Source organism: Mangifera indica, chromosome 11 (genome assembly GCF_011075055.1).
Source record: "Mangifera indica cultivar Alphonso chromosome 11, CATAS_Mindica_2.1, whole genome shotgun sequence".
In the NCBI taxonomy this organism is placed as follows: Eukaryota; Viridiplantae; Streptophyta; class Magnoliopsida; order Sapindales; family Anacardiaceae; genus Mangifera; species Mangifera indica.
In genome coordinates this window covers 7,868,085-8,007,875 of record NC_058147.1, presented here as the reverse complement: position 1 = coordinate 8,007,875, position 139,791 = coordinate 7,868,085, and the positions used below count along the sequence as shown (strand labels likewise).

The 139,791-nt window shown below is 33.6% G+C and overlaps 18 protein-coding genes, 1 long non-coding RNA gene and 2 pseudogenes across 35 annotated transcripts; 13 read left to right on the top strand and 8 right to left on the bottom strand.

Moving 5' to 3' along the window:
- The first annotated feature begins 6,813 nt into the window (after window positions 1-6,813).
- LOC123228824 lies at window positions 6,814-9,656 on the top strand. The gene is made up of 2 exons (XM_044654284.1): window positions 6,814-7,231; window positions 9,172-9,656. The coding sequence occupies exons 1-2, from the start codon at window positions 6,866-6,868 to the stop codon at window positions 9,379-9,381; spliced, it is 576 nt and encodes a 191-aa protein (XP_044510219.1). The 5' UTR covers window positions 6,814-6,865; the 3' UTR covers window positions 9,382-9,656.
- A 2,051-nt stretch (window positions 9,657-11,707) lies between these two features.
- Window positions 11,708-16,089, bottom strand: LOC123229117. Of its 5 annotated transcripts, none has more exons than XM_044654707.1 (9): window positions 15,844-16,089; window positions 15,726-15,777; window positions 15,372-15,445; window positions 14,641-14,742; window positions 14,208-14,351; window positions 13,367-13,418; window positions 12,608-12,681; window positions 12,342-12,431; window positions 11,708-12,042 (listed from the first exon to the last, which is right to left on the bottom strand). In XM_044654707.1, the coding sequence occupies exons 1-9, from the start codon at window positions 15,960-15,962 to the stop codon at window positions 12,009-12,011; spliced, it is 741 nt and encodes a 246-aa protein (XP_044510642.1). In that variant the 5' UTR covers window positions 15,963-16,089; the 3' UTR covers window positions 11,708-12,008. The 5 variants fall into 5 exon arrangements, with proteins under 5 accessions (XP_044510642.1, XP_044510644.1, XP_044510645.1 ...); XM_044654709.1 differs by having other exon boundaries at window positions 11,708-12,037; XM_044654710.1 differs by having other exon boundaries at window positions 12,342-12,403.
- A 1,114-nt stretch (window positions 16,090-17,203) lies between these two features.
- LOC123229360 (polyadenylate-binding protein 5-like) lies at window positions 17,204-21,679 on the top strand. The gene is made up of 7 exons (XM_044655128.1): window positions 17,204-17,695; window positions 18,651-19,426; window positions 19,547-19,624; window positions 19,752-19,841; window positions 19,970-20,266; window positions 20,879-21,061; window positions 21,166-21,679. The coding sequence occupies exons 1-7, from the start codon at window positions 17,470-17,472 to the stop codon at window positions 21,388-21,390; spliced, it is 1,875 nt and encodes a 624-aa protein (XP_044511063.1). The 5' UTR covers window positions 17,204-17,469; the 3' UTR covers window positions 21,391-21,679.
- LOC123229364 (MRN complex-interacting protein-like) lies at window positions 21,662-23,398 on the bottom strand. 2 transcript variants are annotated; one of them, XM_044655133.1, is made up of 4 exons: window positions 23,308-23,398; window positions 23,043-23,199; window positions 22,742-22,906; window positions 21,662-22,344 (listed from the first exon to the last, which is right to left on the bottom strand). In XM_044655133.1, exons 1-4 carry the CDS (start codon window positions 23,359-23,361, stop codon window positions 21,779-21,781), a joined length of 942 nt encoding a protein of 313 aa, XP_044511068.1. In that variant the 5' UTR covers window positions 23,362-23,398; the 3' UTR covers window positions 21,662-21,778. The 2 variants fall into 2 exon arrangements, with proteins under 2 accessions (XP_044511068.1, XP_044511066.1); XM_044655131.1 differs by having other exon boundaries at window positions 23,043-23,397.
- A 2,319-nt stretch (window positions 23,399-25,717) lies between these two features.
- LOC123229363 (DEAD-box ATP-dependent RNA helicase 39-like) lies at window positions 25,718-28,029 on the top strand. Its single transcript, XM_044655130.1, has 5 exons — window positions 25,718-26,267; window positions 26,714-26,803; window positions 26,908-27,093; window positions 27,234-27,374; window positions 27,532-28,029. The coding sequence occupies exons 1-5, from the start codon at window positions 25,791-25,793 to the stop codon at window positions 27,700-27,702; spliced, it is 1,065 nt and encodes a 354-aa protein (XP_044511065.1). The 5' UTR covers window positions 25,718-25,790; the 3' UTR covers window positions 27,703-28,029.
- Window positions 28,030-30,263: 2,234 nt separating this feature from the next.
- LOC123229359 (DEAD-box ATP-dependent RNA helicase 39-like) lies at window positions 30,264-35,563 on the top strand. The gene is made up of 9 exons (XM_044655127.1): window positions 30,264-30,869; window positions 31,285-31,380; window positions 31,471-31,659; window positions 31,770-31,910; window positions 32,299-32,439; window positions 32,679-32,821; window positions 34,057-34,186; window positions 34,313-34,361; window positions 34,909-35,563. The coding sequence occupies exons 1-9, from the start codon at window positions 30,339-30,341 to the stop codon at window positions 35,403-35,405; spliced, it is 1,917 nt and encodes a 638-aa protein (XP_044511062.1). The 5' UTR covers window positions 30,264-30,338; the 3' UTR covers window positions 35,406-35,563.
- A 1,907-nt stretch (window positions 35,564-37,470) lies between these two features.
- Window positions 37,471-40,938, top strand: LOC123229365 (embryogenesis-like protein). Of its 3 annotated transcripts, none has more exons than XR_006504863.1 (3): window positions 37,472-38,133; window positions 38,886-38,956; window positions 40,577-40,938. XR_006504863.1 is itself a non-coding variant. In XM_044655134.1 (2 exons), exon 1 carries the CDS (start codon window positions 37,591-37,593, stop codon window positions 38,119-38,121), a length of 531 nt encoding a protein of 176 aa, XP_044511069.1. In that variant the 5' UTR covers window positions 37,471-37,590; the 3' UTR covers window positions 38,122-38,133; window positions 40,577-40,938. The 3 variants fall into 3 exon arrangements, 1 of the variants encoding a protein (XP_044511069.1); XR_006504862.1 differs by having other exon boundaries at window positions 38,886-38,979; XM_044655134.1 differs by lacking the exon at window positions 38,886-38,956 and having other exon boundaries at window positions 37,471-38,133.
- A 1,971-nt stretch (window positions 40,939-42,909) lies between these two features.
- Window positions 42,910-51,565, bottom strand: LOC123229710 (annotated as a pseudogene).
- A 7,545-nt stretch (window positions 51,566-59,110) lies between these two features.
- LOC123229708 lies at window positions 59,111-61,551 on the top strand (annotated as a pseudogene).
- Window positions 61,552-63,990: 2,439 nt separating this feature from the next.
- On the bottom strand, window positions 63,991-67,973 carry LOC123229362 (putative laccase-9). Its single transcript, XM_044655129.1, has 7 exons — window positions 67,847-67,973; window positions 67,530-67,681; window positions 66,517-66,761; window positions 66,293-66,418; window positions 65,619-66,210; window positions 65,068-65,420; window positions 63,991-64,341 (listed from the first exon to the last, which is right to left on the bottom strand). The coding sequence occupies exons 1-7, from the start codon at window positions 67,934-67,936 to the stop codon at window positions 64,151-64,153; spliced, it is 1,749 nt and encodes a 582-aa protein (XP_044511064.1). The 5' UTR covers window positions 67,937-67,973; the 3' UTR covers window positions 63,991-64,150.
- A 7,237-nt stretch (window positions 67,974-75,210) lies between these two features.
- LOC123229706 (polyadenylate-binding protein 5-like) lies at window positions 75,211-76,764 on the top strand. Its single transcript, XM_044655621.1, has 4 exons — window positions 75,211-75,927; window positions 76,047-76,124; window positions 76,268-76,357; window positions 76,486-76,764. Exons 1-4 carry the CDS (start codon window positions 75,211-75,213, stop codon window positions 76,762-76,764), a joined length of 1,164 nt encoding a protein of 387 aa, XP_044511556.1.
- On the top strand, window positions 76,659-78,205 carry LOC123229366 (polyadenylate-binding protein 3). The gene is made up of 3 exons (XM_044655135.1): window positions 76,659-76,782; window positions 77,400-77,582; window positions 77,687-78,205. The coding sequence occupies exons 1-3, from the start codon at window positions 76,768-76,770 to the stop codon at window positions 77,909-77,911; spliced, it is 423 nt and encodes a 140-aa protein (XP_044511070.1). The 5' UTR covers window positions 76,659-76,767; the 3' UTR covers window positions 77,912-78,205.
- Window positions 78,182-79,902, bottom strand: LOC123229367. Its single transcript, XM_044655136.1, has 4 exons — window positions 79,816-79,902; window positions 79,550-79,706; window positions 79,250-79,414; window positions 78,182-78,863 (listed from the first exon to the last, which is right to left on the bottom strand). The coding sequence occupies exons 1-4, from the start codon at window positions 79,867-79,869 to the stop codon at window positions 78,514-78,516; spliced, it is 726 nt and encodes a 241-aa protein (XP_044511071.1). The 5' UTR covers window positions 79,870-79,902; the 3' UTR covers window positions 78,182-78,513.
- Window positions 79,903-80,079: 177 nt separating this feature from the next.
- Window positions 80,080-85,253, top strand: LOC123229705 (DEAD-box ATP-dependent RNA helicase 39-like). Its single transcript, XM_044655619.1, is given in 11 exon segments — window positions 80,080-80,088; window positions 80,337-80,559; window positions 80,562-80,599; window positions 81,015-81,110; window positions 81,201-81,389; window positions 81,500-81,640; window positions 82,031-82,171; window positions 82,411-82,553; window positions 83,791-83,920; window positions 84,047-84,095; window positions 84,645-85,253. Coding segments are annotated over 11 exon segments (1,656 nt in total). The 3' UTR covers window positions 85,142-85,253.
- Window positions 85,254-87,728: 2,475 nt separating this feature from the next.
- LOC123228971 (embryogenesis-like protein) lies at window positions 87,729-91,209 on the top strand. Of its 2 annotated transcripts, XR_006504770.1 has the most exons (3): window positions 87,729-88,392; window positions 89,145-89,238; window positions 90,833-91,209. XR_006504770.1 is itself a non-coding variant. In XM_044654506.1 (2 exons), the coding sequence occupies exon 1, from the start codon at window positions 87,850-87,852 to the stop codon at window positions 88,378-88,380; it is 531 nt and encodes a 176-aa protein (XP_044510441.1). In that variant the 5' UTR covers window positions 87,729-87,849; the 3' UTR covers window positions 88,381-88,392; window positions 90,833-91,209. The 2 variants fall into 2 exon arrangements, 1 of the variants encoding a protein (XP_044510441.1); XM_044654506.1 differs by lacking the exon at window positions 89,145-89,238.
- A 1,528-nt stretch (window positions 91,210-92,737) lies between these two features.
- LOC123229421 (LRR receptor-like serine/threonine-protein kinase RGI5) lies at window positions 92,738-102,778 on the bottom strand (the record flags this gene model as incomplete). Its single annotated transcript, XM_044655220.1, has 3 exons — window positions 92,738-93,544; window positions 93,687-96,052; window positions 102,366-102,778. Coding segments are annotated over 3 exons (3,162 nt in total), but the record flags the coding sequence as incomplete, so codon positions are not given.
- Window positions 96,052-102,210, top strand: LOC123229420. Its single transcript, XM_044655219.1, has one exon. It carries the CDS (start codon window positions 96,742-96,744, stop codon window positions 101,938-101,940), a length of 5,199 nt encoding a protein of 1,732 aa, XP_044511154.1. The 5' UTR covers window positions 96,052-96,741; the 3' UTR covers window positions 101,941-102,210.
- Window positions 102,779-109,164: 6,386 nt separating the features above from the next.
- On the bottom strand, window positions 109,165-113,426 carry LOC123228558 (protein PIGMENT DEFECTIVE 338, chloroplastic-like). Of its 2 annotated transcripts, none has more exons than XM_044653961.1 (8): window positions 112,503-113,426; window positions 112,087-112,161; window positions 111,933-112,004; window positions 111,505-111,585; window positions 111,297-111,394; window positions 110,281-110,406; window positions 109,776-109,824; window positions 109,165-109,664 (listed from the first exon to the last, which is right to left on the bottom strand). In XM_044653961.1, the coding sequence occupies exons 1-8, from the start codon at window positions 113,376-113,378 to the stop codon at window positions 109,479-109,481; spliced, it is 1,563 nt and encodes a 520-aa protein (XP_044509896.1). In that variant the 5' UTR covers window positions 113,379-113,426; the 3' UTR covers window positions 109,165-109,478. The 2 variants fall into 2 exon arrangements, 1 of the variants encoding a protein (XP_044509896.1); XR_006504728.1 differs by having other exon boundaries at window positions 109,428-109,664; window positions 109,776-109,887.
- An 8,208-nt stretch (window positions 113,427-121,634) lies between these two features.
- LOC123230150 (type IV inositol polyphosphate 5-phosphatase 3-like) lies at window positions 121,635-128,725 on the top strand. 3 transcript variants are annotated; one of them, XM_044656283.1, is made up of 11 exons: window positions 121,635-121,757; window positions 121,873-122,041; window positions 122,212-122,271; window positions 123,090-123,162; window positions 123,308-123,412; window positions 123,624-124,461; window positions 125,012-125,196; window positions 126,249-126,357; window positions 127,311-127,453; window positions 127,902-128,138; window positions 128,319-128,725. In XM_044656283.1, the coding sequence occupies exons 1-10, from the start codon at window positions 121,722-121,724 to the stop codon at window positions 128,116-128,118; spliced, it is 1,935 nt and encodes a 644-aa protein (XP_044512218.1). In that variant the 5' UTR covers window positions 121,635-121,721; the 3' UTR covers window positions 128,119-128,138; window positions 128,319-128,725. The 3 variants fall into 3 exon arrangements, with proteins under 3 accessions (XP_044512218.1, XP_044512217.1, XP_044512219.1); XM_044656282.1 differs by having other exon boundaries at window positions 123,081-123,162; XM_044656284.1 differs by having other exon boundaries at window positions 121,639-121,757; window positions 121,924-122,041; window positions 123,081-123,162.
- Window positions 128,726-130,020: 1,295 nt separating this feature from the next.
- Window positions 130,021-132,801, top strand: LOC123229516. 6 transcript variants are annotated; one of them, XR_006504900.1, is made up of 8 exons: window positions 130,029-130,160; window positions 130,273-130,334; window positions 130,914-131,032; window positions 131,150-131,249; window positions 131,360-131,440; window positions 131,688-131,747; window positions 131,852-131,911; window positions 132,311-132,801. It is a non-coding gene; the product is annotated as an uncharacterized LOC123229516 (long non-coding RNA). The 6 variants fall into 6 exon arrangements; XR_006504901.1 differs by having other exon boundaries at window positions 131,688-131,911; window positions 132,311-132,411; window positions 132,518-132,801; XR_006504899.1 differs by having other exon boundaries at window positions 131,688-131,911; window positions 132,311-132,411; window positions 132,510-132,801.
- Window positions 132,730-136,685, bottom strand: LOC123229515 (probable choline kinase 1). Its single transcript, XM_044655377.1, has 8 exons — window positions 136,526-136,685; window positions 135,970-136,388; window positions 134,940-135,061; window positions 134,664-134,859; window positions 134,392-134,509; window positions 134,215-134,262; window positions 133,171-133,271; window positions 132,730-133,094 (listed from the first exon to the last, which is right to left on the bottom strand). Exons 2-8 carry the CDS (start codon window positions 136,318-136,320, stop codon window positions 132,957-132,959), a joined length of 1,074 nt encoding a protein of 357 aa, XP_044511312.1. The 5' UTR covers window positions 136,321-136,388; window positions 136,526-136,685; the 3' UTR covers window positions 132,730-132,956.
- Between the last annotated feature and the right edge of the window lie 3,106 nt (window positions 136,686-139,791).

Sequence of the window (139,791 nt, the reverse complement as noted above, 5' to 3'; positions counted from 1 at the left end):
GCTCGAAACGAACCTGTTATAAGCGAACACGAATACGAACACGAGCCGAAGCAAAAATCAAGAAACGAATGCGAGCCCAAACCCGAACAGAGGAATGCTCGGCTCGGCTGGCTCGGTGAGCTGATTTGAGCTCGTTATTAATATGTTGGTTGTAGCTTGGCAGTATTATATATGGCTTCTTATGCGTTGACTTTGTATTTTGCAGCAGCTATATAAAAAAGTTTGTTTTGCTTTGCTGGCTTCTCTTAAAATAAAAAACGTTGTCGTTTGGAAATTGGAAGCAATTAAAGAAACTAAAGCAACAAACCTAATATTTTTTTTGCTGTTCTTCATTCTTCTCTGTCGAAAATATTAGTCGAAACTAAAATACGCCGACAAGGTTTTCCACTTTTCTTCTTTGCTGCTCTGTTTAATTATCTATCAAACACTTAAATTTTTACTTAAATTAAGTGTTTAAGTGTTCTATTAGAGACAAGCCCGAGTTAGGTGCGAGTTGAGCACGAACACTTAAATTGTAAAGCGAGCCGAACACGAACATAAGTTTTGATGAGCTCGGCAAGCCTGAAGCGAGCCGAAAATCGAGCTGATTAAAAACAAGCCGAAAACGAGCTAAACAGTATTCGGGCTCGGCTCGTATCCACCCCTAACTACATGTATAGATAAATTGTACAAACTTTTGTGTAACTTAATGTGGTAACATCTAATTGATGATTTTGAAGTAAGAGAAAAAGTAAACAATCACATCACCTAATCACAAGTTGTCATCTCAGGTTATACAAAAAAATTTAGATAATTTATTTGTATGCATAGTTTTATTTTTATATAAATTAATTGATTTGTATTTTTTTTTTAATCGTGTAACTACTTTATTTCTCCATAAGTGAAAAATTATGAATAAAATTTTAGAGTTATTCTCCTCAGCTTTATTAATTTAAAAGTGAATATAAATTAGTTTTATTTAATTATTTAATAAAAAAATTATTTTTATTAATAAATTAACAGGTTGACTTGATACACGACTCCCTAAAGTGTGGGTTGTGGTACTGGCCTACGAGCCAGCTCAACCAACAAGACCTACACTATAATAGGTATTTGCCCAATATGATAAGTCAAACCGAGACTCGCACGACATAGCACAACCCAAGCTAGCTCGTTAACATGTCATTTTGAATGAAAAGGATTAAAATCATATTAATCACACAAGTTACAGCTTCAAAACAAATAGTTATTTCAGTTGACTGGGAGATTGGCTTGATAATTATTTAGGTAGTGTCATTTACAATTTTTCCTTTTTTTACGAAATTTTTTAAAATGTATTTATAATCATTTTCTGATACAAATTTTTAAAATGAAAATAGAAAAATTTTGTTCACTAATTATAATACAAAATTTAGATCAAAATCAAATAATAATAATAATAATATGCAATAAAAAGAACAAAAATATTAAAAAGTTTAATTAAATTAACCTATCAATGTCTTGAATGGTTTTTAAAATCAACACAAATTTGACTTATAAAGATAATTTAAGACATTAAATAAAAACTAAAATTGCTGCTTTTTTTTTTATATATACAAGATTGGGGTAAAGACCCAAAAACACTTACACATAAATTGAGATATTAATTTAAATTTGAAGCTTCAATGTTTTTTGCTAAAAAGAGCCCGTACAACCTCATTGATAGATCTCAATAAAATATTAATTCATTAGACAAATTTAAAATAAATTTAGACAATTAATCAAGAGTTTTATTTACTTCTCGAAATATATATACAAACTTTATTTATCAATTCTCATTACACATATTATTAACATCGTTAAGGAGTTTTAAAAAAAATCCTCTAATCCGATATACAAAATGTATCAGATGAATTGCCACTTTAGAATAACACCCAACTTTTGTTTCCCTTATCAATTGGACCTATTAAATCACGTCTAGCGAATTCAAGTCCAAACCCAATGAAATATTTTAGACTCAGGCTGTGGGCTGCCTATTCAGGCCTCAATTTTTTGTTCAGACGAATCCACTAAAATATTTCGGGCTTTCGATTTGTTTTTGGCATTTCCATGTAACTTTAAAACCTACAAAATATACCCCTATAACTTTTAAGTTTAAATACTTGATAAATACACCTCTGTCTACAATTAATCATCAAACTCTATCTGACCTCAAATTTAAACAACCCGACTCTGATAATTTCAAGTTTCACCAGAAACCCTAATTTTATTCCTTCCAAAATTGAATTTTTTAGCCAAACAATTAGGCCTTAAACTTGTTCGACTCAATTAGCATTCCTAATTTTTTTAATCCAAACCTCATAGGTCTTGAATACTCCTTATTTTATACAAATCCTCCTATATTTTTTTTCACTTTTCATGAATTTCTTGTTGTCACGTTTGATGTTCAAAACGGTGAAAACAATAAAATGTTGTTTTATCTATTTTTGGGTGCTAAGCAATTTGTTGAATAATCTATTCACGAGAAGATTTGGTGGGATGTCCAACAACTACATGAATTACATAGTAAAGACCGAAAAAAAAAAAAAAAGTAAATTACCATTTTCCCACAAAGATTTGCAAAAATACTTTCCCATCTCTCTAATTACATAAATCATACTTTTTATTTAAAATCAAACTTTATTTATTAAAAAAAATAACTTCGTAGGGGGAAAATAGTAATTTTTACTTAAAATCCTATGAAAATCAATAATGTGCGTTATGTCCGTGTCAAGAGTGGTCCTGTTGTTAATGTAACCCTTGTACACATTATAATGAATGCCTCATCGAGGTTGTTTATGGCAGCTTTGATTTTAGCGAGTGAAAAGTGGGTGTAAAAATCGAAGGCCAAATGACTATTTCCCACCCAAGGTATGTTGTAATGTCAAGTTTTCACCCTTTAACTATAAAAACACCAAATACCCACTTATGGCCGGTTAAATTTAACAAAACCTTAACTCCTGAAAATTTAATTTCATTTTCCCCCCTAGAAGTTTAAAAACTAACATTTTTTACCTAAGCTAAGTTTGAAAAGATTGTATTTTCCCCCCTAGGATTTAGTTTCCAAACCCTTTCATTTTCTCCGGTGCCATCGCCGGCCGTCTCCCCCTCCCGAAGGTTTCTCTTCCACTGACGGCCCCTTTCAACTCCACCCCAACCCATCCAACGTAGAGAGACGTTGTCTGGGAAGAGAAGACGATCATCTTCCTAGATAAAGATGACTCGTCTTCCCAGAGGACGACGAGTCATCTCGTCTTAGTCTGGGAAGACAAAGTCTTCGACTTTCTCGACGAAGTTCTTTATCTTCGTCTTCCCAGACGAAGACGAAGTCTTCGTTTTTCCCGACGAAGTTCTTCATCTTCCACGACTTCTCTAACGTCTATTGGGCGTCTAAATAGGAGGAAAGAGATCGTCGGAAGGAGAAGATGCTTCAGGAAGGAGAGGCCGTCAACAATGGAGTTGGAGATGTCGTCGGAGATTTCAAAACGAAACCCTAGGGTGAAGCTACGATTTTTTAAAACTTAGGCTGAGGAAAAATTTTAGTTTTTAAAGTTTAGGGGGGCAAAAGTAGATTCTATTTTAGTTTATTTTTAATATTATAGAGAAAATAACGATTTTACCCTTACTACCGTTAATTTTAACTACTCATGAGTGGGTCTTTGGTGTTTTCATTGTTAAAAGATAGAAACTTGAGATTGCAGCCATGGTTTTAAAAACCGGATTGGACCGGCCGGTCTAACCGGTTGGTCCGTGAACCGGCACTATAGCCGAGCACTGTTGAAGGATAAATCGTTTTGGTGTAAAAATTAGATTGGATCGCGATTGAACCGTCGGGTCTCTCCTGAACCGTGGTCCAACCCGGTTCTGCAGAATCCGATTCATAGCTTCATATATAAACACTGTTTTTCTTCCTCTTCCTTGTAGTGCACGTAGCGCAATCTCAATTGCTGCAGCCGACGAATTTCACGGTCGAATTTCCTGTTCCTTGCCGACAACGGGAGTTGACAACGACCGACGACGACGCTGCCGCCGAGATGTGCTGGTTTGTAGGCTCACAAGGCAGCAGTTTCACTGCTATATTTGCAACGTTTGACGGCGGCTTCTCCGGCTCAGATAGTGGCTGACGACGACGATTTTTCGTTGCTGTTGTGAACGGTCACTTCTCAGGCAACTACGGGAAGCTGATGTTTTGTAAGGCTTTGAAAACTTTTGGATCAATTGCTTAATTAAGGCTAGGAAAACTTATTGAAAAATTTTCAAATTTAACTGCATGCATGAATTTATGTTTGTAGTACAGTGAGTGTGTTTGAAAACTTTGTACAGTGAATGCGTGTATTGTTTTCAAATTTAAAACAAACCAGTGATCCTTGGTTTATTAAAATCATAGGTCAATTTATATAAACAAATATAAATTTATATAAACAATTTATATTTTACACACAATATAAACTTTACTGTGTAAAACATATGTAATTACTAATTAAACGTAATTTTTTTAGGTTTTTACATAAAACCGGTCCAAACGGTTCAACCGGTCCGATCGAAACCAGTACTTAAAACGGTTTTTATCCCGATCCGATTTTGAAAACCTTGATTACAGCATACCTTGGGTGGGAAATAGTCGTTTGGCCAAAATCAAACGATGGAGATAAGCCACAAGATTGGTTGACTTGGTCGTTGAAGCGGAAAATAGGACCCAAAATGAAGTCCCAGCAATGCTGGAGCCCTAGTCCTTGACATGCCTTAGTCGTCAGAATTTTAACAGAAGTACAAGAGAAGGTACAACAAAGCTTAATCCCACACTGGCAATGATGACTAGTATTGATGCACTTTCATTCTTTTGCTTTATTGGTTGCAAGTTTGTCATCAGAGCCGATGATAGAGGGTTCCAGTTAGGATTAGGGTTGGTGAGATTTTTGTATCTGTTGACTTTGAAGATTTCAAGGCCATTCAAGATGGCATCATAGGGAGGTTCTGCTTCTTTTTATCTCCTCTGGGTACCATCAAAGCAGCGTACTAACTATATGTGGGGATTCCATTTCTGCCGCTCCATTCAAAAATGTCTACCTGAGTCTCAACAATTTGATTGGTTGCTAACCTCAGCTATTTCCATCTGAACCTCACAAAATTGAAGTCTGACAAAATAAATAAACCCGGAATCAACAGGAAAGTCCCAGGTGAGATTATAATTCTGGCGGAATTTTGGATGGTTTCCATACTGGAAAACCATCGGAGAACAAGATACTGGGAAAGCCGACTGATGGCCAAAATGGAGTGATTGTTGAAAAGTGTTGACAAAAAAAAAAAAAATCAAATCTTTCAAGGAAATACAATTTTCCGAACTTTAGATAAAAGAAAATAGTTAATTTTTTAAATTACGTAAAAAAATAAAGTAAAATTTTAATTTTTAAAATTTTTTTTATTAAATAATGGTTTCACTCTTAACACTACATAAAAATTTTGGTTAAAAAATTTATTCCTACTCAAAGTTCCCCTCGTTAACTTTAAAAATCTCATTTACCTAACCATAAACGGTTAAAATTATCAGAACTCTGATCCCTTAAATTGCTATCTCTTTTTCCCCCCTAACTTCTAAAAACTAACCATTTCCCCTTAGGCTAAATTTTAAAAAATAGCATTCCCCCCCCCCCTCGGGTTTAGTTTTCAATCCCCGACGTCAAATCCAGCACCATCACTGACAATGAAGTTCTCCCGAGGCATCACCATGCTTTGGCGGTCTCTCTTCCCTCCTCTGGATTGTCGGTCGACTGAGATCTGACCTGAAAAGTTGAAGAGTCCGCCAGAGTATGGTGATGCCTCTGGAGAGCTTCGTCGTCGACGATGGCGTCGAATTTAACGCCGAGGATTGAAAACTAAACCTTAGGGAGAGGAAATGTTATTTTTTAAAACTTGACATAGAAGAAAAATAGTTAGTTTTTAGGGGTTAGAGGGAAAAAGAGATAAAATTTTAATTTATTTTTAATATTATAGATAAAATGATGATTTTGTCTTTTAAACCGTTAATTTTAATAGCCTATATGTGGACAAATGAGATTTTCAAAATTAACAGGTGAAAACTTGAGATAACCGCATACTTTGGGTGAGAAATAGTGTTTTGGCCAAAAAATTTTAATAAAAAAGTGATAATTTGAATTTTTAAAACTTTATAAATAACAATTTAAAAATACACTAAACTTTGAATGGGAGTAATTTAAGAACCCAAAACTATTTCATATTATATGAATCCTAAAGAAAGCGTTAATCCAAATTATTTCGGTTAAATTTTACATTGTCTGTAGAGTTTTACCTGGTTAAAATTTTCTATTCTACAGTTGTATTTTTCTATTGGTTACTTTGGTAGAAAGATTGTATGTTGCATCATATGTTAAAAATTTAAATTTTATATTATACATTAGATGTTATATCATATCATATTATATAGTAATAGGATATATTTTTGAAAAATAAAATTATAAAATATTAAAGTTTTATGATTAATATATTATTATTTTAAAAAATATTATAAATACTCTTAAAATTTTAAAAATTTTTATATATAATTTTATTATATTATTATCTTCTTTTAAAAGTTATATCGTTTTTTATTGGTAATATATATTATATCATAAAATATATTTATTATATCATATCATATTTTAAAGTATATATTATATATTATAAAATTCTAATTACTATATTAGTTACGATTTTATGGTTTTCTGGTTTATTCGAAAATATTCCCATTGGCCCCAATTGCAAGCCCGATAGGGAAATTAGACCCGGCCTGCGTATAAACAAAGTCAACTTCGAAAGAGAGGCTACGTTTATATCCAAAACACTTGATTCCAACGCACCCGGTTTCTTCACTATGAAGATAGAGGAGCAAAAACGAATGATCCAAGAAATCGAAGAAGAAACAAACCCGACCGAGAACGGGTCAACTCCGAGTGCCAATCCGAAGACGAAAACTGTGAAGACGAAGGTGCCCGAGGTGGAGATCCATTTGTACCGGCAGGGGAAAGGTCCCATGGACGTGTTCAAGTCCAGGCTGGCCGGTTGGGACCAGGACCAGTTGGAGGTCCGAGAAATCCTACACAAATACGGGTTCAAGTCCATTTTCGCCTTCTCTCCCGAGTCGGGTCGCGGCGTTCCGATCCGGTTTAATCCGAGGAACGGACGGTCTATGCTCGTGTACAAGGATGGATCTGTTATTCACATTGATGGAGAACCAATGGTGATTTTTCATATATTTCTTTTGAGTAGTATGAATTTATGGTTTAAATTTAGTTTAATTGTAGAATTTTGATGTGAGTAGTAACGTTACTATAACTCATATAGGAAAAAATACTGGAATTGTGATGTGTTACTTTTCATTTTGTTTAAAACCTTTGATTTATGAACCTTTAAACTGTTTGTTTCCGGGAAAATATGGGAAAGCTGTAGCTTTTTTGTTAATTAATTTTTGTGGTTCGCTTAGGACTCGAAAGAATTAAAAACGGATAAACAAGTAATTTTTGCTTGATTAAATGATTTTGCTATGTTGGTGTGGAAGTGATTTTGCTAAGTTGAATTTGGATATGCTTGTTTTTTTTTTTCGTTTTAATATTGTCCTAATGGAAGCGTCTTGAAGCTGTTTGGTTGCTAGGAAATTGTGAGGAAACAGCAATTAGGGGTTCATATGGGAAGTGTATTGCTAAAATGATCAATTGTATTTCTATTGGTTATTTATTGGTTTCTTTTTGGAGTAATGATGTATGCCCTAAAATAAGTATTGATGATTGTAGTTGATGGTTATTCATTTTATCTGATGTAATTCATAACAATTAGAAGTGCGTTGCTCATTGTTGAACCATATATTGATAGAATTAGGGCTGGACTCGAGCCGAGCCAACTCGAGCTCGAGCTCGGCTCGGCTCGGTTCGAGCCCGAAACGAGTCGGGTTCTGCTCGGCTCGATCGAGTTCTAGCTGGTTCGGGTTGGCTTGGTAGATTTTTTTTAAAAATTTTTTATACAAAACAACGTTGTTTTGATCCATATATATATACAAAACGGTGCCGTTTTAATATGAAAAACGAGTCGTAAACGAGCCGAGCTGAAAAAGAGCCGAACTCAAGCCGAGCCAAGTTTGGCTCGAGTCGAGCTCGAGCCGGCCATAAAAAAACCGAGCCGAGCCCGAGCTGGCTGCGAGCCGAGCTCGGCTCGAATCCAGCCCTAGATAGAATCCTATCCCTTCTACATTGAAAACTCAAATATGTGCAATTATGGTTGTTTTCTTTAAACTTTTATATTTGAGTTAGAAAATGGTTCCATTAGTGACTTTAAAAGTACTTGGCTTTGCAGTAAAATTTAGTAGTCATTACAGTAGTTAGTAATGCCAAACAATACATTTGATGACAAAAATTATACAATGTTCAGTCACTGAATTAATATTCATTTGAATATGAAATGAAATTTTATGCCTGGATTATTTTTACAGCAAAATATACTCTGTCCGGTGAATATAACACTATTCAATATCAATCTAAGTAACTTATAAATGAACCAGTAAAAGCATCTGCAACTATGCTAGTAGCTAACCACATTGGGTTCTTGGTTAGAATTCTTATGTCCACTGCCAGGGTTCACAGCTCAATTCTTTATTTTTCCTTTTTTATATCCTACTAATGTTTGAGATTATTGCTGTCCCCGTATTTGAGGGTGTATCCCATAAACACTGATATATATGGCTTAAATTTGATCTGTTAGTGTTGGATTCAGTTATGTTTCTTTCAAATTAGCTGTCAGCTCATATTCCATTTTAGGAGTAAGTCGGAGCAAACACTGTTCTGGACTCATTGCTCCCTACTTTTTAAGTTTATCATGTATCTTACACACATTTCCTTCTTAATATGGGAGCTGGGATTTACCAAAAAAGATTTTTTTTTTCAAGAATTTTCTTGTGTAAATCATTAGTACTCATCAGGCATTGGTGATCCATAGACTAGAAAGAATAACATGTTAATTGTAAATTCAAAGTTCTTGCCTGGGAATAATTTTCTGGCATATATTGCATAGGTCTTTTGTCTTCTATTCTATGTCTGATGGCTGCTAATTTCCATGAAAAAAGATTGACATATTCCCATCAAGTTTTATTTTACTTACAAGTATTTACTTCTTTACATTCTCTGACTGCAGGATTCTGTGATCAAACCTATAACCAAAATCTTATTTGGAGTAGCAGTTATTGCCCTTCTGATATCATTTGTGTGGAAGGAGAATCCCCAATGGATGGAGAAATTAAACATTAAAGGGAACTTCCCACCATGGGTCCTTGCTTGTGTGGTTATAGTTTTCACCCGTATGAGGAAGAGAACTGGAGACTTTTTAAAGAAGTATGGTTGGTGAGCAGATGCCACCAATGCAATTTTTATGACGGCGAAAAAGCTCCACTATTTACTGAAGTACTGTCAGGAAAGATTATAATTCTATATCATCTGTTTATAGCATGGATGATAAGAGATAACTGGGCAAGGTTTTTCAATACATGTTTTGTTTCAGTATCATTTTTCTTGAGCAGTTCAATACTTTATTAATTAGCATCAAAAGGTGGCAGGAAAGATTTGGTTGAATCCTTATTAAAATTTCATTTTTGACAGCAGGGAAATGTACTTTTTATTCAATTTGGTTCTGGTTTTTTTTTTTTTTCTATTTTATGTTTATTATTATTATTATTATTTTTTTCATTACAGAGAAGAAAGTATCTTATGAATATAAAGAAAAATTATTTGTGTGAATGACTTCAATTATATAATATTCACATATCTTTTATTTGTAATAGAAATTAACTGTATTTAATAAATAAGTTTGGCTAAAAGCCTAAAACTAATTAAAAATTTTGTGCAAGTAAATTAATGAATTTATTTACTATTAGTAAATTTCATTATTATAAGAGGACTCACTATAAAGATGTTTGCATAGTTTGATTTTGACATTATGGTTATAAGGGTAATTAATTAAAATAATATTTCTTTAAAGGGTGTGTGCAAAAATAATAGATAAATATAGGATTATGCATTGTAGCCAAACAAATAATTGTTTGATAAAATTATCTCTTATATAATGTGAGTTTGATTTAATTTTATCCAAACTTTATCTCAAGTTATCAGTCCTGCCTTTGATTTGTGTTGTAAAATTTTGAAGATTTGAAGGGATTTTAGCGCTGAAAATGGGCAAAAAGATCAGTACAAAGATTTTATTACATACATTGTAATGATCGATATGATTTTGCATGTTATTCAGGATGAGGGGTTTGAGGTTTTTTGAAGAAAGTTTGGGTTTTAAGATTTGGCAGTGATTTGGAAATAGGCCTTTAGATTTGCCTATGAGTTAGTCAAAAAATAGTTTGAGTGATTAAAAAGTGAAACTCTAAGTATGAGAACAAGAGTTCAAATCCTATTTGACGATATTTTAAGATTAAACTTATAATTTATTCGGTGCAATAGTTATAGAGTCGAACATTAAATCTAAGATTTTACCAGTTTGATATGATCGATTCAACGCCAAAGTTGAAAAGGCCATCTGACTTAAATAAATTTTTCTTGGTATAAAAAAATTTAAAAAGAAAAAAAGAAAGAGTAATATTATACATACTCATTTGGGATATATAAATATGTATACATTTATATGTGTCATCACATTATTGAGAGTTATTTTATCCTTAATTGAAAGTCACTCAATCATGTAATGACACATATAAGTATATACACATTTACGTTCCCTTTATTTTTCAAATACGATTTGCCAACAAGACCGAAGAAGTTGCAATCTCAAATCTTGACATTTTCATTTTTTCCACTGAAGAAATAAAACTTGGATTATAAACAAGTGCAGAATCATTGTAGTCTTCTCACTTAGTTATTATATTATTGTTCCTTTCATTCTTTATTTTCCAACACATTACTGCTACTTCTGATTTTCTTTCAAAAAATTAATTACTACTATTGGCAGTGTAAACAACAAAGACTGAAAAGTTCGAATTTCGAGGGATAAGACCTAAGTTTGAGTATTTATAACGTTTATAAAATTTTAATTTATCTGATATAATAGTTATGAGTCTGATCACTATACTTTGAGATTAATCTATCTAACCAAATATGAATAGAATTCCCCGATTCAAAAAATAATAATAAATGAAGAATTCAAGATTAAATAGAATTCAACTCTGATTGCATGCCAAAACACTCCATCTTAAGAGTAAACTACATGTTTCCACTCAAAGTTTGGCTCAAAAACACTTTTCCACTCATCGATGACATGAATCATTTTTTTTTTTTTTGTCCAAAATCAAATTTCATTAACGAAAAAACATTTTGATTCAATGTTAAAAAATTAAATTATTATATTGTTTATAAATATTTCATTTTTCAAAATTATCAAATCAACCCAAATTAATAAAAACTCTCTAGATATAAAATTTGTATGAGCACCCTTCTCTTCGTGTTTCCTTTGACCTCTCCCTCTTACTTTTTGAGTGCCCAAGAAACTCTAATTGTTATTTTCAACTTTGACAACCCGATCTCGGGTGCTATTTCAACTACCACATACACTCTGGAGAGTTGGGGTTGTCATAATTATGCAATATTTAGTTTGAAATGCAACCAACAAAATTTGTCTAGAGGTTGATAAATCTTTGCCTAGTAACTTTTTCTTGACACACAGGAGCCTTCATTGCTTGGAGCAAAATTTGACTTACTTTCTGAGTATCCATTTTCTAGATTTTCATGGTTGTTTTACATGTTTGTTCATCACAAAAACTATACAACTTGATACAGCAAGTGCCTAAGGCACACAGATATCCATACATATTCATGAAATCGCTCAGCAACAAATATGTTTACATTGAATATGAAATAATAATTTGTAACTGTTATCGATGTAGCCAGCGAAAATAGAAGGCTATCTGTAAATTGCACTGTAAATTAACTGTATATCGTCCGGCAACCTTTGAGCTCATCACTTACTTTTGCAGCATCTCAACACAAGGTTCTATCATACCAGTTTTCTGCCCTACCATGGTGAATTTATAGAAACTTTGAGACAAAGGAAAGCAATAATACAAATCTGCTACAAACTAGACTAATTTAACAGGGTACTATTATATAAATCATGTGTTTGCCTCCATGCTTTCTTTGACATAATTATTAAGATCCTACTTCTTTAATACCCGCAATCAGTTCTTTCATCGTTCTACTAGTTTTCCATTCTTAACACACGAGAATGCGTAAATATTCTTTTCAGATTTATGATAAATCAAAACATGCACAGTTAGTACAAATGTCAACTGAAATACATTTTTCAAAACTTGCCTGTTTCTAGTATTTAACAAAATGAGGTAAACCGGATCTTCAGAATGCAGACACCACAGCTGCTGGACGATGTAAACACATGTGCCGATGCCGAAAGGTAGCAAAAAATAAATATCAGCACCAGTTCAAAAATACCAAATATTGCATTATTTGATGCATATAATTAATGAAGGCCACTCAAATGGATTCATAACATTAGAATTGTTTAGAGAATACATTTTCAAAGAACAAATAAATACAACTAAAATCGCATAAAACAATATTACCTGCCAAAACATATCAACAATATCACCCAAAGGAATGCGCTAAACCAACTTGATTCTTTGTAGGCAACCCAAACCTGAAATTGCACATCAAAGCATAATGCATTTATTATCTAAATTCAGGCATTTGACTACCATGAAAATCAAATGACTTCACAAGTACTGTTATTCAAACCTGAAAATTTCACTTCCCTTAGAAAGAATGTGTGGCTAGATATGGTTATTATCAGCTTATAATCTCACTAAAACATCAAGAGAATAATGAAACAGAAACTCAAGAATTTCATGAAATTTCTTAAGCAACTCTACACATATCTCACTCTTGCTCCCAATCAACCATGGCTTCAGTCAACTCAAGGAAAAAGGCCATATGCAAGCTTTTCTGCAGATCTTGATTTCTGGAATCTCCTTTGTGAGGCTAAAAATAAATCTAGGACACACTCTGAGCTGAATTATTTGTTTTTATATAGATTTACAATATTTTTTCTTTCTACAGTCCACACTACTTAAAAAATGCAAAATAATCATTTCTTTCTTCTCATGCATACTTTGTACAAACTAAATTTCAACATACAGCACTTCAAAGCATTCAGACAAATTTCTCCACTGTGAATCACTTAATTTTAGAACTATAATTCTAAAGTTTGTCACACTTATAACACATGTTATCGACCACTTCAAAGTTCTTCATGATTACTAATTAGTTGTTTCCCAAATTTAACTTCTAAGCAGGACTGCAAAAATTAAGGATTTGAAACATACCGACAGAGCCACAACATTGATATAGAAGTCAATTAGTGTTGCTGACATCCACCTGCAGACAATTTAACAAACTCACAGAATGTGAAACTAGATATTATGTGAACAGGACAAAACAAACATGTACCAGCAGATTAAAAGAATCACCAACATGATACTGGGAAATTAAAGACAGATTGTAGTCAAAATTATTTATATATTAGATGCCATGCTTTGATAATCACGAGCACAACTGTGCACTACATTGTTGGTAAGTGATCCACTGTTATTATTAGGCAGCCAAATTATGCAGACATTGAATGTTCTGATCAACAGCTCATAGCTTCAAGCACATTGAATTTTCTACCCTCATGGTTTGTAGATATCTGATAAAAAAGCCACTTCTATCCTTCCCTGAAAAACATCTTATGGCTATAAATTCTTTAGGCATATATGGAATATCAACAAAGAAAAAGTCCTAGAACCCATAAGACAACCTCCCACATGCTATGCTTCAGTTAGATCAATCTTTACTACAAAACACTAGAATACAGAGATTAACAGTCCCTAATATATGAATCACGCACATCAAAATTAGTTTTAGCATTCCCTAAAATATTATTTTTATTTTTCTAAATCTAAAAAATTACAGACTATTCATGTAATAGCATATAACAGATGAGGACTACCAAATAAAAAGAAGGAAAATGATAATAAGAACCGATCTAGAAAAATTAAAAAAATTTACAACATCAGTACAACAAACACATACTAATTAGTTAATTCAATCGCCCTTAGCTTAAGAATCAACATTACTTCTTTCCTCACCAAAGTAAAAACAAATAAATGGGAGGAAAAGACTTACGGAGTAAAGAGCTCTGTGCGAAAAGGAGAACCATAAGTCAATATAGTGTAAACCAGGGTTCCCAACATCACTAAACCCAAAGAACCAAAAAGGATTTTGGCAGCCACAACAGGAGAGTTCTTCCTTTTATGTTCCATGCTATTGCTAGACAACAAAAATTCTTACAAGTGTAACTAAGCTAGAGAAGGAAGAACAATAAAAAAGACTAACAAAGAGGCATAGGCCTTAATGTAGATACAATTCCATAACTTCATCAATCCATCTATAAATCATTATTATAAGGAACTGACTCAGCAAAACACTGCAAAGCTTCAGGATTAATTCAATAGAGCTTTTGAAGAAACACTTGTATTAATTATTTTTTATCTGTCAATTTCTTTAGTTACCGGAGCAAAACTATGCATATAGTATATCTTAAGGTCTTTGTACATACTTTATTGCATTCCACAACAGAACATGGTACATGGGCTCTTGTAAAGACTCTTCAGGTGACAACTTGAAAAATTGAATGAAAATGTAAGCACAGGTGGTAATGCTGCAAAAGAAAAGATCAAATGATCATGCGAGTTGAAATTCATAATGACACAAATAATACCAAAAGCTATTTCTATATTCATGGCTAACAATAGCTGCCAAAACAACTTCATATGTACAACATTATTAAGAAGTAAGAGATGAGTTGCATCAAAGACATCATGTTAGCAGGTCCACTCCTATTAATCACATGGTGACCGATGGAGTGTTATATAAGACTAAATTACCAACAACTAATACATGATGATTGCATCTCAGTCAAATCAATCATAACTATGACTAATATTACATGAATCTGACTAAATAACCAACGCATAAATACAATTTCTTGGTGAAAAATTGTAGTGGGAGGAAAAACAAAGACACAAACAAATAGAACTGCAGAGAATGACAGAAATCTATTTCCCGTTACTAATGAAACAACAGCATTAATATTATAATTGGTATACAACGAAACATCATTAATCTCAAAGGCTTAAGCAATTAGAATTAGCCCAACGAAATTCGTAAGATACAAACACAACTCAGAAGTGAAAATCCAGATTAACGCAAGAATTATGTATCAAACTGCAAACAGTACACAAATCAATTTAAGCTTGGAATCCGTATTTAGAAACATAGAATACTTACCTGCCAAGACACACAAGGAGAATTATCCATATAATTCCACTAATCCAGCTTGATTCCCTGTAGGACACCCAAGCCTGATACAGTACACAAGTCCATAATTATGTACAAAACACTAAAATTTTGTTCATGAAGGGAAAAAAAAAAAAACTTTCTTTCATTTAAACCAAAAAAAAAAAAAATGAAAACCAACAAAAGATTTACTTAAAGCAGTAACAATCGTTGCAATCCAAACATGATTGAGAGGATTCAACATAAAACAGAAGAGATGATAAATCTACAAGGGCATATCGTCATTCCTAAGAATAAATAAAAATTAATTACTTGGAGTATCAAAAGATAGGAAAAGATTGATACCGCCAAAGGAACAACGTTGATGTAGTAATCAACCAAAGTGGCAACCATCCACCTGAAACAACAGAACCCATTTACACATGAATCATCCAAAGGAAAGAGAGGAGAAAAAGTTACTCACGGAGTTAGGAGGTCTTTACGAAAGGGGAGGCCAGCAATGGAAATGGTGTAGCCGAGAGTGACGATCATGAGGCAGCAGAGCATAAAGAAGAGAGTCTTAAGGACATTTGCAAGAGACATAATGATGGCGGATTCAAAGAGAAGATAGAGAGACGGAGCAGCAGAAAATCTTTGAGCTTTGTGAGAGGGAATGAGAGGCTTCAAAATGTGGGCAGGATGAGACCACGATGGAAAATTACTTGCACCATTTTTGCCGTATTTATTGTATTAACAAAACATTCTAAAATATTCTCCCATAAATGCCCATCATGACTTATATAATATAAATAAAAAATAATATATATTATAAAATATATTATACTAATAAAAAATATATAATAAATATATAATATAATATAATATAATATGTATTATTGATATGAATCGACATATATAAAAAAAATTTTAATTTTTTAAAAGTGTTTGTGTCAATATTTTATAACAATAATTTGTTAATTAATTTTTTTATTATTTTATTTTTTAAAAATTATATCATACAGTACGATGTTTAATATAAAATATAAAAAATTAAAATTTTAATATATAATATGATACATAATTTATTAGCATAATGATTTAATTTATATTTGTTAATATAAATAATAATATATTTAATTATTTAAATATATAATTATTATGATATAATTGAATATTATTTTTTAAATTAAATTATTTTATTAAAAATTTTATTTTCACTTGATAATAAATCCTAAGTGATGATAATTTTAAAATAGTTTAAATATATTATATATTTTTAAAATAACATTTTAATAATTATCATCATAAAATTTAAAATCTCTCAGTAGTTGTTCCTTAATTATCTTTAGCCGACAGAACTAAAGAACACAGCGACAGCCAACGACGACAGTATCAATGTGCCATGTGTCGACTTATCATTGGACCATCGTATTGTTCGTCCGACCATTTAAGAACAAAAACATAAAACAGGGAGACAACATCGGACCCCACACCACTTCATCCATGGCCACCTCATTGTCCACCACACGTGCGCTTTTAAATCCCTTCCTCATTCGCCACGAAACGATAACTTCCAAATTTAAAACGCGCCGTTTAACGTCACTCTCACGACGAGACAATATCCGGTACGTTAACTATATCATTAATTAATAAAACTAACCACTAATATATATTACCATATTTCCATCTGTCAGTGACCAGTAGTTTAGTTTCTGTTAAGCTGATGTGGCATAAATTGACTTACGGAAGCGACATAATAGACTACGTATGCTTCCAGAGAATTTTTATCACTCTCTCGTTGCTCTATAAATTCTCTCGCTTGTCGACTTGTATTGTTTCCTTCCTCCATCTTTTGCTCTTCGGAGGGGAAAAAAGAAAAAATAAAAAGGAAAAAATTACCAAAAATAACAAAAAATTTTTTTGAATAAATACTTACAAAAATATTAAAATTCACATTCCATTTATATCAAAACATATCCAAACCCTAGTTTTTCTCTGTAATCATCTCGGTGTTTAGAGCAGTTGTTTTTGGTTTAGTTTGAGTATCAATCTTCTAGTTTCAATTTTTCTTCTTGCTGCAGTTTGTTTTAATTGAGTGACAGAGCGAGAGATGGCGACAGCGGGAGTTACGGCAGCAGGGACGACAGCGGTGACGGCACCGGCGTTCGGGAATGTGTCGCTGTACGTAGGGGATCTGGAGGAGAATGTGAACGAGGGCCAACTGTATGATCTGTTTAACCAGGTGCCTCAGTTGGTTTCTGTTAAGGTTTGTCGAGATCAAAACAAGAGAACTTCTCTCGGTTACGCTTATGTCAATTACGCCAATCCACAAGACGGTAATATCAATTTTAATTGATGTGATTCAATTCAGTTAAGAAAGAAGCGTGTTTTACGTTTGCTGATGATGTGATTTGATCTCTTTGAATCTGTTTGTCTTATGAGAACTTATTTTGTGTGATCAATGTTGGTGGTTGTTGGATAAAGTGAAAAGTTAGTTAGGTTTTTTTTTTTTTTAAATTGGAGAATCATCTATTATTATTATTATTATGTGTTATCTTATCAATGTGTGGTGATTCTATCTGTATAAATATGTATTGTTTACTGGGTGGGGTTAGCGTCATTGTATGGGATTTTTAATTTTTAATTTTTTAATGAGTAGATTGCTAATTTATAATTAGTGTTGATTATCAAATTAAAGTTATGAAATTGAAATCTAATCTAAATATATTTTATGCATTATGGAATGTTGAGATACAGTAGCTAAACAATATAAGGGTGTCAATCATAATATATTTATTGGTGCGCTGACTACTGAGTTTATTATTGGGGTTAATAGGAAGGATTTTAAGTCATGCGACAGATTACTGCTAGTGACTTCTTTATTCTTTTTTTTTTTTTATCAGTTCAATTAGGCTAAGTTTGTATGCTTACCAGTACTTTAGTAGGACTTTTTTTACCATTAAGGTTAACATTCTACTAGAAATTAAAAAGTATTTTTATGCTGGTTTACTTTAATTTTGGTGGAAATTGGTGGTTGTGATTTACATTAGGTTTTATGTAATCTTATTATGTTTAGGATTTTATGTTTCATATACAGACAGATAAGTTGAGCACACATGATGTAGCTAGTGATTGATTAATTGGAAAGTTGGGATCATGTTTGCTCTGCATATGCTGTATTTACAGCCAGATTAATTAACCATAGGAGTTTGAGTAATTCTTTTCTCTGTTATGTTTTCTTATTCTTTCTTAAGTGCTGTATTGACCCTGTCTATGAATTTTAATTTGCAGCTGCCAATGCCAAGGATACTCTGAACTTCACTCCTATCAATGGGAAACCTATAAGGATTATGTATTCTCATCGAGATCCCAGCATCCGCAAAAGTGGATATGCCAATATTTTCATTAAGAACCTGGATGTATCCATTGATAACAAGGCATTGCAAGACACTTTTGCTGCCTTTGGGAATGTACTTTCTTGCAAAGTCGCTGTCGACAGCACTGGTCAGTCAAAGGGATATGGATTTGTGCAGTATGAAAATGAGGAAGCTGCGAAAAATGCGATTCAACTGTTGAATGGCATGTTGTTAAATGATAAAAAAGTTTATGTTGGTCTTTTTGTTCGACGCCAAGAGAGGGAACAGAAAAGTGTTCCACCTAAGTTCACTAATGTTTATGTTAACAATTTGTCTGAAATGACAACTGATGAGGACCTTAAGAAAGTTTTTGGCCATTATGGTACCATCACTAGTGCACTAGTTATGAAGGACTCAAACGGAAAGTCTAGATGTTTTGGTTTTGTAAATTTCCAGACTGCAGATTCCGCTGCTGCTGCAGTGGAGAAGTTGAATGGGACTGCTGATGGTGACAAGGTTTGGTATGTGGGCAGAGCTCAAAAGAGATCTGAGAGGGAGGCAGAGTTGAAAGCTAAATTTGAACAGGAAAGAATCAGTAGATACGAAAAATTGAGAGCTGCTAATTTATATCTGAAAAATCTGGATGACAGCATAAACGATGAAAAACTTAAGGAATTATTTTCTGAATATGGAACTATAAGGTCGTGCAAGGTATTGTTTTGTATAACTTTCTAGCTTTTTAGTAACTCTTTTGACTGTTCTTATTACTTTGCTTTTTATACTGGTTCATATTTAGTATTGTTTTTTCCCCCTTAAATATAACTGTTCCAGGTCCTGCTTGATTTGAATGGGAAGAGCAAAGGCTCTGGTTTTGTTGCCTTTTCTTCACCTGAGGAAGCCACAAGAGCTGTAAGTTTCTTACTGTTCATTTTCAAATCTTATGCCGACCATGCTTTTGCCTTTGCCTTTCTTTCTTTATGTATAAAATTTCTCTCTCTCTCTCTCTCTTTTTTTTTTTTTTTTTTTTTGGTTTTAGTTGAATGAGATGCATGGGAAGATGATTGGGCGGAAACCTCTCTATGTGGCTGTGGCCCAACGCAAAGATGAAAGAAAGGCTTGGATGCAGGTGATTTTCTGGTTGCATGTTTTTGGTCATATTGGAGACTCTTTATTATGGATATAGTCATTCTTGAAGTAGATTTTTTATTAATGCCTTGCTGTGGAAGCATATATTATCATGGTTTTCCTTTTTAGGCACATTTTGCTCAAATCCAAGCACCGGGTGCAGTGTCACCTCTGCCTTCAGGAATTCCTGGTTATCATCCTGGGGCACCTAGGCTTGGTCCTCAGCCGCTATACTATGGTCAGGGTACTCCTGGTTTAATGCCCCAGCCTGCAGGATACAGTTTTCAGCAACAAATTTATGCTGGAATGCGTCCTGGTGGACCAAATTATATAATGCCATATCATCTTCCAAGGCAAGGACAGCCAGGGCAGCGAATGGGGGGCATGAGACGAAGTGGAAACCCCCAACAAATGCAGCAGTCACAGGTGCAATAAAAAACTTTCTCAAATTGTTCCTTTCCCTGTGTCATTCAAGTGGTCCAACTAGTAATCCTGTCTTGTGTATGGCTATTTTATCAAACTTACAAACATGAGGGTTTTTTTTTTTTTCAAATGCAAGACTTGTTCAAGGATCCTTGATATGCAAAACTTTCTTAATCTTTTCATGTTTAGACTTTAGTAGGCTAGGAGTGAAAATGGTTTTTCTTTAATTGGCTGGAAGCTTGCTTAGTTGACATATTATGACAGTTTAACAAATTATATGTTAGGAGATTTGCCTATTATTTTCTCCTCTTATTTTATTTTATATATATATATATAATATTTGACTTCCTACAAAAGCAGTTTCTGTTTTAGATTAAAACTTGTCAGTGCTATTTGGCTGATTTATTTTGATGATAATGGTGCGCTGCTTTGGTTAGCATAAACTGTTGCTGTGTTAGAAGTGTTATGATATTTGTTGAAAACTTCTATGATTAATATTAGGCGATTACAAGTCTAAGCTGGTGTTCAGGTAATCTATTGAGTAATGTTAATTATTTGTTCATCTCTGATATTATATCTGACTTCTCATTTTCAACTTTTGGATTACTCTTATAGGGACTTGGATACCTGAACAATGAAAGAAATGGAATCAACCCATCTGTTTTTTCAATGATGCCTATGTCCTTTGATGCTTCCGGAATGCCTATGACTCCATTAGAAACCCCGCGACCTGGGTCAGTACCAATTTCAACACTTACATCTGCTTTGGCGTCTGCGAGCCCAACCAACCGCATGAGGGTATGCAATATTTTCTTCTCTTTCTTTTAAATAAGTTGATCAAGGTTTGGGTGTCATTTGAATGTGAAAGTTCGACCGGGTTACTTATCGTGTTCCATATTCAGATGCTTGGTGAACAGCTTTATCCCCTTGTGGAGAGTGTTGAGCCTGTTCATGCATCAAAGGTGACTGGAATGTTGCTGGAGATGGACCAAACAGAAGTGCTCCATCTTATTGAGTCTCCTGAAGCTCTGAAAACAAAGGTGGCTGAGGCAATGGCTGTACTTCAGGAAGCTGCTGCAAGATCTGACATTAACGATAAGCTTGGTTCATTGGCACTGAATGAATGAAGTGCCCTCGTTCTTCTGGGTAAATACATTTACTGGTCCCTGGTTTCTAGCTCATTTTTGAAGGGTGGATGTACTATCATTGTTTATGGGGTTTTCTCCTAGACTAATTTCCTAGTTTTATTATTATTTTTTTTAGTCGGTAACTTGTTGAAATTCTTTTAGGCTTTTGATTCAGTGTGGGGTATACCAAAGGTATCTAAGTTTTAGGATTACTATTGATGTGTTTTTCTATTTATTTTTACATTATGTTTTCATTTGAATGACATAGTAATTAAAGATTTTCCAAGCATTTGCCTGACTCTTTAGTAATTGATGCATCTGAGCACATATTGCACGGTTGCATAAACAGTCTAATGTAAAAGTGGAAGGTTTATAGTATCGGAAAGCCTCAAATGAAATCAGGGTGGATGTCATCTTCTACCTTCTGATCATTTGTTGTGGTCTCAAAAACACCATTGCTCCAATCACTTATGTGATCCACAGTCTTTCTACCACTCACTCGTTCTAAGCCATCTTCCTCATGGGTTAAGTAATTGTCCCATTTCGAAGCAGCCTTCCCCACTCTTGTTGGCAAATGGGGCCTCTGGTCCTCATCACCTGTCATGTATTCACACCAATTCGAAGTTGACCGGTTAACCCTTGTCGATGCAGCCTTGGTCTTTGTTTGCTCTTCTGTCCTTGGCGGCTTCTTGTCATCTTGATTTATGTAATCCCTCCATTTTGAGGCAGACGTGCCCATTGTCGCCTGGCTTGACGTCCGCTCTGTATCATCTTGAGTCATGTAACTGCTCCATTTTGAGACAACATTGGTCTTTTTTGGCCTTGGCTCCTTGTCGTTTTGAGTCATATAATTGCTCCACTTTGATGCAGCCATGGTTGTCGCCTCCTTGTCATCTTGAGCCAAGGGACTGTTCCGCTTTGTGGTAGAACTAGCTCTAGCCTCCTCATCTCCAACTTCAAATTGACAGAAGTCACAATATTATAAAAATAAGTTCAATGAAAATAGTTAAGAATAATTCAAATTGAGTCAAAGTTCGAGTTTTGGTTTGCTCAAATTTAGCTCAATTCTAAGAAATCAAACTCCAATATATGTTCGAGTTCAATGAGTTATTACAAAATTTAACTCAAGTTCAAACTCAATATAATAAAATAAACCCAAACTTAACTAACATTTGTTATTGAAATATATCAATCAATCAAGTTGGCAATCAAACTTGATCTAATTCAGTTCAACTCTAGCCTAGCCCTTGTCCAAACAATTACAACTTTATAATTTATAGGTGTAGTAAATAATTCACTTACTTGGTCAAAACGGTCTACCAAGCACCTAAACAAGGAAATTTCCAATTACCTTGACCATGACCCAGAGAGTCAAAAAATGTTTTGGGAAGTTCATCGTCTCCTTCTGCTACTCCGTAACATTTTCCATCAGTAATAGTCTGATACTCATTCAACTTGAGTTTCTTATTTGTCATCTCTACTTCAATCTCTGCCTCGAGTCCATCCCCCACACCACCTACATCCATCAAAATTAAGCATTTGATAAGAGGCTTGTTTCCCAGTTTGAGTCTTCGGTTTATACTCGTAGGTTTCTTTCTGGACAAAAAAATAGAGGGAAAAAAATTTTTAAGAATAAAAAGGACGAATAACACCTTGTTCTGTTTCTCCCGAACGCGAGATGTTGAAGGACTGGACGAAAGCGCGAAGATCCTTGGCCATGAATCCCTGCGCAAACACCTTCCGTACTGACTGCTTCTGGTTGCAAACCACGCACGTCCACTTGTTGCTGCTCTTCTTCTTCTGCTTCACCTGGCAATTGAACTCAAAACACAAATAAATGCAAATAAACTCTATATACACAAAAAAATATGATGAAGTTACACAAAGATAGAGATAAAGAGAAACGGATATTTTTGCCTGCATCATTGAGCACTGACAACATTGGAGAGCAATGTAGATGGTGTTTGGCATTTTTTCAGTTTAGATTTTTATTTGATTTCTGTATTTAGATTTAGGGTTTTGAATTTTGTTTGGCCGAGACCTTTAAAATGGAAATTTTGAATTTTGGCGCCAAATGTTTTTAAAAATTTTTATTTTGGGTTTAATGGGTCCGTTTTATGTTTGCTTTAGATTTATCCTAATTCATAGTTTTCATTTGTTCTAAAGAAAACTTTAGAGAATAGGAAATAGTAAAGATGTTCAAACTCCGTCAATTGAACCAATTTACCAATTTTTTAAATCAATAAAACTATGTGTACTTATTTTGGGTACACAAATGTATACACATTTATATGTGTCATCATGTGATTAGATGATTTTGAATTAAGAATAAAACAATAACCAATCATATGATGACACATATGAGTGTGTATACATTTATGTACCCAAAGTGGGTACACATAGTATTGCTCTTTTTTAAATTAAACTAAATTTTTGGTTTCAAAAAAATTATAAATTGAAACTAAACCGATTTTAAATCGAATCGAAAATATTAATTAATTGAACCAAATTTTGGTTAGCTAGTTGTTTAACCGAATTTCAAATAATTATCATATTTTATCATTTTTTTCAATTGTTTTAAAAAATTTAATATTTTATTAATTTTATATTCAACTTTCTTAAAACTAGTTCAATTCGGTTAACTGATTTTGAAAATTGAATAAACTGATAATCGAACCAAACTGAAAAATTCTTAATCCCTTCTTAATTTAAAATTATTACAATTAACCTCATTATGTATTGGTAAGATTAAAAAGAATATTGTTATGTGCAAATAACAATGTATCATCACATGATTAGATTATTAAAAATTAAAAATAAATTAATACCCAATTACATGGTGACACATCATTGGTTGTATACACAGTAATACGTAAAAGTTATACATATAGTTTTATTGAATTAGAAAACCCCCTACCCAATTCCGATCGTCCAGTTGCCAATTCTCCAATTCAGTTCCTCAGTTACCAATTGCTGATTTCCCAGTTCCTCACTGTCAGCAATTCTTGATTTCTCAGTTCCTCACTGTTACCAATTCCTGATTTCCCAGCTGCTCAGTTACCTATTTTCCACTCCTCGCTTTTGTTCAATTTGAAATCTAAATAAGAAAGAGATAGAGTCAAAACTATGTATAAATAAATCTACTTTAGCCATTGTATTCTATTTGACTCTTTCCTTCATTGTTGATGAGAATGAAGCCACATGAGAAAGGGAGAGGCTTCCCTCCCTTTCATTCATGGAAAGCATCGCTCAATACTTTATAAGTAGTAAGTTCATTATCATTACGAAAAATGGGAATTAATAGTTAAGAATTGGGGCCTCTTAATCACTAGTCAGTACGCTTTTCTCGCATGTCTTTCTTCATTCATGGTTCAATGTTCTAGTGTCCTTGGCCCAGAGGAACCACCCCCTAATTATGCATGGTCTTCATTTGCCCCTTATACGCATAGTAAAATTACATTAAGCCTCCTACATATTTGTGCAATTGAAATTCAATTGATAATTCCTCTATGTTGCCTAGTTTGCCTAAAATTCAATTTAATCTCGTACAAATACATTTCTACTCCTTTAATCTCAACTATAGACACGATTAAATCACCGAAACAATAATAAAGTTTATCAAATTCAATCCATAAACTTATAACTAAGGGTGGATACAAACTGAGCTGAATTTGAAGACCTCTTGGCTTGAGTTTAGTTCAAATAAAAAATAATTTAGCTCTAATTCGGTTCAAATTCATTGAGGCAATATTAAAGGTGGTTTAAGTTTTGTTTAAATGAAAATGGTTTGGTTTGAATTTAGCTCAAATCTATGGTTCGAATATATAACTCAAATTCGTAGTTTGAATTTTATCTCATTGACAAAACGACATTATTTAATAATTATTTAACATAATTCAAATTAAGTTACGAATTAAATACGTAAAATGAAATTAGTAATCAGATTACTACCTATTTTACTTGTCACATCACCATTGATAATAAAAAATTACTGTACTGATAAATTAAATAAAGTAATATAAGTAATAAAAAATATATTACCAAGGCAATTTTTATTAACTAAAAATTAAATAGTCTCTTAAATAAAAATGATAATTTGTCTATTATCTGTAATTTTATTATTTATAATAAAAAATTATTATAATACTAATAAATAAAATAAAATAATAGAAATAATAAAATATAGACTACCATAATAATCTTTATTATCTAAAAATCAAATATTTTTAAAATAATTTTTTAATTTTAATAATAAAATATAACCGAAACTAAACCATCTTACTATTTGTTCTAGCCAATCAGAGAGGTATTTATAATCAAACATGGAGCATCGGTTTTAGAGATACAAGGCCTCTCAACCAACCGAACTCGACTGAAGAGGAAGCATCATCAAAATCAGCATGAAAACAAAAACCAAATCGCTTATTCTCAATCTTTCAAAGGTCCTTTCTTCAGCCAAGGCACCCTCTAAACCATCGCTCCTCAGCCTCAGACCACTTTCCTCCACCACCAGCCCAACTGAACAAGCCCCACTTCCTTCAAGCCCCTGCGACAAGAAAGACTCTTTCGTTCTTGAGAGTTTCAGGCTCAGACAGCTCAAGGGATCCCTAAAAAATAACCCACCACCACAACAACAGCAAAACAAACCCCCGCAGCCACAGTCTTCAAATGCGGCGCCCTCTGAAGTTGTGTCAAGTTTTGAGGAACTGGGGTTGAGAGAGGAGGTGATCAAAGCTGTGGAGGGGCTGCTTGGTGTTTTTGTTCCTAGTGAGATTCAGTGTGTTGGGATTCCTGCGGTTTTAGAGGGAAAGAGTGTTGTTTTGAGTTCTGGTTCCGGTTCTGGGAGGACTTTGGCTTACATGTTGCCTCTCGTTCAGGTACATCATCCTTATTTATTTATTCTTTGGTTATTTTCGTGTCAAATTGTTCTAGATTTCATTTTTGTGAAGTTTTTCTTGTGGGTGTTGTGAAAGTTTTGAACTTGAAGCTTGAGTTTGGTTTTAGGTTTCACTTGAGAGATTATACCAAAAACTCAATCTTGTCTTTCAAAATTACTCATATTTGCTGAATTTCTAATTGATCATGGGAGATTTTAATGCTATTTTGAATATCTATGTATCATGATGCAGTTTCAATTGGTTCTCTTGTATATTATTTTCCATTCTTGCTAGCTTTCAGAGTGATTTGCATTTTTGACCAGTCCTGATTTTGGTTAGAACATGGATATAGGGGTGGTTTTACGAAATTGAATATGTTTCTGTTCCGATGACTTTTGATCCCATTTTGGGGAAGGAGAATCCCATTATTTGTTAATGTTCTGCAGGTGCTGAGAAGGGATGAGGCATTGCTCAGTATGAAGCCAAATCATCCACGAGCCATCGTGTTATGCACCACAGAGGAGTCAGCTGACCAGGTACTGTATGCTATTCTCTCATATTGTACTTTCTGAGAATTTGCAACTTAGATGGACTATGATGAGATCACCCTTAAAGAAACATTTTTCAATGGAATCTGCAGGGTTTTCGTGTGGCAAAGTTTATCACCCATTATTCTCGATTAAAATCTTCAATGGAAAATGGAGACAGCTCAAAAGCCCCTGAGGATGTGTCAAATGCCCCCATTGGCATGCTAATTGGGACCCCTAGCGAGGTTCTACAATATGTAGAGGATGGAAGTGTTATATGCAATGATGTCAAATATTTGGTCAGTATACTAAAATGTTAATTTGTCTCTGTTCAGCCTTTTTAAATATGGATGGTTTCAGTGTAAAATTTTCTGTAAATTTTAGGGGTCCCTATATTGAACACCTCATATACTTGTTGATGACAATAATCTTGTGATAGGTTTTGGATGAGGCAGACACCTTGCTCGAACATGGGTTTGGTCCTGAAATTAGCAAAATCTTGAGCCCCCTAAAAGAGCGTGAATCAAAGTCTAGTAATCAAGGATTTCAAACTATTTTGGTCACTTCAACAATTTCAGAGGTATGTAAATGCACTGACATATCAGGAGAGTTGTAGTATGTTGATAAATGAATGATGATGCTTTAGACTGCTTAAGAGATTCCGAAGTTAACAGAATATTGTCACATTGTATGTCCTCTTACTGAACTTTATAATTATCTTGGTGCTTGGCAAACAGGGAGCTTCTGTTGTGGAGCGTCTTGAGCATGATAATGCCGGAAAAGTGACTGCAATGTTGATTGAGATGGAGCAAGAAGAGATGTTTGATCTCATTGAGTCTCCGAGTACCCTAAAGAAAAAGGTGGCTGAGGCTTTGAATTCTCTGACTTTGGATGCGTCAGAATCTTGAATCTCAAATTGCATATTTCCTTTGATCTCTTTAATGAACGAATTATCTGGGAAAAAAAAAAACTGAGTGCAGACTAGAAGTACCCTTCTTTATAGGTACCCATGAATCCAAATTTATAGGGGCTTGATAAGTTGTTGAATATAAATTATTGTAATGGTTTCTTTCTTAATCGATTCTGTAAAACCTATGCTATCTGACTAGGTATGTAGTAACCGGCTACTTCATTAGTGAAATGCACAGGTTTCTTACTTGCTTTTCAGTCTGTGACAGAGGACTAAATGTATTCAGACTATTGTAAGTAATAATCTATATTGTTCTTATTATTCACCAATATCTGCTGAAGACTTAGTTATTCTTCTGGATTTGGTTGAGCCTTAAACATCATTATTTGTTTGGTTGTGTTTGAAATTACTTGGAGAATTCTTAAAGCTGTTTAGTTGTTAGAGACCAAACATTGGAGCTGTGATTAAGGAGATGTTTAAGGGAAATTAAGTTAAATGGCTTAAATTCATATGCTTAAAGTAAAAATGTCCAACATTATTTATACAAAGCTAAAACATCCACTTATGAGATATTACTGTTTATGCGTGTTGCGAGTTCTACTGTTTACTATTTACTCGCAAAATTCACTGTTATGTTTCTTTTGGGAAATTAAATTAAGTGGCCAAAAATAATATGTCTAAAACAACAATAATTAAATCTACGTCTATTTTAATATAAAATCTCTCCACAAATTCATTCAAAACACTCCAAAATAAACTTATATAATAAATTGTATAAATCTAAAAACTCTACCGTAAAAACCAACTAAATCTTCTTCTCATTGCATAAATTTTAACACTAGAATGAATAAAATATGATAACAAACGATAACTAATTTCTTTTGCCATTTTTTCGTTAAAAACTTAAGAGTAAATTCGTGAGTGAATAGTGAACCAAGCAACTGGTGTGAACAGTGCCTCGTGAGCAGGTTTTTTGGCTTTGTATGAATAACGTAGCCATTTTTGCTTTGAGCATATGAATTTAGGACATTAAATTTAATTTCCCTAATTATGAGTTTGCAATATTCAGCTCTATATTATTATCAGTACAGTTTAACCCATCCTCAAATTTTAGGTATCACCTTTACTATTACAAATAATTATAGTTAGATAGTAGGCCCAAGGACTATTTCCCACGCAAAGATTGCTGTTTTCCTAAGTATTTTCTTTTAATTTTGAAAATTTTAAATACCCATCTAAAAACAGTTAAATTTAACGAAACTTTAACCCTTTAACAATTTATCTTATGTAAGATTTGAAATTGTATACATCATTTAATGATCAGAAATCACATTAACAATTTAACGCAAAAAAGAGAGTCTATGTCGCATTCCATCCTCAAAAGCCTTCACAGCTTACTGATGATGGGTCAAAGAAGATTGCACAAAAAATCTCCTAACAATTAGTCATTTGAAGATTTTGAAAACAACATAGAACTGCTTCGTTTTATGGAATCCAATCAATTTGCCTCTAGGGCTGACACCTTACAACCAAAACTTGACACTATTCCTAAACTCATACTGGTTTGAAAACAACTCTCCCAACGTCATCCAATGGGGCACATCATGTCTTTACATAAGTTGTGAGTCCCCCCACCCGAAAGATATACCCCTAAGATGGGAATAACTACAAAAACGTTTGTACCACCTCATAAGTCTGCTTGCTCTCAGCAGCAATGAGAGCAACAAATTAATGGCTAGAGGGTCTCCAATCCTCATCAGCCTGCCTCGTGCCCTGAATTTATCGGCTCCCCAAAAAAACCCCTAGAAAGAAAAATTCGAAAATATTTTGGAGCACCAAATACCATATCCGATTCCTTTAAGGTAACATTTAACGCAATGTCATGCCTTGATCCTCAATGCTCTTATAAATACGTAGGATTATGTAAGAGAGAAGTGGATATGATCAAACAATACAAAACAAAGTCATATTAAATTTTGCATGTGATGCTAATAAACTAATAATTATATTATAAATATAGATATTTCGATTATTATGTCAAAACATATTAAAAACTTTTTATTAGAGATCTCGTTTGTATTTGTTAGAGTGGTAAAAATATTTCAATCAATATATCAAATCACATTGAAAACTTTTTATCTTAATTTTCTTTTTCTTAGTTTTTTTATTAACCAGAACCCTATTTGTATTTATTAAACAAGTAAATTTAAAACACAGTGATACCCAATGACCTATAGTGACCGAATCTATAATAATTGTATTAGAGAAATTAAAATTTTATAATCGTGATAAAAATTTAAACTCAAATATTTAATTTAAAAATTTTAATATTTCATCAATTTTAACATCCATTGAGATTTTATTTTATCAGTTTTATTAGTTTTACAACCCCCGTGACAATTATATCGTATTCTCTGGGTAGTTACAACACCCTTAAATATCCATCACTTTCCTATTCCTGACTTTGCATTGCAAGAGAACATGAAATACTTTCTGTTCCATTCTAGTGTGGGCCTAACCCTAGTTCCAAACACTCCAAATATTTAAAATAAAACGCAAGCAGATAATTCATCTTCATTTGAGCACACTGCTAAAACCCCGAACAAAAAAAAAGCAGAACCCTTCTGCAAAAAAATGCAGAAAGCCATGGCGTTAGGAACATCAAGAACTCTCCTTTCTATGTCTCTTCTCTCCTCAACCAAATTTAACCTCACCCCATTTCTTAAATTTCCCAAAAAATCCGTTAGGGTTTTGTCAGGGTTTAGGCCTCTATGCTCTTCCACAACACCAACAATATCAATTGACCCACCTGAGCAGCTGAAGCACTCTATGCTTCTTGAAAGACTCAGGCTGAGGCATCTTAAGGACTCAAACAAACCAACCCTACAACCTAAAACGCAGGAACAAGCTGGGAGTTTTGGGGACAAAGAGGGGAAAGGTGGAGACTTTGATAATAATAAGAAGAAGAGGGTAGTGAGTGTGGGTAGTTTTGAGGAGTTGGGATTGAGTGAGGAGGTTATGGGGGCTGTTAGAGAGATTGGTATTGAAGTTCCTACTGAGATTCAGTGTATTGGGATCCCTGCTATTTTGGATGAGAAAAGTGTGGTCTTGGGTTCACATACTGGCTCTGGAAAGACCCTGGCTTATTTGTTACCTCTTGTTCAGGTATGCCACATTTTGCCATAGATGAATTGAAACTTTGAGGTGTACTTGGTGGTTTTTATTTTTCATTCCTTTTTTCATATGTGTGTTATTTGGGATAAGTTTTATTTTTTCTGCTGTTGGTCTTGTAGGCTACTTAAATTTTGTGTTGAAAGGTGACATACTCAAGTTTTTTGTATATTCAGAGTATAAGAATATGTTTTTCCTGAGTGATCTAGAGCGTCTTCTTAATTGGGTATGCTTGAGCATATCGAAGTTTAACTTATCTATATAATTGGATATTCAAGCTGATTTGTTCCTCTTTTTCTTCACTGTTTCGCTTCTATCCAAAAGCTGTAAATATGCTTTCATGTTAGCTATGTCATAGAATGTTATGGTAAAATCTAGAGGCAACCCCTTGTAATTTCTAATTCTGCAGTTGCTGAGACGGGATGAGGCAGAGTTGGGTAGGCTAATGAAGCCCAGACGTCCGCGAGCTGTTGTGCTATGTCCTACCAGAGAGCTATCTGAGCAGGTTTTTGTTTATTTCATTTACTATTGTTAGCTAAGTCATTCATTGTAAAATTTGATCAATGCAATTGAATATTTCAAGTGGGTTTTATAGGTTTTTCGTGTAGCAAAGTCCATTAGTCATCATGCACGATTCAGATCTATAATGGTCAGTGGTGGTGGTCGGTTGAGGCCCCAGGAGGATTCGTTGAATAACCCAATTGACATGGTAGTTGGGACCCCTGGTAGAATTCTTCAACATATTGAGGATGGGAACATTGTTTATGGTGATATCAAATATGTGGTGAGTACCTAATTTTATTTTAAGTGGCCTATCTTGGGAATTAAATATTTTTTATTCGCCCCTATTGCAGTAATTTTGGTTCACTTCATGGTATTAACAATATTTAGTAGGTGTTGGATGAGGCAGACACCATGTTTGATCGTGGTTTTGGTCCTGAAATTCGCAAGTTTCTTGCTCCACTAAAACATCGTGCAACAAAGCCTGATGGCCAAGGGTTTCAAACTATACTGGTCGCCGCAACAATGACAAAGGTACACTCTCCCCAAAACCTTTGCTGTGCGGAGTGTGCTTGGTGTGTTTATATATAGTGGGCACCTTTGATAAATATGTTGTTTTTCTTACCACCTTTTGCACTTGTGTGCGGGGGGTGCATGTAGTGTTCGAAATGAATCCAGTGCTTTTGATGTAATTTTCTTGTGTTGAAAAACCCTAGTTTGGTAAATGTCCTTGTGCTGATTTTGAATAGTATACTATCAGCGGAATTCAAGCATAATGTAATGTTACTATTCTTCTTTTAATTATAATTGCAGCTGCAATTTGTTGTGTTGGAAATTTCCTTTAATTAATTGTATTAAATGAACTCTCCTCACTGTTGTGGTTATAATCAAGTTAGTTACTGGCCATTGTGATTTTTTTCAGGCAGTGCAGAAGCTGATTGATGAGGAGTTTCAAGGAATAACACATTTACGAACGTCCACACTGCATAAAAAAATTGCATCTGCTCGACATGATTTCATCAAACTTTCAGGGTCTGAAAATAAGCTGGAGGCATTGCTACAGGTCTACTTCTGTGGTGCTTCATTACTCATATTTAATTCTCAATAGCCATGGCTTTTTTATTGACTGATAAATGTTAAAAGTTGTAGATCAGTTTTTTAATTTGTCAAATATTTGGGTTTATGAGGCTAAAATTCCTCTTAGTTGGGACAAGCATTCAATTTGAAAAGTTGAAGTCTATGTTAGGTCTTTTGCATTCCGACAAAATAATTTTCATGAGTTAAATGGTGATGTGAAAGCAGGTTCTTGAGCCAAGCTTGGCTAAGGGAAACAAGGTTATGGTATTCTGTAATACATTAAATTCTAGTCGTGCTGTTGATCACTTCCTTAATGAGAATCAGATTTCGACTGTCAATTACCATGGTGAGGTGCCAGCAGAACAAAGGTGAGATGATATGAGATGTTATCTTTTACTTTCATAATGTCTAAACTTTAGCCATTTATATATAGTATTTTCTAAGACATAGAATGATGTGTAGTCTAATTAAAAAACTCTCATTTGACTGGAACTGGACTTAAAATGTTGTAATGTTTTCTCTTGAAATCTAATTTGCTATCTGTTAGATACCTGGGTTTGGTTCTGCAACAGCAACTTCCTGTAAAATTTCCAGCACTGCAAAATGCCTTCCTTCACTCTCCTCTCTGCCTTAATTCCACAATCACAACAGCTAACACAGCATCAACTCAATCAAGCAAGAACTCAAATTCAATGGAACAGTAAAATAGTAACCAAATTTGTTTACTCAAATGAATACTTCATTTCTGGAAAATGGGTGCAGTATTACATGAGTTCAGTATATCTCATGATTCAAAATATAACAGCAAACAAGAACAATCCAATTTACAAACAAAATGAAAATTCCAGCAAGCTTTCCAGGCAATTTGAGGGGCTCAGATCTCTTGTTCAATTCCCCACTTGTTCTTCTGATTTCTCTGCTGCTCTCCCCATGCATGCCTCCTTTTTTTTGTCCATAACAGCTAGGTCTCCTCCTGCAGTGCCATGTCTCTCCCTTGCTTCTGGTGGTCCAAACACTTGTGAGTTTGCCATTTGTTCCAGGTCCAAGCAGCGATGTGTGTTTAATTGTTCCCATTTGTTGTCAATTTTGCTGCTGCCATGTGTCTCATTCCTTTGGGCCTTCTTCTTGTGAGAGACATATGCTTGGGATCTAACACTATCTAGCTGCTCAAAAAAGTAACAATTTGTAGAACAACAGAATTACTGTTTTATGCTCTGTGACTTGATTTGCTGTGATCAATTAAATAATTGAAGGCTAAATGATTTTGTGGCCTGAGCTTTCCTTAGGTAGCTGATTTTACCTAGTAATATTAATTGACATGCCTTTTATTTTTCTTATTATTATTTTGAAAGTTATATTAATAAACAAGAGCTTACAAAGTGATCAAGCCATCCTATAGAAAAGGACTAGCTTGTGAAAGCAAAAATTATCTTACATTCATACATATGACTAAAGAGCCTGAAAATAACAACCAACATCTGACCAGAAACATGTTTCAACTTTCGAGAGCAGAAGACAAAAAATGATGCCAAATGTTCTCCTGGCATCTATACATGAATGTTTCTTCAATGTACTAGCTCAACTGTTTTTCTTGTAAGCGCAGGGTTGAAAATCTCAACAAATTCAAGAATGATGATGGAGACTGCCCTACATTGGTCTGCACAGACTTGGCTGCGAGGGGGCTGGACTTGGATGTAGATCATGTTATCATGTTTGATTTCCCTTCGAACTCTGTAAGTGTCATCTCTGTTGTCAATTGGTTAATTTCCACAGGCTTTCTTTCTTTCTTTTCTATATTTCCCTCCTATTGTTTTCTTTTCTTTTGATTAGAGATTTACTCCTATTCTTTGGCATTTTAGGTTGACTACCTGCATCGTACTGGGAGAACTGCTCGTATGGGTGCAAAAGGTATAAATGAAATTATTGTCAATATATGATCTCCTTTTTTATTTCTCTTTTCCAGATTCAGGAACTTTACTATTAACCAATTTTCTTCTGTGTGCCTAGCACGATTTTTCAAAATGCTCACTCAGCAAAGTCCTTGCAGTTTTATCTGAGCTTTTTCAACTATTCTACCGGATGTTGACGAAAACAGTGTATTGAATGGAAATATGCTGGACAACATTTTTGTTGTACTGCATATATTCTTATTTTATTTTATTTTTTTTGTTCTCTTTCATCCTGAGTTTTAATAAACTCTTGGTTTTTCCCATGTCCAGATGAAATTATTTCTAACAAGGAAAAAATGGAACAAATCAATTTTTATGCCATAACTATTGTTGCTTCAATTAGTTAGTATCTCATTAGAACTACTTGGCTTTGCATATCTTCTTTGCTTCATATGTGAAGAGACTTTTTGATCAAACGAAATTCATGTGATGTGTGGCAATTTCTAATCTTTGAAATGATGGAGTCTAAATTCCTCATCAATTTAAAATACCTCCTACTTTGATAGGGAAAGTGACAAGCTTGGTGGCTAAAAAGGATGTACTGTTGGCTGAGCGTATTGAGGAGGCAATCAGGAAGAATGAGAGCTTGGAATCTCTCACTACTGATAATATCCGAAGGGACATTGCCAGGGCTAAAATAACACAGGAGAAGGGGAAGGTTGCTAAATTAGTCAAGACCAAGACCAAAGCTGCATCAGAGAAATCCTCTAGTGTCCGCACCAAGGTTGCATCTACCAACACTGCAACGAGAAAATCGTCAACCACAAAATCTGGAAAAACATCCGTAGCTGCAAAATCTTCAAAACCAACATTTAAGGTATCGAAGTCAAAGTCAAAGTCCTTCACCACAAGTAGCTCCAAAAAAGCCTCAACAAGTGGGAGAAAGCAAACAGAGAACAGGACGTCTAGCCCAGGGAAATCCAGAGCTTCAAAACTAAGAGTTGTTGGATTTAGGGGACGAGCTTCTTATTCTGACAAAAGAGGATTAATGAGGCCTAGTTAATGGTAAAATTTTAGATCAGATATACATTACAATATTTTTTTTCTTTCTTTTCCTCAATTTTAAATTGTTTGAATGAATTTTTATATTTTATTTAGTATTATATTTAGTTTTGTATCTTACAATAATTATCAAAGTGGGATTGTGATTTTGTGTCTGGATTTTCCCCTTGTTCTTTTGAATGGCTTGATCTACTTGGGTGAATAATGGGTGATGTTGGTTCTTTGTGCTGACAAATGCATGCAAGAGATCAACTTACATTCATTTTGACAAAGAAGATCAGACTACACTTCAACCTTGCAAGGTTCTTGTAGGAAACCAGGAATAAATCCTTAAATCTTGGGGATTAAAATTCCAATTTAGTCACCACATAATCATGTTTATTAAACTTTACTACTTCAAGCTGATTTTGTTCTTACTGCTTTTCTAGTTTGCTGTTGTAACCTATGTATTAATTCACCTATTCACTATTGAATGAAGTAGAACAAGAATTCACCGATCCCTTTCCGTTTGTGCAATGTATAATAACTCTCCTCTGAACTTGGGTAGATCAACAGCTCTAGGTAAGCAGGAGTTTTTGCCGGAGGAACATGTCCCTCAGAGTCATATTTGATGACACCAGAAAAATCAGGCAACTAGCATTTCCCTCCCATGAGTATGCTCTTCTGCCAACTGGGGATCCTTGCTGTTCAGAACTAAACATGCTTTCATCTCCGTTACTGAGTGGATAATCCTGGAATGTAGCATGCTGTACCATAACTTCATTGTCGAGCTGTATGACAGGATCCTTTTCAAGAAAATAGTAGCACACATGAATGGTGCAAAAGGGCACAAGAGAAGAGATGCCTCAGCAAGCCCTGCTTGAGATGACCTCAGTGGGGGTGGCTTGAAGTGAAGTAGGCGAGCCATGAAATCACGAAAGGCCTCTGATGGGAAGTTTGTGTTGAGAGAATGAAGGAAATACGTAAGGTCTAATTTGGAAACTGGTGGGCTTGTTAAGGCTGATGTATTTGTTAATATTTAATATTAAAAAACATGATTATTTGCATGGTACCTTACATGAACTCATGATATGATTAGAGGTGAGCAAAATATCCAAACCGGAACTACAACCGTAGAGTATCTGGATTTCAGTTCTAGGTAAAAACCAGATCCGGCTTATCTGGGATAGATTTTAATTCTAATTTTTTAGAACCAATAAGTTCTGATTTTGACTCTGTTTTCAAACGTTTAAGAACCAGAATCGAGGGTAAGAACTGAATCATGCACAACAAGTCTCCCTTCATCATCAATTCTATCCCTGATATGTGCTTATCTAACACATTAAACCACAGTAAGCTTGCCTTATCTAGCTCGTTGGACCGCAACAAGCCTCCCTTCTTCGACCAAAATAAAAAATTCAAATAATTAGAAGTAGGTAAAGACTACGGAAACAGCACCAGGCCAAGGTTGATCTTGTTGGGAGAAGAATAACATTGAAATGGTCTTTGCCTTGCATTAAATGTCAATAATAGCAGCTTTGACAAATCCCCTTTTAACTCAAATTCGTTACTTTCTGCCCAGTTGAAAAGCTTCTTCTGCTTCTACGTTTAATCAGAGAAAACAAAAGCTTTGCTTCTTCTTTTCATACTGATGATTTTCCAGTGGGCAAATTCATTTTTGCTGTCAAAAGGATGATATAGTATCTCCTTTGGAAGATGAATTGCTCCAAAATTTAAACCTTCAGACAGTGAAAAAGGAAAACCGTTTTAATGAAAAATTTCACCAATCGATTTCGGATAGAAATTGGATCTTACTTAGAATCGATCATATCAATTTCAATTAAAAACTTATTATAAGAGGGTTTTTTTTTTGTTCTAATTTTTTATTTTTTTAATAAGATAACCAAGCTGCTTATCAGTAAATATAATATAAAAAATATATATATATATATATTTATATTTTAAAATATACCAAAATAATATAATATAATAATTATATTTTTAAAATATAACGTGGGAGTTAAAATTTTTATTATTTTATTTTAAAAAAATCCACAATTTTGGCACACATTAGGAGGTGATATTGCATGTATCATGCTGTCACTTGTGTGGGTTCGAGTGTAACGATACTTCCTAGGGTTTAGGCTTTTCCTTCTCTGCGTCTTTTTTAGTTCACCGAGAGTGAGAGAGTTCGAAATCTCTAAAAAATGTGCAAACGCTCACAAATTTCACTCTTAAAATCCATCTTCGAAAACCATTTTCGATATTCTCCAAGACGCACTTCTCCATTTCCATTCAATTCACTCTCTCAAATTTCAACTCACCCCCAACTCGGCCCCGATTTAGTCCCCTCCTCGAAGCATCAATTTTCTCCAACCTCATATTCGATAATTTCACAAAAATCTCATTTTTCTATGCCCCAAGGAAGTCCCAGAAGCTACTACAGCACTGAGTCGGGAGCTGAGTCTGGGACCGAGTTGGACTACAACAGAGAAGTGGACATGATTAACCTGAAATTTGCAGAGGCGAGAGAGGAGATAGAAATGGCTATGGAGTCAAAGGAGACGGTGTACTTCAATGAGGAAGTTGAGTGTGCCCGAGATGCCGTGAAGGAGGTTTTGGATAGGTTTGAGGGGCTCTTGGGCAAGCTAAAAGAGAGTGAAAAGGAAGCTTTGCGGAGGTCTATGGGGCTCAAGATTGAGCAGTTGAAAGCTGAGCTTCATCAGTTGGATGATTGATTGACTCATGAGGTCAGGAAAATTTAATGTAGCGAATTAAAGATGATATTTTCACTAATAAATTTTGAGAATTCTTTTCATTGTTTTATAATTGTGATCATGCAATCTTCTTTTGATGATGCATGAATTTGTGAGATTAAATTTTTTCTTATGTGTGCTTTCTTGGATATTGGAATGTTGCATTCAATGGTGAACAGTGAACAGGTGCTTGTTTAGTTCCTTGCCTGAAAATTTTGTTAAAATGCATTCAGTTTCTGTTAATGCCACTTTAAAATGGGTCATTTTTGTTGATTTTGTGGTAGATTGTTAAATACTAGCTTTTGGTACAATGTAAATGGTTCAATTATATCAACTTGGCAAAGCTTGAATACGAATTATTTGGGGATAGTAGATTGTTTTAAATTCAAATTCAACATAATAAAAAGTAATACAATAAAACTACAAGTACAAACAATGTGCACAAACAATAACATGTAACCATATGTTTAGATGTTCTTATATCTCTAATTTAAAATTATTCAATCATATGATAACATATAATTGTTTATGCATATAGCACTACTTAAAGCAATATTGTCTGGTTGTGTTGTACCACACATCTTTTTCAAGTATTGGAATGATGAAACCTTCATCTCAAAGAACGTTAAGCCAATGGAATTGATTCTGGTTTATTTTTAGGTTCCTTTCAACTAAAAGTATATGTTTTATATTATAAGTATCTTTGTGGGAACTTTTATTCTTACTTCCTTTGCTCCTCATTGCAGTATAACCATATTTTTACAACTTGCTACTGGGTGAATTCATGTTCTGATGGATTATGCATCGATTTTCTGTGGTTTGTCTCTTAATTTATAGTAGGTATGGTATTACTTTATTGCAAGTGAATTTACACACAGGGATGCACACACAGACATTTTCGTTGGATTTAAAGTATTTGATGTCAATTTAGGCCAAAGGACTTATAATCACCCAAGGTTTGTTGAATTTCCAAATTGATACCTGTTAACTATTGAAAACTCAAATTCCCACTTATAGGCTGTTAAAATTAACAGAATCCGTTAGTTTCAAAGGTGCAATCATCATTTAACTAGTAATATATTAAAAATATTAAACTTTATCTTATTTCCCCTCTAAATCCTAAAAATTAGCAATTCTCCTCTCTCTCCCCCCAAAACAAAAAACGTAAGTTTTGAAAAGTTTCATTTTCTCCTAAGGGTTTTTAGTTTTCTTCCTTGCTTTTCTTCAATGACTAGAATTGGTTTTGTTCCATTGGCACTCTCTCTTCTTTTCATCAGAGTTCTCTCACTCTTGATTTAGCTTCATCCGCCGACCGATTCTTTGTTTAGACGCATCTTCGTTCATCTTCCTTAGTCTTCTTGATTCAGTACCAAAACCAATTTAGCTTCATACCGATTTAGATGCATTTGGTCTTCATGCAGACGTGTTTGGACTCTTTGTCTTTAGTCCTAATTTCAAACGGAACCAAACGATTAAGAAGAAAGGCAAATCGGAGCATCGAATTAGGAATGCATCTAGACAAAGGACCACTGAGAGAGCTTGAGATTTTGAACCGGGACCACCGATCAATCTAATCGATTAGTGTCGAGGAGAGAAAGAGGGCCTGACATTGGCTCGGTCTCAGGCAAATAAGGATGCCGAAGATGGAGGAAGAGGGTCGTTGGAAAACGATAAAAAAACTGAACCAGATTAGGGGGAAACTGAAAATTTCAAAAGGCTAAGGTTTAGCTGTAAAATTGCAAAACTATAAATAGGAAACCCTAAATGCTTAGGGGAAATGTATAGGTTTTCAAACCTAAAAAAAATTAGGTTTTGGGGGAAAAATGAGACAAAATTTTAAAACTAATAGATTTGGTTAATTTTAATAGCTGATAAGTAGGTATTTGAGTTTTTGAAAGTTAGTGGATGAGAATTTGGGAAAACAGTTGACCTTTGGTGGGAATGAGTCCTTTGGCCAACAATTTACTTGTCAATCATTAGGTAGGAAAATATTACCTTCTAAAGGACATTCTCAATTGTAGTTCAAAATCCACAGTAGATACATTTTCCACTTGAACACTGTCTCAAAAATTTTTGTGCACTATTGCGACAAAACGCCTATCCCATCCTTCCTGCCCATGGGTAACAAACATGTATAAATCATAAATAGCATCTGAGCAACAAAATGTGACATGGGAGCTCTGTTTATCAGAAATCTAAGAATATTGGCAAGTAGTTAAGTCATTTTAATCTATTTCAATTTTTGGGTGGGTAGAGCAGATTGGTGTCTTAAAAGGTTTGTGGTGTGTCAAAAGCAGTTAATGTCTCACGTAATGACTGAGGGTTAAGTAAGAGCCTTTGGTTGATTCATTACCGGAAATATTGTATATAACTTTTAGATATTCCTGTGTTACATACTAGTATGAGCTGATTATTTTCCTCCATGGCTATTCTGCAGTGTTTGTGTCCTCTGGGCAAAATCTGTAATTGCAACAGAGCATTGTGTTTCTTGTCTGTTTATTATCGACAACTTCCATAAAGTAAGTTTTTAGTTTTGTCTTGCAAACAGCCACGATGATGAGTTTGACAATATTCCGATGCAGTTTGGTAGTGTAGCTCTCAGTAATAATGTAGATCATGGTGACCTAATAATCTATCTGGACGCTAACAACTGACCTTGTATTTTGCAAGCTGTGAACCTAAACCACACCATGAATCCCAGAAACTCAAAAATTGAATGTACACGTTGTTATATTGAAAATTGTTGGGAACCTTAAGGTTCATTATGCATTTCATAAAAGCAGAAGTGAATTCTCTCAACAGCATTCTCTGAAATTATGGCTTGTGTTACATGTTTCATAGTCTTCACGAAGCTTGTTGAATTGGATGAAGGATCTCAGTAATTTTGAAGTATTTGTGATCATGTTTGTGTCATTTTCTTGTATTGTTTCTAGCTTGAGTTGTTGTAGAAGATCATCACTAGCCCACTTCAACAACTTTGACATTGGAAGCTGCCAATCGCATATAAGCTTGAAATGAGATTCCGAAATCGACAGACCGTTCCATGGTTTCATCAAATTCATTAATCATAAAATCGAATTTAAACTACATGTTAAGAAACCATAACAACTTAAAGACATACTGATATTCAACACATGAAACAAATTTAAACACGCTTGTATGTTAGTTTAATGTAAGCCTGAATGTGCACTTTGATTTTTTTTTTTTGAGAAAAGAAAATAGGGAGGAAATCTTAAAGCTTGTGTTACATCAGAAAGAAAATAAGATCTCAAAAGACAAGAAAAGCCTAAGAAGCACCAGGGGAACTTTGAAAAATGGACAAGTGTGTCTGTGTGGCAAGATTGAACCTTCATTTTCATTCTTCTTTTAATTTATTTTACTGTCTACTTTAAACTCACGCTAACATCAGATGTAACACTTTTAACATTTCAAAAAGAATTACCTTATTCTCATCTAAAAATTTATCAACTTCCTGCCAAAATCCTGAAGACAGCCCAATAATCCTCAAGAAATATGGTAGTGGAATTCAAGTTGAGAAAGGAAAGGTAATCTGTTCGTGTGATGTTCATGACCGTATTGCCTATTGGTCCACAGTCCCTTGGAACTATTTGTCTAGGAACATCCCCTATGAAGATGCACCAAAACTAGAGTCAAAATGTCTTCACTCTTCATTAAGTCTCCACCTTTCTCTTTTTCATTATAAATCACATGTTTCCTTTGAAACTCAACCAAACAAAAATCACCCTTTATCATACTCTCTTCAGATATTTTATCTATATCAGTAACATCAATGCCCTGTCAGGTTAAGGCACTGCTCCTGGATATTGGATTTTGCTTTGTTTTGATTTTTTTTTTTAAGGCAAAGTATGTGAAGAAGGAGAAGTGAGTAATGAGTTTGTGATTATAATCTCATGAGATCTTCTTTTTGGCTGAAAAATTAAAACAAAGTGAGGACCAAGACCAAGTGAAGTGAAGGATCATGAGAAGTGGGGAAGTCAAATCTAATGTCTGTTTTTGACATGTGGGGAGAGTGGGGGAGTAGCATGGCCCTGCTTCTTCTTGTCCCCTTTTTTCCCTGCCTCTTTGGTCCTACTTTCACCATGTTTATTTTTCAGTTGCTTTCTCAATCTTTTCCCTCCTACAGTATTTTCTCCATTTGAGCCCACATGCAATTTTTATTTTTGAGTGCTTAATTTTTGATATATTTTTCACATTGCACCTAACCAGTATTCAAGAATTTGTTTATGGGTTTTAAGCAATACTATGCATATAAACAAATTATACAAATTTATTCATATAACTTAATGTGGTGATTTAAAGTGAGAAAAAAGTAAATAATCACATAGCTCAATCACAAATTATCAACTTAGTTTGTATAGATAAGTTTGTACAATTTGTTAATACATATAGTTTTATTCATTTGAAAATGTTTCTGAGTCTCCTGACTTCAGGCAAATATTCAGGAAATGAATAACATGAAATAGGGAACAAAAACATGGTGAAGAAGTTGCACCAGCAAAACCACAAAACAAGCAGAACACAAAAGCAAAAACATAGAGCCAAAAAAAAAAAAAAAGGCCACATTGATGATTCTAAAACTGTACAAGATAGCCCCAAGATCACAATCTAAAGTTGCTCTTCCTCCTCTCATTTTCCTCACAACACTCTTTTTTATCTTGGGTTGAGAAAGAAAGAAACTCAATTACTGAAGTTCTTGAAAGAACAAACAAAGTAAAAGAGCCAAGAATTATAACAAAAATGACAAGAAAATCAACTTTGATTTGAGGGCTGTTTCATTAGGGGTTGAGAAGTCTTGCCCCATTCTTCAGGAGGGCTCTTCACCTCCATTAACAATGCAACCACTTCCTTCATTGTCGGTCGTTCTGCTGGCAAAGAATTCACACAGAACATTGCAATGCCTAGTGTTTGAAGCATTTCTTGCACCATTTGATCAGGTAAACCTTGGAGTTTGGTATCCAGAATTGATATTGCTGGTTCAAAGCTCCCCATTTTCTTTTTGACCCATTCGACAATGTGTTGCCCATTGCCCACCTGTGACTCAACTGCACTCCGACCACTTAAGATTTCAAGCAAAACCACTTCATAACTGTACACATCGCTCTTCTCGGTAATGTTCATAGTGTATCCATACTCTGCAATGTTGATCACACAATCTCATGTCAGGAACAGAATTTAAATAAAGTCGAATCACAATATGCAAACATGAACAAAAATTCTTAAGGATTTCCTAAAAAAAAAAGAAACGAACAAGGGACTTGCCTGGGGCAATATAACCATAAGAACCGGCTATTCTGGACATTGCATGATGGTAATTTGGGGAGTTCATCAACTTTGCCAATTAAGCCTCAAACTTGGAATCTAGAAGTATGTTATTGCACTTGACATCTCTGTGAAGAATAGCTGGAACACAGTCATGGTGGAGATATGCTAGACCCTGAGCTGAACCGACTGCAATCTTGTACCTTGTCTCCCAATCCAAGTTCCTATTCCCTTGCAACAGTTGTTGTAGATTACCATTGGAAATGTAATTGTAAAGTAGAAGCTTAACACTTTTATTGGAACAATATCCAAGGAGCTTGACAATGTTTCTATGCCTTATGTGTCCAAGAATTTGAATCTCAGCGGCAAAAGAGTCAACTGGTTCTTCATCTCTTTTTGTCTTCCAGAGCTTTTTCACTGCAATCAAATCCCCAGTGGGCATTTCAGCCCAGTAGACGACCCCAGAACAGCCTTTGCCAATCACATTTTCATCTTTCAGGCAACTCAGGATGTTGTCTATAGCGAAGTTGAGCTTCTGGAATGGAATGAAAGTCCACGGATAGGAGAAATCTTCAGCTCCTGAAGTACAAGGCAATGCTCCTGATGATTTCTCCACCATGTACCTGTGATTTCGAGTAACTAAAATCCATGAAGCAATAGCAGCTATGGTTACTGAAGCCAGGATCACAGAAATCAAAGTTATAGTTTTGGCAGACTTCAATCCATTTTTTTTAATGGGACTTGACGAACAAGTAGATCCATCACTGGATACACAAAGATTGGGATTCTGAAAATATGAATTGGAAGTTAGAGTTCTGAAAAATGTGGTTACAGGAATAGGACCTGAAAAGTTATTGTAGGAAATATTCAAGGAAGTGAGACTAGCGAGGGAACTCAGAACTTTGATTCCTCCATATAGCATATTATGCGAAATATCAAGTGATTGCAACTGTGTCAAGTTAGACATTGTCTCCGGTATCTCTCCTGTAAATGTGTTCGGGCTCAAGTCCAAACTAATAGTTAAGCTTATCACATAACCAATTTCTGGTGGTACTGGACCGGATAAGCTATTATAGCTCAAATCTAACAGAGTAAGTTTCTGCAAATTCTCAAAGGATTTTGGAATTGACCCTGTAAGAAGATTGTTGTTAAGAATGAGCTTGTTCAAGTAACTGAAGTTTCCAAAACTTTCAGGAATTTCCCCTGTAAAGCTGTTTCTACTGAGATCAAGCTGTTCCAAATTCACAAGCTCCCCTAACTGAGATGGAATTTCTCCAGTGATGTAGTTATTGTGCACATCCAGTAGCTCAAGAACTGTAATATTGGCAATCTCAAAGGGTAGACCACCAGAGAAATGATTCATGTACAAATCAAGAAACACCAAGTTCTGCAACTGACCAATCTCCTTTGGAATCCGCCCTGAAAGCTGATTTTCTCCAAGCCTCAATCTCACAAGTGACTGACAATTTGCAACACTTCGCGGCAATTGTCCAGATAATGAATTCCCTAGAAGCAGAAGTTTACTCAGCTTCCTCAAGCTGAAAATCTCCTCTGGAATTGACCCGGTAAGCTTGTTCCTTGAAAGATCAAGTGCATATAGCTCTGTGCAGTTGCCGAAAGAGGATGGTATGGTTCCAGACACTGCATTCCCCCACAAGAAAAAGCTCTGCAAATACTTCAACTTACCAACCTGCCATGGAATAACACCTGATAATTGATTTTTATCTAGCTGCAGAGCCATTAAGCTCGAACAGTTACTCAACTGCCACGGAATCAAGCCAGTGAGCATATTATCAGACATATGAAGTTGCTCAAGAACCCCTAGCTTCCCCAAGTCACCAGGAATTTCACCAGAAAGATCATTAGCAGAAGCATCTGTTGTAATGTTGGAAAATTCAGGTTCTCTATAATAACCTGAAAATATAGAATTTTGAAGAAAATAACAAAGGAAATTGAGAGTTAAAATATTGAAGGAAGGCACACTAAAATATATTTCAGAAATGAGAATGCCTATTTATAGGCTTACAACCAAACTAAAATCCTAATAAATCTCAACTACTATCAGATTTTATTGGCATTACTTGACTAACTGAAAATCAGAAAATTAAGGAGCAAGATTCTGATCTGAACAAATATCAAATACTAAGTCTACCTAAGACTTTTTCAAATAAAACATGTGCTTCCCTTTTTGTAAACATCAGCTTCAAATTTCAAGGCAAACTCTCATGAGTTTTAACACTCCTCCTTGAGATTTGCCTTAGACATGCCAAGCTTCATCCTTAGGAACTCCAGCCTTGAATTAGGAAGCGCCTTAGTCATTATGTCAGCAAGTTGCACTTCAGTTGAGCAATGATGCAACTTGACAAGTGAATTCTTTTCAGCTTCCCTTATGGAATGAAATTTTACATTAATATGCTTGGTCCGTCCATGTTGGACAGGATTTTGAGCAATGGCAATGGCTGACTTGTTGTCACAATAAAGCTCAGTTGGTGACCTTTGTTCCTGGCCTAGATCAGCAAGCAATTTTCTCAACCATATTGCTTGATTTGCAGCAGCTGCAAGGGAGATATACTCCGCTTCTGCAGTTGATTGTGCTACCACTTCTTGCTTTCTTGCAGTCCAGCAGATGGCACCTGAACCAATTGTAAATACATAGCCAGAAGTACTCTTCATGTCATCAACACTTCCTGCCCAATCACTGTCAGCATAGCAATTTAATTTAACTCCTTCTATCTTCCAATACCAGATGCCAAGATCTGTTGTACTTTTAACATACTTCAGCACCCTTTTTGCAACTCCCATGTGAACATTTGTAGGTGAACTCATGAATCTTGAAAGCAAACCAGCTGGAAACATCAAGTCAGGTCTGGTTGCTGTCAAGTACAGTAGGCTGCCTACCAAGCTTCTATATGCAGAGGGTTCTTCAAGTTTCTCACCATCATTCTTTGAAATCTTCTCATTCTGTGCCAATGGAGTTGCTACTCCTTTGCATGAATCTAATTTGAATTTTTTAAGAATATCAACAGCATATTTTCTTTGTGAAACGAAAATACCTGAGCTGCATTGATAAATTTCCATTCCAAGAAAGTAGTTCATGATGCCAAGATCAGACATCTCAAATACATCTTGCATTTCTGTTTTAAACTTGGCCAGAACCTGCATATTGCTTCCAGTAACTAGCATGTCATCAACATAAAGTGACACTACTAGTTGCAAACCATCATTATTCTGTTGTAAATACAAGGTGGCTTCATTTTCACTCCTCCTGAATCCAAGCTGGATTAGATGAGAATCAATTCTGCTATACCAGGCTCTTGGTGCCTGCTTCAGACCATAGAGAGCCTTATGTAGCTTGTACACTTTGTGTTCATTGCCAGCAACTTCAAAGCCTTCTGGTTGTTGAACATAAATTTCTTCCTGAAGTATACCATTTAGAAAAGCTGACTTGACATCTAAATGGTACACTTTCCATCCCAATTGACCAGCAAGAGCAAGTAGTAGCCTTATAGTGTCATGTCTAGCTACTGGTGCAAATGTATCATTGTAGTCCACTCCAGCAACTTGGGCAAAGCCCTTTGCAACCAATCTGGCCTTGTGCTTAAAGATTGAGCCATCTGAATTGAATTTGGTTCTGAAAACCCATTTCACACCAATTACCCTGTTAGCTTTAGGTAGTTCTGTCAGCTTCCAGGTTCCATTTTTTTCAATAACATCAATTTCAGCCTTCATGGCCTCAATCCATTCTGGAAATCTTACAGCTTCTGTGTAACATGTAGGGTCAGCATGTACAAGATTGCACCTCTCATACACATCAGATAATGATTTCACCTTTAGCACAGGTGTGTCTGAAGTTGCTTCAACGAGTTGATCTTCAATACTTGTGTTTTCTGTTGCTTGTTCAAGAATAGATGGAGTGGCTTGATCACACTTGTTGACTTTCTTCAAGTCCCAATCCCAATAGGAATTTTCATCAAAGTGCACATCTCTACTTATCACAATTTTCATTCCACTCAAGCTATAAATCTTGTAACCTTTTGATTCTGCTGCATACCCAACAAATACACCTTTCTCAGCTCTTTCATCAAGCTTCCCTCTCTTCACAGATGGCACATGAAAGTAACACAACGAGCCAAACACTTTCAGGTGCTTAACAGAAGGTTTTAGACCAGACCATACCTCTATTGGTGTTTTGCTTAGAATAGACCTAGTTGGAAGCCTGTTAAGCAAATATACTGAAGTATTGACTGCTTCAGCCCATAAAAGCTTTGGTAACTTCTTTTCGAATAACAGACACCTTGCCATCTCCATCACGGTTCTATTCTTCCTCTCGGAGACTCCATTCTGCTGTGGTGAGTATGGAACTGTCAACTGATGTATAATTCCAGCTCCTTCACAAAAAATGTTGAACTCTGTTGAGGTATACTCACCTCCGTTGTCAGTTCTGAGCACCTTAATCTTCTGGCCACTTTGGTTTTCAGCCATTTTCATGAAGCTTTTGAATTTGGAAAGCACTTGTGACTTGGTTTTTAGAAAATAAACCCAAGTCATTCTGCTAAAATCATCAATAAATAGTGCAAAATACACATTGCTGCCTAATGAAACTGTGCTCATTGGTCCACAAATATCTGAATGGACTAATTCTAACTTCTGAGTAGCTCTCTTGGTCGTATCATGAGGGAATGGTTGTCTAGGCTGCTTCCCAAGCTCACAACTTTCACAAGTTTGAGCATTGATTGTGATTTCAGACATGTCTTCAACCATACCAGCTTCCTGCATAAACTTCAATGACTTCAAGTTGAAATGACCATATCTTTTGTGCCAAACAATACTTTCATCAATCTTAGCACTAAAGACATGATCTTCAACTAAGTCAAGCTTCAAATAAAAGCTATTTCCATTCATTTTGAGTTTGGCTATTTCTGTTCCATGAACATTAGTGATGAAACAGAATTTTTCTTTAAAAGCAACTGCATATCCATTTCTCAGCATTTGAGCAACACTAAGAAGATTTTGATCTAGTTCTGGAATATAAAGAACATTAGTGATCATTTTTGTACCTTTCTTGGTGTTGATAGCAATTGTCCCTTTTCCTTTGGCCTGCACAACTTCACCATTTCCTAACTTGACCTTTGGTTGAATTGATCTATCAATGGAGGTGAAAAATGATAGATATTTTGTCATGTGACTGGTGCAGCCACTATCAATGAGCCAAGTATTTAGTTCATGAGAACTAAGTGCTTGTGAGACCATAAACAAATGCTCAACATCATTTTTATCTTCTTCAGTCACATTTGCATGTTGCTGAGGATGCTGTTGAGATTGGCTTTTCTTGGCCCTGCAATACTTCTCAGTGTGGCCGACTTTATTACAGAAATTACAAGGAGGTTTATTTTTGTGTCAACAATCCTTTTCAGCATGATTGGTTCTTTTGCAATGACAGCAAGGAGGAAAATTCTTTTTTTTTTCTGCTGCAGGTGAAGATCCTGCAAATTTCCCTTTGTTGTTCTTGAAGGACTTCTTTCCTTTGTGATATGCTTGAAAAGCACCTTCAGTAGCTGCATCATTTCTCATTGAAACTCTTTGCTCCTGTGCATAAAGCTTGCTAATTAATTCTGAAATTGTGAGTCTTTGCAAGTCACAAGATTCTTCAATTGCAGAGATCTTGGCTTCAAACTTTTGAGGTACTGAAACCATAATCTTTTCTACCACCTTCTGATCAGGTAGATTCTCACCATGCAATCTGATCTGGTTGACCAGCTTCATAAGCCTTGCTGAGTAGTCCTTCACCAGCTCATCATCTTTCATTTTTTGTAGCTCAAATTCTCTCTTAAGAGTAAGTACCTTGCTTGCCTTCACTCTTTCATCTCCTTCAAATGTCTCCATTAGCTTATCCCATACAGCTTTAGGAGAGTCCAAGTGCATAATGCTGGTAAAGATGTCATCAGCCAAACAAGAATGGATACATGTCAAGGCTTTGTCCTTCTTCAGCTTTTCTTCTTCATGTGCCTTTATCTGAGCAAGAGTTGGATTTTCTCTCAAGGCAGGTGGATCTTCATCAGTTTCCACTACATGCCATAGACCTTGAGATCTCAAATAAACTCTCATTTTTACAGCCCATATGTGAAAATGATCTCCTGTAAACATTGGAGTTGCAGGAGTAGAAGAACTAGAAGAAGCCATAAACAAATGTGGAAATCTCTCTCTCTCAACCTCACAGTGTTTACACTCAAATAACCCTCACAGCCCGAAGGAATTAAGCTCTGATACCACTGTTGTAATGTTGGAAAATTCAGGTTCTCTATAATAACCTGAAAATATAGAATTTTGAAGAAAATAACAAAGGAAATTGAGAGTTAAAATATTGAAGGAAGGCACACTACAATATATTTCAGAAATGAGAATGCCTATTTATAGGCTTACAACCAAACTAAAATCCTAATAAATCTCAACTACTATCAGATTTTATTGGCATTACTTGACTAACTGAAAATCAGAAAATTAAGGAGCAAGATTCTGATCTGAACAAATATCAAATACTAAGTCTACCTAAGACTTTTTCAAATAAAACATGTGCTTCCCTTTTTGTAAACATCAGCTTCAAATTTCAAGGCAAACTCTCATGAGTTTTAACAGCATCAAGCACAACAAGTGCTGAACAATTTGACAACTCGGCTGGAATTAGTCCAGACAAAGCATTGCCCCATATAAGCAAACTAGCAAGTTTCTGCAACTTACCCAGTTGAGGAGGTATTGAACCAGAGAGCTTATTCATATGCAAATACAAGTTTCTCAACTCCATACAGAAGCCAAGTTCAGGAGGTATTGAACCAAAAATCTCAGTATCATAAAGAGCTAAAGTTTGAAGATTGACTAAGTTGCCAAATGTTGGAGGAATCACGCCAGAGAGGCCAGTGGATGCAGCTCCAAATGTGGTGAGGTTTGTGAGTAGTCCAAGCTGTGGAAGAATCTCTCCTATTAAATATGGATTGCCCCCAATTCTAAATTCTTGAAGAGAAACAAGAGACCCCTCAGTGACCACAGGTCTACACTTAGTGACCACCTCATAATAATCACGTGGACAAACATCATCATCCTAGGCTACCTCAATAATGACCTCCGCTGACTCATCCTGTATTATCATAAAATATTATTATAATTATCATCGTTACATTTTAAATGTTAAACATATGTTGTTTTTTATACTAAGCTCATCTCCAGGGGTGGCATGAAACATACGTTGTATCTTAGAAACTTTTGTTTCAATTAATGTTTGTCGCTCTTCAAATTGTCTAAAACGTTCTTCCACTGTTTCCATGAACCCACATAGCATTTTCTCAATACGAACATATTCAGTAGTAGATGTGGGTGCAATATGTGTAACACCACGGGATCTTCTTATAGTCTAGCGAGGGGACATTGATGTTCGATGTGTGGATTGACACTCTGACTTGATAACCGGTGGTGGAGTCCATCCAGACATGATTGGACTATGTACAGGTGTGCTTTAACGTGTGGGGTGAGGAGATTGGATTGCATTACTGAATTGAACAGAGATATGATCATCATCAGATTCTTCTGTGTACCCTATGTAATTCATAACCTCTCTAAACCAAACTGATTGCTTCTCCTTGGCAGATGGAATCAAGACAAGAGTGACAATATCCTAATAAATATTTTAATAAATGTATCAATTTCTTATATATAACAAATTAACTTATTTTTTTATGTCAAAAATAAATTAACATACCTGAGAAGTTCCAAATATGTTGTTAACAAGATCCCACCCCGGTCGCTCAAGTGACTTCCATCTCAACATGCGAGGGATCATATATTTGGACTTGCAAGCTGCAAAACCCCCCAGGTTACTAAGAGTTTCATATATCCATAGCTATATCTCATATAAAGATAAAATTTATGAAATGAATAACTTAAGCAACCCAAAAAAGTAAAAATAATATAAATCTAATTTAATCTCATATTTATTTATAAGGTTACCTGAAATGTAACTGTAAATCCCATCAATGCATAACATTGCACTGGAATATTTGGATCGTATGCTCAATGCTCATTCATAACTTCTTCATACCGTTTCTCCACTACGCAGCTCATTGATTCCGCAGTCAACTCCCAAACTATAGTCTCCCATGGAAATCTATTGAAACTGTCCCAATAATCTACTAACTGCATTATATGTTATGATACCACTCTTTGGTTATCTGCTCCCAATAATCCATAATGTATTAGATATAATACAACCATTTTGAAAACATCTTCATCATTGTTTCCCTATGCTTTAGACATGAAATTTTTACCTAGATCCCCATGAGTCACTGATTTACCACTTCGAAAGTACTTGTTTCTAAAGTTCAATAAATTTGTGGTTATGTATTCAATTATATCCGATTTTGTACTAAACCTCAATCCAATAATCATAGCAAACTCAATCAGACTAAATCTACAATCGACCTCATTTAATCGAAACCAAAACACTTATCTCAACTCACCTTTATTCACTTGTCGAAATAATACACTATGTAATAGGGTTGAACTATATCCATGCACTTCAAGATCCAAAAAATGTCTAAAACATGTTTGTCTAAACAATATTTTCTGCTCTGAACTTAATTTTGCTCTTATATGTTTCACCATATCCTTGTGACTATGAATATTAATGGTAACTCTAAAATCATGCACATTATGAAATTGTCTCTCTCTCACTTGATCATTAATTGGAAATTTCTGAGAAAACACATTTAAAATGAAATGTTATGAGTTTCATTCAATAAAGTTTAAATTTAAACAATTACAAAGCATATATCACAGTCTGTGAACAACATTTTGTGCAACTTTGCGGGCGGTTTATGCAGTGTTTACGCGATTTACGCAGTTAGCATTTGTGCGGTTTGCGCAATTTGTACAGTACTGTAAATATGCATGACTTTCGTCTTTCGACAGCTACACTTCCAGTCATCCATTAACATTGAAACTACATTATTGTATACCATTCGAAACATTCAAAAACATCCATATATAGAATTCGGTAGATTTAGGGTTTCATTGTAAAAAACCTAGCCACCATTGTAACCACCACAACCGATGTACATTCTCAGAAAAAATATTTTTTTCATCCAATCAATAACATCCCAACATTAAACCATACCCACAATAAATTATTTACACCCGATCGATAAAAATTGCATAAACCAAATAAAGAAATACAAATGGTAACTAACTTGTAAAGCTATTGTTGATATATTGCCGCTTCTATATATTTTGCTGCTTTTACTGCTTTTAGGTTATTCATCGATGATTCTTGCTCTGTATTTTCAGATTTTGGCCTTCTCTTTTCCTTTTTCAATAAAAGTAACTTTCAAAGTGTTTCACTTTGGATTTTACTTGGTTTTTCAACAAAAGGGTAAAATGGGTAAAAAAATTAGTGTTTGCTTAATTTAGTGAAACTTTTTTACGTTGGCCTAAAAACGTATAAAGGGATAGATTTTTGCTTATTTTAATTAATTTCCCTTTTAATGAAAAGATGAAAAAGGCACACAACTACCAATTCACTTGTCCCACCACCGATAAGCCACGCAAGGTCGTTCGTGGACAGATCAAGTCGGTCAGAGGGCTAGACGCTAGAGGCTCATTTAAGAAGAAAGTGATGTTTCCGGAATCACAAAAAATAAAATTTTCTACCACAAACTTTAATGTGTACAAATTGATGTGGTACGGTTTCTTCTCCACCTCACATGAATTTTTATGCCCAAAAGCATTATTTTTTATCCAAGTTTTAGTATACCCTTAAAAATATATCATTATAGATAAAAAAAATTCAAACATTTATTTATAGGTTAATTATCATCAAAATTTTCAAATAGAGACATGACAAAGTGTTGTCCTTCATTGCTTCTTTCCAATTTAAACAATATTTTTCGTACACATATGGACATTGTCGCTTCTTCTCAATTGACAGCTGGATTCCCTAAGCCACTAAAATGAAACCTAAAAAGGGGGGAAAGTGGATTTTTTTTAAGTTTAATCATGAGGGGGAATGGTTGGTTTTCTAAAGTAAGGGGGGAATAATATAATTTTTTAAGGTTTTATGGTTTAGGGATAAAATGATGATTTTACTGCTACCTCTAACTGAAAATTTTAACAACAATTAACCTATGAGTGAGTATTTAGATTTTTCATCTATCATAGGTGTATTTTTCATATTAGGTTAATGTGTTTTAGAAGATTATTAATGTGTAAGTTAAAAGGTTAATGATAGGTCGTTGGCTTTAAAAAACCAAAGTTTGCAATTTTCATCGTCAACTTTGTAAGAACTTTTAGAATAAGTATAAGAGCATTATAAAGTACAATCCAAATTCTTAGAGTTTTAATGGTGGATACTAAGGGTGAGCAAAAAACCAAAACTAGAACCAGAACCACAGATATCTAACTTTCGGTTCTAGTTCCTATCCAAAATCAATCAATTACGAATAGGTTTCAAATCCAAATTTATGGAACCATTTGTTTTTAATGCCAGTTTTAATTTCATCCTGTAAACAATCGGAATCGGAATCGGAATTGAAATTGGAATCTAAATATATAAAGTTCAATTGTGATTAAAAAAAAATGTGAAAGTGGGATAGTTTAGTTAATAATTATTTAATATTTGAATCGTTTTTTATTTTATAATCTCTTAAAAGTAATTATTTGATTTAGACCAAAAGACTTGTTCCCATCCAAGGTTAGGTATAATTTTAAACTCCTACTCTCTAGCATTCCAAAATCCAAAATCTCACTCATAAGTAAAATTTTGTTAAAATTCTCACTTAAAGTTAAGAGCAAAATAATCATTTAAGAAAATAATTTTAAAAATTAAAGTTTCATCATATTTTTTCCCCTCATTTCAGAAATCTAACATTTCTCCCATCCAAAGTTTGAAAAGTAGCAATTTCACTCCTAGTCATCTCCAATCGTGTTTGTCCTCTCACCATAGTTATCTCTCTCTGTCGACTTGTTCTCACCTATCGATTAAAACGATTAACTTTGATGAAAACAAAATCACTGTCGTTGGTGGGTGCAAACAAATCTATAGGAAGAGATAACTTGGGAGGAAGAGTTAACATGGATGGTTTCAAAATCCTAAGGGTGAAATTGCTACTTTTCAAATATTAGATAAAAAAAATTATTAGATTTTCAAACTAAAAAGGGAAATGTAATAAGAGCTTAGTTTTTTTAATTTTTTATTAAGTGATAATTTTATCTTTAATATTAATTAAATTTTTTAATAAAATTTTACTCATATATAAAACAAACCGCATGGCACGTGGGTGTTAGGTGCCAATTGCTAAGTTGCGTGTGGTCGTTTGGTAGGTTATGATTTTGGGCGTGCAATTTTCCTTTTGGTTGATGAGATTAAGATATGATCATATAATGATAAAAATATCTATCTCTTCAATTATTTTTTTAAATTATTTTTTATAGTCTATTTTCAAATTTAATTATTTACAAAATCTTAGGAAAAGTGTTGTTTTGTTAGTTTAGTATATTTCAAATTTAATTGTTTAATTGTATTAACAATTTTTTTCTTTTTATGAAAATAAATTATATTAATGTTTGTTAGAGGTGACATGTGCATCAATCTCACCAACCACAGCTGATATATTTCAAGATTCAAAAAAAAAAAAAAACTTTATACAATTTTCTTGTTGACACAATAATTTATAGTGTTAAAAATAAATAAATCGTTGGTTAATTTTGTAATAAAAACAAAATAGTAAATTGTATGAAATGATTTTCATCTATAAATATGCAATAAAAAGAACAAAAATATTAAAAAGTTTAATTAAATTAATCTATCAATGTCTTGAATAGTTTTTTAAATCAACGCAAATTTTATTTATAAAGATAATTTAAAACATTAAATAAAAGCTAAAATTATTCTGGCTTTATATAAAATTGGGGCAAAGACCTAAAAAATTAACACAAAAATGAAGATATTAATCTAAGCGTCAAGTTTCGATATTTTTTACCAAAAAGATCTTTTATAACTTTATTAATGAATCCCGATAAAATATCAATTTATTAAACAAATTTAAAGCAAATTTAGACATCTAATTAGTAGTTTTATTTGCTTTTTAAAATACATATATAAACTTTACTTATCAATTTGTATAACACATATTATTAGTGTCGCTAAAGAGTTTAGTGAGAGAACCTGATTCAAGTCCGAACCCATAAAATATTTTAAACTCAGGCCTCAATTTTTTTTCAGCCTAATTTATTAAAATATTTTGGGCTTTGGATTGGTTTTCAGCATATCCATGTAACTTTAAAGCCTAAAAAAATGTCCCCATGATTCCCGTAAGTTTAAATACATGATAAATACACCTCTGCTTATTATTACTTTTTGAACTCTATCTGATCTCAGATTTAAACAACCCGGCTCAAATAATTTCCAGTTTGACCCAAAACCCGAATTTTATTCTGTCCAAAATTGATTTTTTAGCCAAACAATTAGGCTCAAACTTGTTTGACCCAACTAGCATTCCTAATTTTTTTAATGCAAACCTCATAACTCTTGAATACTCCTTATTTTATACAAATCCTCCTATAATTTTTTTTTTTCACTTTTCATTAATTTCTCAGTGCCACGTTTGATGTTCAAAATGGTGAAAACAATAAAGAGTTGTTTTATCCATTTTTGGGTGTTAAGCAATTTGTTGAATAAGCTATTCTCGAGAAGATTTGGTGGGATGTCCAAAAACTGCATGAATTGCATAGCAAAAACTGACCCCAAAAAAAAGAGTAAATTACAATTTTCCCACCAAGGTTTGCAAAAATACTTTTACTCCTCTTTAATTTCATAAATCATATTTTTCACTTAAAATTAAACTTTGTTTATTAAAAAAATAACTTTGACAGGGCAAAATAATAATTTTCACCCAAAAGCCCACCAGAATCAATAATGTGTGTCATGTCTACACCCAGAATGGACCCGTCATTGATGTAGCCCTTGTACACATAACCAAACCTTTCGACGCTAATAATGAATGCCTCATCAAAATTGTTTGTGGCGGCTTTGATTTCAACAAGTGAAAAGGGGGTGCAAAGATCAAATGGTAGAGATAAGCCATGGGACTTGGTTGACTTGGTCGTTGAAGTAGAAAATAGGACGCAAAATGAAATCCTGGCAATGCTAGAGCCCTAGCCCTCGACATGCCTTGATCGTCGAAATTTTAACAGAAGTAAAAGAGAAAGTACAACAAAGTCAAATCCTACACTAGCAATGGTGACTATTATCATTGTACTTTTATTCTTTTGCTTTATCGATTGCGGGTTTGTCATTGAAGCCGATGGTAGAGGGATCCAATTAGGAATAGGCTTGATGAGATATTTGTATTTGTTGACTTTGAAGATTTCAAGGTCGTTCAAGATGGCATTGGAGTAATTGGTCATCCAGCTAGGTGTAGGGTGCAATACATTTGATAATGCCTAAAATAATAATAATAAAATAGTTGAATTAATGATGAATCATTTAAGTAACCATTTGTTGGAAGATTATTTTATATTAAGTGTGTATGTCATAGCATAAATTTAATAGCTCAAGATAGTTTGAGTTTAGCAAAAGACCAAATAGAAAGAATTAGACATGTCATCGCTTACATTTTGTCATCTCCATTGCACATATAAACATATCATCAAATTGTAAACAAATGAGGTTAAAACAAAAAAAATTAAAAATTGATGTTAGAATTAGGTGGAATTTAACATATCTCATGTTGAAAGCATGTGAAGAGTATGAAGTAGTTATAACATAATTTTTCAATATACAACCAAAAGAACTTAAGAACATATTTTTTTGACTAAGTATGACTGGAACATTGCAAATGCTTTAAGGAACATTGCCAATGTTTTAGCTCAATCTTAATAGTACACTCAAAGCAAATGAAAAACCCCAAACAACCACTCATCCTTAAACTGTCGTTAAATTTTTTATTAAATATAACGATAAAACCATCATTTAATAATAATATTAAAATATATATAATTTTATTATATTTTTCTCTTTAGGTTTTAAAAATTAATATTTAACCCTTATACTTAAACTTTGAAGTGTGACTCCCCTCCCCCCCCCCCCCCCCCCCCCAAAGAAAAATCCCTAAGTTTTTTCTTCACCGCTCCCTCCGCCCACTGACGATCGACATGGCACATTGCTAAACAACGAACATCATCTAGATCTGGAATGGACGACACCTGTCGGCTAGTGAGGACAATGCTTTTCATCCAAATCTGGATGACTATTTTCATCATCCAAAGGTCATCATTTGGATGACTCCATCTCGTTCTTCCACTGTTGGTCTATTGTTCATCAGAGAAAGTGGTCAAATTTCAAGTTTGGTATCCTAGGGGGGAAAATGAACTTTTCAAAACTTAATCAACGAGAGAAATGTTAATTTTCCCAATCAAAAGGGCAAAATGAGATATAATTTTAATTATTTTAATATTACTAATAAAATAACGATTTTACCCCCTAATCTTAATAAAAAATTTGTAGATGTATTCTAACAGATTAAAACTTTGGTAGGTATTTATGTTTTTTATCTACCATAAGTATATATTTGTTATTTCACCAAAAACTTGAATGAAAAATTGTCCTTTTCCCAATACAAAATGCTCTAGTAAAATATTTGGTACTTAACCAAAAAGTAAATCGGCCTGAAACGTTCACATGGCAGCCAAATTGGCTCGGTACGAAGTTAGAGCATTTACCAATAAGAAATTGCAGGTTTGAGATGTATTATGGCTTCTGAATGCAAATTCTTGGCAAAATACAAAAGGGTCTAATAAAATATTGGACAGTATTAACCAAAAAAGTAAATCGGCCTGGAAGTTTCACATGGCCAGAAGGCTTGCAAAGGCACGGCTTTGAGTGAAAAACTTGCCCTTGATGTCAACTGAATAGTCATCCGTACCCTCCAGTCGGATTTTGTTTTGGACTGACAGACCCAAATATAAATTCGATTCTAAATCAACCTAAAAAAACTCTGATTTTGACTTTCAAAAATTTATAAAATAATCTACCAAAAATTTCTTTTTACTTTTATTTTCAAATTTTTAATTTCATAATATAATACAAAACTGATCCGCAAAATTTAAAATCATGAAATAAAAAATATTTTTTATTTTCATTTTCGTATTAATCTTTATAAATGAAACACACACCCCAAAAGAGAACAAAAAGCCCTTTTACTTAGTAGTTACTTTATAAGTAATTTTAACGATCAAATATTAACAATATATTTATTATCTAGCCAAAAGACTTATTCTAACCCAAGGTTTAGTATATCTTCTTCACACTCCGACTTATTAAATTTTGAAAATTTAAATATCAATCTATTTGTTATATTTTATTATTACTGTCAAAAATAAAAACGTTATTTATAGATTTTAATTGAAAAATATATATGAATGATTTTTTTGTCTTTAACAGAAACAATACAATCTAATAGATTGATAAATATTTAGATTTTTGAAATTTAATATATGAGAGTTTGGAAAAGCATTAAACCTTGGGTGGGAATAAGTCTTCTAGTGTCATTATTTTCATTTCGGTTTCTAAAATAAAACATCAAAGTATATATCTTCATTTTTTAATTCTCTTAAAAAATCAATAATAGTTGTGGTCAATTAATTAACAGGCATGCTGAGGCAACCAAGAAATCCATGGTCAGATGGTCCAGAATACATTACAAAATGTGGAATAAAACCAGGGACAAATTTCACCTATCAAGTTATATTTTCTGAAGAAGAAGGCACCCTTTGGTGGCATGCTCACAGTGATTGGACAAGAAACACAGTTCATAGCGCCATTGTCATTTAACCTCAACAAGAATCCACCTATCCATTTCCTCACCCTCATGCTCAACAAATTCTCATAGTTGGTATTGAGCATTTCATTTTTATATATATATATTTTTTTCTCATATATATTATGTTAAACTTGTATTTTCTTCTCAAGGTGCCATCATGTTGTTTCAGGATCTTGGTACACCTACGATGTCAATCACTTGGTCGAATATGACCTACAAACAGGATCGGATGCTTACAAAATCAATGGCCAACCTGGAGATTTCGCCCAATGCTCTGAAGGTATACACAAGGAAGAAATAATTATGGAGCCTTTACAAATGTTTCTTTGATGAATTATTAACAGAGCACACATATCGTTGGAAAGTTGATCATGGCAAGAGGTTTCTTCTCCGCATAGTGAACGCAGTGATGAAAGCAGAAATGTTTTTGGCCATTGCTGGGCACAATCTCACAGTTGTTGCACAAGATGCCGCATATCTCAAACCATTTCCCACAACTTACATCGTCATTGGCCCTGGACAAACCTTGGACGTACTTGTCACAGCAAACCAAAAATCTCTCGGTGGCCAATATTATATTGCCGCCAGACAATTCTACGCTGACAAAGCCATTTTCACTGAATATAACAAATTTAATGTCCCAGCTATTCTCCAATACAGCAATGGAAACTACACACAGGATCCTGAAACCATAGAATTTCCCACTTCTCTTGCTGCTTATTCAGATTATGACGCCGGAATCAGCTTCAGGAACAGAAAAAGAAGCTTAACGGTTCAGGATGTGCCCAAAAATATTACTACTAGAATATACATTGTGGCCGCTCAAAACCAGCTTATGTTCAATAATTCAGGAAATGTCACTCTCGCTTTAGCTGCAAGCTTGAATAATGTCGCCTAGGTGAACCCTTGGATGAATGTCCTTGAAGCATATTACAAGTAAGATAGTTCCACTAAACAATAAAATTTTCTAACTTAGGATTGAATTCGAGTCAAACTGAACTCCAATGGACCCAATCTCAAGCTCAAGCTCAAGCTTGCTGAGCTCGTTTCAAAGGTATTGGAGCTCAATTCATTTTAGAGAAATTGAGCTTGAGTTAGGGTTCAAATCAAGTTTTGAACTTGGTTTGATACTAAAACATTGTTATTTTTATGTATATTGATTAAAATGACATCATTTTAGTTAATTCGTATCAAATTTTTTAGACTAGCGAGTTTTACGAACCAAATACCTACAAAACTAGAGCTTCAGCTCAAGTTTAAAAATATTGAACTCTTAGGCTTAAGCTCACTTAAGCCAAGCTCATTCAAGTTAAGCTCGAGCTTGATCAAATTCGGTTCGAATCCAACCCTTAATGTACTTTAAGTGCACAAATAGGTACACACTTGATGTGTGTCATCAAGTGATCGAATAATTTTGAATCAAGGGTATCATTACACTCAATCACATAATAACATATTATATGTGTATTCAATTGTGCTCAAAGTTGGATACTGGCTCTTTACTAAAACTCTCAGAATATCACGAAAGTAACAAAAATGATTAACCTTTCAATTGGTGCAGGAACATGACAGAAGTTTATACTTAGGATTTCCTAGACGATCCTCCGGAGTTGTACGATTTCATGTCAGATACATTGCCGGTTAACATGATGGAATCGCTGCTGGCGACGAAGGTGAAGGTGCTTGAATACGGCGAAGAAGTGGAGATGGTATTTCAGGCAGCCAATGTATTGAATGCATCAAAGGATCATCCCATGCATCTCCATGGACATAGCTTTTACAAGGTTGGAGCTGGTGGAGGTAATTTTGATTTTGATAAGGACCCTAAATCTTACAATCTGGTTGATCCACCCCTTGTCAATACTGCTATACTTCCCAAAGATGGATGGGTTGCTGTTAGATTCAAAGCACTTACTTCTGGTATGTTTGCTCTTTACTTAAATATTGGTTTAAGAAGAAACTATACATAAACACTTCTGATTACATAAATGGATATATAGATGATCTATCATTTATGTACCCATTTGTGTACAGTGCTCATATACAAATAGATTTGAACAATGAATGATGAATTTTTGCAGGGGTGTGGCTGTGGCATTGTCATTTGGAAAGACATTTAAGATGGGGAATGAACACTGTTATTATAGTGAAGAATGGGCCAACTCCTGAGACATATATTCTTCCGCCACCTGCTTCTGTGCCTCCTTGTGATGTTCCTTCGACTATTCAGAAGAAGAGATTCCAATTTTCAACTAAACAAACAACTATCTAAATGCCTTCGTTTAGTGGCGTAGAATATTAAGTATGGGTTTTGTATAAGCAAATGATCAACAACTACTTAATCAATCCTATTATGAATAAATTAGTACTTTTATTAATCTTTTAATTTTAATGAAGATTTGAATGAAAAGCATTAAAAAAACCATACTAATCACACAAGTTGAGATGTCAAATAGGCTGGGTTGCAGGAGCATGTTGAAAAAGCACAACTCAGAAAGGGCACAGCTAGTTATTGTAGTGGGCATGCTCCGGCTAGGCTTGTTACTGTTCATCTACTTTTTAAAAAAATAAAACGACTTGTTTTTTTTCCGTTGGAGTTTAAAATTTTTAATTTTTTTAATATAAACCTACCCTCTCCCACTCGCTAAACCACACACATCCAACATAATTTTTTAATCTCTCATTCTCTCTCTACATTCTCTTCTTTCAATCTTATTCACATTCAATATTTTCTTTATTCAATTTTAATATTATTTCAATTTCTCTCTACATTTTATTCATTCAATTTTTATTTTAATTTTTTTGTGTTTGGTTTTTAATAAAAAATAATTTTAAAATAATTGTTTAAATTTACTAATACAAATTTCTTACCAAATTAATACAACTTAGAATCATAAATTGTATATTGATCCTCTAAATCACATTTTGTTTATATTTTCAAATGATGTAAAATCATTTTCTATTACTAATTATCATATTTAATTAAAAAGAAACTTTTTTATTTTATCGATGTCGTTGTGATAGATTTGCTTTCTTTAATTATGTCTTCGTGGTTTACCACCTTACACTTGAGCCAAGACAACTATATTTCATATGTTCCACTAGCAAGAAGAACCGAGTAACTCAGGTGCATGACCTTCAAACATTATCACTCGTAAATTTTATTTTACTTGCTATTGTTAGCATTCTCTTAATGTCCATTAACAATATTTTTTTTTTGTTTTTTCAAATTTATTAATTATTATTTTTTATTAAAATATTTTCATAACGAAAAAAACTTAATTTGCTTTAAACGAAAAAGTTGTACAACTGATTAGGATAATTTCACTTTTATAGACTCAATGGATAATGAATTGATGCAATGTAGACACTATAACATAAACCTTACACGATCTCTGTTACAGTATTTATACTGCACCCATTCTTGATCAATTGATTCTACAAAAGTGAAATCGTTTCAATTGTTTGAACACTTTTTTCATTTAAAATATAGTAAATATTTTATTATCAAAATATTAAAAAATAATAATAATTAACAAAATTGTAAAAGCAAAAGAGAAACTAAGTTATTGATAGACATAAATGAAATGGTGGTAGTAGCAAGTACAGAAAAAATATGAGAGACACTGTTAGACAATCACCCACACAAGTTATTCTGTTCTTCTTTGTGGTTGAGCGTATAAAAAATAGTTGTTCTGACTCAAATGTCAAATAAGTTAAAAAGACATAGTTAGAGAATACAAGTCCATGATGGTATCACCAATAAAATAAAAAGTTTTCTTTAATTAAATACAACAATTAATAATAGAAAATAATTTTATATCATTTAAAAATATAATAAAATGTGATTTGGAGGATTGAGTTATAATTTACTATCCTCGGTTGTATTAATTTAGAAGAAAATTTATATTAGTAAATTTAAATAATTATTTTTTTAAATTTATTATTTTATTAATATAAAAACTGGCTAACCTATTTAGAATTCGGCGTGACATGACTCTATGTATATAAGATTGTGCTGTGGGTCTTTTTGTTTCTATGGGCCAATCCAACACGAAGGCTAGGTGACTGTGTAGGCCGTAGGCTTGGCACTACCTGCAAGCACAATGAGCCACAATGAAGCTAGCGCAGCACAACCCACCGCCGTCTTTGCACAAAAGTTGTCCAAGCTGGTTTTAAAATATTTAATTATTTTAGCAGACTAAGAGATTGACTTCACAATTATTTAGGCAGTGTCATTTATGATTTTTACGTTTTTTTTTGTGGGAACAAATTCCAAAATGAAAATTATAATTTTTAAAAATGTATTTATTATCATTTTTTAAAGGTATACACGGTCTGATTTAATATAGTTTGAAAGTTTTTTTAAATTAAACAAAAAAATGGTGTGAAAAATTCTAAACCAAACTAAAAAAATACGGTTTGATTTGATTTGAATTACAGTTTAAACCTTTTAAAATCATTCACACACACACACATATATATATATATCATTTAATAAAATTAATTGAATAATAGTTTTCTAAAACATAATATAAACGTGTAAAATAAATATGAAATATGTATAGAATATATATGTAAAGAAAATGATAAAATAAATATGAAAAAAACAAGTTGTATATCTAATTATTTATTGAAAAATTATATCATATATAGTTATATATATATATTCCAAAACTGATAGATTATTAAAACCTTTAAGGAGAAAGTCTAAGTTAAAATTATTTTAATCTTTTTCATTAAATTCTTCATTAAAATTGAAAGTTTAATAGAAGTACTAACTTATTCATAATAAGATCAATTAACTAGTCGTAGATCATTTGCTAATACATAACCCATAGTCAATATTCTTTGCCACAAAACAAAACCACTTAGACAGTCGTTTGTTTGCTTGAAAATTGGGATGTCTTCTTCTGAATTGTAGAAGGAGCATCACAAGGAGGCATGTAAGCTGGTGGCGGAAGCATAGATGTCTCAACGGTTGGCCCATTCTTCACTATAATAACGGTGTTCATTCCCCAAGTTAAATGTTTATCATAATGACAATGCCACAGCCACACCCCTGCCCAAATTCATCATTCATTAATCAAATTTATATGTATATATAAACACTATAACAAATGTTCAATTTAGGGATGGAATATTTGACTTTTAAAGACCTTTTTCTTTTAATTTTTAAGAACAAAATTTTTTATTTTTTGAGACAAAAATTTTTGTCACCTTCTATAAAATTTGTTGTAGTGACACTAAAAGAAAAATAAGAAGTATATAAATATCCGATCGTTATAAGTGTTATTTTCATAATTTGGGAGATCAATTATTTATAATTTTGTTAAAAATGATAAATTTATGACTTTAACAAAGGAAATATGATTATTAAAAGCCTATTTTCTATCGTTAAAAATTTATAACAGAAAAAATTTTGTTATCGTCTATCGTTATAATTTCTATTGTTAAAAATATTTTTGTCATTATTATTTTTAACGAAGAAAACTATAATAACAAGTAATGATGAAATTTATTTTATCGTTAAAACTTCTTAACGGGAAAATTATTTCTGTCGTTAAAACTTTTTAATGATGAAAAATAAATTTTTAACAATTATTTTCTCCTAATTAAAGTCATAATTTTTTTTATTTTTAACAAAAGTATAAATAAATAATCATTAAAATAATGAAAAGGATACTTATAACAACCAAATATTTGTCTGATCGTGGTTAGTTTTTTTTTTTCTTTTTATGTGATATCTTACTCCTGAAATCAAAATTTGAGTGAAGAGCAAACATACCAGGATTAAGTGCTTTGAATCTAACAGCAGCCCATCCATCTTTGGGAAGGGTAGCAGTATTGACGAGGGGTGGATCAGCCAGATTGTAAGACTCAGGGTCCTCATCAAAATCAAAATTGCCTCCACCAGCTCCAACCATGTAAAAGCTATGTCCATGAAGATGCATGAGATGATCCTCTGATGCATTCAAAACATTGGATGCTTGAAGTACGATCTCCACTTCTTCACCGTATTCAAGCACTTTCACCTTCGTTGCCAGTAGCGATTGTGTCGTGTTTATGGTATCCGACACGAAATCGTAGAACTCTAGAGGATAGTCTGGGAAATCCTCAGTATAAAATCTTGTCATGTTCCTACACCAATTAAAAGGTTTATCATTTTTGTTACTTTTGCAATACCCTAAGGGGAGTTTTAGTCAAAAGTAATACTATGTGTATTTACTAATGAGTATATAAATAACTCATTAACTTGATAACACACATCAAATATGTATCCATTTATGTAATCAAAGTGGATACGTATAGTTTTATTGTTTAGTAAAACTATCTTACTTATAATAGGCTTCAAGGACATTTATCCAAGGGTTAACCCAGGTGACATTATTCAAGCTTGCAGCTAAACGGGAAGTAATATTTCCTGAATTATTGTACATTAACCGGTTTAGAGCGGCCGCAATGTACATTCTGGTAGTAATATTCTTGGGCACATCCTGAACCGTTAAGCTCCTTTTTCTGTTTCTGAAGCTGACTGAGGCATTGTAATCTTCAAAATCAGGAAGAGAAGTGGGAAACTCTATGGTTTCTGGATCCTGTGTGTAGTTTCCATTGATGTATTGGAGAATAGCTGTGACATTAAATTTGTCATATGAGGTGAAACTGGTTTGGCCAGAAAAGAATTGTCTGGCGGCAATATAATATTGGCCACCCAGAGATTTTTGGTCTGCCGTAACAAGAACGTCCATGGTTTGTCCAGGGCCAATGACGATGTAGCTTGTGAGAATTGGCTTGAGATATGCAGCATCCTGTGAAACGACTGTGAGATTGTGCCCAGCAATGGCAAAAAACATTTCTGCATTCATCACTGCGTTCACTAGACGGAGAAGATACGTCTTCCCATAATCGACCATCCAACGATATGTGTGCTCTGTTAACATATAATTCATCAAACACACATTTGTAAAGGCTACACAAATATTTCTTCGTTTTATGTGGATTATTGTGTATACCTTTAGAGCATTGGGCGAAATCTCCAAGTTGACCATTGATTGTGTAAGCATCCGACACGGGTAAAACTGCTGTTGTTTCTAGGTCATAGTCGACTAAGAGATTGACATCTTGGATATACCAAGATCCTGAAAGAACATGATAAAAATACTCAATCACATTATGATATATTATTTGTCTATCTAATTACATATTCAGAAGTATTTGTAAATGAAATGCGAAATACCAAGTATGAGAATTTCTTCAGCATAAGGGGGAGGAAACGGATAGGTGGATCCTTGTTCAGGATAAATGACAATGGCGCCGTGAACAGTGTTTCTTGTCCAATCACTGTGAGCATGCCACCAAAGGGTGCCTTCTTCATCAGAAAATATAACTTGATAGGTGAAATTTGTCCCTGGTTTTATTGCACATTGTGTAATGTATTCAGGACCATCTGACCATGGATTTCTTGGCTGCCTCACCCCATGCCTGTTAAATAGAAATTTCACACATAATTGTTTTCGTTATATTTAGAAATTGTAATTAAAGATTTAATATTAAATGGAATCTAAAGAGATAAAATATAATTTTTATTGGACACAAAGTAACAAAACTCTTTTTAAGTCTCTATTTTTATATCATTTAAGATATATATATATATATATATATATATATATATATATATATATGTGTGTGTGTGTGTGTGTGTGTGTGTGTGTGTGTGTGTGTGTGTGTGTGAAAATGAAAAAAATAATAATAAAGAGATAAACCTTTGTTTGTGTCTATTAATTCTCACAAACTTTGCCCACTCCTAGACACATTAGTGGGTGGGTCATCTCTAATGCGATCTATTGAGTTCAAGGCATGTTATCCTTCATGTTGAGTCAGCTAAAAATTTATAAAACCCACAACAAGACCTTAACAGGTTGGTCTGCGGGTTTTTTATTAAATAAAATTTTTAAATCATGATTTCTAATAAAAGAAAACATGTTAGGAAATTTAATTGTGATTAAAAGAAAAACAAACTTATTTATAAGGCTAAAAGACTTACTCCCACCCAATGTTTAGTTCATATTATTTTAAGTCATTTTCCCCTTGTTCAGTATCTAATTTCATATAGAATAGTATTATATGTATAAATAACGATATATTATTATATAATTAGATAGTTAAAAACCAAAGATAAAATAATAACCAATTATATGGCTATTGATTCAATATAATATGTAATATCTGAGAAGGGAGAGAGAAAAATACCAGTGGATTGTGAGTTTGTAACCTCCTTGATTATGGACATTGACAAAAATAGTATCACCTTTGTGAACATAAAGGGTTGGCCCAGGAAACTGGCCGTTGACCAGCATCCTTTTGTTGGTGTTGCACAGCCTGGTCAAATTTTCCTCCCTAAGCTACATATCATCACAAGACAAAACAATTATGAAGAAGAAGAAGAAGTCACACGAAGGTCTATACATGCATACAAATATGTATGAACACGGAGATATCAGTCATTCGGCCATGTCCTTAAAGCAAGAATAAAAAGTGAAGATCAATGAGTAAGAGCTAGCTCTTACAACAAAGTCATGGTAATGAACTTCCGCTTGCACCAAGCAGACCAGCAAAGCTAATCCACTGATTACCACCAACTGTTGAAGAAAACCCATTATCTTCAAAGCACTCGTATGCTCTTGGTTGTCTTAGAAGGCCTCTTAGCTACGTTTCTTTTTATAGTTATGAAAAGGCCAAAAGATCTATTCCCACCCAGGGTTTATTGAATTCTCAAATTAATACCTATTAAATATTAAAAATTTAAACTCTTTCTCAAAGATATTTAAAATTAACAAAAATCAATTAGTTTTAATGATAAAATTATTATTTAACTATTAATCTATTAAAAATAATAACACTTTATCTCATTTTCTCTTTTAATTTAGAAAATTAATAATTTTTTTAGGATTAAATTTTAAAAAATCATGTTTTCCCCCTTTTAGGTTTCATTTTCAACCCTCCAGCGTCTTTTCTCCTAGATCCACTATAAACTTTCCCCCGACCTCTCCGCCTAGAGACAAATACCACTTATTTAATGAACCAATAATTGACCCCTAAAATAAAACACATTTGCAACATTTGGACCATACTACAGCACCAATAATTGGGCCCCAAAATGAAAAAAGCCATGGCAAGTAATTCAACACCATTTCATGTAATTCAGTGTGTTTGGAAGCCGTCGTATTCAAAGGACGAAGATATGCAATGGGGGGTAGGTTAATTATATATTCTGCAAAATTTTGGTTTCCCTTATATTACTTGTAATTTTGATTTTGTACATAGATAGAATATTTCATTATATATGACGTGGAAATGAAAAAAATGATGTTTAAAATGTCAAAATCAAAGTTTATAGATTAATTTAGAGTCAGATTTATATTGGGGTAGATCAATCCGAAACAAAACCTTACTAGAAGTAAGAGATGATTATTAAGTTAACATGACTAATATTCCATTGCCTTGCAAGGGCAAGTTTGTTTTGGCATATATGGGACTTAAACTTGAATCTATGATAAAATTATACGTACACACTTTTAATATATAATTTAGGTATATAGATAATGTGTTATCATATGATTGAATGATTTTGAAGTATAGATAAATTAATTTTCAATTATATAATGATATATAATTTATATACTCAAATTAAGTATAAAAAAATATGTATGCATAACATATCTCTTTTATATAATGCATATGATAAGAAATTTTGCTAGCCAAATTTTATTTTTAATTGGATGATTTCAGTTTCGTTTATCGAATTTATTCAATGTTTATTACGTAAATGAATTATTATTTTAATTCATTATATAGATTAATTTTATGTTTAATTAAGGAATAAATGAAATGTAATACCCTTAGGCGAATCCCACATCGACAAAGCACGGGAGAGATGCTGGGTCTGTGTGTGCTCTGCTATGGATCCCACATTGGTTAATGGTGGGAGAATTGGATTGGTTAAATAGCCTGTGAGCTCCTTAAACTGTTAAGACGCGTTTTGGGTTGCAAAGCCCAGAAGCAAACCCATGATGGACTGTATGTCCAAAGTGGACAATATCTTGACAGTGGGTCGGGTTATTGGACCTGGGGTGTTACAAATGGTATCAGAGCAACTCCGCGTGTCCTCTTGAACGATGGTGGGGCAAACCTCAGCGAGGACGCTGAGTCCCGTAAGGGAGGGTGTATGTGATACCCTTAGGCGAATCCCACATCGACAAAGCACGGGAGAGATGCTGGGTCTGTGTGTGCTCTGCTATGGATCCCACATTGGTTAGTGGTGGGAGAATTGGATTGGTTAAATAGCCTGTGAGCTCCTTAAACTGTTAAGACGCGTTTTGGGTTGCAAAGCCCAGAAGCAAACCCATGATGGACTGTGTGTCCAAAGTGGACAATATCTTAACAGTGGGCCGGGTTATTGGACCTGGGGTGTTACATGAAATTATTTATTAAATAATTTATTAAGTATTGTATGCAGAAAATCAGATGTTATATGATTAGTATAATTTTAATTAATAATAAAATTGTCACAACATCTTTGTGAGATTAATCATACAAATTCAACACTACATTCATGCAATTAATTAAATAAATCACAGTAAAATTCTTACACATATAGGTTATAGAATTTTTGAAATTAAAATATTTAAACATTTAAATAAACCCGATGAGTCATAGTTGATGTTAAATTAATTCTAAATTCAATCAATTATCAATCAGATGAAATTGGTCTTCCTTCTCCGTATATTTCCAAAACAACGATATTTTAATGGAAAGATTGTTGTGTGTGCATTGGGAAAGGAGACATAGTCTCCTTTTATAATAGTTTATTGAGTCTTTCCATCAAAACTCCAATAAATTTAATAGCTCACACTTGCATCTTTACAACCCAGATTTCATTTATGAAGTGTATGGGATATTTAACAAAATTGATCAGGGTATATCTATACAACAAAATTCATTGGACTATATATTTACCCAAGTTTTATTAAATTAAAACAATATCAATGTTTGTCCACATTCAAAAAATTTTTTAACACCTTTATTATACCAAAATTATATATTAAATTTCTTAGGATCACATATAGTAATATGACATCATTGTGATTAATCATTGTAAATATAAAAAATTTATTTCACATGAATTTTGTCATTCTTGAGCCAAGCCAACTTTGGAAACCAAGTTAGCTCGATTCAGTTCAAACCCTAAGTACAACAATATCAAACAATTACTAAAGGCTATTAATGAACAATTTAAGTCTTCATATAAAGTCTTTGTTAGGGCTCTTATGACAAAGTTACCATAAATAAAGCTTTTACTATTGTTGAAAATGAGTGAAAGTGCACATACGGTAATACAAGAAAAAAAGGAATGTTATAAGTTTAAGGTTTGACTTAGAAAGAAAAGTAATTCAATCTCACTTGTAAGTTACAATTCTAATATGGTTAATGTTTGTCATAACATTTGGTCGATTTATTATGATTCTATAATTCATATTTCAAATCCCTTGCAAGGTTTTTAAACAAAAATTAAAAAAAGCTAATGGCCAATAAACAATGCATCTATTTAGGAAACAAGATCTGTTTACATATGGAAGCGGTCAAAATATACAAATTAGTTTTAGATACTGGTTTGTATTAGATTCGGAGAGATTATTTTATATTCCAAGTTTCTTTATAAATTTAATTTTAATTTCAAGGCTTGCATATTTTAAACATTCATTTATATTTTATGAAATGTCATATAGTTTGTTTTATAAATCTACCGCTATTAGAAATGGGACACCATTGCATGATTCTATCAAGATCAATCTAACACAACTAAGCTTAAAATATGTGAAATTAATTCGATGTTAAGCATATTATTTTCAGGCCAAAGGACTTATTCACCCTTAAGTTTTGATGCATTCCTAAAGTCACATTCACGAAGCTTGAAAAACTCAAAGTCTCACTCATAAGCTTGAGAAACGAAGAGATCAATCTCTTCATCTTAACGAAGAGACACAAAGACAAAGAGATCTAGAAAGGGGAGGTGACGGTCAATGTTTTAGAGTAGAGAGGGCAGGTCGTTGGTGATGGAGAGAAGAAGAAAAAAACCTTAGTTTAAGGGGGGGGGGGGGGGGGGGAGAGAGAAGAATATGACTTTTCAAAGTTAGAAAACTTTAAGTAAATATGAAATAGTTAGTTTTTTAAACTTAGGAAAAAATATAATGATTTTATATTTTTTTAAATATTATTAGTAAATAACAATTTTACTTTTGCCTCTAACAAAAAATTTTAACCCCAGTTGACCTATGAGTGAAACTTTAGGTTTTTCAAACATTATAGATATTGCTTTGAAAACACATCAAAACTAAGGGGTAATGGTCGTTTGGCCTTATTTTTATTGTTAGTTATTGAATTAATTGTTGTTAATTGGTCATTAAAAGAAGCATTTCCCTTATTTATCAATGAACAAATGAAACATGTTTGTGAATTCGAATGCTGGTTGCAAGTAGACGTTGATAGTAATTGACTTTGGTGAACTGCTATGTTTTCAATGACTTTGGTGAACTGCTATGTTTTCAATGAGAACAACAAGGTAGAAAGAAATAAGCTGAGAGGGAAAGTCAACATTGATGGTTTCAAAACACTAAGAGTGAAATTGCTACTTTTCAAATATTGTATAAGGAAAATTATCAGATTTTTGAACTAAGGAGGAAAAATGTAATAAAACTTTAATTTTTTATTTTTTATTAAATAATAATTTTGCTTTCAATATTATCTGAATTTTTTAACAAAATTTTATTCATACACAGGAGTTTAGATTTTTAAAAATTAAAAAATTATGACTTTGAGAATTACACTTTACCTTGCTCCTTTGATTTATTTTATAAAGTTTTGTCTCAGAATCTTGAACCGTAACTTTCTTCTAGCAGTGAGACATGAGGAAAGCTTTTGCGTAGTCCATTGTACAATAATTGACCCAAACCTAACACCAACCGCATTGGACGTGCGTCTTGGGTGCTAATTGTTTGGTTGCGCGCGGTCGTTTTGGTAGGTTTTGACTTTGGGCGTGCCTTTTGGTGGTTTGCGCATCAGTCTCACCAACCAAAGAAATATATTTGAAGATTCAGGCAGTGATGGTTTAAGTTGGAACGTTAAGAACCGCCTTTAAAGTGGATTGACTACGACTAACTGAAAAATAATTATTATTTAACATATAGGGGATAACTGAGATAAAATATAATAATAATTTTTTAACAAAATATTACAATAAATTGAATAAAAATACCTTTCATAGAAATAAACAACCCAAAGAAATGCCAAATAAAAGTTATATATGTGTCTATAAACATTGTTTAGTTATTTGTCTTATGAGAACTTATTTTGTGTGATCAATGTGTGGTGATTCTCTCTGTATAAATATGTATTGTTTACTGGGTGGGGTTAGGGTCATTTTATGGGATTTTTAATTTTTTAATGAGTAGATTGCTAATTTATAATTAGTGCTGATTAAATTTTTTATCTGTCGTAAGTGTATTTTTCAAATTAGGCTAATGTGGTTTAGAAGATTGTTGATGTGTAAGTTAAAAGGTTAATGATAGGTTATTGGCTTTGAAAAACCAAAGTTTGCAATTTTCATCGTCAACATTGCATTTGAACGTATGAACTTTTAGAATAAGTGTAAAAGCATTATAAAGTAAAATTCAAATTCTTAAAATTTTAATGGTGGACATTAGGTGAGAGTGAAAAAATAAAATTAGAACAAGAACCACGAGTATCTAACTTTTGACTCTAGTTTATATCTAGAATCAGTTAATTATGGATAGGTTTCAATTTCAATTTTGTAGAACCATCTAGTTTTAATTCTGGTTTTGATTTCATCTTGTAAAGAACCAGAATTGGAATTGGAACCAGAATCTAAATATATAAAGTTCAATTGTGATAAAAAAATATATATGAAAGTGGGATAGTTTAGTTAATAGTTATTTAATATTTGAATCGTTTTATATTTTATAATCTCTTAAAAGCAATTTTTTGATTTAGACCAAAAGACTTGTTCCCACTCAAGGGTAGGTGTAATTTCAAACTCCTACCCTTTAGCTTTTAGAAATCTAAAATCTCACTCATAAACAAAATTTTATTAAATTTTTTTGTTAAAATTAAGGATAAAATAATTATTTAAAAAATAATATTAAAAATTAAAGTTTCATCACATTTTTCTTCCCTCAGTTTGAAAACTAACATTTCCCCCCATCCAAAGTTTGAAAACTAACACTGCCCCCCATCCAAAATTTGAAAAGTAACAATTTCACTTCTAAAGTTTTGAAACTATCGTAAAAAATGGCAAAGTTCACCATCTCTGATCGCGTTCATCCTCTAACCACGGTTATCTCTACCTATCGACTTATTCCCACCCATCAATTAAAGCAATTAACTCCGACAAAGACAAAATCATCTTCGTTGGAGGACATCACTGTCGTCAGTGGGTGAGAACAACAAGGTAGAAAGAAATAAGCTGAGAGGGAAAGTCAACATTGATGGTTTCAAAACACTAAGAGTGAAATTGCTACTTTTCAAATATTGTGTAAGGAAAATTATTAGATTTTTGAACTAAGGAGGAAAAATGTAATAAAACTTTAATTTTTTATTAAATAATAATTTTGCTTTCAATATTTTCTGAATTTTTTAACAAAATTTTATTCATACACAGGAGTTTAGATTTTTAAAAATTAAAAAATTATGACTTTGAGAATTACACTTTACCTTGCTTCTTTGATTTATTTTATAAAGTTTTGTCTCATAATCTTGAACCGTAACTTTATCTTTTATTACCTTTAACCAAACACAATAATTATTTATACCTATCAAATTTTATCAAACATAGTAATCATTTATACCCAGTAATCTTCTAAGTAATCTATCTTCAAGGTAATCTTTTTATTTTAGTAATCAAACATTACCCAAACCAAACGCCCCCTTTGTGTGATCAATGTTGGTGGTTGTTGGATAAAGTGCAAAGTTAGTTAGTTTTTTTTTTTTTAATTGGAGAATCATCTATTATTATTATTATTATTATTATTATTATTATTATGTGTTATCTTATCAATGTGTGGTGATTCTCTCTGTATAAATATGTATTGTTTACTGGGTGGGGTTAGGGTCATTTTATGGGATTTTTAATTTTTTAATGAGTAGATTGCTAATTTATAATTAGTGTTGATTATCAAATTAAAGTTATGAAATTGAAATCTAATCTAAATATATTATATGCATTATAGAATGTTGAGATACAGTAGCTAAACAATAGAAGGGTGTCAATCATAATATATTTATTGGTGCGCTGACTGCTGAGTTTATTTTCGGAAGTTCAACAATTGGGGTTAATAGGAAGGATTTTAAGTCATGCCACAGATTACTGCTAGTGACTTGTTTATTCTTTTTTTTTTTTTTTTTTAATCAGTTCAATTAGGCTAAGTTTGTATGCTTACCAGTACTTTAGTAGGATTTTTTTTACCATTAAGGTTAACATTCTACTAGAAATTAAAAAATATTTTTATGCTGGTTTACTTTAATTTTGGTGGAAATTGGTGGTTGTGATTTACATTAGGTTTTATGTAATCTTATTATGTTTAGGATTTTATGTTTCATATACAGACAGATAAGTTGAGCACACATGATGTAGCTAGTGATTGATTAATTGGAAAGTTGGAATCATGTTTGCTCTGCATATGCTGTATTTACAGCCAGATTAATTAACCATATGAGTTTGAGTAACTCTTTTCTTTGTTATGTTTTCTTATTCTTTCTTAAGTGCTGTATTGACCATGTCTATGAATTTTAATTTGCAACTGCCAATGCCAAGGAGACTTTGAACTTCACTCCTATCAATGGGAAACCTATAAGGATTATGTATTCTCATCGAGATCCCAGCATCCGCAAAAGTGGATATGCCAATATTTTCATTAAGAACCTGGATGTATCCATTGATAACAAGGCATTGCAAGAGACTTTTGCTGCCTTTGGGAATGTACTTTCTTGCAAAGTCGCTGTCGACAGCACTGGTCGGTCAAAAGGATATGGATTTGTGCAGTATGAAAATGAGGAAGCTGCGAAAAATGCGATTCAACTGTTGAATGGCATGCTGTTAAATGATAAAAAAGTTTATGTTGGTCTTTTTGTTCGACGCCAACAGAGGGAACAGAAAAGTGTTCCACCTAAGTTCACTAATGTTTATGTTAACAATTTGTCTGAAATGACAACTGATGAGGACCTTAAGAAAGTTTTTGGCCATTATGGTACCATCACTAGTGCACTAGTTATGAAGGACTCAAACGGAAAGTCTAGATGTTTTGGTTTTGTAAATTTCCAGACTGCAGATTCTGCTGCTGCTGCAGTGGAGAAGTTGAATGGGACTGCTGATGGTGACAAGGTTTGGTATGTGGGCAGAGCGCAAAAGAGATCTGAGAGGGAGGCAGAGTTGAAAGCTAAATTTGAACAGGAAAGAATCAGTAGATACGAAAAATGGAGAGCTGCTAATTTATATCTGAAAAATCTGGATGACAGCATAAACGATGAAAAACTTAAGGAATTATTTTCTGAATATGGAACTATAAGGTCGTGCAAGGTATTGTTTTGTGTAACTTTCTAGTTTTTTAGTAACTCTTTTGACTGTTCTTATTACTTTGCTTTTTATACTGGTTCATATTTAGTATTGTTTTTCCCCCTTAAATATAACTGTTCCAGGTCTTGCTTGATTCGAATGGGATGAGCAAAGGCTCTGGTTTTGTTGCCTTTTCTTCACCCGAGGAAGCCACAAGAGCTGTAAGTTTCTTACTGTTCATTTTCAAATCTTATGTCGACCATGCTTTTGCCTTTGCCTTTCTTTCTTTATGTATAAAATTTTTCTCTCTCTCTCTCTCTCTCTCTCTCTTTTCTTTTCTTTTTTTTTTTTTTTTTGGTTTTAGTTGAATGAGATGCATGGGAAGATGATTGGGCAGAAACCTCTCTATGTGGCTGTGGCCCAACGCAAAGATGAAAGAAAGGCTTGGATGCAGGTGATTTTCTGGTTGCATGTTTTTGGTCATATTGGAGACTCTTTATTATAGATATAGTCATTCTTGAAGTAGATTTTTTATTAATGCCTTGCTTTGGAAGCATATATTATCATGGTTTTCCTTTTTAGGCACATTTTGCTCAAATCCGAGCACCTGGTGCAGTGTCACCTCTGCCTTCAGGAATTCCTGGTTATCATCCTGGGGCACCTAGGCTTGGTCCTCGGCCGCTATACTATGGTCAGGGTACTCCTGGTTTAATGCCCCAGCCTGCAGGGTACAGTTTTCAGCAACAAATTTATGCTGGAATGCGTCCTGGTGGACCAAATTATATAATGCCATATCATCTTCCAAGACAAGGACAACCAGGGCAGCGAATGGGGGGCATGAGACGAAGTGGAAACCCCTAACAAATGCAGCAGTCACAGGTGCAATAAAAAACTTTCTCAAATTGTTCCTTTCCCTGTGTCATTCAAGTGGTCCAAATAGTAATCCTGTCTTGTGTATGGCTATTTTATCAAACTTACAAGCATGAGGGATTTTTTTTTTTTCAAATGCAAGACTTGTTCAAGGATCCTTGATATGCAAAACTTTCTTAATCTTTTCATGTTTAGACTTTAATAGGCTAGGAGTGAAAATGGTTTTTCTTTAATAGGCTGGGGCTTGCTTAGTTGACATATTATGACAGTTTAACAAATTATATGTTAGGAGATTTGCCTATTATTTTCTCCTCTTATTTTATTATATATATATATATATATATATAATATTTGACTTCCTACAAAAGCAGTTTCTGTTTTAGATTAAAACTTGTCAGTGCTATTTGGCTGATTTATCTTGATGATAATGGTGCGCTGCTTTGGTTAGTATAAACTGTTGCTGTGTTAGAAGTGTTATGATATTAGTTGAAAACTTCTATGATTAATATTAGGCGATTACAAGTCTAAGCTCGTGTTCAGGTAATCTGTTGAGTAATGTTAATTATTTGTTCATCTCTGATATTATATCTGACTCCTCATTTTCAACTTTTGGATTACTCTTATAGGGACTTGGATACCTGAACAATGAAAGAAATGGAATCAACCCATCTGTTTTTTCAATGATGCCTATGTCCTTTGATGCTTCCGGAATGCCTATGACTCCATTTGAAACCCCACGACCTGGGTCAGTACCAATTTCAACACTTACATCTGCTTTGGCGTCTGCCAGCTCAACCGACCGCACGAGGGTATGCAATATTTTCTTCTCTTTCTTTTAAATAAGTTGATCAAGTTTTGGGTGTTATTTGAATTTGAAAGTTCGACTGGGTTACTTATCGTGTTCCATATTCAGATGCTTGGTGAACAGCTTTATCCCCTTGTGGAGAGTGTTGAGCCTGTTCATGCATCAAAGGTGACTGGAATGTTGCTGGAGATGGACCAAACAGAAGTGCTCCATCTTATCGAGTCTCCTGAAGCTCTGGAAACAAAGGTGGCTGAGGCAATGGCTGTACTTCAGGAAGCTGCTGCAAGATCTGACATTAACGATAAGCTTGGTTCATTGGCACTGAATGAATGAAGTGCCCTCGTTCTTCTGGGTAAATACATTTACTGGTCCCTGGTTTCTAGCTCATTTTTTAAGGGTTACGTGCTGTCATTGTTTATGGGGTTTTCTCCTAGACTAATTTCCTAGTTTTATTTTATTTTTTTATAGTCTGTAACTTGCTGAAATTCTTTTAGGCTTTTGATTCAGTGTGGAGTATACCAAAGGTATTTAAGTTTTAGGATTACAATCGATGTGCTTTTCTATTTATTTTTACGTTATGTTTTCATTTGAATGACATAGTAATTAAAGATTTTCCAAGCATTTGCCTGACTCTTTAGTAATTGATGCATCTGAGCACATATTGCACGGTTGCATAAACAGTCTAATGTAAAAGTGGAAGGTTTATAGTATCGGAAAGCTTCAAATGAAATCAGGGTGGATGTCATCTTCTACCTTCTGATCATTTGTTGTGGTCTCAAAAACACCATTGCTCCAATCACCTATGTGATCCACAGTCTTTCTACCACTCACTCGTTCTAAGCCATCTTCCTCATGGGTTAGTAATTGTCCCATTTCGAAGCAGCCTTCCCCACTCTTGTTGGCAAATGGGGCCTCTGGTCCTCGTCACCTGTCATCTATTCACACCAATTCGAAGTTGACTGGTTAACCCTTGTCGATGCAGCCTTGGTCTTTGTTTGCTCTTCTGTCCTTGGCGGCTTCTTGTCATCTTGATTTATGTAATCCCTCCATTTTGAGGAAGACGTGGCCATTGTCGCCTGGCTTGACGTCCGCTCTGTATCATCTTGAGTCATGTAACTGCTCCATTTTGAAACAACATTGGTCTTTTTTGGCGTTGGCTCCTTGTCATTTTGAGTCATATCATTGCTCCACTTTGATGCAGCCATGGTTATCGCCTCCTTGTCATCTTGAGCCAAGAGACTGCTCCGCTTTGTGGTAGAACTAGCTCTAGCCTCCTCATCTCCAACTTCAAATTGACAGAAGTCACAATATTATAAAAATAAGTTCAATGAAAATAGTATAGAATAATTCAAATTGAGTCAAGTTCAAGTTTTGGTTTGCTCAAATTTCACTCAATTCTAAAAAATCAAACTCCAAATATATATTCGAGTTCAATGAGTTATTACAAAATTAAAGTCAAGTTCAAACTCAATATAATAAAATAAACCCAAACTTAACAAACATTTGTTATTGAAATATATGATCAATTGGGTGGCAATCAAACTTGATCTAATTCGGTCCAAACCTAGCCCTTGTCCAAACAATTACAACTTTATAATCCATAGGTGTAGCAAATAATTCACTTGGTCAAAACGGTCTACCAAGCACCTAAACAAAGAAGTTTCCAATTACCTTGACCATGACCTAGAGAGTCAAAAAATGTTTTGGGAAGTTCATCGTCTCCTTTTGCTACTCCGTAACATTTTCCATCAGTAATAGTCTGATACTTATTCAACTTGAGTTTCTTATTTGTCATCTCTACTTCAATCTCTGCCTCAAGTCCATCTCCCACACCACCTACATCCATCAAAATTAAGCATTTGATAAGAGGTTTGTTTCCCAGTTTGAGTCTTCGGTTTATACTCGTAGGTTTCTTTCTAGACAAAAAATAGAGGGAAAAAAATCTTTAAGAATAAAAAGGACGAACAACACCTTGTTCTGTTTCTCGCGAACGCGAGATGTTGAAGGACTGGACGAAACCGCGAAGATCCTTGGCCATGAATCCCTGCGCAAACACCTTCCGTACTGACTGCTTCTGGTTGCAAACCACGCACGTCCACTTGTTGCTGCTCTTCTTCTTCTGCTTCACCTGGTAATTGAACTCAAAACACAAATAAATGCAAATAAACTCTATATACACAAAAAAAATATGATGAAGTTACACAAAGATAGAGATAAAGAGAAACGGATATTTTTGCCTGCATCATTGAGCACTGACAACATTGGAGCGCAATGTAGATGGTGTTTGGCATTCTTTTAGTTTAGATTTTTATTTGATTTCTGTATTTAGATTTAGGGTTTTGAATTTTGTTTGGCCGAGAGCTTTTAGATGGAAATTTTGAATTTTGGCGCCAAATGTTTTTAAAAATTTTTATTTTGGGTTTAATGGGTCCGTTTTATGCTTGCTTTAGATTTATCTAATTCGTAGCATTTGTTTCAAAGAAAACTTTAGACAACAGGAAATGGTAAAGGTGCTCCAAACCCGTTAATTGAACTAATTTATCAATTTTTTAAATCAAACTAAATTTTGGTTTAAAAAAATTATGAACTAAAACTAAACTGATTTTAAATCGAATCGAAAATATTAATTAACTAAATCAAATTTTCTTTAACTAGTTTGTAACTAAATTTCAAAAAATTATCATATTTTATTATTTTTTAATTTTTTTAAAAAATTAATATTTTGTTAATTTTATATTCAACTTTCTTTGAAACGCAGGAACAAGCTGTGAGTTTTGGGGACAAAGAGGGGAAAGGTGGAGATTTTGATAATAAGAAGAAGAAGAGGGTAGTGAGTGTGGGTAGTTTTGAGGAGTTGGGATTGAGTGAGGAGGTTATGGGGGCTGTTAGAGAGATTGGTATTGAAGTTCCTACTGAGATTCAGTGTATTGGGATCCCTGCTATTTTGGATGAGAAAAGTGTGGTCTTGGGTTCACATACTGGCTTGGAAAGACCCTGGCTTATTTGTTACCTCTTGTTCAGGTATGCCACATTTTGCCATAGATGAATTGAAACTTTGAGGTGTACTTGGTGGTTTTTATTTTTCATTCCTTTTTTCATATGTGTGTTATTTGGGATAAGTTTTATTTTTTCTGCTGTTGGTCTTGTAGGCTACTTAAATTTTGTGTTGAAAGGTGACATACTCAAGTTTTTTGTATATTCAGAGTATAAGAATATGTTTTTCCTGAGTGGTCTAGAGCGTCTTCTTAATTGGGTATACTTGAGTATATCGAAGTTTAACTTATCTATATAATTGGATATTCAAGCTGATTTGTTCCTCTTTTTCTTCACTGTTTCGCTTCTATCCAAAAGCTGTAAATATGCTTTCATGTTAGCTATGTCATAGAATGTTATGGTAAAATCTAGAGGCAACCCCTTGTAATTTCTAATTCTGCAGTTGTTGAGACGTGATGAGGCAGAGTTGGGTAGGCTAATGAAGCCCAGACGTCCGTGAGCTGTTGTGCTATGTCCTACCAGAGAGCTATCTGAGCAGGTTTTTGTTTATTTCATTTACTATTGTTAGCTAAGTCATTCATTGTAAAATTTGATCAATGCAATTGAATATTTCAAGTGGGTTTTATAGGTTTTTCGTGTAGCAAAGTCCATTAGTCATCATGCACGATTCAGATCTATAATGGTCAGTGGTGGTGGTCGGTTGAGGCCCCAGGAGGATTCATTGAATAACCCAATTGACGTGGTAGTTGGGACCCCTGGTAGAATTCTTCAACATATTGAGGATGGGAACATTGTTTACGGTGATATCAAATATGTGGTGAGTACCTAATGTTATTTTAAGTGGCCTATCTTGGGAATTAAATATTTTTTATTCGCCCCTATTGCAGTAATTTTGGTTCACTTCATGGTATTAACAATATTTAGTAGGTGTTGGATGAGGCGGACACCATGTTTGATCGTGGTTTTGGTCCTGAAATTCGCAAGTTTCTTGCTCCACTAAAACATCGTGCAACAAAGCCTGATGGCCAAGGGTTTCAAACTATACTGGTCACCGCAACAATGACAAAGGTACACTCTCCCCAAAACCTTCGCTGTGTGGAGTGTGCTTGGTGTGTTTATATATAGTGGGCACCTTTGATAAATATGTTGTTTTTCTTACCACCTTTTGCACTTGTGTGCGGGGGGTGCATGTAGTGTTTGAAATGAATCCAGTGCTTTTGATGTAATTTTCTTTTGTGTTGAAAAACCCTAGTTTGGTAAATGTCCTTGTGCTGATTTTGAATAGTATACTATCAGCGGAATTCAAGCATAATGTAATGTTACTATTCTTCTTTTAATTATAATTGCAGCTGCAATTTGTTGTGTTGGAAATTTCCTTTATTTAATTGTATTAAATGAACTCTCCTCACTGTTGTGGTTATAATCAAGTTAGTTACTGGCCTTTGTGATTTTTTTCAGGCAGTGCAGAAGCTGATCGATGAGGAGTTTCAAGGAATAACACATTTACGAACGTCCACATTGCATAAAAAAATTGCATCCGCTCGACATGATTTCATCAAACTTTCAGGATCTGAAAATAAGCTGGAGGCATTGCTACAGGTCTACTTCTGTGGTGCTTCATTACTCATATTTAATTCTCAATAGCCATGGCTGTTTTATTGACTGATAAATGTTAAAAGTTGTAGATCAGTTTTTTAATTTGTCAAATATTTGGGTTTATGAGGCTAAAATTCCTCTTAGTTGGGACAAGCATTCAATTTGAAAAGTTGAAGTCTATGTTAGCTCTTTTGCATTCCAACAAAATAATTTACATGAGTTAAATGGCGATGTGAAAGCAGGTTCTTGAGCCAAGCTTGGCTAAGGGAAACAAGGTTATGGTATTCTGTAATACATTAAATTCTAGTCGTGCTGTTGATCACTTCCTTAATGAGAATCAGATTTCGACTGTCAATTACCATGGTGAGGTGCCAGCAGAACAAAGGTGAGATGATATGAGATGTTATCTTTTACTTTCATAATGTCTAAACTTTAGCCGTTTATATATAGTATTTTCTAAGACATAGAATTTTATGTGTAGTCTAATTAAAAAACTCTCATTTGACTGGAACTGGACTTAAAATGTTGTAATGTTTTCTCTTGAAATCTAATTTGCTATCTGTTAGATACCTGCGTTTGGTTCTGCAACAGCAACTTCCTGTAAAATTTCCAGCACTGCAAAATGCCTTCCTTCACTCTCCTCTCTGCCTTAATTCCACAATCACAACAGCTAACACAACATCAACTCAATCAAGCAAGAACTCAAATTCAATGGAACAGTAAAATAGTAACCAAATTTGTTTACTCAAATGAATACTTCATTTCTGGAAAATGGGTGCAGTATTACATGAGTTCAGTATATCTCATGATTCAAAATATAACAGCAAACAAGAACAATCCAATTTACAAACAAAATGAAAATTCCAGCAAGCTTTCCAGGCAATTCGAGGGGCTCAGATCTCTCGTTCAATTCCCCACTTGTTCTTCTGATTTCTCTACTGCTCTCCCCATGCATGCCTCCTTTTTGTTGTCCATAACAGCTAGGTCTTCCCCTGCAGTGCCACGTCTCTCCCTTGCTTCTGGTGGTCCAAACACTTGTGAGTTTGCCATTTGTTCCAGGCCCAAGCAGCGATGTGTGTTTAATTGTTCCCATTTGTTGTCAATTTTGCTGCTGCCATGTGTCTCATTCCTTTGGGCCTTCTTCTTGTGAGAGACATATACTTGGGATCTAACACTAACTAGCTACTCAAAAAAGTAACAATTTGTAGAACAACAGAATTACTGTTTTATGCTCTGTGACTTGATTTGCTGTGATCAATTAAATAATTGAAGGCTAAATGATTTCGTGGCCTGAGCTTTCCTTAGGTAGCTGATTTTACCTAGTAATATCAACTGACATGCCTTTTATTTTTCTTATTATTATTATGAAAGTTATATTAATAAACAAGAGCTTACAAAGTGATCAAGCCATCCTATAGAAAAGGACTAGCTTGTGAAAGCAAAAATTATCTTACATACATACATATGACTAAAGAGCCTGAAAATAACAACCAACATCTGACCAGAAACATGTTTCAACTTTCGAGAGCAGAAGACAAAAAATGATGCCAAATGTTCTCCTGGCATCTATACATGAATGTTTCTTCAATTTACTAGCTCAACTGTTTTTCTTGTAAGCACAGGGTTGAAAATCTCAACAAATTCAAGAATGATGATGGAGACTGCCCTACATTGGTCAGCACAGACTTGGCTGCCAGGGGCCTGGACTTGGATGTAGATCATGTTATCATGTTTGATTTCCCGTCGAACTCTGTAAGTGTCATCTCTGTTGTCAATTGGTTAATTTCCACAGGCTTTCTTTCTTTCTTTTCTATATTTCCCTCCTATTGTTTTCTTTTCTTTTGATTAGAGATTTACTCCTATTCTTTGGCATTTTAGATTGACTACCTGCATCGTACTGGGAGAACTGCTTGTATGGGTGCAAAAGGTATAAATGAAATTATTGTCAATATATGATCTCCTTTTTTATTTCTCTTTTCCAGATTCAGGAACTTTACTACTCTTAACCAATTTTCTTCTGTGTGCCTAGCACGATTTTTCAAAACGCTCACTCAGCAAAGTCCTTGCAGTTTTATCTGAGCTTTTTCAACTATTCTACTGAATGTTGACGAAAACAGTGTATTGAATGGAAATATGCTGGACAACATTTTTGTTGTACTGCATATATTCTTAAATTTTTTTTTTGTTCTCTTTCATCATGAGTTTTAATAAACTCTTGGTTTTTCCCATGTCCAGATGAAATTATTTCGAACAAGGAAAAAATAGAACAAATCAATTTTTATGCCATAGCTATTGTTGCTTCATTTAGTTAGTGTCTCATTAGAACTACTTGGCTTTGCATATCTTCTTTGCTTCTCTTCATATGTGAAGAGACTTTTTTATCAAACGAAATTCATGTGATGTGTGGCAATTCCTAATCTTTGAAATGATGGAGTCTAAATTCCTCATCAATTTTAAATACCTCCTACTTTGATAGGGAAAGTGACAAGCTTGGTGGCTAAAAAGGATGTACTGTTGGCTGAGCGTATTGAGGAGGCAATCAGGAAGAATGAGAGCTTGGAATCTCTCACTACTGATAATATCCGAAGGGACATTGCCAGGGCTAAAATAACACAGGAGAAGGGGAAGGTTGCTAAATTAGTCAAGACCAAGACCAAAGCTGCATCAGAGAAATCCTCTAGTGTCCGCACGAAGGTTGCATCTACCAACACTGCAACGAGAAAATCGTCAACCACAAAATCTGGGAAAACATCCGTAGCTGCAAAATCTTCAAAACCAACATTTAAGGTATCAAAGTCGAAGTCGAAGTCCTCCACCACAAGTAGCTCCAAAAAAGCCCCATCAAGTGGGAGGAAGCAAACAGAGAACAGGAAGTCCAGCCTAGGGAAATCCAGAGCTTCAAAACTAAGTGTTGTTGGATTTAGGGGACGAGCTTCTTATTCTGACAAAAGAGGATTACTGAGGCCTAGTTAATGGCAAAATTTTAGATCAGATATACATTACAATATTTTTTTCTTTCTTTTCCTCACTTTTAAATTGTTTGAATGAATTTTTATATTTTATTTAGTATTATATTAGTTTTGTATCTTACAATAATTATCAAAGTTGGATAGTGATTTTGTGTGTCTGGATTTTCCCCTTGTTCTTTTGAATGACGTGATCTACTTGGGTGAATAATGGGTGATGTTGGTTCTTTGTTCTGACAATTGCATACAAGAGACCAACTTACATTCATTTTGACAAAGAAGATCAGAGTACACTTCAACCTTGCAAGGCTCTTGTAGGAAACCAGGAATAAATCCATAAATCTTGGGGATTAAAATTCCAATTTAGTCACCACATAATCATGTTTATTAAACTTTCCTACTTTAAGCTGATTTTGTTCTTACTGCTTTTCCAGTTGGCTGTTGTAACCTGTGTATTAATTCACCTATTCAGTGTTGAATGAAGTAGAACAAGAATTCACCAATCCCTTTCCGTTTGTGCAATGTATAATAACTCTTCTCTGAACTTGGGTAGATCAACAGTTCTAGGTAAGCAGGAGATTTTGCCGGAGGAACATGTCCCTCAGAGTCATATTTGATGACACCAGAAAAATCGGGCAACTAGCATTTCCCTCCCAGGAGTATGCTCTTCTGCCAACTGGGGATCCTTGCTGTTCAGAACTAAACATGCTTTCATCTCCGTTACTGAGTGGATAATCCTGGAATGTAGCATGCTGTACCATAACTTCATTGTCAAGCTGTATGACAGGATCCTTTTCAAGAAAATCGTAGCACATATGAATGGTGCAAAAGGGCACAAGAGAAGAGATGCCTCAGCAAGCCCTGCTTGAGATGAGCTCAGTGGGGGTGGCTTGAAGTGAAGTAGGCGAGCCATGAAATCACGAAAGGCCTCTGATGGGAAGTTTGTGTTGAGAGAATGAAGGAAATACGTAAGGTGTAGTTTGGAAACTGGGCTTGTTAAGGTTGATGTATTTGTTAATATTTAATATTAAAAACCATGATTATTTGCATAGTACCTTACATGAACTCATGACATGATTAGAGGTGAGCAAAATATCCAAACCGGAACTACAACCGTAGAGTATCTGAATTTCAGTTCTAGGTAAAAACCGGATCCGGCTTATCTTGGATAGATTTTAATTCTAATTTTTTTGAACCAATAAGTTCTGATTTTGATTCTATTTACAAACATTTCAGAACCAGAATCGAGGGTAAGAACTGAATCATGCACAACAAGTCTCCCTTCATCATCAATTCTATCCCTGACATGTGCTTATCTAACTCTTTAAACCACGGTAAGCTTGCCTTATCTAGCTCGTTGGACCACAACAAGCCTCCCTTCTTCGACCAAAATAAAAAATTCAAATAATTAGAAGTAGGTAAAGACTACAGAAACAGCACCAGGCCAAGATTGATCTGGTTGGGAGAAGAATAACATTGAAATGGTCTTTGCCTTGCATTAAATGTCAATAATAGCAGCTTTGACAAATTCCCTTTTAACTCAAATTCGTTACTTTCTGCCCAGTTGAAAAGCTTCTTCTGCTTCTCCGTTTAATTAGAGAAAACAAAAACTTTGCTTCTTCTTTTCATACTGATGATTTTCCGGTGGGCAAATTCATTTTTGCTGTCGAAAGGATGATATAATATCTCCTTCGGAAGATGAATTGCACCAAATTTTAAACCTTCAGACAGTGAAAAGGGAAAATCGTTTTAATGAAAAATTTTACCAATCGGTTTCAGATAAAAATCAGATCCTACTTAGAATCGACCATCATTCTAATTAAGAACCTATTATACAAGAGTCTTATTTTGGTTCTAATTTTTTACTTTTTAATAAGATATCCAAAGCCGCTTACCAGTTGGTATAATATACAAAAGTATATATATATATAATTATATTTTTAAAATATAACGTGTAAGGATGGCAACGGGGAAAAGCGGGGAGAGGATGGCAACGGGGAGAGGCGAGGAGGGGATGTCAATCCCCGTCCCCGCTACGGAGATGAAAATGATTTCTTATCGTCTCTCCGCAAAGAAAAATCTCTTCTCCATCTTCGCAGGGAAAAATCTTCTTCTCGTACCCACAAAAAAAAATCTCTTTTTTTATCTTCTAAATATAATATAAATATATTAAATAATATAATTAAAATTAACCAACTATTTTAAATATCACAAATATAATATATTAACTACTTTAATATATGTAACAAAAACTTAAATAAATTTGAAAAATATAAATAATTTAAAACTATAAAAAATATATTAGTATTTTAAATAAATATATTAATATAAAATGATGAGGGTGGGGAGGGAAAGGGGCGAGGCGGAGAGGGCACACATGTATTCGCATCCCCGGTCCGTCCCCGATTATGAAGATTTTTTTCATCTCTTTTCCCATTTTTATCGGAGAATCTCCTCTCCATTAAGGTCAGAGAGGGTCGAAACCCTTAAAATCGGACCCAAATTGTCATCCCTGATAACATGGGAGTTAAAATTTTTATTATTTTATTTTTTAAAAATCCACAATTTTGGCACACACTAAGAGGTGATATTGCATGTATCATGCTATCACTTGTGTGCGTTCGAGTGTAACGATTACTTCCTAGGGTTTAGGCTTTTCCTTCTCTGCGTCTTTTTTAGTTCACCGAGTCTGAGAGAGTTCGAAATCTCTAAAAAATGTGCAAACGCTCACAAATTTCACTCTTAAAATCCATCTTCGAAAACCATTTTCGATATTCTCCAAGACCCACTTCTCCATTTCCATTCAATTCACTCTCTCAAATTTCAACTCACCCCCAACTCGGTCCCGACTTAGTCCCCTCCTCGAAGCATCAATTTTCTCCTACCTCATATTCGATAATTTCGCAAAAATCCCATCTTTCTATGCCCCAAGGAAGTCCCAGAAGCTACTACAGCACTGAGTCGGGAGCTGAGTCTGGGACCGAGTTGGACTACAACAGAGAAGTGGACATGATTAACCTGAAATTTGCAGAGGCGAGAGAGGAGATAGAAATGGCTATGGAGTCAAAGGAGACGGTGTACTTCAATGAGGAAGTTGAGTGTGCCCGAGATGCCGTGAAGGAGGTTTTGGATAGGTTTGAGGGGCTCTTGGGCAAGCTAAAAAAGAGTGAAAAGGAAGCTTTGCAGAGGTCTATGGGGCTCAAGATTGAGCAGTTGAAAGCTGAGCTTCATCAGTTGGATGATTGATTGACTCATGAGGTCAGGAAAATTTAATGTAGTGAATTAAAGATGATATTTTCACTAATAAATTTTGAGAATTCTTTTCATTGTTTTATAATTGTGATCATGCAATCTTCTTTTGATGATGCATAAATTTGTGAGATTAAATTTTTTCTTATGTGTGCTTTCTTGGATATTGGAATGTTGCATTCAATGGTGAACAGTGAACAGGTGCTTGTTTAGTTCCTTGCCTGAAAATTTTGTTAAAATGCATTCAGTTTCTGTTAATGCCACTTTAAAATGGGTCATTTTTGTTGATTTTGTGGTAGATTGTTAAATACTAGCTTCTGGTACAATGTAAATGGTTCAATTATATCAACTTGGCAAAGCTTGTATACGAATTATTTGGGGATAGTAGATTGTTTTAAATTCAAATTCAACATAATAAAAAGTAATACAATAAAACTACAAGTATAAACAATGTGCACAAACAATAACATGTAACCATATGATTGGATGTTGTTATATCTCTAATTTAAAATTACTCAATCATATGATAACATATAATTGTTTGTGCACATAGCACTACTTAAAGCAATATTGTCTGGTTGTGTTGTACCACACATCTTTTTCAAGTATTGGAATGATGAAACCTTCATCTCAAAGAACGTTAAGCCAATGGAATTGATTCTGGTTTATTTTTTGGTTCCTTTCAACTAAAAGTATGTGTTTTATATTATAAGTATCTTTGTGGGAACTTTTATTCTTACTTCCTTTGCTCCTCATTGCAGTATAACCATATTTTTACAACTTGCTACTGGTTGAATTCATGTTCTGATGGATTATGCATCGATTTTCTGTGGTTTGTCTCTTAATTTATAGTAGGTATGGTATTACTTTATTGCAAGTGAATTTACACACATGGATGCACACACAGATATTTTCGTTGGATTTAAAGTATTTGATGTCAATTTAGGCCAAAGGACTTATTATCACCCAAGGTTTGTTGAATTTCCAAATTGATATCTGTTAACTATTGAAAACTCAAATTCCCACTTATAGGCTGTTAAAATTAACAGAATCTGTCAGTTTCGAAGGTGCAATCATCATTTAACTAGTAATATATTAAAAATATTAAACTTTATCTTATTTCCCCTCTAAACCCTAAAAATTAGCAATTCTCCTCTCTCTCTCCCCCCAAAACAAAAAACGTAAGTTTTGAAAAGTTTCATTTTCTCCCAAGGGTTTTTAGTTTTCTTCCTTGCTTTTCTTCGATGACTAGAATTGGTTTTGTTCCATTGGCACTCTCTCTTCGTTTCATCAGAGTTCTCTCACTCTTGATTTAGCTTCATCCAGCGACCGATTCTTTGTTTAGACGCATCTTTGTTCATCTTCCTTAGTCTTCTTGATTCAGTACCAAAACCAATTTAGCTTCATACCGATTCAGATGCATTTGGTCTTCATGCAGACGTGTTTGGACTCTGTCTTTAGTCCTAATTTCAAACGGAACCAAACGATTAAGAAGAAAGGCAAATCGGAGCATCGAATCAGGAATGCATCTAGACAAAGGACCACTCAGAGAGCTTGAGATTTTGAACCGGGACCACCGATCAATCTAATCGATTAGTGTCGAGGAGAGAAAGAGGGGCTGACGTTGGCTCTGTCTCAGGCAAAGAAGGATGCCGAAGATGGAGGAAGAGGGTCGTTGGAAAACGATAAAAAAACTGAACCAGATTATGGGGAAACTGAAAATTTCAAAAGGCTAAGGTTTAGCTGTAAAATTGCAAAACTATAAATAGGAAACCCTAAATGCTTAGGGGAAATGTATAGGTTTTCAAACCTAAAAAAAATTAGGTTTTGGGGGAAAAATGAGATAAAATTTTAAAACTAATCGATTTGGTTAATTTTAACAGCTGACAAGTAAGTATTTGAGTTTTTGAAAGTTAGTGGATGAGAATTTGGGAAAACGGTAGACCTTTGGTGGGAATGAGTCCTCTGGCCAACAATTTACTTGTCAATCATTAGGTAGGAAAGTATTACCTTCTAAAGGACATTCTCAATTGTAGTTCAAAATCCACAGTAGATACATTTTCCACTTGAACACTGTCTCAAAAATTTTTGTGCACTATTGCGACAAAACGCCTATCCCATCCTTCCTGCCCATGGGTAACAAACGTGTATAAATCATAAATAGCATCTGAGCAACAAAATGTGACATGGGAGCTCTGTTTATCAGAAATCTAAGAATATTGGCTAGTTAAGTCATTTTAATCTATTTCAATATTTGGGTGGGTAGAGCAGATTGGTGTCTTAAAAGGTTTGTGGTGTGTCAAAAGCAGTTAATGTCTCACGTAATGACTGAGGGTTAAGTAAGAGCCTTTGGTTGATTCATTACCGGAAATATTGTATATAACTTTTAGATATTCCTGTGTTACATACTAGTATGAGCTGATTATTTTCCTCCATGGCTATTCTGCAGTGTTTGTGTCCTCTGAGCAAAATCTGCAATTGCAACAGAGCATTGTGTTTCTTGTCTGTTTATTATCGACAACTTCCATAAAGTAAGTTTTTAGTTTTGTCTTGCAAACAGCCACGATGATGACTTTGACAATATTCCGATGCAGTTTGGTAGTGTAACTCTCAGTAATAATGTAGATCATGGTGACCTAATAATCTATCTGGACGCTAACAACTGACCTTGTATTTTGCAAGCTGTGAACCTAAACCACACCATGAATCCCAGAAACTCAAAAATTGAATGTACACGTTGTTATATTGAAAATTGTTGGGAACCTTAAGGTTCATTGTGCATTTCATAAAAGCAGAAGTGAATTTGCTCAACAGCATTCTCTGAAATTATGGCTTGTGTTACATGTTTCATAGTCTTCACGAAGCTTGTTGATTTGGATGAAGGATCTTAGTAATTTTGAAGTATTTGTGATTCATGTTTTTGTCATTTTCTTGTATTGTTTCTAGCTTGAGTTGTTGTAGAAGATCATCACTAGCCCACTTCAACCTCTTTGACATTGGAAGCTGCCAATCGCATATAAGCTTGAAATGAGATTCCGAAATCGACAGACCGTTCCATGGTTTCATCAAATTCATTAATCATAAAATCGGATTTAAACTACATGTTAAGAATCCATAACAACTTAAAGACATATTGATATTCAACACATGAAACAAATTTAAACACGCTTGTATGTTAGTTTAATGTAAGCCTGAATGTGCACTTTGATTTTTTTTTTAAGAAAATAGGGAAGAAATCTTAAAGCTTGTGTTACATCAGAAAGAAAATAAGATCTCAAAAGACAAGAAAAGCCTAAGAAGCACCAGGGGAACTTTGAAAAATGGACAAGTGTGGCTGTGTGGCAAGATTGAACCTTCATTTTCATTCTTCTTTTAATTTATTTTACTGTCTACTTTAAACTCACACTAACATCAGATGTAACACTTTTAACATTTCAAAAAGAATCACCTTATTCTCATCTAAAAATTTATCAACTTCCTGCCAAAATCCTGAAGACAGCCCAATAATCCTCAAGAAATATGGTAGTGTAATTCAAGTTGAGAAAGGAAAGGTAATCTGTTCGTGTGATGTTCATGACCCTATTGCCTATTGTTCCACAGTCCCTTGGAACTATTTGTCTAGGAACATCCCCTATGAAGATGCACCAAAACTAGAGTCAAAATGTCTTCACTCTTCATTAAGTCTCCACCTTTCTCTTTTTCATTATAAATCACATGTTTCCTTTGAAACTCAACCAAACAAAAATCACCCTTTATCATACTCTCTTCATATATTTTATCTATATCAGTAACATCAATGCCCTGTCAGGTTAAGGCACTGCTCCTGGATATTGGATTTTGCTTTGTTTTGATTTTTTTTTTTTAAGGCAAAGTATGTGAAGAAGGAGAAGTGAGTAATGAGTTTGTGATTATAATCTCATGAGATCTTCTTTTTGGCTGAAAAATTAAAACAAAGTGAGGACCAAGACCAAGTGAAGTGAAGGATCATGAGAAGTGGGGAAGTCAAATCTAATGTCTGTTTTTGACATGTGGGGAGAGTGGGGGAGTAGCATGGCCCTGCTTCTTCTTGTCCCCTTTTTTCCCTGCCTCTTTGGTCCTACTTTCACCATGTTTATTTTTCGGTTGCTTTCTCAATCTTTTCCCTCCTACAGTATTTTCTCCATTTGAGCCCACATGCAACTTTTATTTTTGAGTGCTTAATTTTTGATATATTTTTCACATTGCACCTAACCAGTATTCAAGAATTTGTTTATGGGTTTTAAGCAATACTATGCATATAAACAAATTATACAAATTTATTCATATAACTTAATGTGGTGATTTAAAGTGAGAAAAAAGTAAATAATCACATAACTCAATCACAAGTTATCAACTTAGTTTGTATAGATAAGTTTGTACAATTTGTTGATACAGATAGTTTAATTCATTTGAAAATGTTTCTGAGTCTCCTGACTTCAGGCAAATATTCAGGAAATGAATAACATGAAATAGGGAACAAAAACATGGTGAAAAAGTTGCACCAGGAAAACCACAAAACAAGCAGAACACAAAAGCAAAAACATAGAGCCAAAAAAAAGAAAAAAAGGCCACATTGATGATTCTAAAACTGTACAAGATAGGCCCAAGATCACAATCTAAAGTTGCTCTTCCTCCTCTCATTTTCCTCACAACACTCTTTTTTATCTTGGGTTGAGAAAGAAAGAAACTCAATTACTGAAGTTCTTGAAAGAACAAACAAAGTAAAAGAGCCAAGAATTATAACAAAAATGACAAGAAAATCAACTTTGATTTGAGGACTGTTTCATTAGGGGTTGAGAAGTCTTGCCCCATTCTTCAGGAGGGCTCTTCACCTCCATTAACAATGCAACCACTTCCTTCATTGTCGGTCGTTCTGCTGGCGAAGAATTCACACAGAACATTGCAATGCCTAGTGTTTGAAGCATTTCTTGCACCATTTGATCAGGTAAACCTTGGAGTTTGGTATCCAGAATTGATATTGCTGGTTCAAAGCTCCCCATTTTCTTTTTGACCCATTCGACAATGTGTTGCCCATCGCCCACCTGTGACTCAACTGCACTCCGGCCACTTAAGATTTCAAGCAAAACCACTCCATAACTGTACACATCGCTCTTCTCAGTAATGTTCATAGTGTATCCATACTCTGCAATGTTGATCACACAATCTCATGTCAGGAACAGAATTTAAATAAAGTTGAATCACAATATGCAAACATGAACAAAAATTCTTAAGGATTTCCTAAAAAAGAAAGAAACGAACAAGGGACTTGCCTGGGGCAATATAACCATAAGAACCGGCTATTCTGGACATTGCATGATGGTAATTTGGGGAATTCATCAACTTTGCCAATCCAAAATCTGCCAAATAAGCCTCAAACTTGGAATCTAGAAGTATGTTATTGCACTTGACATCTCTGTGAAGAATAGCTGGAACACAGTCATGGTGGAGATATGCTAGACCCTGAGCTGAACCGACTGCAATCTTGTACCTTGTCTCCCAATCCAAGTTCCTATTCCCTTGCAACAGTTGTTGTAGATTACCATTGGAAATGTAATTGTAAAGTAGAAGCTTAACACTTTTATTGGAACAATATCCAAGGAGCTTGACAATGTTTCTATGCCTAATGTGTCCAAGAATTTGAATCTCAGCGGCAAAAGAGTCAACTGGTTCTTCATCTCTTTTTGTCTTCCAGAGCTTTTTCACTGCAATCAAATCCCCATTGGGCATTTCAGCCCTGTAGACGACCCCAGAACAGCCTTTGCCAATCACATTTTCATCTTTCAGGCAACTCAGGATGTTGTCTATAGCGAAGTTGAGCTTCTGGAATGGAATGAAAGTCCACGGATAGGAGAAATCTTCAGCTCCTGAAGTACAAGGCAATGCTCCTGATGATTTCTCCACCATGTACCTGTGATTTCGAGTAACTAAAATCCATGAAGCAATAGCAGCTATGGTTAATGAAGCCAGGATCACAGAAATCAAAGTTATAGTTTTGGCAGACTTCAATCCATTTTTTTTAATGAGACTTGACGAACAAGTAGATCCATCACTGGATACACAAAGATTGGGATTCTGAAAATACGAATTGGAAGTTAGAGTTCTGAAAAATGTGGTTACAGGAATAGGACCTGAAAAGTTATTGTAGGAAATATTCAAGGAAGTGAGACTAGCGAGGGAACTCAGAACTTTGATTCCTCCATATAGCATATTATGCGAAATATCAAGTGATTGCAACTGTGTCAAGTTAGACATTGTCTCCGGTATCTCTCCTGTAAATGTGTTCGAGCTCAAGTCCAAACTAATAGTTAAGCTTATCACATAACCAATTTCTGGTGGAATTGGACCGGATAAGCTATTATAGCTCAAATCTAACAGAGTAAGTTTCTGCAAATTCTGAAAGGATTTTGGAATTGACCCTGTAAGAAGATTGTTGTTAAGAATGAGCTTGTTCAAGTAACTGAAGTTTCCAAAACTTTCAGGAATTTCCCCTGTGAAGCTGTTTCTACTGAGATCAAGCTGTTCCAAATTCACAAGCTCCCCTAACTGAGATGGAATTTCTCCAGTGATGTAGTTATTGTGCACATCCAGTAGCTCAAGAACTGTAATATTGGCAATCTCAAAGGGTAGACCACCAGAGAAATGATTCATGTACAAATCAAGAAACACCAAGTTCTGCAACTGACCAATCTCCTTTGGAATCCGCCCTGAAAGCTGATTTTCTCCAAGCCTCAATCTCACAAGTGACTGACAATTTGCAACACTTCGCGGCAATTGTCCAGATAATGAATTCCCTAGAAGCAGAAGTTTACTCAGCTTCCTCAAGCTGAAAATCTCCTCTGGAATTGACCCGGTAAGCTTGTTCCTTGAAAGATCAAGTGCATATAGCTCTGTGCAGTTGCCGAAAGAGGATGGTATGGTTCCAGACACCGCATTACCCCACAAGAAAAAGCTCTGCAAATACTTCAACTTACCAACCTGCCATGGAATAACACCTGATAATTGATTTTTATCTAGCTGCAGAGCCATTAAGCTCGAACAGTTACTCAACTGCCACGGAATCAAGCCAGTGAGCATATTATCAGACATGTGAAGTTGCTCAAGAACCCCTAGCTTCCCCAAGTCACCAGGAATTTCACCAGAAAGATCATTAGCAGAAGCATCAAGCACAACAAGTGCTGAACAATTTGACAACTCGGCTGGAAACAGTCCAGACATAGCATTGCCCCATATAAGCAAACTAGTAAGTTTCTGCAACTTACCCAGTTGAGGAGGTATTGAACCAGAGAGCTTATTCATATGCAAATACAAGTTTCTCAATTCCATACAGAGGCCAAGTTCAGGAGGTATTGAACCAAAAATCTCAGTATCATAAAGAGCTAAAGTTTGAAGATTGACTAAGTTGCCAAATGTTGGAGGAATCACACCAGAGAGGCCAGTGGCTGCAGCTCCAAATGTGGTGAGGTTTGTGAGTAGTCCAAGCTGTGGAGGAATCTCTCCTGTTAAATATGGATTGCCCCCAATTCTAAATTCTTGAAGAGAAACAAGAGACCCCAATTGAGATGGGATTGAACCATTAAGTAGATTGTCTTGTAAGCAAAAGATTTGCAGTGAAGTGAGGTTGGCAAGCTGAGGAGGGATTCTACCGGAAAGTCTATGATAGAGGCCTAATTACCAAAGTTTATTTTCGTAGGCCCAAGAAGAGATTAGAGGAAGCAGACCCAAATTCAGAAGAAAGGATGAAACTCTCAGCTGAAGACTCAAGGATGGATCTGATGGAGGGCAAACTGGGAATGACAGAAGCTGATCTGGAGCAGAATAAGCTTGGCCATTCAGCTGTGACCACTTGGCAGCCTATCAGTGGGCAGGAGGCAGAATTCGGTTAAGGAGGCTCATGCTTTTATAGAGCAGCAGAAAAAGGAGACGGAGCCTGGTTTTTTGTTATGAAAATGATGTACTGAAGTTTGTTAAGAAGGAGGAGGGGTCTGGCTCTCAAATTCCAGAATTATTCAGTGTCCATTTATTTTGTTTGTTCCAGTTTATTTTCCTTTAGTTTCATTGTTCTGTTGTTGCTTGAGTTGAGTTGAGAAACATTGGTGTAAACATTAGCATTGACGAATGAATGAATTTCAGATTGGAATGCTATTTCTATTGAATTGATTGAGTTTGTTACATTGACTGAGTATACATTATACAAAATAGAGGCGGCCTGCTGAGGTCCAAAACATTACAGGATCTTCTTTTCACTTAATTCTGCCAAGAGACATTGAAGCTGGAGCAGCAGGGAACTTGACCTGAACAGGTACGCAACAAACTTGGTATCAGAGCCGTTGGTGCTGGGTTATGGTAAAAACCAGAATGGAGGGGAGAGTGAAAGATTTAGAAGAAAACCTTAAAAGCCTAACGGAAAAGGTGACCATTATGGATGAAAGATTTGTAAATTCAGAACACCAAACAACTTTTCGGTTTGACAAGCTTGATGAAAATTTGCACGAGATAAGACAACTTCTGCTGAAGGATACAAAGGGGAAGGACAACGAAACAGTAGTGACACCTACTGTCACCCAAGAACCACCGCAATTTTTTTCAGAACCATTGAACACTGGAGCAAACTTTGGGTTTCAGCAGCCGATTCCTCCACCACAGCAGCCTCCCTACCCACACAGCGCTGGTGTAGCGTTTGGAGAATCATCTAGAAACCATCGACCACCGCGTTACGCTGCTCCGGAGACGACGAATCGGCGTGACCATTATCACCGAAAATTGGAGATGCCTCTGTTCAGTGGAGTGGACTCATGGGGGTGGGCAGCCAAGGTCGAGCGCTATTTCCAGATGAACGGCATGGACGAACGGGAACGTTTGGCGGCAGTGATGTTTTGTTTGGAAGGGGAGGCGTTGAGTTGGTTTCAGTTCAGGGAGCTCTGGAGGCCATTTCGTGAATGGAGGGAGGTGAAGGAGGAGCTTCTTCTGCGATTCGGATCAACACAGCACCGGACGCCCTACGAACAGATTATCTTGCATCGGCAGACGGGAACGGTGGCCGAGTACAGATCGCGTTTCGAACAGCTGGTGGCAATGCTTCCGTCGGCACCAGCAGAGTGGGTGCGAGGAGCCTTCACCGCCGGACTGAAACACCGAATTCAGGCCGAGCTTCGTCTCCAAGCACCGGCGGATCTTTTCACCTTGATGCAGCAGGCGGCTGATATAGAAGAAAGGGACCGGGTCGTGCACGGGCCGGATTGGGACCCGGATCCAACAAGGGCAGCCCAAGCCTTTGCAACTCCATCCAGTTTTCAACCCAGCCCAAGCCCATTTCCTTCTTCCTTTAATACACAGCCCAACCACAAAATTTCTGCCTCCTGCCCAGTCCACCCAAACGCGTTTTCCACAGCAGCTTCGTCTCTTGTTTCAAACCACACCAGTCCACACTATCAGCCACCCACCCAAACCGCTCCAACACCCAATCCAACTCATAAGCCCGCCCATCAACCTGACCCATACCCATTCCACCGACCCGACTCAGGCCATAATTTCCCACCCACGCTTTCGACTTCCCAGACACATTCCTCTAATATTTCAGCCCCAAATTCAGCCCCACCTTCGACGCTTTCTTCCGTCGTTCCACCAAATCTCCCACCATCAGAAGCTATCCATCACTCTCCCCATACACCTCCTACACCCAACCAGCCACCAATTCCTTTTTCTCCTCGGTTCAACTCGTTCAGTCGCCGCCCTAACCTAACTTCCAGACCGGAATACCCACGCCTCTCCCAATCTGAAATTCAGACCCGCATAGCGCAAGGCTTGTGCTTCAAGTGTGCAGGCAAGTTCGGTCCGAACCATCAGTGCCCCTTCAAACAACTCCGTTTGATGCTTTGTGATGAAGATGAACAGGACCCAACGGAATTTTCGGAAGACGCCAGCCAACTCAAGCTCCGAAACAGTGAGGAGATGGAGCTTTCCCGTCACTCTGTTGCTGGTATCAGTACTCCTAAGACGTTGAAATTTTTGGGCAAAATTCACACTTCCCCTGTCATCATTCTGGTGGATTCCGGTGCTTCCCACAGCTTCATTTCTCAACAATTGGTCAACAAATTGCAGCTTCCATGCTCACCAACAACCTTCCAAGTGATCATCGGAAATGGAAGTTCGGTCGCCGGCGGAGAGAAGTGTCCAGGCGTTGAGCTACTGTTACCAGAGATGAAATTTCTTCACGACTACTTTGTTTTCCCGTTGGGCAACGTGGATGTCATTCTTGGTGTGGATTGGCTAGCCACTTTGGGCGTTATTAAAAGCAATTGGCAGGACCTCACTATGGTGTTCCACTGGGAAGGGCGGAAAATTACACTTCAGGGGGATCCTTCATTAGTCACCCAAGAAACTTCTCTTAAGGCTGTTTCGAAATCACTTAAAATGGGTACCCATTGCTATTGGATTCAGTTAGCTGCCTCAGAAAATATTTCAGAAGAGCCTCCAGAAGCAGTTCAGAGAATTCTGGTAAATTTCCAACATTTGTTTGAGGAGCCCATGGGGTTACCGCCATGCCGAAAACATGATCATGCCATCCGTTTGTTTGATGGAGTCGCACCGCCTAACGTCCGACCTTATCGGTATCCTCATCACCAGAAGACTGAAATTGAGAGACAGGTTCGTGAAATGCTTCATGCTGGAATTATTCGCCCAAGCCACAGCCCATTCTCCAGCCCTGTTCTCCTGGTGCAAAAGAAGGACGGTGGCTGGCGTTTCTGCGTTGACTACCGCGCCCTCAACAAAATTACCATTCCAGATAAGTTTCCTATTCCTGCTATAGATGAGCTGTTAGATGAATTATCTGGTGCTACAATCTTCACCAAACTTGATTTGAAATCTGGCTACCATCAAATCAGAATTATTGATTCTGATGTTGAGAAAACAGCTTTCCGGACACATAACGGCCATTACGAGTTTCTGGTCATGCCCTTCGGCCTGTCCAACGCCCCTGCCACTTTTCAGGCCCTCATGAATGAAGTCTTTCGGGCCCATTTACGGCAGTTTATTCTTGTCTTTTTTGATGATATTTTGATTTACAGCAGCACCTTATCTGCTCACTTGCATCATCTCAGTTTAGCTTTGCAGCTTCTTTCCGACCATCACCTACTCTTGAACAGAAAAAAATGTTCCTTTGGGGTTTCTCGCTTGGAGTATTTGGGCCACATAATTTCAGCTGAGGGTGTAGCTGCTGATCCTCAGAAAATTCAGTGTATGATTGATTGGCCGCGACCTCGCGATATTACGGCACTTCGAGGGTTCTTGGGACTTACAGGCTATTACCGCCGCTTTGTACGCCACTATGGACAAATTGCAGCCCCATTGACACAGCTGTTGAAAAAGAACTCCTTCCACTGGAATGAAGACTCTACAGTAGCATTCGAGAGGTTGAAGACAGCCATGACTACTGTTCCAGTTCTTGCCATGCCTGATTTTACCCAGCCTTTTCTAGTTGAGACGGATGCTTCGTCCATAGGCGTCGGGGCTGTTCTCATGCAGGGGGGTAGGCCTATTTCTTTTATGAGTCAGGCTCTCTCCCCTAGAAACAAAGTAAAGTCAGTTTATGAACGTGAATTAATGGCCATTGTCTTAGCCTTGCAAAAGTGGCGTCATTATCTATTGGGGAAGCATTTTATTGTCCGCACTGATCAGAAGAGTTTGAAACATTTAATGGATCAAACCATCATTAGTGGAGAGCAACAACGATGGGTGATGAAACTACTTGGTTTCGATTTTGAAATTCAGTATCGTCCGGGAATGGAGAATAAAGCAGCTGATGCCTTGTCCAGGTTACCAGAAGCCTCTCTTTCTTTACACTCCATTTCAGCCGGCCATTGGATCGAGGGGGAAGTGATTGATCAAGAGGTTCGCTCCGACAGCCGGTATAAACAAATCATTCAGCAGCTCCTCCAGGACCCCTCCAGCCACGCCAACTTCTTATTAAAGAATGGCACTCTATTCTACAAAAACAGGTTGGTGATGCTTTCCTCTTCTGCCCTACTTCCAGCCTTGCTTCGGGAATTCCATTCTTCACCTTTCGGTGGCCATTCAGGGTTTTTTCGCACTTACAAGAAAATAACAGCAGTTTTTTTTTGGATTGGCATGAAAAAGTGTATTAGGGATTTTGTAGCCCACTGTGAAATCTGCCAAAGAAACAAATATCAAGCCATGAGTCCTGCAGGCCTCTTACAGCCTCTTCCCATCCCTGATAAAGTTTGGGAGGACATATCTATGGACTTCATTGGGGGTCTTCCACGAACGAAAAAGGGAGATACCATTTTGGTGGTAGTGGACCGCTTGACCAAATACAGCCATTTCCTTGTGCTCTCCCACCCGTATACGGCCAAAGAGGTGGCTGCCTTATTTGGTAAAGAGATAGTTAGGCTTCATGGTTACCCGCGTTCGATCGTGTCGGATCGTGATCGCCTATTTATGAGTCAATTCTGGGGGGAGCTTTTTCGTTCCGTGGGTACAACTCTCAAGTTCAGCAGTGCATATCATCCACAATCTGACGGTCAAACTGAAATTGTCAACCGTGGCCTTGAAACATATCTCCGATGCTTTTGCTCTCAACAACCAAAGGATTGGGTTAAATGGATCACTTGGGCGGAGTATTGGTATAATACCACTTTCCATAGTTCTCTTGGGATGACTCCTTTCAAGGCTTTATATGGGAGAGATCCCCCAACGCTCTTTCGGTGGGGTTCCGAAGCCTCCAAAATAGATGAGGTTGGCGCTTTTCTACAGCAAAGAGATGCCATTCTGCTTGAGTTGAAACAGCAGCTCCATAAAGCCCAAGATAGGATGAAACGTCAAGCCGATTTGAAACGTCGCGAGCTCCACTTTGAAGTTGGTGAGCAAGTGTTCCTTAAAATTCAGCCTTACCGTTTTAGGACTCTTGCTAAGAAGCTCAATGAAAAATTGAGCCCTCGCTTCTACGGCCCTTATGTCATCCTTGAAAAAATTGGTGCGGTTGCCTACCGTCTTGCTTTACCTTCCACAAGCAAAATCCATCCGGTTTTCCATGTGTCACAGTTAAAAAGGGTCTTAGGGGCTGCTATACAGCCACAACCTCTGCCTGGCTGCCTTTCGGGGGACTTAGAATTGCAATTACAGCCGGAAGCTTTATTGGATACTCGTTATTCAAAAACTGGTCACTTGCAGGTCCTCATCAAATGGCATTCTCTTCCGGACTGTGAGAACTCTTGGGAGGATTACATCGCTTTACGGGACTGTTTTCCCGAATTTCACCTTGAGGACAAGGTGCGTCTCCGTGGGGGGGGTATTGATAGAGGCCTAATTACCAAAGTTTATTTTCGTAGGCCCAAGAAGAGATTAGAGGAAGCAGACCCAAATTCAGAAGAAAGGATGAAACTCTCAGCTGAAGACTCAAGGATGGATCTGATGGAGGGCAAACTGGGAATGACAGAAGCTGATCTGGAGCAGAATAAGCTTGGCCATTCAGCTGTGACCACTTGGCAGCCTATCAGTGGGCAGGAGGCAGAATTCGGTTAAGGAGGCTCATGCTTTTATAGAGCAGCAGAAAAAGGAGACGGAGCCTGGTTTTTTGTTATGAAAATGATGTACTGAAGTTTGTTAAGAAGGAGGAGGGGTCTGGCTCTCAAATTCCAGAATTATTCAGTGTCCATTTATTTTGTTTGTTCCAGTTTATTTTCCTTTAGTTTCATTGTTCTGTTGTTGCTTGAGTTGAGTTGAGAAACATTGGTGTAAACATTAGCATTGACGAATGAATGAATTTCAGATTGGAATGCTATTTCTATTGAATTGATTGAGTTTGTTACATTGACTGAGTATACATTATACAAAATAGAGGCGGCCTGCTGAGGTCCAAAACATTACAGGATCTTCTTTTCACTTAATTCTGCCAAGAGACATTGAAGCTGGAGCAGCAGGGAACTTGACCTGAACAGGTACGCAACAGTCTATTGGAGTTCAGAAAAAGGAACTGAAGCAATGAGAGCTGGCCGAGCTCTGGAGGAATGGAGCCAATGAGGGAGTTTGAAGAGAGGTCTAGAAGGCGCAAATTAGTGAGTTGGCCAAAAGAAGGAGGAATGGTGCCTGAAATGTTGGTGGAGGAGAGATTGAGGAGTTGAAGAGAAGAGAGAGAGCAGAGTTGTGGAGGTAAAAAAGACAAATTCAGGAAAGTGTTTGGTAAAGAGAGGGAGATAACTCTGCTCTGAGGAGAACATGTAATGCCTTGCCATGAACATGGTGTTGAGCTTGAAGGGTCCCATGAAGAGAGGATTGAAGAGGCTGCTTTTGCAGAAGGACCAGCCGATGAGGGAAGAGAAAGAAGAGCCTCTCCATCAGGAGAAAGTGAAGAAACCAAAATGTTGGTTGAAAACAAAAACAAGAATGAGGAAAACAAGAGAGAAGAAGAAGCCATAGAAATTAACAAAAACAAAAACCAAAAAAGGAAAAACTTTGATAACTAATCAAGTTTTAAGAAATGGGGTTGATAAGAAAATGAAGGTTAATGTAATGGTGGAAATCTTGGTAACAGTGAAGAAGATGGTGAAAGTCCACTCTTGGAGACAGCATGCATGTGAAAGAGATAAATGAGAATGCTTAAGCTTCACACTAAATAGTTGAACCCAAAACTCAAACTTCACAGAAACAAAACAAACATTTCATGATTTCATCTTTAACCTTCAATCTTCAACCTTTCATAAATCATCAATGGAAGTTTCTGATAAACAGAAACTAAAATAGCAAAAAAAGCTGCGCCCTTCTATTTATCAAGCTCAATGAATGCCTGCATGGAACTCCATTTTCATGGTCATACATAACATGAAATGGATACACAGAAAGAAGGAGAATGGGTTCAGAACTGGGTGCCGGCGTCGGCGGCGGCAGTAACGGTGGTGGTGGCAGACTTTGAGAGTGGAGGTTGGGAGTGTGTGAGTTTTTGAGTTGAGAGTGAGAGTTGGTGGAGGTGGGGAGGGGAGGGAATTGAACTGAATTGCTTTGTCTTTCTAGTTAAATACTTAATTAAGATTTTTAATTGAGTGATTAAGGGGCCATGCCCTTTGCTTTCTATTTTATTTTATTTTAGTAATTAATTATTTAATATTTCTTTTTTAATGGCCTAAGTTGCCCATTGTTTTGTTATCCAGTGAAGAAGCTTTGCAATGTTTTTGGTACTTGTCCCTGGATTTCTTTCTGCATCCATGTGGGTTCCACTGAATTTGAGGATCTGGTGGTTGAGGTTTAATCTCTGTAAAACTATATAATTTATCCGACGTTCAGGGTTTGTCCTCAACCGGGTAATCTCTTGTAGCATAAATTCGATTGTTATCATTTAATTTAAGTGATGTGGGTAAAGAATAAATAAATAAATGTTGAATTACTTAATATTTGTCACTAAATAATTTAATATAATTAATTTATTCTATATAATTATTGCAGACATTCAATATCTAACAATGTCGGTTATTTTATAAGAATTCTACATGTTAATTCAAACGAAAAAGAACTAAATATTATAAATTCAATTCAAATTTATACTAAATTTGGTTCAAATAGACTCTAATTTGATGAATAAGCTTTTCCCATTGCTCTTTTGAGAGTAGAAATGATAATTTTGACTTGAATTTAAGGCCTTTGACCCATTACTATTTAATGTTTTTTGATAAAAATAAGACAGAGGATAGGAATGAAAATAAAAAATATCTCCATAATCGAAGACGGGTTGAGGATAGGGATATATGTATATCCCCTCCTCGACTCGCCCTATCCCCGCCTCCGTCCATTTATATTAATATATTTACTTAATATACTAACATATTTTTATAGTTTTAGGTTATTTGTGTTTTTAAAATTTATTTATGTTTTTTGTTATGTAAATTAAAGTAGTTAACATATATTATTTGTCGCATTTGAAATAACAAATTAGTTTTAATTTTGTTGTTTAATATATTTATATTATGTTTAAATGACACGAAAATGAGATTTTTTTTATAGATATGGGGACAAAAAAAAGATTTTCCTTTTCACGGATAGGGGATGAAAATTTTTTGTTGTTCCTGTAACAAAACGAATCAAAAATAAAGATTGATATTTTTTATAGGAATAGAATAAAAAATAAGATATTTAGTCTCTATCCTTCCCATTGTCATCCTTACTAGTGTGTGGGTGCATTGGGAAAGGAAGAGTTTTGATGATAATAGGTTAGCTTGCCATGGGGGATTGTGAAAGGTATTAAAGGTGTGTTACTCAGGGAAAACAAAGCAAACAATTTTAATTTCATATATTTCTATTTTCATTATTATTTTTTATTACATAAACTATACGGCCTTAAACGTGGGATGTGTCATATTATTTCAAGGGTGGCGTGAAGATAGAGAAAAGTTTCATTGGAGCATCTTATAGTGTTTGTTCACCCCTCATACTTTCAAATATACATTATGATCCCCTTCATTTTGCTACTTTTAAGAAGTGGGTTTGAATGAAAACTATCATTTTTAGACTTGATGAGCAAGTGGGTCAAATTGGGTGCAAATAAAGTAGGTATATATTAAAAACGAGTCAAGTTATATAAGTAATAATTTTTAAAATTCATATTCAACCCTAAAAGCATAGGTTAATCCATACGTTACTCGTTAATATTAATATCTTATTATTTTTCTTTTATTTTTTATTATTTTAATATATTTTTTATAATTCTTAATATTTTTCTTTCAAAATACAAAAGTATGTAAAATTAATCCTTAGAAGGATGTGACAATAATTTCACTAATAATTTTACCGTGATTTACATTGGCTAAGTGTGTAGGATGTAACAATAATCAATCCTTAGAAGCATAGGGGGCATTATGAAAGAAATTAAGAACTTTGACAGTGAAATTACTTGAAATAACCGAGGCAGAGGAAGTGGGTTTGTTTCGGGAGTGGAGATTTTAATTTGATTTGGGGAATAAATTAGGGCACAATTAACGATTAGGGTTTCACTCTTTTGTTTCAATTTAGGCAGCCGCACCATCTCAGCTCATTTCATTCACCAAATATTTCAATATTTTATGCAATTTATTATTATTTTATGATAATGTTGTCACCCATGTCATAATGCAATTCAATTCCTAAGCTGGAAGCATCATTAACTCTTGCATTAGTGATTAATAAATTGCTTAAAGATATAGTTTTTATTAATCAATAGATGCTTAAATGAAATAATCAATGAGGAAATTTTATTTTGGAATGAGATCTCAAGTAGTTTCTTTTCGAATACACAAATACATACGTATTTATGTATATTATAATATGACTGAGTATTATTTTATTTTTAATTCAAAAGTATTCAATTATATGATTACACATAAACATATAGTTTTATTAATATTTAATTACTATTATTATTATCATTATTATTATATATATATTAATAATAAAATAAATATTTTGTTTATGCGTACTTCTACATAATCAATTTGATGATATCCACTTGGGTTTGACTATAGTTTGACTTAGGATTCCATTGTTTTTTCTCTCTGTTTCTCTTAAGAAATTAATTATCATTAATGAGTTATTGAATTGTCAAGCATAAATTATGAATTAATTAATGGGTAACAAGAATAAAATATGAAGATACTTGGGGCATGTCTTGAATTGGAGGAGCCAAGCCAAGCCAGCTACAATTCCGCAAGCATATCAAGATGAGTGCTTTATTAATCTATAAGGCCAAAAGACTTGTTACTACCCGAAGTTAGGTATAATCTTAAACTCTTATCATCTAATTTTTAAAAATTTAAAGTCTTATCTATAAACAAAATTCTATTAAATTTTCAGATAAAGTTAAGAGCAAAATTATCCTTTCACAAAAAAAAAAAAATTAAAAACTAAAGTTTTAACACATTTTCCCCTCTTTCTAGTTTGAAAATCTAATCATTTTCTTTCACTTAAAGTTTGAAAAGTAGTAATTTCACCTCTAGGGTTTTGAAACCATCGCTAGAGATGATAAAGTTCTTGTCTCTAGCTACATTCGTCCTCCCACCGAGGTTGTCTCTCCTTACCAACTTTTTCCTACCTATCAATTAAAGCAATTATCTCTAATGAAGACGAAGTCGTCTTCGTCAGAGTGTCTTCATCTCAAATAGTCTTTGTCCAAGAAAAAGACACTCTGACAAAAATGATTTCATCTTCATCGAAGGAAATCACTACCGTCAATGGGAGAAGATAAATTCGGAGGAAGAGTCAATGCGGTTGGAGAAGACGAATTTCACCGTCTTTGACAATGGTTTCAAAACCCTATGGGTGAAATTGCTACTTATCAAATTTTGGGCGCAGAAAAATTATTAGATTTTCAAATTGAGGGAAAATGCAATAAAACTTTAGTTTTTAAATTTTTTGTTAAATGTCGATTTTGCCATTAATATTAACTACGTTTTTTAACAGAATTTTACTTATAGGTAAGAGTTTGGATTTTTTTAAAATTGAACGGTATAAGTTTGGGATTACACTTAACCTTGGGTGGAAACAAGTCTTTTGGCCATCTATTAACCTAATAAACAATGTTTTGTATACATAATTTTAGTACACAATTTGAGTATCGAGATAATATGTTATCATATGATTGAATATTATTTTATCTTTAATTTAAAATCATTCAATCGTATGATAATACATTATCAATATATTCAAATTATATATTAAAAGTGTGTACGTATAATTTTATTATAAAATTAATTAAGGTTTAAAAAAGTCCCAACTCTAGAAATCTAGGTAAACATGTGAATGATCAATTAATCACCGACAGTTTTAAATTTTTCTGTCTAAAACAAAGACTGACTTTGGTTTTAAATTCATGGAGCCCCAAAACCCTAATTGGTATAGGGCATTCTATGTAGCAAGCATATATTATATATGGTAATGTTTTTTTATCTGTTATTATTATAATAAATAAATAAATAAATAAAAGTAAAGAAGACAAAAGAAGAAAATGCTACATAAAAATGAGGTGCAGGCGCAGCCCAATTATTTTATGAAATCCATTGATATAATAGTAGAAGGATAGGCTTTGGCAATAGCTTTCTACTCCTACAAACAACAAAAAAATGTTTGATATTTGAAGACATATTTTCTGGAATCCTGCTTCAATCTTTAACTCCAAGGCAAAAGATTTTGTTCCCATTATAAAAGCAAAACCATGATTTATGTTTCAAAGTTTTTAAATTATAAAATGCCCCCAACTATATTTCCCATCCAAACTAGAGCGATAATTTTCAATACGATCTGTTAATTCGATACGATATAACATAAAAACATCGTATTAGGATTAAGTTTTTTTTATATATATATAATTTATTTCGGGTTAACTCAACACGATTTGAAATTAAATCAAATAGTATTAGGGTTCACACGAAAGTAACTCTACATGACCCAAATTGACTCAAATATCTTAGAGAAGTGTTATTTTAATAGAATTTGTTAGGGAAAAATTATAAAAATGTTGAAAGACAATATCAATAGTAATTAAAATCTTTACGGATTTTATATAGTTATATATCATATAATTGTAATTACTAACATTATTTTTTATTTTTATTTATATTTTATTTTATTATTAAGTAGTAAGAATGTCATTCGGTTAGTCAGATTATTGATATGCTTTAAAAATCTTAATATGTAATTTTTAGAGCATTTATAAACAAAACAAAATATTAATTGTAGAGCTAACAATTTTTAACATGACACGAAAAAAATTGGGTTAGGGTTAAATTTTTTTGACACAAAATTTATTTCAAATCAACCTGACACGATTCGAAATTAAATTGGATAGTGTTATGGCTCACATAAAAGTAACCTAATACGATATGATACGAATTAACTCGAATGTTTTTGAAAAATGTTACATTAATAGAATTTGTTAGAAATAAAAAAATGAGCAATGTGATGTGTACACACTTTTAACACACAATTTGAGTATACAAATGATGTGTTATTATGTGATTGGGTGTTATTTTATTTTTAATTTAAAATAAGCTAATCACATGATGACACATCATCTGTGTATCTAAATTATATATAAAAAATGTGTATATATAGTTTTAATGATAAATTATATAAATGTTAAAAGATAATATCAACGATAGCTAAAATCTATACAAACTGCATATTGTAATAATTTATGTAATTGTAATTACTCATTTTTTTATTTTTGTTTAAATATTTTATTTTATTTTATTATTAAGTAGTAAGAATGTGATTTGGGTAATTAGATTATTGACACATTTTTAAGGACTTAGTATATAATTTTTAAACTATTTATAAACAAGATAAAATGTCATACTATGTGTTTTATTAATTGCAGGTTCGGGTAATTTGGTGATTAAATTAAAACGGTAAAAACATTTTAAAAATTAAAAACAATAGATAATTTTAGATTGAGTCAGGTCAACTCGAATATGATAGATTAGGTTAGGATTAAAAATTTTTTACACAATTCTAACTTAAGTCAGGTTAGAGTTGAAGATCTTTTCAATAAAACATGAATTGACATGACACAACACAATCCGATGACATGAATTATCAAGTCTATTATATTGTGTGTTTTATTAATAGTAGATTAGAATAATTTGATAGAGAAATTAAATTATTAAAAAAAATTTTGAGAGATATTAATAGTAAGTTGGAATAATTTGATGGAACAATTATGGATTTGAGAATGGTTAAGGCTAAGACTTGGGTTTTGATTTTTTTTTTTAAATTAAAGATAGTGATTTAAATGAAAAATCTTAAAATTAGTCGATGTGTACAAATAATACTACACATGTAAAACAACTGATTCAACAAAGCTGTTTATGCTTGGGCTGGAATAAGTACATGCCTTTTGTTTCTATTGATTTTCCCATTGATTCTAACCTTGAACCAGCATTTATTGGCCTAATAAAATTGATTTCTGATACTCCAAGAGATCAATGGCCTAATACAAGATTCTTAGTCATTGCATCACACATTGTGCACATGCCTTTGCGCAGAGGGCGAAATAAGGGTGTAGGTCCTCTCTTTTCCCAGTTTGAGAGCTTAAAAATGCAAGCTTATGGGTTGATCTGATTCATTTTTTCATTCTCAAATTTGAACCACTTCCAATTCGCACACAAACTTGCTTCATTATCGAAAGGTATAGTGTCAGTTGGAAGGGGCTCTGAATGGGGACTTGCTGAAACAGCGGGTAGTTTCTGCCGGTACTTCTTTGCCATCTCTTCGGCTTCAGAAAATACTCTCTTTCAAAAAGAATATGCAATCATATCAGTTAAGCTCTCCTAAATCAAATAAAGAAGGCATCCCTTATACACAAAAAATAAAATAAGGGTGAAGAAGAAAGCTACATGTACCTCTTTGTTTGATACAAATAGGCCAGGCTCACTTTCAAGGTCAGCAATACTGCAACATAACCAAAATGTTGGTCTCACACAATCAAGTCTTCGGAGTCTTAAATCTCAAATACTACAATAATATTAAAAGAATAAGAGTCCCTTAATAAATACAATAGTAAATCATAAAACCTCGTAATAGTGTACACACATCAAAAAATAATAAACCTAATTGATAGAAATTATTTAATGTAGATAAAGAAGTAATTGGAAATATTAAAGGAGCCTTATGATCAGACGAATTTGATGCTTTTGTTGTCCTTAATATTGAAAACTAACGCACAAAAGGCTATCTTGAAGAATGGGACATCACAATAGATAGTATGAACCAGATGCATACAACAATGTGAAGTAGAACTTATGAATAAGATGGGAATTCAACAAACAAGTATTATTTAACAAGATATTGGATGCATCAAGCATGCATGATAAAGATTCAAAACCAAGCAAGTCATGCGTCAATCACCTGAGAGCTATTTTGTCAGGGAACAGTGACTTCACAACAAGAACTTTGACCTTCTCATCCTCCTTAAGTAAGTCACTAACAGAAGTAACTCGGGTGCGGCTCATATTTGAAACATGAAGCAGTCCACTGAAAATCATTGAAAAAATTAGGACATTTTTTCAACATTAATTCAATAAAGGCAAAAGGACACCAACAGCCAATGTCTAATGAAATTTATGAAAAAGATCAGAATAGCTAAAGCTACTTAGCATTGACCTGCACAGAAAATCATGGGTAAGTATATACTTGATACTTGCATATGACCAGAAAGGGCATGCACATGAAACTTTGACCAACTAAAGGAAAGAATACAGACAATTCTGCAGAATCCTAAAATCATCTTTTACAGCAAAACTTTTATAAGAGAGAAAATTCATTGATTTCAACAGATGCACATTCTAAAATTATGAGGTCCATAGGGCAAAGTACAACATGATTTACACTTTATATTCTTATGTCATTCAGTCATCACCTCTTTTCTTCATTTTTTCCTGATTTGGCAGACCATTTAGTTATAATTTCATCCCATCCAATCAATAGTACTGGGAAATGTTTGAATTTGAAGCATATGTGCACAAAAATTTCACCTAAGGTCAATGTAAGAACCGCTTCTTTTGTTTCTTCACAACTATGTTTTATCCATTTCTCTCAATCAAACCATTTTATATTCCTTTTTGGTGCACAAAATAAACTCCAACAAAGTCAAATTAAACACAACAGCACATGTTTTTCTTTCTTGCCTCATTTTTGACATTCATTATCTAATCTCTCCCTTAAACTTTCCTTTTCCTTTTGTTGGTGCTACATGACACTACGTTCCTATTTTGCAGACAAGTGGATTACCTAACGTTTTATTTTTATTTATTCCAGTCCTCACCGTTTTCATATAAGCTTTGTCTAAATTCATGTTTTCTCAAGTATTTTCTTTAAGCAATGGACTATATATGCTTGCTAACTAAAACGCATTTTCTACTCACCTTCGATTTGTGTCACCTATCCTTATTTGAGCTCCATATGGAAAGATTTTTTTAACAGTTCCATCTAAAAGTGTTCCCTCCTTAAGATGTATCAATGCCTGCAAAATATATGGTAAATTCAGAAGGCCTTCTTTTCTTCCCAAGAAACCAAAGAATACTAAACCAACAGCAAGAGAAAGAACAACATCAGTGCCACACTAAAACTGACCCAAGCTTCCCGCTCACTTAGTATTAAGTCATTAGTGTCTTCATTTATTCGAGTTATTAGCACATTGATTCGGCGCCCCACCTACAATATCAAGAAAACAAATGAAAAATAAATATATAATCAGTTAAAAAGAATCAACTGGAAAATAAACATAAAGAAGGCTTCGAAGTTAAATTTAAAAAATCAGTACAGTTAAGGAGTCCTAGGTAACGTGTTAACTATAAGTGATTTCTTATGAATTTTTAGATAATATAACATAGTGCAACTCTAACATCTGAAGACTGTTAATGTAACATGTATTTCAAAGGGTTTAAATTGATGCATGACAATAATCATTATTCATGGTAAAAGCCTCCCCTGTACATACAAAGATCAAAACCAACCAAGTAGAGTTACATCATAAATGATTCCAAAGAGTTTCAACTAACATTTTCTTTCAACTCAGTGAAGCTGTTAACTCTATTCAGAAGCTCAACTTTGGGAAGGAAAGCTCGTAAACCCTGAAAATATAAATCTGAAAACAATCAACACTTGACAGAGACGTGCATGAAATGAACAAACATACAAAATATAACAACCAACCTCAATTCTTGTAAGAAGACCACCAGTATTCCACTCCGTAATTTTAACCTCGATAGGTTCATTGAGTTGCTTTATCTGTCCAAGTCTTGCAAATTCATCAAAAATACTCCAAATCGCTTGGTAAAATTTGGATTACCAACCAGAAATCATAGCATTTACTGGAACTTTAATGCTTGCAGCTAAAATACTTGCAAAGAGAACTGAAATATATATGCATTTTCATGTAGCAGATAAAAAATATCCAACTATTAATGCTTTGAAATGAAATTGAACTTAAAATACCTCATACAATTTACAACATTCTAAAACAACACATTTTCTATAGAGTATCAATAAAAAGTAATAAACAGCGTTATAAGTTCTGTATCAAATTTAACAAATCCACCAAACCAAACAGAAAAAAGCAAGAAAAGAACCTGCCTCACTCGATGCCAAGCCAACTTTCGAAAAAACCGTCTAGTTGAAAGCAATGGCCGACCACTGAGAGTCCTCCCAAGAACCTCAGCCAACAAAACAGTTCCAGTCTCCACAACAGGCCGTCCCGGCCCTGAGCCCCCACTCATGGCATCATCATTCTTAACAATTCCCATCTTCCCTCGAACCATAAACTCGTCAGCATCCTTCTCCAAATCACATAACAAGAAATCCATCTCTTTTTCATATAAAGGCAACACTTCCTTTGTCAACATTGTACCTAACAAGTCTGCACCAACATTCACATCAAGCCTATTCTCATTGCCAGAAACCACAACACCAACAACAAAGTCACCTCGTTTTGGTTCATAATACTCCACATTAATCTTTTTATCTCCGTCCACATTATCATCCACAATAACATTCTCAGTATCAACTCCCAACTCACTTCCCTTATCTTCCACATCCTCCACTGGCTCTCTAGGCTTAAGGAACTTCAAAAATGGCTTTATAGCCTCTTCTTTATCAGGTTTTTCAACTTCTTTCTCAACTTCAGAAAAAAGCCCGTTATCATCTACAGCTACATGACTAGGCTTATTCAAAAGTTCAAGTTCGTCACTCTCAAAATTTCCATCGCTTTCAATCTTTCCAGACAATTGGGTACTTGAAAAACCATCAAAGCCATCATTCTGAGAGCAAAATCCAATCAGGGCACTTCCCAAAACCCCAAAACTAGACTTAAACAGAAGGGTTTTAGATGACCAAAGTGTGGAAAAGGAGTGAACTTTCAGAGAGGGCTTCTTCTTAACTTCGTTGCAGTGCAGAAAACTGAAATTGTGAAGAAAAGTTAGAGACTTACAATGTTGAAGAGTTTGCATCTTCTCTTACCGTGGGCAACTCATTAGCTTTTGTCCACAGAGAACCATCGCCGCTTCCTGCTTTGCTTTATCTTTCATTTTTTAAGGTAAGAAATGAATCGGGCTTCTTTAATGGGCCTTCCATGGGCTTTTTAGGCCTGATTTAGGTTTAAATAAGCTTTTAGGCCCAAAATATGACTCACAAAAGGGGATCTCAATTTAGGCCTAAGCATTTTAGGACCAAATTGAGAAGCCCATTTGTATCATTTGAAAATCTTTAAAAAGAATTAGTTGAAGTTAGAGTTGGATTCGAATCGAATCGAGCTCAAACTCGAGCTTGGTTTGATTTACATATAACTAAGTTCAGCTTAATTTACATATAGTTGAGCTCGAGCTCGTCAAGCTCGTGAAAGCCAAGCTCGAACTTGGCTTGAATTCGGTTCGGCTCGTTTTTTGTTATTAAACAACATCGTTTTTATACATATTGGTCAAAACGACGTTGTTTTGTATCAAAATTTTTAATTAAAAAATTTGGCAAGCAGCTCAAGCTCGACCGAGCTCTTATAGGGCTGACTCGTTTCAGACTCATTCGAGCTAAGCTTGAGTAGGTTCGGTTCGAGTCCAACCCTAGTTGAAGTTCTATAACATTTATCATAAATTTTCATGAGATTTTTTTTTTGTTTTTTATCTAAATAATCAATTCACTTAAACATATTTTAACTTATTTAAATTAAAGTATTTACTTAAATTTTTAACCGTTTATTTTTTATTTCATAATTTAGTAAGATTTAGTTAAAAATACAAAAACCTATTCTTATACCAAATTTTAACACAACAAAATTATGAGTATCCATAAATAAGTACATATTTAATAAGTGTCATCGAGTAATTAGATGATTTTGAATTAAAGATAAAATAATACTTAATCATATAATAATACATTATATATATATCAAAAAATTGATACATATAATATTACTCATTTTAATAACATAATTTAAACCATTGGAGTTAATTAAAATATGTCTACGTAAAGTGTTTATACATTTAGATGATTAAACCATGTTTTTCATAATATATTAATTATTAGATTAATAAAATTATGTATATACACTTTACGTACACAAATATATATATATATATATATATATATATATATATATATATATATTATTTATTTATTTATTTATTTATTTATTTATTTATTTATATGTGTCATTATATGATTAGATAATTTTAAATTAGAGATAAAATAACATTCAATCATGTGATGATATATATAATATGCATATATTTATATATCCAAAATAAGTGTATATAATATTAATCATATGAGATACATCAATTATGTCCACTATATTTAATTTATTGTAATTTTTTTTTTCTTTTTTCATGAGCTAATCATTATCTTAAATGAAAAAAATACACTATGTGCTTGACTTATGCATGATTTATTTATTTATAACACCTAGATTATAGAAGGTTTGACATTTACTAAAAATTAAGAAATTTTCATTGATTTTATTTAATTTTTTACTAAAATATATCAAAAAAATCGTAATCTTATTTAATAAAAAAATTAAGTTTATTACATTTTCTTTCTTATATTTAAAAAATTTATAATTTTCTCTTTATTCAATGTTTGAAAAGTGACAAATACCCTTTTAGGGTTTGTTTCTCTCATTTCTAGTGTTGATTGGCAGTCTCCTGCCATCAATCATTCTCCCTCTTACCTTATCTCTCCCTTCGGTCTCTCTCCCTTACCTCTTTGGCCTTTTTCAGTCGAGACAAAAACCAAATCATCTTTGTCTCATATGATCTCCCTGCTTCACCTTAAAAAGTTGGTCGATATACGATGACCTCCCTTCTCCATATTTCTTTGTCACCAATGAGGAGATCGATCTCTTATCTTTTTGTTTTCGATGAAAAGATCAATCTCTTAGTCTCAACGAAAAGACCCAATCACATGATGAGTGTGATGGTTGATAATGTCTAATCATGGTGCATTTTCATTCCTACATAAAATATTGCTCTCATTTTATTACTTCATTCACTTGATATTCTATTTTTATAGAATTTTCTCTCAAAAATCTTCGGAGTTTCTACACTTTAGATTTCCAAAAGTTTGTTATATCCTGAAAATAAATATACACCATCTCAAAACTACAAATAAGGAGCAAATATCATTTTAATATAAGTGTATGTTTACATGTCTTAAAGTTCAAACACAAGTTAATCACTTCTTTCTTTCACTATAACAAATATTCAATTTAGAGACGAAATATTTGAGTTTTACTTTTAAGGATTAATTTTTAATTTTTTAACATGAAAATTTTCGTCACCTTTTATCAAATTTGTTATAGTGTTTTTATTTCCCATTATTTATATACTTCAACATCGGTTTATGTTTGTTAATTTCCCCCTTTATTTTTGGGTTTCAGTCATGAATATGCTTTCATGAAGAAATGTGATAAAAAAGGTTGAATTTGATTGATCTATGTTTGTATATTTTTTAAGGGGTATTTGATTTGGAAAATATTTTATAATCAAAATAAAAAATTTCTTTGAAGATAGATTACTTTGAAAATTATTGAATATAAATTATTACTATATTTGATCAAATTCGATAAAACTAGATAAATATAAATAATTATTGTGTTTGGTCAGAGGTAATAAAAGAATGCTAGTATATTATTTTACTTAAATACCATTTGATATAATTATTCTAAAATTTTTTTAATATTATTTGTTATATTAATTGAAAATTAGATTATTTTTACCCAAAACAATTAATAAATAAATATATAGTTGTAATAAAATCAATATTACTTTAGCAATATTTTAATACCTAAAGTGGAGTAGTAATTAGATTAGTTGTTATATTATTTGTCACAACACTATTAATAATAAAAAATTACCTTTTATTTTTTATAAATATAAATAATAAAAAATAGATTATGAGGGAAATCTTTAATCCCTCTTAACCATACATCTATGGATTTAACATTTTCCAATAAAAATAATGGGTGCACTGATAATATTGCAGAAAACCATTTCTTTCCACTTTTAGAAGTTCCACTACTACCGTTTGACTCTAAGGGTCTATTTGGTTGGAAAATTTAAAGATTAACTTGGTAATCTATCTTTTATTATTTCCATTATCTTTTTTTATTTACAAAGTAATAAAAGATTTTAGTAATATTTCATTATTAATGGTAATGTAACAGATAATATAGAAGGTAATCTAATTACCATATTCGCATTAGCTATTATAAGATTACCATGATAATTTTAATTATTATTACTTTTTTATCTTTACTTATTAAATTTTTAAGACAAAATTACCCACAATTTTAATTAAAATAATAAATAATATGAAAAATATTTTTTATATTATATTTCATATAATAAATAAAATAATATATTAATATTCTTTTATTACTTTTAACCAAATACAATAATTATTTATATATACCAATTTTACTAAATATAGTAATAAATTTATATCCAATAATTTTTAATGTAATATATTTTTAAGATAATCTTTCAATTTTAATAATAAAATATTCTCTAAACCAAACATCCTGTAAAATGATCAAAAATATAAAACAAGTCGAGGAGACGACAACTAACAAGACATTCATGTAAAAATAACACTAAAATAACCAACATTGATTTGGAGCATATGGTCACTAGAACTAACCAACCCATTCTACTTTATTTATATGAGTAATATTATGTGCATAAATAATAACGTATTATCATATGATTAAATAGTTAAAAATTAAAGATAAACCAACACTTAATCACAAGAAAATATTTCATTGTTTGTACACATAGTTTTATTATATTTATAAATAATTTTATTTTATCTTATAATAAAAGCCTATGAGATGTCATATCTTGAACTTTTAGAGTGCGTTTGATTTACGTAATATTTTATTACAAAAATTGAAATACCACCTTGAAGATAGATTACATATAAAATTACTGTACATAAATTATTACTATATTTGATAAAATTTTATAAAAATTGATTAACATAAATAATTATTGTGTTTGGTTAGATGTAATATTCATTTTATTATAATTATATCCTTATTTATTGGTTTTTTTAGGATAAACAAATAACATAAAAATATTTTAAAATAATTATACTCAAAGGTATTTAAGTAAAATAAAATAAAAATATTATTTTATTATCTATAATTAAACACAATAATTATTTATATTTATTAATTTTTATCAAATATAGTAATAATTTATATCTAGTAATTTTATATATAATCTATCTTTAAGGTAATATTTCAATTTTGATAATAAAATATTACAAAAACCAATTGCCCCCTTAGTGTTTAAATACTATAGCTTACTTTTATTAGAAATAGTTAAATATAAAAGTGGTTTTCCAATTAAAAAAAAAAATTAATCAACCCATCTAATTTTAAATCGATCAATTTTAAATCTCTTAATTTTTTAAAATTAACTCTGAAAAATAAGAGAAAAAATTATGTATGGTTAGGTGACATATTACTATAAGGTAAATTATTATTATTTTTTAAAATAAAAATCTTATTTAAGTTTTTTAAAAACGGATAAATAAAATTTTTTTTTTTGATAATCAACCCACCAAAAGCAATATTCCTTGAGACGAAGGAACATAAACTTTTCAAGTTTTAGGTGTCTTTGTACATTTGGGATGTCAAGGCGAGTTGTGATTGGGCGGTGCCAATGCACTATGAGATTTAAAGCAAGAATAGAAAGCTCCAAAATCCACGTAGATGCAAGTATGGAACCAAAATTCCCCACGTAGATCACATGGATGGTGGTAACTTAACTAATCTTGTTCCCCCATATTACAACCGTCCATTTGATGCCATCTGTCCGGGTCCCACTCATCTATTTCTCCATCTCGTTCCGAAAAAGGGCATCATCATTAACTTTCCCCCACCGTCATGTTTAAGTAATTCCACCACGTAACCAATAAAAATTTCAATATTGTATTGAAATTTATTTTTTAAATATTTATTTTTACATTTTGTAGACTTACGTGGAGCAAATACACGTACCGATTCACCTCCGTGGTTGTCTAAGTGATGAAAGATCATAAATCATTTGTAAATATTTATGTTTGAGTTATTTCAATATGATATATTAGAATAAAATTTATTTTTAATTTATTCGATTCGTAATTATAGGTTTAGGTAACCTTTTATCGCCAGGTTCATTGGATTAAAAATATAAATATAAATATAAATATATATATAAAACAAATTATATCATCACACTTCGTAGCCTTAGCGCCTAAACAGGTTAAATGTATACTAAATCCCTTCTAACCCCAAATGAACACTGCAATGTTAACATTATCACTCACACCGTGTAATTATGGCTAACAAACGTGATGATGACTCTAATACTAAATAATATAAATTTTAAGAGAATTACACTTTAAAAATTAGTTATTAAGATTGAAAAGTCTAATGTTATTTAAACCTCACATTAGAAATTTATACTTTTTAATATAAAATTCTTGTCGTATATTTTACAATTAGGATCGTAACAAAACTATAATATTTAGAATCAATGTATATGCTCACATTTGCTTTGAATTTTACAAGCATGAAATTATAAGTTGGGCATTATAGTTTATCCATACACATGGGTTGATTTGACTTCTATTATATTGGTGGGTCTCAATTGGTATCTTTTTGACATCTTATTGCCTATGCAATTAACAATAACAAAAGCGTAAAGTTTTCCTTTGAATTTCAATACATGGCATAAAAGTAAGTCATTTTTAGGGGTAGAATTTGATTCGTATTAGAATATTAGATGTGTTTGGGTAGTTACTCTTCATTGCAATCAACAGCTATTTGTTGGCCACCATGGCTATATCACATACTATTTCTTCTTGTAAATTGTATTTCTTTTGACCCCATTTATTTATTTATGTTACATTTGGCTCCCAAGATGAAAATAATGTAAATTTAGTTCAAAAGACTTATTCTCACTCAAGGTTTAGCGTATTCTCAAACTCTCGTCCGTTAAGTTTGAAAAACCTAGATATCTATCTATGAACTATTCAATTTAACAAAATCGATTAGTTTTAAAGGTAAAATTATCATTTAACTAGTGATATTAAAAAAATAAAATTTTATCTCGTTTTCTTTTCTAAACTCTAAAAACAAATAATTTCTCTTAAGATTAAATTTTGAAAAATTATATTTTCCTTTCTAGGGTTTCAATTTTTCAGTGTCTCACTTTTCGACAAATGATCATCTTCTCTGACGCTCTTATGGTGATGTCTCTCTCTTTTTAGCACTATCTCTTCTTTTCGACCATCTCTCTCCGCACCCCACTCAAATAATTCGTTTAGATATGTTTCTTTATCTCTTGAACCATTCCAATTATAATTGTATTGTGTTTGGTTCCAATTAAAATTTAATTTAGAATCAATGTGAAATGGGTTGCAAAGTTGGTGAGATTATTTAATACCCACTATAAATTGAAAGCTCTATGAGACTAACATTTTTTAAATTAATCATTTCCATTACTTTAATTTATTTTAATTTCACCCTCGTGTAACATGAAATCCTAATAAATTTCATCTTTCAATTAAATAAATTTTGAAATCACTTTCGAATCACACCTCAACGTGCAATTAGAGATTGTGTTTAAGGCCCTAACCACAATTACATTAGATTTCTGTTTTTTAGAAAATAATAAAATAATATCTTAATTAAAATTAAAAAATATTTTATTTGTGAAATCTATCAAATGGGTCCAAACAAGATCCTATTTGGCCGTCCATTACATTAGGATCAAGTCAGCCGACCGATCAAGCCTTCCAAGTTTTGACCAGCAAGATTTTGCCTTCAAACTATTACCAAATATAGAGGGTGTTTTCGGTCAGAGCATCTTTTTATTATAAAAAATAAAATACAATAAAATTATATATATTTAATTTCAAATATTCAATTAAATAATAAAATTATATTTTATTATATGATTGAATGATTTTTAATTAAAAATAAAGTAACATTTTATCATATAATAAAATATTATTTAAATATTTAATTAAATACTCAAAACTAAAAGTATATAACTTTTTCAATAAAATATTACCACCAATATATATAATTTGAAATATTATTAGTTATAAATTAATATTATTAGAGGGTATTTGGTTTGATTAATGTTTTATTACAAAAAAAAAATCACTTTGAAGATAAATTATCAAGAGATTACTGGGTATAAATAATTATTATATTTGATAAAATTTAGTATAAATTAAAAAGTATAAATAATTATTGTGTACTAAAATATTATTTTATTTAAATATCTTTTAGTATAATTATTTTAAAATATATTTTATATTACTTATTATATTAATTAAAAATGAAGGTATTTTAATGGTAAAAAATTAATATATAAAAATAAAAGTATAATAAAATCAAAATTATCTTGATAATTTTTTAATATTTAAAGTGGATGTGATAATTAGATTACTATTTATATTACCTATCAAATCATTATTATTAATATAAGATTAATATAATATTTTATTATTACAAAACTAAACATAATAATATAAATAATAAAAATTAAATTGTTAAGAAAATATTTTTTTACTGTATACCAAAAGATACATATATTTTATATTAAAATATATTTTATTTATGTTGTAAAATATTATATATTTAAGATATCTATCTATATATATATATATATATTTATGTTGTTAAATAATAAAATGAATTAATTAGATATTTTAATTTATTAAATTGCCGAATAATAAAATTAATTAAATTTAACAGTTACATTATTGATTATTTTAATTAAAATACCTTTAAAAATAATTAATTAAGGTAAATTGTAATACAATTAATATTATTTTATAAGATAATATTAATAATACAAAATAATACTAATTTAATTTTATATTATTTTTATTACTTCACAAATTAATCAAATAAAATAATATTAATAATAAATTATAAATTATTAAAATAATTATATATTTCCAAACAAAAGATTTATTATAAATACTTTAATTGTTTCTTAAATCAATAAAATTATATTTTTTAAATCAAATAATATTACAAATTATATTTAAAGTTTAACATAGTATTAAATATTTTTAAAATATATTAGAAAATTTTCAATATACATTTTAAAAAAAATTGGTATAAATATAAGATTACATAGAAACCGTTATTTATTTTAGAGAACGCAGGTAGTTTTACCTCCTTTCTCCTTCTTCACATTCATCAAAGTTTCAAAACAACTACTTTCTCTTCATTTTTATTCTTCGTCTTCTTGGTCACACAAATCTCTCTGCTCTTCTTCTCCTCTTCAGCTATGAAATCTAAACACAGCTCAAAGCGCAAGCGGGAGGTACTTTACTTTCTCCCTTGCTTTTTTCTTTGCTTTCTAATGCTTTTTACACTGCTTTTTTCAGCTTTATTTAGTGTAGTTTTTTGATTTCGGATTACTGAGAGAGACTTTGCAGAGAAATTGGGCTGAGCTGTGTTGTTGTTTGGATTATTGCTCGTGCCTACAGCTCTTTTGGCCTCGAGTTGTGCGTAAGTGGTTCAACATCACCTCTGATCACTCTGATTACAGTGCTGACACCGACGACGGCGACGACGACTATCTTGATGCGGAATCTGACATCGAAGGTTAGATTTTCAACCCCATTTTGTTTTGTTTATATTATGTAATTTGCTTGAAGTTCGAATTTTTTATGGCTTGCGGTATTCCTTTTTTTATATTTTTTAAAGTGCATGACTTTGAGTTTTGAGGATTCCTTTCTCGGGTTTGAGTTTAATTGTGAAGTGTGTTTTTGCAGAAATTAGGCAGTCAAGGTTCAGAGTTAACAAAGAGGAGGAAGCCCAAGTTGATCCTAATGGTAAATTTTACATTACAATGTTGAAATTTTTGGTAACATGATTTAGCTAAGAAAGTTGGGGGAATATCTGGGTTACCAGAAAGAAGGAAAAGAGAAAGAGAATATTATGTTCTTTGACTTATGAATTCTGGATAACATAGGCCTGCCTTTGTTTATTGCTGGCTGTCTTGAAGTCTATTATGGTCTGTGTATTTTGCTGGTGATTGAATAGGAATTTGCTTGACTATAAAGGTGTTTTTGCATTTAAATTTGATTTGTTTACACATTGTTATATAACCAATAGAACCTTGGTAGTAGAATCCGGAATTCAATACCCTGATTTAGTTTCATACAGATAATTCCAGTTATGTTGAATGAGTCACTAAAAGTAGGTACTTAAGAATTGTTTTTTTTTTTTTAAGCTAGTGGAAGAATAAATCAAAGTTTTCTAGCTGCCTTTTCTTGGTGATTGGTTGTTATAGTCTTCCAGCTTTTCTTTATAATTTCTGCTGAAAATTGTAGTTATACTCAAATGCTGTTCATTTGAAAAGACAATTGGAGCCACCTCATGGAAACAGAAACATCCTGTAGCATTAGGCAAGTCTCAGTTTGTAGATAAAAGGAAAAAATTAAAAAAAAACAGAAGAGAAAAATGAATGAACTAGATAAAATGTTTCAGTTTTATTTTTCACCAGACTTTGTTTATTACAATTGACTTGTTTTTCAAAGGCTATGAAATATACGATTATTACAACTAAACCAAGTGAGTTCCAGTATTTCCCCTTTGTCAAAATTTTGTTTTTCTTCCTCATACATAGTGTGATTTGTAGGGGCTTCAGATGCTTTTCCCTGGATAAGAAGACGAAAGACAGAAACCTTTAGGGCACAATATATAAATACAAAGGAACTCAGGTATGATGATTCTCCCTTAATGATTTGTTAATGAAAGACCAAAAAATGGTTGCTAAATTTGGCCATGGCAGAAACTGCAAATTTGTAGGTACTACTAATTACGTGTCTATTCTATCTTTGATTTTCAATTTCTTTTCTTTCCTAGAATACATGTCAGTACATGGAATGTTGGAGGCAAAAGTCCACTGGATGACCTTGATATTAATGATTGGATAGATATCAATGATCCTGCCGACGTCTATGTGCTTGGGTGAGCATTTATTTCTGTGACATGTTCTGAACTTCCTCTGGTGGATTATTCTACACTTACAAAGATGATACACATCCATACCATTTTAATAAATATCATAGGAAGTTTAATGCACTGGATAATATGATTTCCTTGTTATGTATTATTCTAATATGTTTCACATGTTGAAATTTCTTAGTTTTGAAGTATTATAAATGCTCTATATTTATAGTCTTCAGGAAATTGTACCATTAAATGCTGGGAATATATTTGGTGCTGAAGATAGCCGTCCTGTTCAAATGTGGGAAAACATTATTCGTGACACACTAAGTAGAATACGACCTTCCTCTGCCAAGATTAAATCTTTCAGTGATCCTCCTTCTCCATCCAAGTTTAAGCCAGCTGATGATATCCCATATATAGAAGAGGAGATATTGCTTGAAAGTGATGTTAATGTTGGTGAGGAAGCTTATCCATTGGACGATGAAACTAATCGTTTTGATGAAGTCAAGGAGGAACCGGTCATGACTTCTGTCACTGCATACTCTATGCTTGGTGCTAAACTAGACATGCCTGTAGGACAGGATATACAGAGGCAATTTTCTTCTCCAAAGAAGTTAGATGGGTTATATCGTTCGCTAACAGAAAATGGCGAAGGAGATATGTCCTCAGTGCAAAACAATCGCAGATTAAATAAAATGCTTAGTGGGTCCGAAAAGATAGGCTTGTGCTGGCCAGAACCTCCACTAGATTTGCTAACTCAGAATGTTTTAGAGAGACCAAGTTCCTTCAAATCTATTAAATCTTTCAAAACAGCCAAGTCTTTCAAGACATATAGTTCTTTCAAGTCAATCATGAATGATATGCCATCAGGGATAGCTTTGCTTGCTGAAATTGACCTGGAAACTCTCATGAAGCAAAAAAAAAGGTCATCATATGTAAGGATAGTAAGTAAGCAGATGGTTGGGATTTTCCTCACGATATGGGTACGTAGGAGCTTGCGTAGGCATATCCAAAATGTGAGGGTGTCAACAGTTCCTGTTGGTGTAATGGGCTACATTGGTAACAAGGTATCTTTATCCTACTGTTACATGACTTTTTTGTGAATAATTATCTGATCACATATCTGTTGGCCTAGCATTATCAGAATACAATTTTTTTTTTCTCTGCTTAAGTTGGTTGTGGCTGATTATATAACCTGTTCATGAGTTTCTTCTTTTGTGTGACTCACATATCATACGAATATTAATAGCACTATATCTATTACACTCAAGACAAAAGATTCATATCCCAATGTAGAAGTCAGCCCAAGATTGTGTAGCCTACTTCCATAGGTATTCTGGGCGGGTGAATTCTCCTTTTGCCAAAAATGGACCTGAAATTATTGAACCTTCTTTAACAAAACACTATATCTAATTCGATTTTTAGGAGAGTGCCTTGTGGACCATAAAATGATGGCTTTTTGCTTCCAATGCCTAATAATTGATATTCCTCATTTGTATAGTAAATAATGCAGCAAGTCATTAAATTTTATTTTGAGCTGCTTGATGTACTCTTTTATTTATCATTTAAAGGAAAATTTTGTCTTTTAGAACGTATGACAAGATTTCAATTTTTCAGGGGTCAGTATCTGTCAGCATGTCCATATATCAGACTCTATTTTGTTTTATATGTACACATCTGACATCAGGTCAAAAAGAGGGAGATGAACTGAAAAGAAATGCTGATGTATATGAAATTCATCGAAGAACTCACTTCTATTCTCAATCTGAAATAGGACTTCCCAAAAGCATCTATGATCATGAGTGAGTATATGGCATCTAGTTATGATATTTGACTGGTTTCTCTTTGCTGTTCTGTGCTTTCATCAATTCCTGTCATATCCTTTCACTATGTATGTTCTTAGATATTTGAGACTTAAGTAACTGATGACTGCATTTCCAATGCTTTCATCACTAAATATAACCATTTAGAGTCTAAATAAGTCTATTTTGACATATCTGCAAGCCATGGTGCAATTATAAAAATCAAGTGTCTAAATCAATATTTGTTGTAGATTTTGTCTTCATACATAGTAGTTGACATTTCAGCATGATCCTAATCTTATAAATAAGTTATAGGTGCAAATGATTCTTTTGTCTTAGAAGCACATATTAAAACTTGAATCTTAAAAAATAGGAAGAATAAAGAAAAAAATTGACTTGGCATCAGAGTTGAAAAAAATTTGCTAAAATATCCTCTGGGATATACTTAAATATTAAGCAAATAGCCTTAAAAAAATAGAAGTATGTCAAGTATTAAATTTAGTGTCATTGCTACTTATTCCCTGATTTGGATATATTATGACAAAGTGACAATGCTATGTCTCAAGGCCTTTTCCTTCCAGTCCATTCTTGAAGTTTCCTTGCCTATCCATATATGCATGAGTGTGGGCTTCTACTGCTGTATAACATCTTAACTTTTGATATAATGTTTAATAGAAGGCTGCAATGCTAAAAAATGTGGTCATAATCTTTAGTTTTCTTGCTAATTGAATTTGAGTGCAAGCCAACACATTAATCTCCTCATATTTTTGGATTTTCTCCTTTCATTCTGAGGGTGTTTCACATTAATCTCCTCATATTTTTTGAATTTCTTCTCTCTTTCTGAAGGTGGTTATGCTTGAATGTAATATACGAATAAGTCCTACTTGTATTGAAGTGGCAGCTTTACTTTTAAATTTTCCTGCTAATTTATCATGTTAAAATTAAATATTTATTTTTCATTTATGAACTTCACTTTATTGTTTGTTTTTGGATAAATCTTCGTCTCAAGCAAAAAACAATTGTTTATGCAATAATATTTGTTTCTCTTGCAGAAGAATAATTTGGTTGGGTGATCTGAATTATCGCATCAATTTGCCATATGAGAAAATACAAGAACTCATCTCCAAGAAGGATTGGTCAAAGCTAATGGAGAAAGACCAGGTAGCTTAGTAACATTCTATTACTTTGAACTTACTAGAAACATTGCCACTTTCAGTTCAAGCATTCACCGTAAAGTGGGAAAGTCCATTCAAATAATTTGAGCCCAACAATGGGTCTCATATTGTTTATGATATTGTAACTTTCTATAGGTGTTTATAGATACCATGCAACTCCCCTATGATGATTCTTGATCACATAGTTGTGGAATGTTGGATTCCTTGTCAACCTTTAGGACATCAAAGTTTGGTCTACTTGATACCAAATGGTTGGATTTGTGCATATATTGTTACAAGTTTCTTAGGAGTTTCATTTGCATAATTCAGCACTTGAATCTCTTTCCTGTTTTTCTTTTTATAATTTTTTTATGATCATGGTGAAAAAACTATACTGGCATGTAAATAACTTGAGCTGATTTCTTGCTTCATTGGGATTCCAAAGTGCAGTAAGGCATCTGATCGATCACATGATGCATAGAGTAACCTCCTAATGCATATATTACTTATTTGGAATGACATTTTGTCCATGCTGAAAACAATAATGGCTACTATTCATACTCTGAGCCATAAGATTCTGATTTTATATTCTTTTTCATTATTTTAGGGAACCACATGCAGGTTTTTTTCTTTGTTGATATGTGATGAAATTGTGTCATGTATGTTGTCATCATTTATAGAGGCAAAAGAAGGTTACTTGTTCTTTCCAAAGTTTTAATGTTTGGTTATTTTGGAATCATTTGATCATAATACTATATCATTGTGTGTGTATGTCTTAGTCTCTCACTCCTTATCATATATGTAGATGCACACTCAGCAAATTTAAAATTCAGTTGTTGATTTGACTGATAAATTTCATAATCATTCATCTTTGATCTTCTGTGAATATGATATGTCATGTCTGGTGGGCCTGAGGTGTATTCATTGTCGCATGAATAAAGTGTTACCTTGTTATGACAGCTTATACGAGAACTGAGGAGAGGTCGTCCATTTGATGGATGGTCTGAAGGGACGTTGAATTTTCCACCAACATATAAATATGAGTTAAATTCGGAAAAATATCATGGAGAGGATCCAAAGGCTGGGAGGCGGAATCCTGCTTGGTAAACTTTTGAAATCTCATGTTGTCTATTGGTTGCTTCCCTTTTGCCAATTACTGTTAATATGTTTGCTCACACATCTTCAATGAATGCATGATGTGTAAAATGCAAATGGTCCTTTTAATTCTTAACGGCATGGAATTCAATCATGTGTCTAATATGGTTTCTACTTTCTGCCTTGCATTATCTAACATTCGTATTGCTTTGGATGATGTTTACTCTTGAGACTTTCCTCAAGAATTCTGTTTGGGGTATAGAGAAATTTGTCATTGCCAGCTAACCAAAAAGTGTTGCACATATATAGTATAAGATGCTGTCTAGATCAATCCCAATTCATTCATAACTAAGATATTGACTTTACATTTTATTTTATCATGTTCATGATGATATATAGATTGTTTTTATGATTAATCGTTGGACAGCTTACTGTGATTTGCATTGATCTTTTTAGGTGTGATCGCATTCTTTCATATGGTAAGGGAATGAGGCTATTGAAATACCGAAGGGCTGAAATTAAAATGTCTGATCACCGACCTGTGACCGCCACATATATGGCCGAGGTTGAAGAATTTTCCCACAGGAAGCTACAACATGCTCTGACATTCACGGATGCTGAAATTGAAAATGAGGGAGCTGTAACAGACCTGGGGGTTTCAGTGTTGGATTGAACAACTTGAGATTAGATCTGGTGAGTGGAACTTTAAGCCATTTTTAACCTGCTCCCTTTTTCATGTCAATGTTACGTATCTATCAGCATAGTCGACTGCAAGACATTTCACATCATCTGTGTTTCTCAATAGAACTCAAACACATACTCATATTCAGTTTGTGCTGTTGTTATCGAATGTAACATAGTTTTCCGGTGCAGGTAGATTAACCTATGGCAGAACTTGTAAGAGGCATTGGATTTGGGCAACAATTAGCAATTCTATTGTTACTCATCAGATTAATTCATTTGATTGTTTTAATTTATTCCTTTACCATATTTGTATATTGCAGCTGTATAGTAGCTTTTGTGATTCTTACATGTAGGTCTCTGGAAAAAAAAAAATGTTAAGAGCTGGTGTTGGCTCTCTTATATAAATCAATGTTTGTAAAGTTCTTCCAATAACACCTTGAGGCAACCTTTTGTGATCTGCCCTGAAGCTGAAACTTTAGTGTTGTAAAAGATGATAGATTCTTGCTTTCGACATTATGATTTGGTTCACACTTCTTATAGGGAAGAAAACTATGTATAATTACTTTAAGTACACAAATAAGTATATATTTGATGTATGTCATGATGAGGTGATTATGAATTAAGAATAAAGTGATACTTAATTATACGATGATACATATAAACACTATTTTGAAAATCGGAGTAGATCGGTCGGTTCAACTGATTGAATCGAGAATTAGCTCCAAGTCTGATCTAATTAATATTAAAAAGCGGTTTATTTGTTGATTTGGTCAAATCCAATCAAAACAGTTAGAATCAGGTTTGACAAAAAATTTAGGGTATTTTTGAAAAATTTAATTAATTTTGAATAATTTGATTATTTTAAATTAAGTTGGAAGAATTTCTAAAGGTTTATACAGAAAAATAAGTTCAAAAATAAAATTCGGGTATTTGTTATTATATATATATATATATATATATATCAATCAGCTCAATATTATCTACACTTCTAATATACAAATAAAATCTTTTTAAAAAAAAAAAAAATCAAAACCTGAACTAATACTATTTTATATATTCAATTAATTGCGATATCAACCATGTCGCATTAAATTGCATTTGTAATAGTGTGATCTAGATGGAATTGCATCAAGATGTTACAACCCGATTAAATCTAACTTGATTCTGGCACAAGATTCTGTAATTTCGTTTAAATTATTCTATTTCGGTGTGATTCTAACAAAAATTTTAATCAAATTACATTAGCAAAAACACTTTAAATCATATTTGATTTGATTGAATTTTGTTATTTTAAATTTGATTTTAGCCGAATGACACCATCAAGGTGTGAAATAACTAAAATCACACACTTTTTAAAATTTAACTTTTTTTTTTATAATTATTAACTTTAAAATTAACATAAACTAAGTGTAGACAAATATTTAATAAGATTTTGTTAATCAAATTGTCATTTAACATATATTTTGATATTACCGGTCACAACTAAAAAATAAAAAAGTCAAAGCAACACGTGGTATTAGAGGTGGGGATAGACTGAGCTAGATTTAAAATCCGTATAATAAAAACTCTTATGGGTTAGCACACCTATAAAAAGTATAAGATCCACAACCTAATCATATGCATAGGATCAGACCCTATAATAACCGGTCAAACCTAATAATAATAAGTCGATTTGTCAATTTTAATAAAAATTTAATTTTAATATTATAGTTATTAATTAATTTTTTAAATGATAATGGACCGGATCGATCCACAGGCTTTGTATTTAGGCTCAAGACCCAGCCTGAAAAACCTATGACCAGACCTGACCCACTACAGTAGCTAGCTGACCTTTACGGGCTGGATCGTTTTCCCGTGCTTCAAACCAGTCAACCTATTTGACAACTCTACGTGGCGTTCATAGCTGCTACGTGGCACAATTCCAGCGAACTTTTATTAACGAGAAACGATTTCACTTCTTTTAGTTTAACATGAAGAATGCAGCAGTTTACTTCGATCTTACCTAGATTGCTTTTAATGTTCATGATCAAGGTGATGAACTCTTCCTCTACATGTATTTAATCGTAAAAAAATTGTATATTTTCACGATAATTCAGGGTTTGTGAATTTCAAGGTTGATTATTGATTGGTTTTGAGTGAACAGACATGGAAGGCAACGGCTTTTGGATTGTACGGTTACGTGAATTTCACCAGAAATGGCTTCTTGTAAGCTATTTCTTGCTTTTTTTTCTTCATCTGTTTATTTTTTTTAATTGTGCAAATAATTAATGTTAGTCATGTTCAATGTTGGGTTTATTGCTATTTTAGAAATTTATTCATCGGAGATGACAAAATGGATAATTTAATTAACTTCTGGGTTCTGTTGATTCTTAGTTTTTTTTTAATTATGAATAATTTAAAAAAAATCTATAATCATGCTTAAAATGTGGATATTTATGAAGTTGTATAAATGAAAATTTTGGTTGATTAATTTGATAACAATTAAGCTGCTGTCATGACGGATTTTAAAGGAGGTTTATGATAATTTTCAAAACTTTTTGGAGTGCTTGTTGACCAAACTTATGAGAGATCAAGTGAATTTTCCCATTGTAAGATGTAGAAGTTGTATTGCAGACAAAGAAGTGGCTCAATTTGGTTTATTGGTTTATTGAGATTACTAGTTTAAGATGAAGAACTATGCCATCACTTGCTGGATAATGTTGCCACGGAAGAGTAAATTGGAGGGAGTAATCTCTATAGTCATCTCAGATGCGAATGATATATTTTCATATCTTTGATTTTCAGGGAATGTGCCAAACACTTCAAACAAGAAGATATGGAAAAACGTATAGATGGGAAAAATTGCATGGTTACAGGAGCAAATTCTAGAATTGGTTATGCAACTGCAAGGGTCTTGCTTCATGGTATTTATTATCGTTCGTGTTTACTCTTTGTTTGACTTCATGAAGTTAAATATTATAGATCAACCTTAAAGAGATATATTTTGCAACTAGTAGGCATTATAATTATTGTTTTTCCAGGGAGGTGACTGTCTATATGGTATGCCATAACAGGGAGAGAGGATGAGCTGCTCTTTCTTCAATTCAGTCTAAGACTGGGAATCCAGATATTCATCTAGAGGTATCCTTCTTCATTCGTAGTGCATCCCCTTGCTGTTTGATGAAACTTTAAGATAGCACTTTGTCAGATCAAAACTTGGTAAATGTTGGTTTTTGTGACTTATATTTCAGGTGTGTGATCTTTCTTCTATCAATGACATCAAGTCTTTCACATTCAGATCTTCTTCAAAGGATATGCCAGTTCATGTTCTGGTGAAGTTTCCTTCTCTGTTTGCTTTTTGCATCTCCATCAAATGTTAATTTTTTTGTTTATGTGATTACTTTATTGTGTTATGCTCTCTCTTTTTTTCTGGGGGTCTCCTTTGGAGAACAATATATCTTCTCCAATTATGCAACCTTCCAATTTATGTCTGCCTGATGCAACTAATATCTATTATTTTTTTAATTGTGAATTTGATGAAAATCTGATTTTTTTTTTTTTCTACTTTACTGCCTTTAGGTTAATAATGCTGGCTTATTGGAGCAAAAATCTGGTGATCACAGTTTCTTCTGGTGAAATGTATTCAGCTCCCATGACTACAGATCTACAGGCGCCTGTTTTTTGAACTTAGGGGTTGCATCAATCAAATCACTGATACTGAATTTTGAATATTTGTTTTCAAGCAGTTTAACAATGGCAAAATTGAAAGGGTGGAACAATATGCTCGAAACAAGCGAGTTCAGGTATTTGATAAAGTGATAATTTGTACATTATGAATGACCTTTATATGACATCTTTATAATATTAACATTTGAATGATGAAGCTAAATAAAATTTTTGGTTGAGTTTCATCCATAGAATAAACTGAAACTTTTGCTGGAGTTACTGAACATGGTGACCATCTACTTTGTGATTTAGATGTTTTAGCTAGATATGAATTTGCGGATTTCAAACAAGATATCTTTTTAACATCTTCACTAGTATTTTGCTTCAAATTTTAGTCAATAAGTAAAAGCTTGGAATCTCAATTCTTGTCATTCTATTCCAGGTTTATTAGGTAAGCGGTGTTAACAACTAGCATATGTATTACAATTGTCTGAATCAGTTTAACTGTTGTCATGCTATTTCTCCTTGTTGATTAGGTGGCACTGACAAAAATGTGGTCTGAAACGTACAAGGAGAAAGGCATTGGTTTCTACTCGGTGCACCCCAGTTGGGCTTGAGATACCCGGAGTGGCGAAGAGTTTGCCTATCTTTATCTAGAACTTTCATTTATTTTTATCTAGAACTTTCATTTATTTTTATCTAGAACTCTTTGTTAAGATTGTTTATACACTTCAGGTTTGCAGGCAAGCTTAAAACAAGTGAGGAAGTTGCAGACATTGTTGTCTGGCTGGCTTTACAGCCAAGAGAGAAACTGGTACCTGCTGCATTTTATTTTGACTGAGCTGAAGCACCTAAACACCTGACGTTTAATTATAACCATCTTCATCTTCTACACCAGAGTTTCCAGAGTCATTTGAGTTCTTTTGTCAGACTTGAATAATGTAGAATGTTAACGTGTGCCATGTAACAGATTACAATTTCATTGCTGCAAATTTTGCATAAACAGATATATGAGCAGGCTTGATGCTACTTATTATAGCCAACCCTTCAATGGGAATTGAAGGTCAAGGGGAAAAACATTCGAAATTACAGATGTCATTGGAATATCACATGTGGAAGATAATGCCAACAATCTTCTTCACTTATGTTCATACTTGGCAAATACTTTGTGAAGTTTTTATGCTAAAATACATGACCATTTACACAGTTCCGATTTGGAATGCTTGAGGAGTTCAAGAGGCTTGGCTTTCTCGACCAGTACTGCTGAAATCTTTGCCTTGCATATTCCATGTAATCAAAGTCAATTTTGTTCACATAAGCCTGTAGAAAATCATTGATTAATACACGTTCATACGACAGAAGAAAAGAATCGGGAATGAGAACCAGAAATTCATACCGAAATGATTCCCCATAAGCCCCAAAAGAGATGGTTTGCAAGAGTATACTTCTCTGCATCATTCGCTAGCTGATCTACTTCACTTTCACTGGGTTGATTGCCTGTACACATAAAACAAAAAACCCAGTGTTCAAATTTAGAATTGCATGATGGTGAAAACTTGGCAGAATAAAACAAATTGATGATACTAATTGTTAGGGTTGCATTCAAACCGAACTTATTTGAGCTAGAAAAATGAGTTTCATTAGAACGAGATCAAAACAAGTTGGCTCAAGCTAACTTGAGTTTAAGCTTGAATTTGAGAATTAAATATTTTTGAATTTAAGTTCAAGCTTGAGGAATGTTCGACTCACCAAACTCACAAACCTAGAAAAATTTGATATGAATCAATTAAAACAATGTCATTTTTGTTATTTTTTAATTGGCTACAGTACAGTGGAACTCAAAGCCCAAATCGACTTGACACTATAGCCGAACTTGAGTTCGGCTCTCCTCAAGTGAACTGAGTTCAAACAACTCTGAGACGAGCTTGAGCTTAAGCTCAAGTTCGAGTTCGACTCTCTTTAACTCAAGTCAAACTCGAATTGGCCCAAACTTGAGTTTAATTCGGTTCGAATCAACCCTACCAACCGTCGATTTTAAAATCCAGTCATTCAATACCCACAGACAACAAAATCTCTTATGCATTGCACGGCTATTTTTTACACTCAACTTGATGTAGCTCCTTGAGCTAAGTTGCTTTCCTCATTATTTTCTAAATGTTCTGAAGGTTGGTCAAGGTTCCTACCAGTGTTATGAATAAATAACCTAAGAAGATATCAGATTTGCACTAAATTATAGCAAACTGAGCAGAGGGTAGAATACTAAAGAAGGAAATCAAAATTTCTCCTTGAAATTTGAGTCTCAAAAGGTCATATCAAAAGCTATTTATCAATGGAAACCAACCATCAAAATTCTATATAGAGATATATAGACTAATCATGCATTCAAAATGTGACTTCTTGCCTTCTGTTTCATTAAAGTGAACAGAGACTGTAGACTAACCTGCAGAACTCAGATATGCATAGATAAATCTTTGGCGCTCCTTCAGTCCTAATGTTGAATGCAGTTCAAAAAAACTAATTAGTCCAGATATGGAATATAGGCATACTGAAGCGAGACAAAGGTAGATTTTTGAAATTAATGAAACACAAGAATAACTAAGTATGCATGGTTACTAACCTGGGTATATACTGTAGTCCAAAATGTGAGGCGTATCAGTATGATAATTTGCCGCCATTTCACAAAAGTGGTTTGCAAGGTCATAAGCAACAGGATTGAAACTTGCATACTCATAATCCTGTACAATGAACAACCAATTTCTAAAATTAAGCAACATAGTAATTGGGAAGTTTGACAGATCCTCAATAAGAGATCAAAATAATTAACATCTGAAACTGACGGAATAATACAAGGTCACGGACATAAGTAAACACAACAGCATGAATACTTACAATTATAGTGATTGCCCTCATCTCTTCATCCATCATTATGTTGCCATATTGAAGATCATTGTGACAAAATCCAATCTCTTGATTGGGCTGTGGCAACTCCTGCTCTAGCGTATGGATCTCCTCCTCCAGAGTATCCAACTGGAATTCCTTTTCATCTTTAGTGGAGCACAAACTTCTGGCCTTACTCAGCCAGTTCCTATGGAGAAGAAAAAAAGGCATTTTTATCTTCAATTCTGCAAAAAGGTAAGCACTAAGTTTTTCTGAACATATCTGTACCTCAGTCTGTCCCAGAGAAGTACATATTTTGGACCAGGCATATCAAGATTGTGGAACTCTCTCATCTTAGCTGCTACCAGAGCAGATATTTCAGGATCACGAAGGTCAACAGCTGATAGTGTCTGAAAATTCAACAAAAAGAAAGAAAACAAAAGATTTATCCACCACAAATACAGATAAAAATAGGCATCAAGTCCTCAGAAATATATTCCCTGAAGCTCATATTTTGGCTTAGTTCAGATAAGAAAAATTAAAATCCCTGCCGCGAATTTTCTGTTGGAATCAAACTTAAAGAAAAAATGGAAACTAAAAGTGGCACTGACCAGGTTGGTATTGATTCAACTAAATGGAGTGCAGGGGAAGGGGACAACAGCAAGTAAGTCCTTGGTTTGAAGTTCAGCTACCTAAAATCTAAAACAATTTTACAACTGTAAAAATTATTGGGTTTGTAATCTTCTGCATATCGAGTCAGACAGTTGATAGTGTTCATAGGCAGTTAGGCAAAACAGAAAGAAAAACCAAGAAAAGAGGAGCTTTGAGTAGGAGCACCCCAATACCAAAACAAGATATGGGAGAAGATCCTATCTTGAACCAGATCTGCCAACTCTTTCAACTTAAGGCACAAGCTGTACAAATAAATGGTTTATTTCACATAAATTAATTCATTGTTTCTAAATTAACAAAACTACAGCATCAGCTACAACTGAGTCTGATTATACTGCAGAGGTGCAATGCACCATCCAAATGAGTACAGTAAAATTAAAGCATTTAAATTCAGCAAAATTAACAAGCATCAGCACAAACTAGTAACATCTTTTTAGTATCATCATGGAACCATATTGCTTTATTTACTGAAATTATGATCATGATGTCCCATCACTCCCTTGCAACTAGTCAATCTCAATTCAGTAAAACGTCAAATTCTAAGAATCATCCCACAGGCCAATTAATCTAACATGGTTACAATTTCATGATAGGTAAATCATTTATAAAGAAGTAATAACTTAAAAGTTAAAACAGATTTACATACCCTGGCATGAATGAACTCCTCAATTCTTCCATCAGCGAACCGCCCAAGAAGCCTTGGCCCCTGTCCATGCCTAGACAAGCACTCAAAAGTCTTAATTTCATCATCCCTGTTGAAAAAGATCTCTACCCCTTCTCCATAAATCCTAACCAGAACTTTCCTAACAAGACAACCATTCTTTGCAGGCCAGTTAATCTGATAAACCTCATTAGTCATAGCACCTTTCAAAGGGGTGACCTCCAGTGCATCCATATCTTCAATAACATCTCCCCACTGAGAAGCCACAGCTTGAAGAACTTTCTTCAATTCCTCAGGAGACGAACTCGGTATCAATCCATTATTCTTAACAACCATCTTTCTGTCAGTACAACACACTAATTACAAAAATAATAAAACTTCACCTCAAGCAAAGGGTTTACAACCTGTCAAGCAAACATGCAACACAAAGTGAACAAACCCAGTTGAGATATAACTCCAAAGAATTGACAAAAAAATCAATACTTTAAACAAAAGAATCAAATCATTCGTCAAAAAGAAAAAGGAAAAGATAATCCATTACCTTATAAAAGAAAGCTAAAACCAGTCAAGAAAGTTGTAGGAAAGGCCAAAACTAGAGAATCAAACAAGCCTGAAAGCATCAAGAAAAGAAAACCCAGAAAGCCAGCGAAAATGGTAAGAACGTTCCACTAACCATTGTATGGTCAAACATATATACAGTTTGATTCCAGCAATGAGAAATTAAATATCCGCGTTGTCACTTTCGATGGATGGCATTTATGACTTTAAGATACAGTGACAACAATGCTATTAACATAACTTTTCTTTGAAGTTATTTGGAATTGAATATTTTTCAAATTCTAAAATCACACGTTTATTTAATTATTTTAAATTAATGAGAGATAAATTAAAAATTCAATTTTGATATATTATTAAATAAATTTTAAATAAATTTTTTATATATAAAATATTTTTTTTTTACTTTTCAAACTACTAAATAATATTATTGTTTATAATCATTAAAAAATTATTATTTTTTAATAAAAGAATATAAATTTAAATACTAAAAAAAAGTTAAAACAAAAACGTTAATTTTTTTTTTTGAAGGAGGCACTAATAACAGACTATTTTTATTAAAAGAAAAATAAAATATATTTATTCATCATCATTTATTAAATATTTATAACCATACTTTCATTTTTCAATTTATACACCTTATGTAATTTCAGCCTATTATAATGTTAAATGATATAGAGTAAAGTAATATTATATATATTTATTTTAAATATATGAATAAATATATATTTATATAGTTATTATATAATTAAATATTATTTTATTCTTAATTTTAAACTACTTAATTTTATAATGACACATATAAATGTATATTTATTTATGGGTAAAAGACTATTTTCCACTTAAGTTTTAACTTAATTTTAAAAATATACATGCAATAGATAAAAAACTCAAACATCCACTTATCTCTAAACTGTTGTTAAATATAAGGTAAAACAATTATTTAATAATAATATTAAAAAATATATAATTTTATCTCATTTTTTCTCTCAAATTTTAAAAATTAACATCTCACCCCATGCTTGAACTTTGAAAAGTAATTTTTCGTCTCTCAAATCCCTAAGTTTTTTCTTTACCTATCCCTCCTATCATCGACAACTGATGTGAAGCATTGCTGGATAATGAGTGTCGTCCAGATTTGGATGACAGAGCGTCATCCAGAGATTTGAATGATGAAGCGTTATCCAAATCTTGACAAGGGTCGTCATCCAAAGGTTATATTCTAGATGAATCCATTTTGTTTCTTTGCTATTAGTCTGTTATTTGCTAAAGAAAGTGGTCGAATTTTAGACTTGGTATCCTAGAGAGGAAAAGTACAATATTTAAAACTTAATTTAAAGAGAAAATATTAGTTTTTCAAACAAAAGAAAAAAAACGAGATATAATTTTAATTATTTTAATATTAATGATAAAATAACAATTTTATCCCTTAATCATAACAAAAAATTTGTGAATGTATCATAACATATTAAAATTTAAATGAATATTTAAATTTGTTATTTGCCGTAAAAATATGTTTATCATTTTACCAAAACTTGGGTGAGAAATAATTCATTACCTTTATTTATTTATTCAAAATATATACAAATTAATTTAGTGTATGGCGTCAGGATAAGGGGTCATTTCAAATATTATGTAAGACAAAAATAATAATTTACATTAAAGTCTCGATTATGACACTTGCCTATAAAATTGTTATTAAAATTAAGCAAATCCTAACGGGTTAAATTTGTCAAACTTGGAATCAGTGTTCAGATTCCATGATTTTGACTTCTGCGATGCCGTATTTAATGGAGTACCTTCCTTGTTCTTCATCGGAACAGGAAAAGTAAAAACCTGAAGAGAAGTCAAAGTCTTTTAGCCTGAGAAATGGGTAATTGCCACGTGGTTGTATGGATAAGCCATTCACCCAGCAGAAATAACGGTCTCTACACGTTATTAAATGAACTAAATTATGATATTATTTAGGCCAAAGTACTGTGTCCCACCCAAAGTTTGGCATAATGACAGAAGACACTTTTAGGATTTTAAAAACCAATCTATCTTCACTCATTCAAGAATTTTATGTTAAAGTTAATGATAAAATCATTATTTTATCAGCATAATGACAAAAGACACTTTTAGGATTTTAAAAATTTAAATATTTACTCAAAATTTAGTTTATCTTCACTCATTTAAAAATTTTATGTTAAAATTAAAAGTAAAATCATTATTTTATCAGTAATATTAAAATTAATAAAATTATATCTCATTTTTTCTCTTTTAATTTAAAAAATTAACAATTTTTTCACAAGATTATGTTTTAAAATTTTCATTTTTCCCCCTGAGGTTTGATATTTTAAAATCCGACCACTTTCTCTGGTGAATGATAACCTCTTCCTTTTGCGTTTCTCTCTCGATGGTGCTCTCTTCCAGTGGCGTTTCTCTCCTAAAGGACGAAACATTCGTCTAGATGATAAAAGACGATGTTTCATCATCCTAGATTTAGATTGCAAACCAACGATTATCAGTGGCTAGGTTTAGATTGGAAATCGATGGTGAACGATGAAGAAAAAAATAAGGGATTTAGGGGGGGGGGGGAGGAATCACTTTTTAAAGTTAAAGCCTAAAGTGAAATATTAATTTTTAAAAGCTATGATGAAAATAAGATAAAATTATAAATTTTTTAATATTATTAAAATAATAATTTTACCGTTATATTTAATAGTAATTTTAACGAAAATTTATACATAGATAGGTAATAGAGTTTCAAAACCCAATAGGTATGTTTTTGTGATTGTATCAAACCTTGGGTGGAAAACAGACCTTTGGCCTATTATTTAATGATTAACTAAACATGCTTAAGAATAATAATTAAGTATTCTGACCAACAAGCCATACATTTAATTATTTATTATTAAAAAATCTATTATTGACGTGGCAATACAAAACGCTCTAAGAGAGAGTCGTTTTCACACATTGTGCTGCTTTGAAAAAATGTTTGTCTACAGCCGCAAAGGTAGACTTTGTGCTTCATTATAAGCCACAGATTCAAATCAATAGCTGGGGCATAAAGTTCACCCCTCTCCTGTCCATCCATTTTTTCCATATGAATAGAATACACTTTTGTCCTTCTGACAGAATGATTCATCCGTAAAAAATATATTAAATCGATAAACATTAAAATTAAAATTCTTATTATATAAAATTAATTAATTTATATTTATATCTAATTTAATATATTTTATATTATTTATTTTTATTATATATGAG

Bases quoted from the DNA above. Each gene is read 5' to 3' on its own strand.
- LOC123228558 (XM_044653961.1), bottom strand. From the start codon at position 113,378: ATGCAAACTCTTCAACATTGTAAGTCTCTAACTTTTCTTCACAATTTC. The intron at 111,586-111,932 runs GTTAGTTGAAAC...TTGATATTGTAG, and splicing joins TCACTGAGTTGAAAGAAAAT to GTGGGGCGCCGAATCAATGT. The intron at 109,825-110,280 runs GTGATTGACGCA...GTTATGTTGCAG, and splicing joins CCTGACAAAATAGCTCTCAG to TATTGCTGACCTTGAAAGTG.
- LOC123228971 (XM_044654506.1), top strand. From the start codon at position 87,850: ATGTGCAAACGCTCACAAATTTCACTCTTAAAATCCATCTTCGAAAAC.
- LOC123229365 (XM_044655134.1), top strand. From the start codon at position 37,591: ATGTGCAAACGCTCACAAATTTCACTCTTAAAATCCATCTTCGAAAAC.
- LOC123229364 (XM_044655131.1), bottom strand. From the start codon at position 23,361: ATGCCAAACACCATCTACATTGCTCTCCAATGTTGTCAGTGCTCAATG. The intron at 22,907-23,042 runs GTGTTATTCGTC...TGATGGATGTAG, and splicing joins TTCGGGAGAAACAGAACAAG to GTGGTGTGGGGGATGGACTC. The intron at 22,345-22,741 runs GTAATTGGAAAT...GTCAATTTGAAG, and splicing joins CTCTCTGGGTCATGGTCAAG to TTGGAGATGAGGAGGCTAGA.
- LOC123230150 (XM_044656282.1), top strand. From the start codon at position 121,722: ATGAAATCTAAACACAGCTCAAAGCGCAAGCGGGAG. The intron at 123,413-123,623 runs GTGAGCATTTAT...CTATATTTATAG, and splicing joins GCCGACGTCTATGTGCTTGG to TCTTCAGGAAATTGTACCAT. The intron at 126,358-127,310 runs GTAGCTTAGTAA...TTGTTATGACAG, and splicing joins AGCTAATGGAGAAAGACCAG to CTTATACGAGAACTGAGGAG.
- LOC123229117 (XM_044654707.1), bottom strand. From the start codon at position 15,962: ATGTCTCTTGCAAATGTCCTTAAGACTCTCTTCTTTATGCTCTGCTGC. The intron at 15,446-15,725 runs GTATCAATCTTT...GTACTGTATCAG, and splicing joins TCAACGTTGTTCCTTTGGCG to GCTTGGGTGTCCTACAGGGA. The intron at 14,743-15,371 runs GTAAGTATTCTA...TTTCTTTTGCAG, and splicing joins CTCCTTGTGTGTCTTGGCAG to CATTACCACCTGTGCTTACA.
- LOC123229362 (XM_044655129.1), bottom strand. From the start codon at position 67,936: ATGGGTTTTCTTCAACAGTTGGTGGTAATCAGTGGATTAGCTTTGCTG. The intron at 66,419-66,516 runs GTATTTCGCATT...ATGTTCTTTCAG, and splicing joins TGAAGAAATTCTCATACTTG to GATCTTGGTATATCCAAGAT. The intron at 66,211-66,292 runs GTATACACAATA...ATATGTTAACAG, and splicing joins TTTCGCCCAATGCTCTAAAG to AGCACACATATCGTTGGATG.
- LOC123229363 (XM_044655130.1), top strand. From the start codon at position 25,791: ATGAAAACAAAAACCAAATCGCTTATTCTCAATCTTTCAAAGGTCCTT. The intron at 26,268-26,713 runs GTACATCATCCT...AATGTTCTGCAG, and splicing joins ACATGTTGCCTCTCGTTCAG to GTGCTGAGAAGGGATGAGGC. The intron at 27,094-27,233 runs GTCAGTATACTA...ATCTTGTGATAG, and splicing joins GCAATGATGTCAAATATTTG to GTTTTGGATGAGGCAGACAC.
- LOC123229366 (XM_044655135.1), top strand. The intron at 77,583-77,686 runs GTATGCAATATT...TTCCATATTCAG, and splicing joins GCTCAACCGACCGCACGAGG to ATGCTTGGTGAACAGCTTTA.
- LOC123229515 (XM_044655377.1), bottom strand. From the start codon at position 136,320: ATGGTTGTTAAGAATAATGGATTGATACCGAGTTCGTCTCCTGAGGAA. The intron at 134,263-134,391 runs GTTAGTAACCAT...ATTCAACATTAG, and splicing joins GGACTACAGTATATACCCAG to GACTGAAGGAGCGCCAAAGA. The intron at 133,272-134,214 runs GTTAGTCTACAG...TTATGTGTACAG, and splicing joins TGCATATCTGAGTTCTGCAG to GCAATCAACCCAGTGAAAGT.
- LOC123228824 (XM_044654284.1), top strand. From the start codon at position 6,866: ATGAAGATAGAGGAGCAAAAACGAATGATCCAAGAAATCGAAGAAGAA. The intron at 7,232-9,171 runs GTGATTTTTCAT...CTCTGACTGCAG, and splicing joins ACATTGATGGAGAACCAATG to GATTCTGTGATCAAACCTAT.
- LOC123229360 (XM_044655128.1), top strand. From the start codon at position 17,470: ATGGCGACAGCGGGAGTTACGGCAGCAGGGACGACAGCGGTGACGGCA. The intron at 19,842-19,969 runs GTGATTTTCTGG...TTTCCTTTTTAG, and splicing joins AAAGAAAGGCTTGGATGCAG to GCACATTTTGCTCAAATCCA. The intron at 21,062-21,165 runs GTATGCAATATT...TTCCATATTCAG, and splicing joins GCCCAACCAACCGCATGAGG to ATGCTTGGTGAACAGCTTTA.
- LOC123229367 (XM_044655136.1), bottom strand. From the start codon at position 79,869: ATGCCAAACACCATCTACATTGCGCTCCAATGTTGTCAGTGCTCAATG. The intron at 79,707-79,815 runs GCAAAAATATCC...TTCAATTACCAG, and splicing joins GTCAGTGCTCAATGATGCAG to GTGAAGCAGAAGAAGAAGAG. The intron at 79,415-79,549 runs GTGTTGTTCGTC...TGATGGATGTAG, and splicing joins TTCGCGAGAAACAGAACAAG to GTGGTGTGGGAGATGGACTT.
- LOC123229706 (XM_044655621.1), top strand. From the start codon at position 75,211: ATGTATTCTCATCGAGATCCCAGCATCCGCAAAAGTGGATATGCCAAT. The intron at 75,928-76,046 runs GTATTGTTTTGT...TAACTGTTCCAG, and splicing joins GAACTATAAGGTCGTGCAAG to GTCTTGCTTGATTCGAATGG. The intron at 76,125-76,267 runs GTAAGTTTCTTA...TTTTGGTTTTAG, and splicing joins CCGAGGAAGCCACAAGAGCT to TTGAATGAGATGCATGGGAA.
- LOC123229359 (XM_044655127.1), top strand. From the start codon at position 30,339: ATGCAGAAAGCCATGGCGTTAGGAACATCAAGAACTCTCCTTTCTATG. The intron at 31,911-32,298 runs GTACACTCTCCC...GATTTTTTTCAG, and splicing joins TCGCCGCAACAATGACAAAG to GCAGTGCAGAAGCTGATTGA. The intron at 32,822-34,056 runs GTGAGATGATAT...TTGTAAGCGCAG, and splicing joins GAGGTGCCAGCAGAACAAAG to GGTTGAAAATCTCAACAAAT.
- LOC123229420 (XM_044655219.1), top strand. From the start codon at position 96,742: ATGGTAAAAACCAGAATGGAGGGGAGAGTGAAAGATTTAGAAGAAAAC.